General features: G+C 41.3%; 2 non-coding genes across 2 annotated transcripts; both read left to right on the top strand.

Moving 5' to 3' along the window:
* Positions 1-95,026: 95,026 nt before the first annotated feature.
* TRNAN-AUU (transfer RNA asparagine (anticodon AUU)) lies at positions 95,027-95,100 on the top strand. The gene has a single exon. It is a non-coding gene; the product is annotated as a tRNA-Asn (tRNA).
* A 1,024-nt stretch (positions 95,101-96,124) lies between these two features.
* Positions 96,125-96,198, top strand: TRNAN-GUU (transfer RNA asparagine (anticodon GUU)). The gene has a single exon. It is a non-coding gene; the product is annotated as a tRNA-Asn (tRNA).
* Positions 96,199-144,179: the final 47,981 nt, after the last annotated feature.

Below are 144,179 nucleotides of genomic sequence, written 5' to 3'. Positions count from 1 at the left end.
TGGTTCATTCTTATCATAATTCAAATTACATTGTTTATTGGATTATAAAATATAATTTGTGCCACAAAATCTTTTAGCTTAAATTGCTTGTAGAAGACGATACAGGGCAGAAAATAGAAAATAATCCATTCACCATCACAACTCAGACTGACTGTGCAACAGATACATCCTAGGATGTCTACTATATAGAGCCAATTGTTCATAATATATAGCAATTTTCCTATAGTGAAATACTGTAGAAATCCTAGGGCCTTACCTATGTGCCAATTTATCAAGCCTAACACCATGAGAAAACTGCAGTTTCCGCATGGTTTAAGCAAATGTAGGTATCAGGGCTATTTAAGAAAAACCTAACACAGAAGATATCAGAGATATCTCCTGTGTTAGGCAAACTAGCACACAATGCCGCAGTTCCCATAATTCTCAATGTGGACCGCGGTCTGGAGCTTAGCTTGTAGGAGGCTAACCTCCATAGCTTACCCCATTTTAGGATGTAGTCTGTAGACAGTAGACAGTAGAATAGTATTAAAATTCACTAATGTCTATGAGAATATTTCCTTAAGCAAGTTATATAAAAAATATCACATGGAGTTCCATTTACATGGTAACATCTTAGGTGAACAGTTTTATAGAACATTATAGGTTGATCTTTCTAAAAGTGATCTAAAAACATTAAAAAGTGACCTGTGTCCACTATGCCAAATCAAGATAGAATCAATAGACCTCAGATACATAGAAGTGAAAAGACAGAGTAAAAAGATTGTTATTTCCAGCATCAGCAACATGGCTATCATGGGTTAATGTACCCTAGTGCATAGTTTGATCATGTATTAACCTGTGATATAATTATAACATCACTAGCATTCTTTGATGATTACCTCTGCAGTAGTCTGTTGAAAGATATATAATCACGCTACTGCTTCCAGTTTTGCACTTTTTAATTTTTATGTGTTTATATTTTTTTTACTAAAGTTTTAGTTTGCAGTTCTTATAGGTTTTATGGTTTTCTTCACTATGTTTATAAGTTATTTTTTATGCTCTTTTTAATATGTTAATATGTACAGTTTCTATTTTAATAAAAAAAAATGTTTAAAATCAGAGAATTTCTTTTACCTATCTTCATATATTGTCCCTGTGGCTCTGTTCTAGTCATTGCGTATCCGAGCTTGTACGGTGTAGCATCGTGGTTTTTTTTCTTTAATCAAGCATGTTTCGGTTTGGATTACAAATATGAGGGCCCTCCTGGCCTGAATAACAGAACACTGCAAGCATCAAGGGAGTCCTTCAAGCCAAGAAGAACAGAAGATATTTACAAGCAGGAACATTTGGAATTACAAATTTATTTGGACATTTCAAGCATGGACTATTTTAATTACAAATTTATTTGGGCATTTCAAGCAGGGATATTAGGAATTACAAATTTATTTTGGGTCCTGGTTTACAAGAATTTTTGGATTTAAAGCTGCTGACAACAGATGAAGAAATCTGATGGGTAAGTATATTTGCTATTTTGAATAAATATATGTGGTATGAATGAGGGTGTTTAGTGTATTTATCGGGGTTTTATTATTTTTATTAAAATGTTGTGGTTTTAAACAGGGAGTTATTTAACTGGCTTATTTAACATTTTGTTTGAGACCAGCCATGGGTGTTAGGGCATGTTGACACTTGTGGTTCTCCAAGTGCCAGCATGCCCTGGCTGCCATGGGTATGCTGGGGCTTGTAGTTATACAAGCATCAGCATGCCTAGACTGTTTAGGGCACCCTGGCATGGCTGGGACTTGTAGTTCCACAAAACAAAATGGCGTCAGTTTGTTTTCTTAACATAATTTTCGCCATTATTACCCTACTACCCACAGCCCACAGGGGTAGCAAGAGCCCTAGTGCTTTCAGCACTGGGCTGGTTATTTCTAGAGAGGGGGCCCACTCATTTTTTTTGGCGAACCCCACTCCCTAGGGAATCCAGCCCAGCGCTGTACAGCCTGGGGTTGGTTGTTATTTTGGCAGGGGGACCCCTGCCGCGTGTTCCTCTGTTATAGTGGCACCCACCCCAGACTGGTTTGCCTAGTGCTGGATGCATGAAAATCGGGGGACCCCAAGTAAAATTTTCCCTGATTTTCACGCAACCAGCAGTACGCTGGAAGCAATAGAGTTAACAGTGGTCGAGCGGGCAGACCCCACGCTTTTTTTTTTTTAACATTCATCTACTTTTACACTTTTGACAGCTGTCGGACCTCCAGCTCTATAGACAGACAGTGTAACAGTGATGTGTTTACTAATCACGCAGCTAGGAAACACAGGGGAGTTAGCTAAACACGGGAGTGTTTGACATTGCAGCAAATCGTCAGAGATAACCAGCGATTTTTAAGATCAGAGTGCAAATCGCAGTTTAATACATCTGGCGACTTGGGGACTAAAATCATGTGTTTTCACCCGCGAATTGCCGCGATTTTAAAATGCTGAAAAAATCATACATTTACCTCCTGGTGTGTGAGAAAGATGGGACATTTCAGTCTTGATAAACTCCCTCATGAAAATGCACACGTTCTTGTCTATGGCAGAAGATTTTAAACACTTCTTATAGGCTCTTCATGTTTGGGCACCTTAGAGAATCTCTCACCTCTGCTCTGCTTGAGTGGCTAGATGGTTTACAACTTTAGGGCTTCAAACTCCTCCAAGAGCCTTATCTATTCTGGGCCTGGCTAGTTCCAAAAGACTTGCATAGGTTCAAACTCATGTCATCTAGCAAAGCACACGTTGAGAGTACATTACAAGGTTACATACAATATCACCATCATCATCATCATCACCATTTATGTATATAGCGCCACTGATTCCACAGCGCTGTACAGAGAACTCATTCATATCTGTCCCTGCCCCATTGGACCTTACAGTCTAAATTCCCTAATATAGACACACACTCACAGAAAGACTCATACAGACAAACAGAGAGGGAGACAGACAGGTAGAGACTAGGGTCAATTTTGATAGCAGCCAATTAACCTACTAGTATGTTTTTGGAGTGTGGGAGGAAACCGGAGCACCCGGAGGAACCCACGCAAACACAGGGAGAACATACAAACTCTACACAGATAAGGCCATGGTCGGGAATTGAACTCATGACCCCAGTGCTGAGAGGCAATATACATTGTCATACATGAATTCAACAGAAAATGGCAATCAGTCATTAGATATATTACATAATCGTCACAATTACAAAAATTTAGCAAGTGTACAGTTGTGAACGAAGTTGCCAAAAGTTCAGTACACACAAAGCAGAACAAAGCAATGAATGGAGATGATGGTATTTCCTGTTTGTGGATGTACTCTATGTTTGTGGGTGTTGTGTGCGCTGAGGTTCAGCCCTTTATTTAAATTTATTTAGCATATTGCTACAGGTACGGCAGATATCTGTAGAGTGTGTTCGGAGTCATGATACTTTGAGCCAATGGTTTGAACAGACCTAAATCACAGATCTGATGGAAAACCGTGTAAAACGACTATGTAGTGTGTACACATTAATCAACATGTTTATTGGGACTTTCAGCCGTTGGTAAAATCGTTAATGATATTGCATCGGAATAAATTTTCTGTAGTGTAAATAGTTAAGGATAATTGGCGATGTAATGATACACAGAATAGACTTGCGCAAATGGAGATGGAAAATATATATAATTTGAAAACCTTAGTCCCAGATGGACTCAATGTGGAGTTCAAATTAAAATGTTTTTTTACAGGATTAAAGATCCTTATAATTAGAATTTCATTTCAGTATCCATGGATTTGTATTTGTAATTCAATGTGAGTGGTTTTGTGCATTTAAGAAAGAAATCGTTTATGATGCAGGTTTGTGTGTCTCCTTGTGGGGGATGTGATTTGGGAGATGTTTATCAAACATGTACACCAGGGAAGGGCTGGCAGACTTTAGCCCGGGGGGCAAGCACATTACAGCCTCTGGAGTGAAGTTAAGGGAAATACAGCTAGTGTCTTCAAATAATAATGTTAGCCTCCCAGTAAGATTATGAAAAGCACTGTGGGTCCTCCTGAAAATGAAGATCACTATTAATGGATCCGTCCCTGCAGTCAATGACACTGATACTGTAGCATCACTGGTTCCCTGCAAGCCTAGAGCCCAGGAGACTTTCAGGATTGTATAGATGGGTCGCTGGACATTCAAATTAAATAATAAGACTTTATCCACTACAATAGGAACTTGATATTATATTATGTATATAAGTATTTGTGAGAGTGTGAACATTCGCTTATAAACTTCATATCCAGCTTCTACAGCATAAATCTATATTAAATCTCAAGTGTGAATGGTTTGAGCATCATGAGACAGTGCCAGTCATAGAGAATGGTTACATGTATGGAAGTAATTACCCCTAAATCAGCATCTATTTTATATGAGTGTTTAGGGGTGTTATGTTGACATGGCAGTGTAAATTGGTAGTGTAAATGTTTCATCCAGCAATCCAAGTAATATGTCTGCCCTCTTTTAACAATCAGGTGTGATTGCTGTTCTAGACAGGAAAACCCCAAAAAAGAAAACAATTAATTTATTTAGACCACTTTTATCATTGTTGGTTTATTAAAGTGATAATAGAATGTGTGAACACTTACATTATTCCAACCTGTATTATTATTTACCATGTGTATACATGGTAACAACCATTGATTTTAATGTCTTTAGTTGGAACTATAAGGACCAACACTGATGATGTCAGACACAAGTACATGTCTATAGAATAACTGATAAACATAGACCTAATACATCTTTGGTTACGGTGCTATATATTACCTTATAAAAGGTGGCTTATATTGCTATATTTATTAATATAGACAAACTCACAGTTCGTAAACACAAAAATGAACCCATAATTGCTGTTCAAAATACAGTATATTCTCTCATGTTTTCCCCAAGAGCATGGCGCAATTCACATATTATCGCACTCCTTCCAATGTAAGGCTGCAGAACTCTTCCATCTTATTAAATGGAAATTATAGAGGAGGCATTTCTTGCTTGTCTTTTACTTTTAAAAGCTGCCTGTTATTAATAATGTAATGTGTGCTAGTATTATGCAGTCTAATGTTAATCCAAATGAAAATGCCAAAATAATAAAGCAAAGAAAAATATTGAAAAATGTTCAGGAGAAAAGTAATTGCCCCATATATGTCAAAGAAAATAGATTATGCCAATTCAACTAAGTGAATCTAATTGGTTACTATAGTTGTTTTTTTAACTGTACTACAGCTTCTGTAATGGCTCATTCCAAGGTTACTATAAAAAAAGGTGACATATGCAGAATAGAAGAATGAAAATAACTATAATGGGAAAATATTTTGCATAAAAGCATTACATATTTCACCTTTACTTTTTCTTACACATCTATAATAAATGAAACTTGGACGATAACACCAAAGGCCAGTCTTTCATCTGTCTTTAGACAGGTGTGGTTACCAAATAAGAGGCTATTCTAGTTTCACAGAAGAATACACAATATGTTGAGAGGACAGAAATGACTACATTGAATCTGGCACTATTATTTGCAATATAACTAGAGTATACATTACATAATAACCACATACAGTAAAGAGGAGTTGCACCATTTCAATGGTTCATAGATCCCACTAGAAAACAGTGGTACTAAAGTAGCTGAAGCATAGAAGTTAAAGGTACTATTGACAGCATTTTATTACAGTACATTTCAATGAAGCATTTTATATATTGTATTTTGTATGCATGCTTATGGACTGAAATGCAAGTGGCTGCAAATAGAGGAGCACATAACTTTAAATCCTATCTAGCTCACATGTGGATAATGGCTTATTCTAAGTTGCTATAATATGCCATTAATTAAATTTAAATAAAAAGCACATGAGAACTAGCAGTCAATTATGAAGTTGTTTCTGTCTGATATGCAAGCTGCATGTAATGTCTGCATAGAGTATGTACGCCATAGTCAGGATATGTTTGGAGAGAGTAGAGATGAGGAGGTTAAGTTGGGCTGTGGATGAAGTGTCAGGAAGAGGAAAGTGGAAAGAAGCTGTTATGATTCAGATAAGGAAATGTGGGGGAGTTTTAGGGAGTAAGTAGGGTTCACATACATCTCAGTTTTCCCAGGAAAATTTTCCACAAGCAATGCTTAATGTGTTACAATTGAGATTTGTAATGCACCTAGATCACCACAATGAGTGAGAGAAGGGTACTATAATTGTTTTATTGGCACCCAAATAAAAGTAAGGTGTGGCTTTTATATAGTGTATCAGGGAGTCCCAGCTTTGTGCAGGAGCCCTAAGGATGAGAGAAGGTGTGTATGCAATGAGCCCTACCTGAACAAGTAGCTTTCTTTATTCATATTGTACTTCAAAGCAGAAGTGACTAACAATGTAAATCCATTTCATCAGAGAATGAACAAGCCTACTGGAAGTCAACTGTGCCTTGAATTTTAAAACCGATGTCTCTTCCAGATGCTGCATCACAGGTGATGATTGTGTTGTGTCCTTTTCTCATCTTCTAATGTATTTGTCATCCGAACAAGGTGCTGTTGCCATTACACTGGATGTGATATATATGATAGTTACCTACTATAATGTGTATTCATTATTTTGACAACAATATTTTTTGTCATGACAAAAGCTTAGAAAATGGTTAAATTAATAAATATATTTATACAATAATATTGTTGAGCATTGATTTGAACATTTTCTTTTTATTGGGTTTAAATGGTATTCATGTGCCCGTCCCCTTGCGGTGCCACCAATGATGCTGGGGCAACAGCACACGTGAACAGGCTGAGATAGCATGGTATGTATAAGTTCCATGGATTGCTCCTCCTTCTGTTTTTATGGGAACAAAAAGAAGGGGATTTAGGTGCTCCAGCACTCATCTGCTATGAAAGAATAACTGTTAATAATTATCTACATTATGTACAATGTCTGTAACAGTAACCATAGAAAACTGTTAAATCAATGAACAATATCCAGAAAAGGACATCATTTCCAGGGCTATGCTTATTAAAATATTTCCTTCCTTTGAATTTAAATAGAACATAAAACACTTTGAAAGGTACGTTTAACACCTTTGTACAATGTGTTCTCAAACTGCCATATTGATCCTACCTACATACCTCCCTACAGAGCCGTAACTTGGAATTCTAGCGCCTGGGGCGAGAAAGACAAATGCTGCCCCCCTAGCCCTCAATTTTAACCAAATTAACCTAAAATATTCCTAAATTGCGCCTGCCTTCAGCATTGCACCCTGGGCGGTCGTCCCTGTCGCACAGCTCTAGTTACAGCCCTGCCTCCCTACGCTTGTTCTAATTAGGATGAAAAGAGGGCATGGTTATGCTACATGGGGGTGGCCTCATCAGGTTGGGGTTTAACATGTCCTCCAGGGGCATGCCTCACAATTTTGAAATCCCCCTTTCCCCTTTAAACATCCGTTTAATGCCACGTGTGTTTGTTACCCACAGCGATTATGGGCCGCCCGTTAGCAGCACACATCTACAACTGTTGTGGAATCTGCCCAAAAGTCCTGATTTGCAGAATGGCAGGACAGTCCCCTCAAATCAGAACTGTACAACCTAAATCAGGACACTTGGGAGATATGCCTCTAAATATGAAATACTTGTCTCTGGAAAAATGATTTGGTCTTCATAAAAATAGAAAATAAAGTCACTGCTATGGGTGGAGATGAGCAAATCTCAAAAGATAAATAAAACATTAGGATAGAGCTAAACTGAGTTGCAATAAATACAATTAATGAGACAAAAATCTAAAATTAATTGTGATATTAGAGATCAAAAGTAATGTGATATATTTAACTGGCCAAAGATAGATATATTTAATCAGTTCAGTAACAAACCTAAAGGAAAAAAATCTTATTAAATGACAGGAAGCTGAAAAATAATAGGCACTCAAAGTGCAAGAAAACCTGACGTTTTGGCGTGGATGGGTTAATCAAAACAAAACCTCCGGGTCTATCTAAAATGGACTAACATCCCTAAAAATGATCTCTCACTCTCAATATTAAACACCAAGTACTGCCACCACTAAGATTTAGGTCAAGAACTGACACTTGCTTCACCAAAGCTGGGTACACACTACAGAATTTTCCACCAACTTTTTAGAAACTTTTTACAGCCATGTTGTCGTGAGCAATGATTGTAATTTCGTACTCACTGTCGTGGATTGGTCGGAAACTTATATACATTACACAACCGAAAGGAGATTTAAACGAAAATATTGAACGGTACGACCAACCAAATGAGGCGACAATCATCCATTTGGGCAGACTTTCGACCACCGTGACACTGACCCGACTTTCGAACGAGCGGTCGTATGTCGACTGGTTGAGCCGATTATTGGACAAAAACCCTATAATGTGTACCCAGCTTTACACCCTGACTGATCCCAAACTCAAATCAAAATCTGATTTAATAAGAGTTACTGTAAATTAAACATAAATGTAGTGTCATAAAAACCAATCCTATCTGATATGTGATTTTTCTTTAGAACAACATTAAATGTGACTTATTATGACAAAAATCCCAAGGATTATTGAATAAAAATTGTGATAACAAATTGACATGCATGTATATAAATGCAAACCAGCTTCTTTAAAATGAAATAAAAATAAAATGTAACTCTGGGTTATCATAACTCACTTCTGGAACATATCAGATATAATTCCACTAAACATGTTTGATTTTCCACACACATGCATATGAAACATGATTACTTTTAATGGAGAAATACATCCCTTAGGGATAAATCATTGATATGTTATGTTGTTACTTTTGTTGGTTACAAATGTATACAGAGGTCTTCTCAAACATGGATTATGGAAAGTATTTCTTTGATCGATTATGCTTCCCACAAGGATTATAGAGTGAACTTGGAGTGACCAAAATAGAAATTTTAGCCAACTTTTCCATAAAACTCTCAAGTGGGCAATAAAATGGGTTGATTGTAATCAATTCGCCAGTAAACTAATGTTCTCCCTCTAGACCCTCTTCAGCATAGCATACACCACTCCCTAACCCCGCCCCCCACTCCTTCTCTGTTCTGATCCCAAATCCTCTTGATCCTCAACCTCTCCCCATATTGTTGGTAAAATTTGCATCTCTATCTAACATATTCATGTTTTGTGATTGTAGTTACAGACTGACTTCTCAATTTGGTTGAATGTTTGTTTAGTGAGAATGTAACTTTCACTTATTTTGTTTGTAATGTCTTATTTTAGGTTACATTTATTAACTAATCTACTATTGTAAACTGACCTTTTGCTCATCACTTGTGACATACAATAGAGTCACTTTATACATCAATTGACCAGATCAAGGTTTGTGAAATAGTAAAAAAAATATATATGTTAGCTGATGATTTGCTAACAGAACCATAAAGAGAGCATTATCTGGAACTTCTAACTCACCCACATCTATTTCACAATAGGTTCTATCTACAGACCCCCTGGATACAGCAATGGGTATTCTGCGTGTGCCAACCATTGCTACTCTGTACCCCAGGTGGTGGAAGGATACCTTTGTTTTTATTAATCATAATTCTTTCTTTGTGATTATAGTCTCTCTTGGTATTTACATACAGATGTGTTCATTAGAGATGCTTGAACCATTTTGAAAACAGGTTGAAAATCCTAGGACACTACAACTTTTGCAAGTTTGAAAGATTTTTACATGGTCCAAGCAGGTACAAGCTTTTTCTATGTTTACCAAGCCTGTTTTCAATTGACCAGTCCTGGTGGGCATCCGCTAAGCCCATTTGACATTAATTATGATAGTGTTTGATGTCCCTCAACATTAACAACACATATGTGTTACACATTAGATCATGCTTACCAAGTTTTCCTCATTAGCTTCAGGGAGATCCCGGGAGAGGGGGGTGTGCAGGGGTGGGTCTTGATGAATCCCATCATTTTCACCCCGTCCCCTAAATGATTGTCACAAATTTGGCCAATTACAGCAGGGGCGGGGCTAAGATGACGCAATATTTATGCCATTAAGCCCCACCCCCGCCACTTATCTCCCAGAAATGCGGGAGTCTCCCGGACATTTCGGAAGAGTAGGCAACTATGCGTTAAAGAAAAGCAGCTGATGAATCTCTAGAGACTGAAGTGCCTTTTACATTTCTGTCTCCATTACTGAAGTCATGTTGTCTTACCTGTCAGTCTTTGATTAAAGCTTGGTCTCTATGAAAATGGCCACCTCCATAGGGATCAATACATGGACATAGGACACAATTTCTGAACGGTGTCATCATGCCACAGATGGCAAAGCCAACCACGTCTTGTACGGGCTCAGCATCAGGGAGAATGCCAGACTCTTCAGGGAGTGAGGGAGATCACCCCTATTTCAGGGAGTCTCCCTGACATTCAGGGAGAGTTGGCAAGTGTGCATTAGATCATGAAACACTTCGATGTATGTGTGACTTATTCAAACTGCAAATGAACTGGCTCCAAATCACGAGCAAACTACAATCAAGACTAGGATACCAAAAAAAATGATCTGACATATTCATTTCTACGCCTACGACATATCTGTCTGGACTAAACTATTTTTTGAGAACAGGCTAAGGAATTTGATGAACACTTTGAATTCTATCAAGCTAGTGTTACCTATACCCATCTATATACTGCATTATATTTTATCATTTTAATATTTTAGGATTTGTCAGTTCTTCCATTTGCACTTTAGATAATTTAGTAAGCATTAAGGTTGAATCAGAAAGTCTGATTGTGTGATACAAGTATGCCAAATATTGGCTCTATCTTTGATGTCCTTTATTACTAGAAATGGGTGTATCCATTAAGGAGATTTCTCAATTCCGCCAAATTTGAGAATTCACCAATGGGATATAAATTTGCAAATCAATCTCAGTTCTCCAAAAACTTGCCAAATGAATAATGACCACTGGGGATTCTGCCAATCACAGTGCACAGGATTTTCAGAGCCAATCAGCAAGCATCATCATTAATTAAAGGACCGTCTGACACTCATTGTTCCTGGATTTTATTAGGAGGAAAAGTCACTTTACTACATAACTGTATATACTGTAGTATTTCCTGTCATTAGCTGTCTAGGTGGAGAAATATTCAGGCAACTGTGATCTCAACCAGTATATTTTTGTAAGCACACTAACAGTCACTTTTCATTAGATCCATTACCTATACAGGTAGAAATACACAGGCAATTCAGTCTAATATCAACTATTGTATTTGTTAATACACCACAAGTAGAATTGGCGAAATCTTTGCAGCATATGAAAGGTAGTAATATGCTTCTGCATTGCCAAGAAAGTCTTTCTTAAACTCCTCAGTCATTCATACAGCAAAAAAGGGTATATAACACAGAAAAAAATGTAAATCTGTCTATATATTAATAACAACCTCTTGTCTGTGGCGACTATGAAATTCTGCAAATTGTCACCAAAAATTAACATAATTCTATATTGATGATAATGATACATTTTTTTTTTAAAGGCAAAACACTGCCTTTTAAGCCATTGCCGCTTTAAATTTTCACTGCAAACTTGCCGAATAGCGGCGACTTGCAAAAATCAGACGTTCATACATTTACCCCCTGGTCTGTGATTTCCACTGATATTCAGCAGCTTCTGCTTGCTCTCCTTGTTCCAGCCTACGCACAGTCCACCTTTCGTTATGTAATGTGGTCATGGCAATAAAATATATTAGATAAACACATGCCATCTAATAAATGAGACATTGACTTTTACATGGTTTGTATTGGCCTGGCATAGTCCCCAGAACCTTGAAAGGGAATTTCTTATGGGATAGCTGCATGTTTGAATAGTCATTTCCCCATCACACAGTGCACCTTTGTTATATTTATTTATTTATAAGGTGCCACAGATTCCGTAGTGCCGGACAATCACACAAAAACAGATAGGACATAATTAATACAGGAAACAGATAACAAATCATTGTTGAGATGTCCCTTTTTCTTAAATCTCAGAAATAAATCCTGGACAACACAATTCTTGGAGGGTTGAGAAAGGAGGACAACCACTTTAATGCCTTCACTTTTTTCTTTGATTGCTATTATTTGTGTATATAAAAATATGGATAATAATAATAATAATAATAATAATAATAATAATAATAATAATAATAACAATAATATAACGTTCTAGCATTTTTTATTGCCCCACTCTTCCTGACTAATTGTGGTGGTTGGGTTGTCTCTGTGCTATACTGTACACAAAGAAGACATGTGCATGGTCTTCATCACTCCTACTTCCTAAAAATATGTGACACATAACTAAATTATAATAACATATCATAAAGTCATAAGTTAATATTTCAAGGCTGGACAAACTATTACTTCTGTTGCTGCCGCATGCAGTCTGTGACACCCCATCAGGGCCGGACTGGGACTAAAAATCAGCCCTGGCATTTAAAGCACACAGGCCCACGTGTTGTGGGCTCCATGCACTATATTGTTGCACACTGATGCTGGCGCAGTACAACATGATGTAGTATGAGTGTGTGGGGGGGGGGGGGGGTATTTATTTCTCCTAATGACCCTCAACATTACATTATTAGCACCCCAATTACATCAATAAACACCATGACAATACATTATTAGTACCCAAATTACAGCAATAAATAACCCCCCACACACACTCATACTACATCAATCACCCCCACATTACAGCAACCGGCATCACCCCCCACATTACAGCAACCGGCATCACCCCCCACATTACAGCGTCCAGCATCACCCCCCACATTACAGCAACCGGCATCACCCCCCACATTACAGCATCCAGCGTCACCCCCCACATTACAGCGTCCAGCATCACCCCCCACATTACAGCAACCGGCATCACCCCCCACATTACAGCGTCCAGCATCACCCCCCACATTACAGCGTCCAGCATCACCCCCCCCACATCAACCCCCACATTACAGCAACCAGCATCACCCCCACATTACAGCAACCGGCATCACCCCCACATTACAGCGTCCAGCATTACCCCCCACATTACAGCGTCCAGCATCACCCCCCCCCCCCCCCACATCACCCCCCACATTACAGCAACCAGCATCACCCCCACATTACAGCAACTGGCATCACTCCCCACATTACAGCAACCGGCATCACCCCCACATTATAGCAATACCCTCTCCTACTTATAAGCAATACTAAGCACCAAACACACTACAACACTGCCACCAGCACGCCACCCCATACTACAGCAATACCACCAATTATACAGACGCCACTGTAAGAAACAATGTTTTGCTTTTTTCAAATCTCCCACAAAATAGCAACAACGAACAGAGTACTTACACACATATAGGTAACAGGTACCCTTTTCCCTCAATTAAATAGTAATGGCAGAATTTTCATGAATCATTCCACATGAAATAAAACTAACATGTATCTAAAAAAAACATAACTATTGAATGATCAGTTGAATCCACACGGCCGCATTAAAAGTATTTCCATCTACAGCAAAATGTCAGAGAAAAATATTTTTGTTTTACTACAGTAATTGGATATGCGTCTTTTCTATTCATTTTAAATAACACAGTATATAAATTAAGGGGGATAGAGGAGGTGGGTGAGAAATAATTGGATGTGATCCATCAGTTTGATTAGATAGGAAACATTTAGATTATTTACCTGGAGGCGTCTACCCCCTTGACTCACAGGCAGGGCTGACAAGATTAATTTTGGGCCCCGATACAGCAACTTCTTTGGGCTCCCATCATATTCAACAATGAAAGACTTGCCTTTGGCAGAAGTTCATATGATGCCACTCCGTAGTGTGCCCAGTTCATATTATGCCACATTGTAGTGCCCCAAGGTCATATTATGCCACATAGTATTACCCTCAATTCATATTTGGTCATGCAGAAGTGCCCACAAATCATATTATGGCATAGTAGTGCCCCCAAATCATTAGTAAAGCTCAGATAAAAACTCATTCACAAATAAAAATTGCTACAGCATATCAGATACTGAGTGTGAGTCCCAAGAGCAGCTTAATACATCATTTACAATGCAAACAAAAATAGATATATTGACACAATTACAGATAAAATTTATGACAAGCAATGTTTTTTCCTCTTAATTAAAAATCTCTGTAATGAGCAATACATAGTGTTAAACATTATTGGATACGCTGTAGTGTCCCCAGTTCAAGAAAGGATGGTTAAAAACATATTGCACACGAGAAAATATATGAACTTACCTGATTATGGCATCCTGTGTTCTGTTCTCCTAGTGGGCGCGCTGGGCGAGGAGGGATCAGCAGCTGTCAGCTCACACAGGCAGTCGGGAGCAGGAATAGAGGGCAGTGGTCGAAGCAGAAATTTAGGAGTGGGGGTATAGAAAATATAAGTGAATGGAGTATGAAGGCTTGATTTTTTATTTTTTTTAACACTTGTCCCCTCTGTGCATTTCCATTCTTCATTACTACTTGTGTTTTATGATGGCTGCATCCCTGACATTCCCATTCTTAAGATGTCTCTCCCTTTACACTTTCTTTTACCTATGCCCCTGCACCATCTTCTCCTTTGTCCCTCTCACTTAACCCCCTGCACCACCTTCTCCGCTGGCTCTCACACATCTTCCTGTACCACCTACTCCCCTGGCTCTCTCACACGTCTTCCTGCACCCTCTACCCCCCCGGCTCTCTCACTCCTCTTCCTGCACCCCCTACCACCCTGGCTCTCTCACCCCCTTCGGCTCTCTCACCTCCTTTCCCAGCACCCCCTTCGGCTCTCTCACCCCCTCTCCCAGCACCCCCTGGCTCTCACCCCCTCTCCCAGCACCCCCTGGCTCTCACCCCCTTTCCCAGCACCCCCTTCCGCTCTCTCACCCCCTTTCCCAGCACCCCCTTCCGCTCTCTCACCCCCTCTCCCAGCACCCCCTTCAGCTCTCTCACCCCCTCTCCCAGCACCCCCTTCAGCTCTCTCACCCCCTTTCCCAGCACCCCCTTCCGCTCTCTCACCCCCTTCGGCTCTCACACCCCCTCTCCCAGCACCCCCTGGCTCTCTCACCCCCTCTCCCAGCACCCCCTTTCCCAGCACCCCCTTCCGCTCTCTCACCCCCTTCGGCTCTCACCCCCTCTCCCAGCACCCCCTGGCTCTCTCACCCCCTCTCCCAGCACCCCCTTCGGCTCTCTCACCCCCTCTTCCAGCACCCCCTTCGGCTCTCTCACCCCCTCTCCCAGCACCCCCTTCGGCTCTCTCATCCCCTCTCCCAGCAGCCCCTGGCTCTCAACCCCTTTCCCAGCACCCCCTTCCGCTCTCTCACCCCCTTTCCCAGCACCCCCTTCGGCTCTCTCACCCCCTCTCCCAGCACCCCCTGGCTCTCACCCCCTTTCCCAGCACCCCCTTCGGCTCTCTCACCCCCTTTCCCAGCACCCCCTTTGGCTCTCTCACCTCCTTACCCAGCACCCCCTTCGGCTCTCTCACCCCCTCTCCCAGCACCCCCTGGCTCTCATCCCTTTTCCCAGCACCCCCTCCGGCTCTCTCACCCCCTCTCCAAGCACCCCCTAGCTCTCACCCCCTTTCCCAGCACTCCCTGGCTCTCACCCCCTTTCCCAGCACTCCCTGGCTCTCACCACCTGAAAATCGCGGGCACCCCCGCCCGAAAATCACGGCACCCCCGCGACCCCCCCCCCCCCGAAAATCGCGGGCACCCCCGCCCGAAAATCGCGGCACCCCCCCCCCCCCCCCCGAAAATCGCGGCACCCCCGCGACCCCCCCCCCCCCCCGTCTTCAGTAAAAAAAAAAAACAAATTAAAAAAGACAGGAAACTCACCAGTGTAACTGGCTGCACAGCATAACGGGGGAGGGAGCTGGGGAGCGCGCAGCAGAGGTGGCTGGTTCCACCAAGAAGACAGGGGGAGTCGGGCCGGCCCATATAGCCATCGGCCCTTCTGGCATTTGCCAGAAGTGCCAGATGGCCAGTCCGGCCCTGCACCCCATCAGCTCTGCACAGTCACTGTGCTTCGTGTGATGATGTATGGCATGCCGATGTCACCATAGCAACCAATGCAGCAAACTCACTAAAATCTATCTCTAGGTCATGGTTTGCATCCAAGTCTGTGAAAATTGCATCAAGTGTTTTGGTATCTTGGACTTGCTGTGGAAGAAATAAAACAGAGCAAAATGTATTATTGAGAAGTCATTAAAGCATTTGAAGACATGTATATAAGTGGAAATATAAGGCAAAAAGAGAACACAGATTTATAGCTGATTTTTTTTCAATAATGTTATGTGTGTGTTAATAAGTGTACATAGTAATTAGGATTTTACTCAGGTTATATTTTTAATTCTAGATTTATTAACACTGCATGTAAGATAAACTTTATAAGTTATTACACAACAATGAAAACACATTATCATATTTCTCTACTGTACCTGACTAGCTGAAGAAATATTATACTTTTTGTATTATAGTACATTGCTGTTATGTTATTATGTTGACACATTGTATATCATTGTCATATATTCCTGACTGAGTGACCTCTTCTCTCAGGTGCATAAAGACCTAATACTCACCTTCACAAACGTGGACATTTGAGTGTTGATCAACTTTTTCAGATCTTTTTTCCTCAACTTGCAGTTCTCTCCAGAATAGGAATGGAAGACCCTTATGATGTTCACCATTGACTTTTCCAGCTCTGTCAGCTCTTGCCTACCAGACACAGCATGAAAATTAAATGTAATGAGCATCCTAGTCTGGGAAGCAAACACTCATAGGATTTTAAAGCAAGCATCTCTTTAGCTGACCTGGAAAATAGTATCCCAAAAATCAGATCTTATCTAATATAAAAGTAAAATATGGGAATGTGGGAAAGATAAACCTATTGATCTCTGAAGGTTTGCAGCTGAAAACCTAAGTAATTATCTTTATTCCAATGTCTAATATATTGTCTCCGTCTATACTGTTTTAATCCATATCTTCAAATTATATGCTATTCTTTCCCCCTGAAAAACAAACAATGCTGACACATACCACACTGAAATCTTCTCTTCACAAGCATTAGTATCTATGTCTACTAGGAGTTAAAGCAGTTCTAAAAGCAGTCCAAGAAGTTATTAATAAAGAAAGGAACTTCAGCAGTACAAACAGTGTGTATTTGTAGGTTATGCCACTGTAGTTAAAGTGATAAGCACCTACCTGTCCACTACCGATTGGGGCTAGCTTGCATGTTTTCTTTAAGCAAGTGTATGACGATTATGTAGTATATCTAATGACTGATTGCTATTTTCTGTTGAATTCATGTATGACAATGTGAATATTTTATGTAACCGTGTAATGTAATCCCTTCTAGGGATAACCGGCCCTAGTGATTTCAGCACTGGGCTGGTTATCCCTAGAAGGGGGGTCCCGCTCGTTTTTTTCATTGGACCCCACTCCCTAGGGAATCCAGCCCAACGCTGAACAGCCTGAGGTTGATTCTAATTATGGCAGGGGGACCCCTGGCGTGCATCCCCCTGCTATAGTGCCACCCACCCCGGCTGGTTTGCCTAGTGCTGGTTGCATGAAAACTGGGGCGACCTTACACATATTTTTTCCCGGGTTTCACGCAACCAGCAGTAGGATGACAGCACTAGGGTTAGTAGTGGTTGGACGGGGGGAACCCACGTTTTTTATTTTTTTTTATTATATTTCTCTATTTTTAAACTTTTGGCAGCTGCCGGACCTCTGGCTATATAGACAAACAGTGTGACAGTGATGTGTTTACTAATCACGCTGTTTGGAAACACGGGAGAGTTAGCTGAACACAGGAGTGTTTGAAATTGCAGTAATTCGCCAGAGATGTCCAGCAATTTTTAAGATCAAAGTAAAAATCGCAGTTTAATACATCTGGTGACTTGGGGACTAAAATTGCACCCGCAATTTGCCACGATTTAAAATCGCTGAAAAAGAATCGGACCTTGATACATTTACCCCCAGGTCACTGATCCTCAATTAAAAAACCAGATACAGCAAACTCGATATCAACCAGTAGAAGACAGCTTTTAATAGTTAACAATGTCCACAAGAAGTGTCAGGATCTGCCTTCGACCTGTATTGCAGCATTTCATTAGCATGCTGCCTTGTCTCTGCAGCTCCTGTCTCCTGGATTACATTGGACTTGGTGTTTTATATGTGCCTTGCAGTTCCTCTGACTCACCAGAGGTGCTGCTACTGAACCCTTGTCTCTTCCCTCTGTAGCAGAGGTTAACCTGCTGCTCCTATTAATTATTGCACCTGTTCTTTCCCTATTTATTACTGCCTCCCTCAGTTCACCTTTGCTGTTCCGGATGTTGTTGCTCTCATTTGTTACTGCTTTATCTTCTGCTGTTCCCTGGGACTACTGCAAGCTGCTAGTCATTATCCCTGTTCCAGGTTTCCTTCCACTCAGCCTGTTCACCTGCAACAGCTATAATCTCTGCTGTTACCTCCTTTCAGTCTCATCTTGATATCCATTGTTCAGTGTCTGCAATATTCGTTTTGTACCTTTTTCTGCACTATCTGCTCAATAAATCTTATTATGCTTTCACCATACTTTGGGCTCCATTGTTGTTATTTTCAGCTTTCAGTGTGACAGTATGACCAGCCCAAAAATCAGCTTAGGAGCCATGTGAATGATTCTGCTTCAGATTTTTATTTCAGGGACTCGTATTGCAATTGTTTCTATTTGCTGCTGAATCAGTGCAAACAGCACCTGTTAATAATGCTACTACAAATTTGCAGTTAACCAAGAACTACTGTGTAACAAACTTCAGGTTAGCAGGTGGTCCACGCCTCTATCTGACCGAAGAGGAGCAGTGGCGCAAAAGGACTAACAAATTATGTCTCTACTGAGCCAGTAATGTACACTTCTTACAAGACTGTTCCCTCCGCAGACCATGATAGCCTACAGAACCGTCTTCTGTTTACTCCCCTCATTCCGGATTTGTTTGCACATCGCTTCCCATTTCAGTCTCCTGTTTCAAGGCGCCAGCTTCTGCCGCCTGTCCTGAGCTGCCAGCTTGTGCTTCCTGTCCTGAGGTGCCAGCTTCTGTTGCCTGTCCCACCGTGTCAGCCTCTGCATCCAGTTCCACTCTGTCAACCTCTGCCTCCAGCCGTGTGCTCAACCAGGGCCTTCCTCCAAGTGTGCTCAACCCGGGACTTACTCCAAGTGTGCTCAACCTGGGCCTTCCTCCAAGTGTGCTCAACCCAGGCCTTCCTCCAAGCATGCTCAATCCGGGCCTTCCTCCAAGTGTGCTCAACCCGGGACTTACTCTAAGTGTGCTCAACCTGGGCCTTCCTCCAAGTGTGCTCAACCCAGGCCTTCCTCCAAGCGTGCCAAGTCTGTGCCGACTCCTGCCAAGGGTATCCAGTTTGAGCCGTCACCTACCTTTCATGGGAACCTTTCTCAACTCAGTGCCCTTCTGAGGGTTTGTGCTTCATACTTTCCCTCCATACCTAGTCTTTTTAACAACCCAAGAAGGCAGGTACTGTTTTTGTTATCTAATTTTAGAGGAGAAGCCTTGGAATAGGCAAACCCTTTTGTTGAGACTAATCATCCCATTCTGTCTAATTTAGACTATATCTGCTCAATAAATATTATTATATTATGCTTTCACCATACTCCGGGCTCCATAGCTGTCACTTCCAGCAAAGAAATTTGACAGAAAGTAAATGGATTTGTTTTTTAGACTTTAAACAATGAGACTTCCTTTAAAAACATTAAAAAAAAAATAATAAAAAAAATATATATATATATGTGTGTTATATATATATATATATATATATATATATATATATATATATATATATATATATATATATATATATTGGTGCTTCCCATTTTGGGTGCATCTGGTTATAGCTTATTTTGTTACCAGAGTTAGCTTAATGATGCTACCATAGAAAATTTTAATCTGTTGCTGAGGTTAATTGCATAGCTAAAGCTGCCAGGACGGCCGAAGGTGAACCTTATTTTTTTGTTAAGGGGGATTTATTGTATAGAGTGGGTGTTGTTCAAGAGAAAAATGTTGACCAACTGTTAACACCGCAGGTACACGTTCTTTTAGCTTTGAAAGGTGCATACACGCATCTTTGTGGGGTAGTTTGGGAGAAGAGAATATATGGAGAAAGAGTGTTACTACGGTTTTACGGACCATGAATACGTATGGCATTAAAAAGATAATGCCTGTCCTGCCGAGTATGTCAGAAAACTTCTACAAAACCTGATTACAGGGCCCCCTTGATTCCTATTCTGGTGGTTCCCTTTGAACGAATTAGTATGGACGTGTTGGGTCCATTGGAAAAATCAGCTCAGAGGCACCAGTATGTCTTTGTGATTCTTGATTATGCCCCACACTATCCGGAAGCCATATCAAGTCAAGTACTATAGCTAGGAGCTACCACTTCTTTATATGAGGTTGGGAATTCTGAAAAGAATGCTAACTGGCCAGGACACTCCTTTCATGTCAATGTTAAAAAATTAAGTCAATTACTCGGTGTAAAAGCCGTCTACACCTCGTTCCATCACCAGATGGGCTGGTGGAGAGCTTTAACTGCTCTTTGAAACAGATGAGAAGGGCAGTGAATGGCATAAAGAAAAGACTGGGATACTCGCCACTCATTTCTAATGTTCACAATACGGGCAGTACCACAAGCCTCAATGCGGTTTAGTCCATTTGAGCTGTTGTATGGAAGACAGCCTAGGGACATTTTAGACATCCTCAATGAGGGTTGGAAACAACAAAAACCAGAGGAGCCAAATATAGTTCAATTTGTTACACACTTATATAGGAGGATGAGACATATAGGTCCTCTGGTGAGACAACACTTAGAAAAATGTAGTAAGGTTTCAATCTTGGGATATTGCCATGGTAAAGGCTGAAACCTTACTACATTTTTAATGATGGGCAGGCACAATAATGCTATTGGCAGCGTTCACACCGGGGGAAGGGGAGGGGGTTGTTTTGCTGTCCTCTTGATCAATGTGACTGGAAATTATGAATGGTGGAACTAGTTGGACAGGAGTCTTCTTTTTCAGCGGTGCATCAAGCAGAACTCACCCAGATCGTTGGCTTTGTCCGCCTCGGGCTTACTGCACATCCATCTCCTGCTCACATCGTGTGCACCCAGTGGTTTTGGAACGGGAACAGCTGCTGGGCGCAGCAACGCTGATCTTTCTGGGAAAATATGGCGTATGATTTAAGGTCACATTGTTTGCAGCTTTCCAATATCATCTATATAATGGATTGTAGTTATTTATATAGAAATCTGTATAGAAAGGCTTCATGTCTATTCTGTGCCAGTGTCAGCTACAACCAGCAGCTGAACAGCCCATGTGAAGCCCCACCATCGTTCTTGTGGTCTTCCCAGATAAGACCTTTGTGTGCGCTAAAAACTCACCCAACCGGGTCAATCTCTCGGGAATAGTAGTAATGAGAGACGGGTAACATGGGGAGTTGGTGTGAAGTCTGTAACGTTCTATCTCTCAATGATTTCACCTAATAACATATTTGGGCTGCAGTAATGAGTACACAACAATTCTCAAACTTTAGGTTAAAAATTTGAGCGGCATTCAAGCAATGCGAACCCATTTCACCACGTTTGTGCAGAATAGCTGCATTCTGCGGTATTTTCAATAGTTTTCCATGTGAACTTGGAACTCAAAACACCATAATGTTCACTATACGAAATAAAAAACAAACTGTTAAATTGCTATCAATATGGTCACTTATACTTTACCAGGCGACATTTTATATTTATTTTTTAATGCCTTCAGAATCTCACACTTTCAACTGTAGATATGTGCCAAGGTTCGCTGATCTAGGGCTGAATGGCAGCAGCCATCAAGTGGCCAAATTCAATCAAATATTGAACTGGTTCCAGTTATTCAAGCAGGTCTAATAATGAGGTGCAGCATGTTATTTGGCCAACAGAAATATGCCCCATTTTTAGGAAATGGTTGATCATCCCAGTTACAATGCCTTATAATATAATGTGTTATAATGATATTATAATGATATACAGTTAAAGTATAATACTACAGCGAAAGGTACAGCAATGATAGAATACCATGGGGAGGAGTGAAGTTATAATACAGAATCAGGCCAGTAATTATAGAAGTGCACATAGTATATACTGGTGTATATCACATTACAGAGAAAAAGTGCAGTTACAGCATTATACATAAACAGTTATTTTATAGGGAAACAGTATAAAACCATATGAAACAATGCAATTAGCATGTAAGGTGCAGTTTTAGCCCATATGGAGAAGGGTTTCATGGCTGGATGGGTTCCAGGCTAATTTTTAAGTTTTAGCAATACGACACAACTAAAATTTCTATTGTATTTTCATGATAGAGCTTCCTTTTAATAGAAGAATACATATCTATTTATTTTATGGGCAATATACAGTAAAACAATATTATACATATATACATATACACACACACCACAATATATACATATATACACACATATTATACATATATACATATACACACATTACAATATACACACACACACACACATCAGCCACAATATTAAAACCACCCGCCTAATATTGTGTAGGTCGCCCTTGTGCCGTCAAAACAGCTCTGACCCACCGAGATACGGACTCCGCAAGACCTCTGAAGGTGTCCTGTGGTATCTGGCACCAAGACGTTAGCAGCGGATCCTTTAAGTCCTGTAAGTTGCGAGGTGGGACCTCCATGGCTCGGACTTGTATTTCCAGCACATCCCACAGATGCTTTGATCGGATTGGGATCTGGGGAATTTGGAGGACAAGTCAACACCTTGATCTCTTTGTCGTGTTCCTCAAACCATTCCTGAACAATGTTTGCAGTGTGGCAGAGCGCATTATCCTGCTGAAAGAGGTCACTGCTATCAGGGAATACCGTTGTAACAATGTTTAGGTAGGTGGTACGTGTCAAAGTAACATCCACATGAATGCCAGGACCCAGGGTTTCCCAGCAGAACATTGCTCAGAGCATCACACTGCCTCTGCCGGCATGTCTTCTTCCTATAGTGCATCCTCGTGCCATCTCTTGCCCAGGAAAACGACGCACCCGGTCATCCAAATGATGCAAATTAAAACACAATTCATCAGAATAGGAGAATCAGTCCTCAATTAGATTGAGTCAGCCAGAGCTGATTATTTACAAATATGGGTAGATGGATTTATAAACCTGTTTCACTGGGAGGTCTCTCAGAGTGACAGGAAATTTCCCTGGGGGTGGCTCATAGGTTGTTCTAAAATAGTCCAAAATGTTTTCCCTGACATATTTTTCCTCTGATACCTCCCAGAGACCTAATTCCCTTTTCAATAAACAGGTTATAATTTCCTGCATAATCAAATATGACATAATTGTGACACTAGTAAGTCTCATTCTGGAAGATACGTGATAACTGTACTGTGTTCGCTATAACTCAGTAATTTTTAATTCACACACATTATGCATGTTTTTCAGCCATGAACTTATATTAGCACCAAGATTTCCAAAATCGTGGAATATGAAGAAAATGTGACTTGAAGACAATATTTTCTATAGAAACCATAGGTCCTGTGGCCATTAAAACTTGCATAGAGCCTCTTGTCTTACTTAGCATTGTCAGGCTTCAGCCGTGAACTAGAGGCCACTAACCGGTATTAGCACTACTGAACTAGCGGGTGCGGAGTCTAACGTGCCCCTGGTGTTCGCCAGGAACCCCCGCAAGGAGGTTTGGACTTCGCTGCTTGAGGCACGCAGGTCGCGGTCCTACTAGCCAGTTGCCGGTGTAGCGGTAAGGAGAGTCCGACGGTCGGGGTCGGAAGCCAATCGGGAGCGAGGTACAATAGGAAGATCTGAGCGGGTAGTCAACAGGCCAAGGTCACGAAACAATATGAGGCAGGCAGATTGGAGAATGGTCGACAAGCCGGGTCACAAAAGGAGAGCGCAGAGAGACGAGAGAATGGTCAGGAGAGCCGGGGCAAAACAGGAGAAATCACAGGGAAATGCTGGAGTCAGATACCTGTTACTCTGGCACCCTAATGGTGCCAGAGCCAGGTTTAAATAGAGGAAGAGGGCCAGGGATTGGAGGAGGCTGGGGAGAGGCACGCTACGTGCAAAGAAGCCTATCAACAGGACGGACCGGGGGGGCTCCAGCGGAAGCTGCGGCACACCTATTGCTAGGCAACAGGGCTCCCTGGCCGGAATCACCAGGCGTCCGTCCCTGCATAGCAGAGGAACAGCGGGGACGGCGCCTGACAAGCATATGGACACCAAAGAGCCACATTCTTTAATAAACCAACGAACCTAACATCTCTGTCTGCCCAGGACCTTCATTTGACCAGATGGCAGATGGAAGCAGATTAACAGATGGAGCAGATTTGAGACATTGCACATTTTCCTGCTAACGAGGATTGGGGTTTCATTTTCCAAACGTGTATTAATGTCAAATGTATCAATCATTCCGAGATGTTAGAAAAATGTATGCATAAAATGTGGCTTTCTGCCTCCATGTTTTGTTGGAGGGATTGCAGTGAAGCTGGAACTCATATGTAACGCCCCCTAGTGACATTTTAGTAAACTCTACAAACCACCGAATACAGGAGGGGTTACCTAGAGGGCTTGTTAGGTGTTTGTGAAAAGTGACACAAGCTGATTGCTATGGTAATAACCCAGCCTAGTCTGCTAGAGACAGAGTGAGAGGAAGGAGGGTCTATCAGCAAGAGGAGAGAAGAGATGTAGCTGGGGACCTGGGAGGTTTCTCCCAGGCTCCCCCGGCATTGCCTGGGAGTGTGAGTGCAGGGACTGCGCAAAGGCAAGTACTCTGTGTCTGAATAGGGGGAGAGTCCCCAGAGGAGAGACCCCTGGAGAGAAGTGTGGAATTGATGCAAGTTTCTTATTTAAGGTGTAGCTGTGAATTTTTGGTTTCAGCGCTGTACATTTGTTTCTTTTTTAAGTAATTAAACATACATATCCCCCACACAAAGACATATTTATATCAATTTCAAATGTTTTTTTTATAACACTTCAAAGGTTCGTGCTGATAATCATAATCATCATCATGGAACTTTGCACCAGCCCTCGGGCATCTGCAAAAGTTATATATCTGCGTGTCCCTGCAGGTCAGCATTATTCGCAATTCCAAACATGCCTTTACTGTACTATGCCTGCTTTTGCATTTCCTTTACCACTGTAAAGAAGGCAAAAGTGTTAGATGCTACCACTCTGCATATGGACACATGTGTACTTTATTATGTGTGGACATGCTCAATGAATGAGAATAATATTAATAAAGTAGTAGTGTCCTCATCGATACTAAGTAATATAATAATGTCCTCATTGATAATAAATAAAATAGTAGTGAGCTCATTGATAATAAGTAAAATAGTAGTGTCCTCATTGATAATGAATTAAATAGTTGTACCCTCATTGATAATAAGTAAATTAGTAGTGCTCTCATTGATATTAAATAAAATAGTAGTGGTCTCATTGATATTTGGTTCTGCTGGTTTTGTAGCAGAGAACTGGCAAATTAATTTTCTTAATAAATTTAAAAAGATGGTGGAGATAGTGAAAAGGCTTGTGATTGGTCGTCTTGTTCACCCCACCTTTTACTAGGCTGTAATCCATCTTATAGGACTGTTTGTGTGTGTGCCCTTTACATATTTTTATCTACCTGTATGAGCTGAGAATCCAGTACTCTTATCAAACATTGGGCCAGATTCATTAAGACAATTTACAGTAGGGGTAGGGCATGTCCCACAGCAACTTTAAATTTCAGTGTGCAAATAAGCTATCAAATACTTGTGTGCTACATGAATAAACAGACAGTATTTAAGTTATGTGCAAAATAAAAAACTAATTTTGCACCCCCTGCATTATACCATGGTTTTGTATTTACTCCTTTTTTGCCCTAGTTTCCTTAATGAATCAATGCCATTATCTTTTAATAAAAATGACGTAAAAAATCAGAAGGAAATATAACACTGTTTTGCCTCAAGTCTTTATTGAAGAATGTTCTTTCTGTTGTCTTTAAACAAGTATTGCAGCAATAGTGGGACCTAAAGCTTTCTGTTACAAAACTAATAACTACCACACCTTTTCTATAACTAAATATCTGCTGGAAAATACCATTGCGGCTTCCCACCTCTTAGAAAACAACCCTAGTGGACTGTGAATAAGAAAGTATTGTGTGGTCACCCGGAGACGAAAACTGATGATTTCATTTTAACTTTAAAGTCAGTCAAAATCAATCTTGAACAGGAACTACAGAACCTGCAGTTAGTAATGATATTTACTTCATTCTTGGCTACTCTCCCGGAACGTCTGTGAGTCTCCTAAATTCCGTGGAGTTCTCCGGGAGAGCAGACCACCAACCCTCATGCCACAACTCTCCCTGTAAAGAGGGTGGGGGCTTGATGATGAAATTCACAATCACGTCATTGTGCAGTTTGTGTGTGTGTGTGTGTGTGTGTGTGTGAGGGGAAAAGTGATTGTCATGATGATTGTCATTCTCCCCACATTTGCCCTTTGAATCTCCCCTCCCGGATCTACCGGAGGTGAGATCCCAACGGTAGCCAAGTATCATCATCATCATGTTATTTATATAGCTAATTACGCAGCGCTGTACAGAGAACTCATTCACATCAGACCCGATTGGAGCTTACAGTCTAATTTCCCTAACATACACACACAGACACAGATTAGGGTCAATTTGATAGCAGCCAATTAACCTACCAGTATGTTTTTGGAGTGTGGGAGGAAACCAGAGCACCCGGAGGAAACCCACACAAACACGGGGAGAACATACAAACTCCTCACAGATAAGGCCATGGTCGGGAATTGAACTCATGACCCTAGTGCTGTGAGGCAGAAGTGCTGACCACTAAGTTACCGAGCTGCTCAAGTATGCCTATCTTACTGCCGAGCAATACAGATGGCTTCTAATATCTGTAATAATTTACTCTAGGAATGCGTTACTCCCTATAATACACACAGTTCAGAAACCGACTATAAGCGATGAGATCAGACCTCACCATTTCTACAAATATTATTTCTTTGTACATATACTTGCATCATTTGTGTATTATATCAATATAACCCCATTTTCCTAAATAGAAATAAAATAAAACACATATATTAATATCTGAATTATGCATTGATTTATTTATTTTAATTTTATTGAAAGGGATTTTGTTATTTTCCCTTTAAAATGAAAAGATTTGCAAGCGCCCAGTTGCCCTCGTCCCGGGAATACGCAGCTCCCGGACATTACGGGAGAGTTGGCAAGTATGCTGTTAACAATAGATGTTTTCTGTTCAATGACAGTTGATGTTTCTGTCATGATAATACATCACACTGACTTAGTGGATGTCCTATATATTCCTGAAGTTTGTATCTGGCTCTGTACCTGAGTGTTGCTTGTAGCGGATCTATGTTAATAAAAACACTTAATTTTTATGGAATTGCTGCTTTAAGTTAAGCTAAAAAAAATAATGCAATGACTCCCCTTCAACTCACCCTCCCCCCAAAAAACAAGTTCCATAAATAAATTACATATATTTTTATGTTACTCTCTAGCATTGCCAATCTGAAGTAACACTGTACCACTTATTACAGTGCATTAAAAATTCCACCACAAGACACTGATTCCTTGTTTTTCACTCAAACTACGCTCTTCTCCTGAAGGCCGAGATGGGGCCTGTTTTCTATTTAATATAAATCTCCTCAGTTAGAGAACCTGTTTAATAAATTATTTTATGAGTTGGATTTTGTCCTAAGATGTAATATCTGTCATCCAAGGCATTGGGTGGATAAGTTAAATCTGATGAGGATAATATTTAAAGGCCTTTATCATCACATGCTTTGGTAATACAAACTCGTATTTTCAATTTTTGTGATGTGATATATAATAGATATTACAGAACTCATGTAGTTTTGATATCTGTGATAGTTAAGTTTACTCAACAAACTTGAGCCATTTATTTCTAAATATACAGTTTTATAATTGCAATGGTTCAGGTTACCTGTCCCTTTCTACCTAGAAAAATATAATTTATTGAGCTGTTGCAAGTGGTGTATGATCAGTACTATCTATGCAAAATATTGTAAGCAAGCTGGACCAGGACCTAATGGTGGGCTTCAAAATTCTCTTACCTTATCTTCTGTATTTTATCTTCAGTCATCTGTCTATGGTAAATATTTATCTAACAGATCATCAGCAAGAACATCCAGGACTGAAGGAGAGAGGGTTATAGAATGCTTACTATACATTACATACATACATTACATTATGATGTTTTGCTGAATAAAGGATCACCCCTCCATCTGCTTATAAATATACTAATTCAAATCGTCACAAGAAAGGTCCATGATCTGAGGTAGACTTTGGAGACTTCCATTGTCACCTGGGGGTCACCTGCCCTGTAAAGGGAAGTTTCCCTTTACAAGGCAGCGCCGCTTTAAATTTAAGTTCTGAAGACGCTGAACTCACCGGAGTTGAAGAATCCGGAGGTTCATACATTTACCCCCTGGTAGCTTTTTGCAAGCATCTGGATGTAGTTTTCATACAAAAAAATCTGTCTTTTTTTCAAATTGGTACAACATATGAATGAGTCAGTGGTCACAGGAATATCATTATAAAACAATTTTCTTAACACTTCTTAACGGACCAAAGTTACATGCTGTAACTTTGGTTCGATGCTATCCCCATATTGCCTTAGTAGAACTGTGTCCTGAACATGCATGACATGCAGTTCCTCTGTTCCACCAGAGGGGCTGCTCTTCTGACATACCTCACCTGTGGACTTTTCACCTACAAGGGGTAAGTCCCCTCTCTTGCCTGATTACCTGCCTTCCTGCTTTACATTGCTCTGTTCATTGCTGGTAATTTTTTGTTTGTGGAAAAGTAACAGATTGCATTTCTGATCTCCAGCTTGATCCAACCTTTTGCTCCAGTGTACCACTAGTTTTCCTAAATATCTTCAGATTCCTGATCCAGGCTGCTTGCCATTTGACTGGATTATTTCACCACTGTAGCTTCCAGCTTTTTACCCTGTAAGCCTGCCCCTCAATATTATGATTTCAAGTTTTTACCTGCACAGTGAGTGACTTTTGCTTCTCTGTTATTGTGGTTGTTATTATGCTTATTCCATAACCAGGACTATTTGCAGTTCACTGTGGTTTGTTATTCTCCAGCATAAGGGATCTGCTATACTGGCATCACTTTTCTTAATCTTAATAAACTTTACTATTATTAAACACACTGTGATTCATAACACTACCCCTATCAGAAATATTTAAATCCTTCCATTATCATTTGTTTTCCTTTTATCAGTCATGTGGCTATGGTGGTAATTTGTCCAAGAGATCTTCAGCTGGAGGATTTTGAAGTCCATCATTAACATGTGACTCTTATTATGGAACAATTGAGTATCTTCTTCATCTGTCTGTGACATAATCTAGAAGTTCCTGGCCCAAAGGCTTACTGATGATGTAGCTCTCCATCATCTTCTGTCTTCTGTGATCAAGAATTTGGCTAGCGAACAAAATTATATATAAAGCTTGGTTTTTAAATTGTGTGATACACAAAATGTGATCCATTCTCTTTGAGCTCACAAGCTTTAATAGACATGTGACTCCTATTCTTCATAGGTGGCAGTATAGCTAATGGCTCAGGGTACATTTTTGCTAGCTCTGATTCTGTGTCTGTGGATTGTGTGAGTGGCAACTTGGAGAAAGGCAAAGTTGAAATGAGTGGTACATCATCAACACAGTTCTCAGTAAGTTGGTATCAATATGGGCACAAAACTATCTTTGGTTAAAATCCACACTTTAGTTACATCTCTACAATGCTACAAATGGCTAGACAACTGTTGTCAGGATTTATGTAAAGATAATTCCACACATAAGAGGTGGATTTTTTGGTCTTATGCCCAGGCATGACAATGGCCTTCTTATCACTGGCAAAAACTGCTTCCACTGGTGCATGACTTACCACAGCAGAGTTCATTAACAGCACTGTTTGCTTAGATGCTTAGATGCCTTAAGCCCATTGTAAGCTTGTTTTGTGGGGGCACAAACAAACCAAGCACTTCAGCCACAAAAGTGGCACTGCTTGTCACTGGAGTGCTTGCTTTGTTAAACTGTACATGTCCTTTTCAATATCTTACATAAGGATGGATGGGAGGGCCCAAGGACAATTCCATCTTGCACCACTTTTCTTTTCTGCCACTGCTGTGTGGCAATGTTTCCTAGATGTGCTATGAACTGCCGTGTGTTTGTGTCATTGTTCTGTCGCTTAGCATCCAACCAGGTCGTTGCAGTCTTTGTTTGAAAGTGTATGAAAATAATATTGTCACCTGTGAGGTGCAAATTACTTGAAATTAGTGTTATTAAGGTTAATAATAATGTAGGAAAAAAAAGTAAAATTATATGATTTTAGCAACAAAAGTAGGGATTTTAGAAATTAATAGGAATTCAAAAGCAAAACACAAAGTTAATCCAGATCCAAAACCAAAACCAGAACACAGGGATCAGAGAACATCTCTACTTAAAAACAGCACTGACTGGCATCACATGAAGACTTTCCACAGCGTAAACAAGACTCTCTCTGATCAGGGCCATCTTAACAACATTATGGGCCCCCGGGCAAAGCAGTGCACCGGGGCCCCTAGATATAGATATAGATATATAGATGTATACAGATACAGATATAGATATAGATATAGATATAGATATAGATATAGATATATAGAGATAGAGATAGATAGATGTACTTGCTCAGTGACCCTTGTAGGTTTTGTTTGCAGGTTTTTTTCTTTTGCAGGATTATTTATTCTCATTAAGAGCCGTGCCTATGGGGCCCCCTTGCCCATGGGGCCCCCGGGCAGCTGCCCTTCATACCCAATGGAAAAGATGGCCCTGTCTCTGATACCAGTGGATTGGATGTGTAGTATATAGAAACCGTTGTAATTCCTACAGTGTTCACCTGATTTGGGGCAGGGACTGATGTGAGTGAGTTCACTGTACAGCGCTGCGGAATTAGTGGCGCTATATAAATAAATAATGATGATGATGTTTATACTACATGAACCGGTATTCTTAGTCATGAAAGGTCTGTGACCTTAAGTATAGGTGTGTATACTGACAGCTACGAGTTCTTACCCTTGTATGACCATTATTTACACTACTGCATAACTTGGATTTGTTCACAGTTCGGCATCTCTAAGATTCAAGCGAGGTCGCACTATGCTGCAATTAACCTTCTTGCAAGTGCCCTTTGTACCCGTCACAACTAACCTGTGCAAACCAGTAGCTTTGCCATTTTAGAGCGACTGTTAAAACATTCAGGACCCGATTCATTAAGGAACGTCAATGCCGATACGTTGTGCATTTTGCATTCAAGTGCTCCGCGCAGGCCCAGAAACGGACTAGTTACTATGGCGCATGCGATTCATCTGCAAAATGCAAAGGACCCTTCCTACAGCGTACGATTCTGTGGGCAGAATAGGGGAGGGGAAGACCACAATATATATTAAAAACCCTGAACTTTTATGATTCGCACCAATAAATGTACCTGGACTGCGTAGAGGAGTGGGTCACCACAATATATATTAAAAACCCTGAACTTTTATGATTCGCACCAATAAATGTATCTGGACTGCGTAGAGGAGTGGGTCACCACAATATATATAATAAGAAAACCATCAACTTGTATGATTCGCACCAATAAATGTACCTGGACTGCGTAGAGGAGTGGGTCACCACAATATATATTAAAAACCCTGAACTTTTATGATTCGCACCAATAAATGTACCTGGACTGCGTAGAGGAGTGGGTCACCACAATATATATTAAAAACCCTGAACTTTTATGATTCGCACCAATAAATGTATCTGGACTGCGTAGAGGAGTGGGTCACCACAATATATATAATAAGAAAACCATCAACTTGTATGATTCGCACCAATAAATGTACCTGGACTGCGTAGAGGAGTGGGTCACCACAATATATATTAAAAACCCTGAACTTTTATGATTCGCACCAATAAATGTATCTGGACTGCGTAGAGGAGTGGGTCACCACAATATATATAATAAGAAAACCATCAACTTGTATGATTCGCACCAATAAATGTACCTGGACTGCGTAGAGGAGTGGGTCACCACAATATATATTAAAAACCCTGAACTTTTATGATTCGCACCAATAAATGTACCTGGACTGCGTAGAGGAGTGGGTCACCACAATATATATTAAAAACCCTGAACTTTTATGATTCGCACCAATAAATGTATCTGGACTGCGTAGAGGAGTGGGTCACCACAATATATATAATAAGAAAACCATCAACTTGTATGATTCGCACCAATAAATGTACCTGGACTGCGTAGAGGAGTGGGTCACCACAATATATATTAAAAACCCTGAACTTTTATGATTCGCACCAATAAATGTACCTGGACTGCGTAGAGGAGTGGGTCACCACAATATATATTAAAAACCCTGAACTTGTATGATTCGCACCAATAAATGTACCTGGACTGCGTAGAGGAGTGGGTCACCACAATATATATTAAAAACCCTGAACTTTTATGATTCGCACCAATAAATGTATCTGGACTGCGTAGAGGAGTGGGCACTGGGCACCACAATAAAATATATAAAAAACCTTCAACAGGTCTGCATTACACTGCACATACGGCTGCTCCTCCATCCTCTCCATCATATACATGTTGGAGTTTTAGCGTGTGACAACCTCTTGTTTTTGATAATGTCAGTGCATTTTGAATATTTTTCAATTTGCCCCACACCACTGAATGTACTTTATCTATGATACGCATCTATCTATCTTGACTGCGTAGTGTGGTGGCCCCGGTACACAATTTGGTACCGAGGCCACAATATAATTAAAAAACCCTCCACGGGTCAGAATTCCACCAAAAAAGGGTATGGACTGCGTAGTGTGGTGGCCCCGGTACACAATTTGGTACCGAGGCCACAATATAATTTAAAAATTGGGTATCAACTGTCACCGTTGTTTAATATCTGATACACCTAAATATGGACTGCACAGTGGAGTGGCCCCGGTAGTAAATTTGGTGCCGGGGCCACAATACCTCCTCCAACTTCCAAGTGTAGTGTTTATAAAGACAGACAGCGTCGAAGTGTTATTAGTTGACTTTCTTAACCCTAAAAATGTCCCTGTTGCAAATATTCGTGCAATGGACAGTTACTTTTTTATTGAAAGACTCAAGCTTAGTGTTTATAAAATATAAACAACAATACAGTAGTTTTAGAGCACGTCAATACCTCTTGTTTTAAATTATGACAGGGCATTTTACTTTTGGTTTAATTTCTTGAATTTGTTTAAATTTGGTCTTACTTTTTGAACATGGCAAACGACTGTTGATTGGTCATATAATGCAAAAAAAAAAGTTCCAAGATGGAATTGTCCTTGGGCCCTCACACCCACCCTTATGTTGTTGAAATAGGACATGCACACTTTAACAAACCAATCATTTCAGCGACAGGGCCTACCAAGCAACTTTGGCTGAAATTATTGGTTTGTTTGGGCCCCCACACCAAAAAAGCTATTCATCTCTCCCTGTACAGACTAAACGGGCTCTACTGAGGCAAGATGTCATCCTCATCCTCAACCTCTGATTCCTCTCCCCCTACAGTGTGTACTTCCTCCTCATCACACATTATCAATTCGTCCCCGCTGGACTCCACAACCACAGGTCTCTCTGTAGTATCTGGAGGGCAGTGCTGTACTTCATTGAGGAATTGATTATTCATTTTTATAAACATCATTTTTTCAACGTTGTGAGGAAGCAACCTCCTTCGCCGCTCACTGACCAGGTTCCCCGCTGCACTAAAAACTCTTTCCGAGTACACACTGGAGGGGGGACAACTCAGGTAAAATAGAGCCAGTTTGTACAATGGCTTCCAAACTGCCTTTTTTTCCTGCCAGTAACAATATGGACTGTCTGACATGTCTACTTGGATGGTGTCAGCAAAGTAATCATCCACAATTTTTTCTATTGTGACAGCATCCAATGCAGCGAGAGTAGACATGTCTGCAATGGTTGGCAGGTCCTTCAGTCCGGACCAGATGTTATCAGCATCCCCGCCAGTGCCTCTTTTGGGAAAACTGAGCTTTTTCCTCGCAGCCATAGATGTGGAAGAAAATGAGGGTGGAGCTGTTGGCATGTCACGGTCCTCTTCAGAGGACAATCTCCTGACCAGCAGGTCTTTGCACCGCTGTAGACTTGTGTCCGCCGGAAACAGAGACACAACATACGCTTTAAACCGAGGATCGAGCACGGTGGCCAGAATGTATTCCTCTGACTTTAAAAGAGTGACCACCCTCGGATCCTGGCAAAGCGTACGAAGGGCTACATCCACAAGAGCTACATGCTTGGTGTAATCGCAATGGCTTACCAGCTCCTCCCTCACTTTCTCCAGCTGCTTCTGCAACAGCCTGATCAGGGGAATGACCTGACTCAAGCTGGCAGTGTCGGAACTGACTTCTCGTGTGGCAAGTTCAAATGGCTGCAGAACCTTGCACAACACGGAAATCAGTCTCCACTGCGCTTGACTGAGGCGCATCCCCACTCCTTTGCCTATGTCGTAGGTGGCTGTGTAGGCCTGAATGGCCTTTTGCTGCTCCTCCATCCTCTGCAGCATAGAGAGGGTGGAGTTCCAGCGCGTCACAACCTCTTGTTTGAGGTGATGGCAGGGCAGGTTCAAGCTTTTTTGATGTGCCTCTAGTCTGCGGTAGGCACTGGCTGAATGCCGAAAGTGTCCAGCAATTTTGCGCGCCACCGCAAGCATCTCCTGCACACCCCTGTCACTCTTGAGGTAATGCTGCACCACCAAATTAATGGTGTGGGCAAACCATGGGACGTGCTGGAAATTGCCCATATTTAATGCCCGCACAATGTTACTGGCATTGTCTGACACCACAAATCCCCATGAGAGTCTAAGTGGGGTAAGCCACTGGGAGATAATTTCCCTCATTTTCTCTAATATGTTGTCAGCGTTGTGCCTCTTATTAAAGCCTGTAATACACAATGTTGCCTGCCTTTGCACGAGCAGCCATTTTGTAGTTGCTGCTACTGATGCAGCTGTTGCTGTTGCTGCGGAAGGGGATGCATCTACCCAGTGGGCTGTCACAGTCATATAGTCCTTCGTTTGCCCAGAACCACTTGTCCACATGTCCGTGGTTAAGTGGACAGTGGGTACAACCGCATTTTTTAGAGCACTGAGGACACTTGATCGTACTTCTCTGTACATTTTTGGTATCGCCTTCCTAGTGAAGTGGAATCTCGACGGGATTTGGTACCGGGGACACAATACCTCCATCAACCCTCTAAATCCCACTCCACTGATGGCGGACACCGGGCGCACGTCTAACACCAACATTGCAGTTACAGCCGCAGTTATACGCTTTGCAATAGGGTGACTACTATCGTATTTTGTGGTCATGGCAAACGACTGTTGGACGGTCAATTGTTTTGTGAAAGACTTAGCGGTCTTACGACTTCCCCTTCTGGGAAGATGACCGACTAACAGCAGCAACAGCAGCAGTGGCAGTAGTAGGCGTACCGCTGCAGGATTCCTCGGATGAATCCCGTATTGAGGAGGACTCAGTCTGGCTGCTGACTTGGGCTGCAGGACTGAATCTGATGGAGATTGTGGAGGAAGTTGACGAGGAGGGTGTTGCTGGTGTGTATCCAACTGGACCACGGGATTTAGGTGTCCCTGTACCGATGAGGGTCCTAGCCCCAGTTCCTGAACTAACCACTGAACTATGAAGGTTATTCAGGTGACGTATAAGGGAGGATGTTCCTAGGTGGGCAAGATCCTTACCCCTGCTTATTTGAGCTTTACATAAGCTACATATGGCCATACATTGGTTGTCTGGATTTGGATAAAAATAACTCCAGACCGAAGAGGTGCATTTTTTGGTCTTCTGACCAGGCATGACGATGGGCTTTTTCATCCCATGGACATCAGCTGTTTCCCCCCCTGGTGCCTCATTTACAATAACCACATCACCATCCTCATCATCAAGTTCCTCCACAGCGCCAGCTACATCATCAATAGCCTCCTCCCGAGCCACCTCTTCCCGTACAGTGATGGGAAGGTCAGGCTTGACAACCACCAACATCCTTGGACTCGCCTTGTGGATTTGTGATAAATTCTCTTTAGAGGGCAGAGTTGTTTGCTGTTTTGTTGCTGACAGCATAACTCTCTTAAATTTTTTGTAGGGGGGGGGAGGAGGAGGAGGGCTAAGATCCGTGGGTGAAGCTGAACCACTAGTCATGAACATGGGCCAGGGCCTAAGCCGTTCCTTGCCACTCCGTGTCGTAAATGGCATATTGGCAACTTTACGTTTCTCCTCAGATGATTTTAAGTTTCTCTTTTTGCTACTTTTTCTTAACTTGGGCTTTTTGGATTTTACATGCCCGGTACTACGAGATTGGGCATCGGGCTTGGAAGACGACGTTGATGGCATTTCATCGTCTATGTCATGACTAGTGGCAGCAGCTTCAGCATTAGGAGGAAGTGGGTCTTGATCTTTCCCTACTTTATCCTCCAAATTTTTGGTCTCCATTATATGTAGCACAAGATACTGCAGAATGTGTGAACTTGGTAATATTGCAGTACCAATGGACTTATACTGCTGGATTGGTTTTGCAAATTTGGTTATAATTATATATATTTTTTTTAATTTTTTATTTTTTATTTTTTTTTACTTTTTTTTTATTTTTTAAAAACTTGGGAATAATGGGGAAATAACTAGGCCCTTAGAAGCACAGAGCACAGGACACAGCACCACTGGACTGAACAGGACACGGCACATGACCCAGCAGCACTACGGAACTCAGCAGGACAGAGCACAGGACACAGCACCAATGGACTGATACTGCAGAATGTGTGAACTTTGTAATATTGCAGTAACAATGGACTTATACTGCTGGATTGGTTTTGCAAATTTGGTTATAATTATATATATTTTTTTTAATTTTTAATTTTTTATTTTTTTTTACTTTTTTTTTATTTTTTAAAAACTTGGGAATAATGGGGAAATAACTATGCCCTTAGAAGCACAGAGCACAGGACACAGCACCACTGGACTGAACAGGACACGGCACAGGACCCAGCAGCACTACGGAACTCAGCAGGACAGAGCACAGGACACAGCACCAATGGACTGATACTGCAGAATGTGTGAACTTTGTAATATTGCAGTACCAATGGACTTATACTGCTGGATTGGTTTTGCAAATTTGGTTATAATTTTTTTTTTTTTTTTTAATTTTTAATTTTTTATTTTTTTTTACTTTTTTTTTATTTTTTAAAAACTTGGGAATAATGGGGAAATAACTATGCCCTTAGAAGCACAGAGCACAGGACACAGCACCACTGGACTGAACAGGACACGGCACAGGACCCAGCAGCACTACGGAACTCAGCAGGACAGAGCACAGGACACAGCACCAATGGACTGATACTGCAGAATGTGTGAACTTTGTAATATTGCAGTAACAATGGACTTATACTGCTGGATTGGTTTTGCAAATTTGGTTATTATTATATATATTTTTTTTAATTTTTAATTTTTTATTTTTTTTTACTTTTTTTTTATTTTTTAAAAACTTGGGAATAATGGGGAAATAACTATGCCCTTAGAAGCACAGAGCACAGGACACAGCACCACTGGACTGAACAGGACACGGCACAGGACCCAGCAGCACTACGGAACTCAGCAGGACAGAGCACAGGACACAGCACCAATTGACTGATACTGCAGAATGTGTGAACTTTGTAATATTGCAGTACCAATGGACTTATACTGCTGGATTGGTTTTGCAAATTTGGTTATAATTATATTTTTTTTTTTTAATTTTTTATTTTTTATTTTTTTTTACTTTTTTTTTATTTTTTAAAAACTTGGGAATAATGGGGAAATAACTATGCCCTTAGAAGCACAGAGCACAGGACACAGCACCACTGGACTGAACAGGACACGGCACAGGACCCAGCAGCAATACGGAACTCAGCAGGACAGAGCACAGGACACAGAACCACTGGACTGATACTGCAGAATGTGTGAACTTTGTAATATTGCAGTAACAATGGACTTATACTGCTGGATTGGTTTTGCAAATTTGGTTATAATTATATATTTTTTTTTTAATTTTTAATTTTTTATTTTTTTTTACTTTTTTTTTATTTTTTAAAAACTTGGGAATAATGGGGAAATAACTATGCCCTTAGAAGCACAGAGCACAGGACACAGCACCACTGGACTGAACAGGACACGGCACAGGACCCAGCAGCACTACGGAACTCAGCAGGACAGAGCACAGGACACAGCACCAATGGACTGATACTGCAGAATGTGTGAACTTTGTAATATTGCAGTACCAATGGACTTATACTGCTGGATTGGTTTTGCAAATTTGGTTATAATTATATATATTTTTTTTAATTTTTAATTTTTTAATTTTTTTTACTTTTTTTTTATTTTTTAAAAACTTGGGAATAATGGGGAAATAACTATGCCCTTAGAAGCACAGAGCACAGGACACAGCACCACTGGACTGAACAGGACACGGCACAGGACCCAGCAGCACTACGGAACTCAGCAGGACAGAGCACAGGACACAGAACCACTGGACTGATACTGCAGAATGTGTGAACTTTGTAATATTGCAGTACCACTGGACTTTTACTGCTGAATGTGTGAACTTGGTAATATTGCAGTACCAATGGGCTTATACTGCAGGATTGGTTGTGCAAATTTTGTGGTAATTAAAAAAAATTTAATTAGTTTTTTGTATTTTTTTAAATAACTTTTTTTTATTTTTTTAAACACAGGGGAATATTGGGGAAATAACTATGCCCTTAGAAGCACAGAGCACAGGACACAGCACCACTGGACTGAACAGGACACAGCACAGGACCCAGCAGCACCACTGACCTCAGAAGGACAGAGCACAGCACACAGCACCACTGGACTGATACTGCAGAACACAGCACAGCACAGCACAGCACAGAACTAAACAGCACAGCACAGAACTAAACAGCACAGCACGAGATCTACCAGGACAGAGGACCACCTAACACACCCTCCCTCTACCCTGATCAATGCCCGAGTGAAGATGGCGGCGACTAGCGGGGAATTTATAGGATCCGAGTATCGCGAGATCCGACAACGGGATTATGAGTCAGAGCCTCAGTTTCAGATTTGAATTTGGCGCCAATACCCGGATCTGTCTCGGATCCGACTCGGATCGGCAACGTTCGGGTGGGCTCGGATTTCAGAAATCCGAGTGCGCTCATCTCTAGTCACGACACAGGAGAACTGTATCATATGTGAAAAATGTAAATGGGCAGATGTATTGTAGCCAAAGCTTTATCTCAAAGCTCTTGGACAATTGCAGAATGGATTATAGGACAACAAGTTTAAACATCAAAGCATAGCATGTCAGTCTATACTGTAAGTGTAAGTAGGATGAGCAGCGAGTCCAGGAAATGTGTTTATACACATAATAAGGTCACTTCTTTAGTATGACACAATATTGTCTACTGTTTGCACAAGATAGTATATCCTTTGTAAAGCAAACATCAATATTATTACAGTATTCAATAAAAAGCTTCTTCAATAAGAGTTGCAACGGTAACATAATTAGGGGCGTGGCTTCCAGCCCTGCATATAGGTGATGTCGTCATGGTCAGGGCAATGCGTCATCTAGTCCTGCATTTACATGATGTCATTATGGGTGTGGCTACGAGATGTGACATTTATCATTGTCTCTCTGTCGCCTATGAAAGATCTTATTGATAAATTGTGACAATAGCAGGTTTTATTTGTTTGTTATTTCTGCGCTAAGCGGCAATTACAAAAAAATAATTGTTATGGCCGTTCGTTAATAAATAATCCTGCATTCATATGGCGGTGGTATGGGGTGGCTAGGAGATGTGTCCACATTTATATCTAAAACGCTGTGATTGTGACATTCAACCTGTGCGCTTTTAATTAAGTTTCTCGTTGTAGTTGAGGCGCCAATTAAAAGTTGAGGGGATCTTTGCAAAATTCAATTTTTAGAAAAGCTTTTGTTTGGAGTGGAGGTTGTTCTGTGATCTAAGGGATTGTCTAGACGTTTTTTTACTATCAAGTTAGATGTAATAACATTTTCTGTCTCTCGTTAAGGCGTCATGACTGATGTAGAGCAGATGTAGGCAAGCTGGGGTTTTTTTTTTCCTGCTGTTGTGGAACTACAAATCCCATCATGGCCCCCCTCCAGTCTCAGCAGACAGGAAGACATAACTTGCCAATTTCTGATGCGTTGATTTGTAAGGGGAGATGTTGTCTCTAATAGGCCTTGGTGATATTCCAGGGGTTGTGGAATGATGTCATTTATGATTGCTTAAAATATTTTTAGCCAACGTGTACTAAGCAATTAAAATCAAACCACCTGCTCCTGGGAGATATCTGAAATCCTTTGGTTATGACACGAACTTTTTTCAGCATTTCAGTTCTAAAAGAGAAAAAAAAAGTTTAAAATATACCAGTATATAATGTTTGGCTAATGGAATATGTAAAAATGAAAAGGATACTTTCTAGAACTTTTCACAGGAAAACAAATAATCATCTAGCTGGTTTTCCACTGTATGAAAAGATCTCATATAACACCAGTCTTAAGCTGGATACACATCTATGCAATTAGCACACAGATCACAGTCGTTTGGACAGATATATTAGTGTGTACGCTCATACGATCATGTTTTATTGTACCAAAGCACGTAACATCTGTTGATTTGGTTGTATAAACTTCCTAAAAATTGCTATCAACAATGGAACGATGTTGGGCAAATGTGGAAGTGTGTACACACTCACGACCAGCAGCCCAGGCAGATATTGGTAGAGTGTTCAGTCACCATCTTTTCAGCAGATGGTTATGAGAGATGAAGAGCACAGATGTGAAGGTAAATTGTGTACACATGAATTGGCATGATTACTGGGACGTGAAATTATTACAGAAACTGCATCTGAAGTAAAATGCAATATTGTGTACCCAGCTTCACATTAGACAAAATCAAATATATAGTTAGTGTCCCATTAACATTACTTACATAATTTAATATTCCTATTGTCCACTGTCTGACTCCCTTGTACGTCCTGTCGTGTGTTTTGCTGCACTGTGAGTCCCCAAAGTATTACACTCATCTGTGCTACTTATGTGTATCACCCCAACTATTTGTTATCTGCCTCTGTATCCTGCGCCTTAGAAATAATAATATGGGCTCTCGAAGTCAAATAATTGGATGAAGTCGTTTCAAATTAATATCCATCAATTTGGTTGCCTTTGTCTGAAAATATGTGAATAGTACGCTACGGCATGGAAGGGCGTATTTAACCACAACACGTGCAAACACTTCTACACACATTTACACTTACACATTCACTTGTAAATGGTTCACCTTAAAATAGTGCCAACACACAGTCGTTTATAATCAAATGTAATAGCGTCAATAGTTAAATATAATAGTGCTAAAACCACTTTGTTGATATCTTAGGTTTGGGATTTAGGAAACATATAATGTTTAGTGTCATTCTAATCCACTTTTTCCCATCAGACATCCGCTACTATCGGCTAAGCGGTCGCATCTTGCTTATACAAGTTAGGGATGATAGAGGATTAATGATCAGAATGATATTGAGTGTGTAATGTAAATAGACCAGTTTGAACCAGCTTTCGGCTGGAAGATTAGTATGCATCTTTTGGAGAGTTGACCCCCACCCTTGTAGGGCATCGTTTGAACCGACCTATGACCTGCATTATACTGGACTGTCCTGAATCCTGAACCTATGGAAACCTGCCAAGACATCACTACTGTATATAAACCAGGCTCTGGGTCCACTACACAGTCTAGTTGACCACAGACTTCAGGATTGAATGACTGTATGCTGGATCCAGGACACGTGTATGTATCGGCTGTACTTTGTTATTGAATTGTTATCTTTTGCATTTTGCTATTAAATCACTTTGTGCGTTGGAACCACACCATATCGCAGCGGACAATTTTCATTGATAGCATCAAAACGTATATAACAGGACTGCAGTGTGGGTCTGGAGCAGCACAGAACAGGGGAGGGCAAAAATGGAAATATGGGCTCCTGAGCTTCCGTCTATTGTGAGCCAACTCTTCATGAGAAGATGTAACTGGACATTGGCGGCTCAAAACTGCCCCTGTGCATGTACCCTAAAGGCTTGCTCACACAGTTTTTGTGCCCATTTTACAGGCTGTGCTGTCAAGATGCACAGACAGTCGGCTGCTTGTAAAGCACCTAAAGACCTTGGACCATGATTATTATGGTCACTGACTCCCCTCCCCCGATCACACCAACTCTAATGCAGATGCAAAAGCATTGTGTGATTGAGCCCCAACAACAAATATTCATGTCAATGCTGTACTGTCATTAGTGACAAAATGACAACATATAGGTCCAGCAAATAGAATTATGGAATCTGCTGCTGTTAGTCTTCAAAGCAATAACTTATAACAAATGTTAAGTAAGTCGATTAGTAATATGTAAAATGACAAATATAAACATGAACAAAACCAGGATTTAAAAGCTCTTGATGGTCATGTGCTTGTTTTTTTATTTGTAAGTAAATATACGAATCATATACAAATACCGGTATACCAAAATGCACTTTTACAGAGCACAAAGTACAACTGTTTAAAAAAACAAAAACAATTGTACACAATTTGTACCTTAGCTTTACATTAAACTTTTTTTTTTTTTTTTTCTTTTTCGAAACCTCACATCTTAAGACTGCTGCCATTTCTATATCAGGATGACAAAATGCGTCCATACATACTCAAAAAGTCATAATGAAAGGAGGAGGTAAATGCGGTTGATGCAAATGCCATTTTGCTCCAGGTAGCGGTAGTTTTCCATTAGCCCTTTTAGGTATAAGTGGAAACCTATGACCTGGAAATTTTAGCAGTGTGTTTCAGTTGAGCTATGGAGGCAGAGATCAACAACAAAGTAATTAACAGCACTCAGTGAGTAAATAAGGACAGAAGAGTTCAATACCTGTCACATTAAGCCCCGCCCCACTGCGACTTACGTGATTTTCATTTAATTTGCATGAAACATTCCATTGTGTTATGCGCACTGATTCATCGTTATTAATGGCTCTTCAGGACAGTATAAACTTGTTGTCCCCCCCTCTCTGCAGCATGATTGGTAGCCGGGACTGTCCCATCAAACCAGCCAGCCAATCACTGTCAAGAGCGGTTCAACGCAAATCAAAAATGTCCTGAATATTCCATGATCACCATAGACCGCCGCTTTAAAAGCCCAGTCTGTTTCTATAGGAAACTTACAGAGCAGTGATGCATGGACATGTAATTGGTTACACAGCAAAAAAATATAATATATTAAGATATATATACAAAACTTTATCAGACTCGTAGAGTATACACAATAGGTCTCTGATGTACACCTTACTAAATATATATACAATCAAATCAACTAATAAAACTTGGTGCCAAAAACAAAATTTAAATTAGATCACGTAAAAAAAAACAAAAACAAACATTACAGATGGGACATAAAGCTGGAAATCCTAGATATAGCAAACACCATATTGTAGCGATAAGACATTCATTATTATTATTGTTAATACATTATCACAATTGTGGCTCCATATGTTGTGAAATTACAAACCCCAGCAAGCTGATACTTGGCAGTGTATGCTGGGACTTGTAGTTTCACAACACCTGGAGAGCCACAGACTGTCCAGACCTGGTATACCCAGTGTAGCTACTGCAGTGGTTGCCTGTGACGAGAGTGGGGTTCCTGATGCTGTTAATAAAAGGTTAATCTTCTCATTGGGAAGTATGTCAGTGGTACGTATTTTTAAATTGCACCATTTGGTATCATTATGTATGTTTAAAAATGTATTTTGTTACAGTTACTTAAGTCAGAGCTCTGAAAAGGTACACTAAGGTTTTACTTTTAGGAGGGCACCCACCAGGACACAGTCGCTGAAATGTCTTTATATTTTGGAACTTAAACTTGTTCCTGAGAAGACATATCATCACCATCAACATTTATTTATATTGCGCCAGCAAATTCCGTAGCGCTGTACAATTGTCATCTGACTGTGGTTGCCATGGTGGTCACAAGACACTTTAATTTAGAAAAAGTAAGGTAAAAAAAAAGTGATTTATGTAAATATACTTTTATCATGGTATTGTAACCTAGAAACATTAATCGCACCTTAGAATACAAAATACCATATCAAATGGGCAAAACATTCCACAAATTTGGTATACAATTGCCTAAAAAAACATCATAAGTTATAAAAATACAATTTGAAAATAACAATAAATCATACAAAATGCAATTCCACATAAAAACATGTACAGACAAGAGTATGATAGGCTATAGTGAAAAGGTGGCTTTTGAGAGAGTGCTTGAAAGATTGACGGTCGGGCGAGAGTCTGTTCAGGTGTTGAAGTGAGTTTCATAAGTGGGGACCTGCACAGGAGAAGTCTAGGAGGCAGCAGTGAGAGGTGGATCAAAGGTCAGTGATGGGTGAACTGGAGAATTTGGTGAGGTCTTTGGGCAAGGATGAGTGGCTTGAATTGATTTATGGAGATAATGGAAAGCTAGTGTCGGTATTTGCAGAGTGGTGGCGCAAATGTGATGGGATGACCGTGGAAGATCAGTCAGACTGCTTCATTTAGGAGCGATTGTGGTGGAGAAAAAGTGAGTAAAGGCCAGTTATTAGGAGGCTGCAATAGTCAAGGTGAGAGATAATGGGAGAATTAAGAGATAGATAAGGGCTTTGGTGAGGTCTTCAATGAGAAAGGGACGTATTCTGGCAATGTTTCAAATGACGAGGAGACAAGATAGTGCAAGGGACTGGATGTGTGAAGTGGATCTGAGAGCAGAGCTGAGGATTACACCAATGCAGTGGACTTGGGGAACAGGGCAGAGTTTGATTTTGCCAACTGTGAGGAAGAGATGAGGAGGGGTAGTGACACTAGGAGGGGGTAAGATAATGAGCTCTGTTTTGGACATGTTGAGCTTTTGGTAGTGTTGGAACATCCAGGTGGAGATGGTATAAAAGGCAGATTGGACATACACAATAAAAAAAAGTTAGATATCATGGGAGAAGAGGCAGATTTGTGTGTCATCTGCAAAGAGGTGATAGCGGAGGCTGAAGGAGCATATTAGTTCAACAAGAGAAGAGGGCCAAGGACAAAGCATTGTTGAACCCCAACCGATAGAGGTAGTGAAGGGGAGGATGTGTTCGTTGTAGAGACATTGAAGGTGCATTCAGGAAGGGGGATGATTGGGGAGAAGTGAACCTATCATTTAACCCCGAGTAGACCATTGGTTCCTGTAGCGAGGGCAGACTCAGCCAAGTGTAGAGGTTGAAAGCCCAATTGCAGAGGGTCAAGAAAAGACTGAGTAGAGAGAAAGTGGGTCAGGGCATTGGACACTAGTCTCTCAAGTACTTTGAAGGTAAAGGGGAGGAGAGAAATGGGGAGGTAGCTGAAGAGAGAGGAAATGTTAAGAGATGGGGATTGTTGAGGATAGGAGACATGAGCGCATGTTTGAAGATGGAAAAGAAAATGCCAATAGAGAAGGACAAGAGGTCAGCTGGGTCCAGGTAAGCTTTTGGGGGAGGAGGTCGAAGGGACAGGTAGAGGGGGAACAGGAATACTGGAGTGCGAAGACATTGTCTTCAGTAACAGGAAAGAAAGAAATGGGGGTGAGTAGGTGAGTGGAAAAGTTGTTTGAGGAATGCTCTAAGTGAGGTTGAGAAGAGGATAGGGTCAAGGACCTTTAGATGTTGCTCTATGTGCATGGATTTGCGTGGGGGTGTAGGAAACAAAGTTGTGGACTGAGAGTTGGACAAGAGAGTTTGTGAAGCTGGGGATGACCGAACACGAGGTCAAAGAAGTGTTAATCAAGATGGGTAGGAGATGAAGTCCACTGAGAGAAACCACAGGAGGACATAAGCATGAGAAGTTTACAGGGGAGTAAGGTTTCTGATGGGGATCTTGAAGACCCCTAGTATGAGAGTAGGTAGATAATTGAGAGAGCCAGGAGCCTTCAGCATTTTGATTGGATGATCACACAACGAAAGTAAGTCAAGCTATGTATTCTATCATATAAACTCCACCCAAAACGACATTTTAAGTTTGGGAATTATACAGTGTAGGAGAGATGCCAAAGACAAAGGATGTACTAAAGTCTGTGCAATTTTATGTTGGAAAAAGACCAATTACCTCTCACTTTGATGGGGTCGTACCTACCCACGGAAGACCTGCCTATTTTAACACCAAATTATATTGCGTGCAATGATCCAATGCCGTAGACCTATTCTAAAATGAGTCAAAACCCGTTGCAGCAATTCCTATCCATTGGTTTTCATACAAAATCCAGAGAAACCACCAAATATGTTTAATATATGTCATTTTCTAAGTACATGTAAATCTAGACTGGCAAAGAAAAGTGATATGTCTCCATCTGTGCTTCAAAAGAGATGAATTCAATGACCACCATCCAAGCACAAGTATCCTGGAACTGTGCTAACAGTTCCAATTCATTGTGGAATAATATAGGGGATAATGGCCATCCCTGTTTTATACCTTCCTGGAGTTCAATGGAAAATTACAAAGCACCAGATACCCATGCATTAGGTGATGAATCCCATTTTAAGTAATACCTTATTGAGCTATGACCAATTAAAATTATCATGTTCTCTCTCCATATATCATCATCACCATTTATATAGCGCCACTAATTCCGCAGAGCTGTACAGAGAACGCACTTGCATCAGTCCCTGTCCCATTGGGGCTTACAGTCTAAATTCCCTAACATACACACACAGACAGACAGAGAGACTAAGGTCAATTTAATAGCAGCCAATTAACCTACCAGTATGTTTTTGGAGTGTGGGAGGAAAACGGAGCACCGGGAGGAAACCCACGCAAACATGGGGAGAACATACAAACTCCACACAGATAAGGCCATGGTCGAGAATTGAACTCATGACCCCAGTGCTGTGAGGCAGAGGTGCTAAACACTGAGCCACCATGCTGCACAATATCTGCTCCTAAAGGCCTCTAATCTGAGTTTTTACGTCTCCAATACTTCCCCCATATTGCCCACCTCTGACAAACCTTTGATAGACTCCCACTGTTGTAGAACCAGCGGTAAGCAATCAGCCATTATGTTAGATACAATTTTACCATCTCGATTGACCAGAGAGATAAGCAGCGATACAAGCCAGACAATAAGGGATCTTTTCCACATTTGTACCACAGAGTAATATATTATAGTTATTTGTTATATATATATATATATATATATCTTGTGGCAAGAGCCCGCTACTGCAGAAGCACACGCGAACAACATCTTCCTTTTTATGGTGCTTTATTGTCAGGATGGTAAATGTTTGACACCGTATACTTGTACAGCTTTCATGGAGACCCTAAACACTAGCTATACATAGTCCAGCTCTCTCTCAGGACCAGCCAGCTAACCCAGCATTGGTCTCCCTGAACAAATGAAACAAACAAGCTTTTATACATGATGCTCCTCCCCCAGCCTTAGCTTGATGGACAGGTGACACACCCACCTTCTCTTTAAGAGAAAACACCCATCACTGCCTCTGTTTGCACAACCAGACACGCCCTGTCTGTTTGCTGAGAGGAAGGATTTCAGATCATGTAAGTTTAACCAAATTTAAACTATTGCTTTTCATACATAAGTCTTCACTCTAGGTGCATTACTGCACAAATGTTTTACTCTACTTCCCTGCTTTCTCTGTATATTGCCAGCTAAATGCCTCCTTTTGTTATATATATATATATATATATTGTATGTGTAGATAGATATATATATATTATGTACACACACACACGGAATACTTGTCTGACACTGAAGTTAACAAACAAACACAAATTGTGAACGGCAATCTTACCCTAGTATAATCTACAAACTACATTGTATAACAATCAGGTTGTAATAGGGGACCATCTGTTGGTCATTAGCGGTATTACAGCTTGTTTTCTTGGTATATTTGGAAGATATCATTTGGCTTGCGGGGAATTTAAGGCAATCTCTGAAACACATCACCTTCCTATACAAAGCTTATGCTGGTAAAAGGCATTTACTATATCTGTGATTCTTTATTAAAACTTCAAAGAAAAACTTTAATTTTGAAAACAACATGATTGCTGATATGAAGTAATCCTTAATATAAAATGAGGTCACAAAATATATAACAAAATGAAATGCTGAGACTCAATATTCAAGACAAAATCTGTTGTTTCAATTGGAGGTTAAATATAAGATATTTGTGGTGTCACACTTATCCCCACTTACACTCCCAACGTCGCATGATAAATACGAGTGCAGCGATGGTCAGGAAGCAGAAGGCCGTGCGTACAGAGAAGACGATGAGATCCTGCATGGTCTTGTCTCCTGAAACAAATGAACGGGATCCAAGTTAAATCAATATATGCAGTTCCATTCACTCAAACTGTCTAATGGCTGATGCCCCCCTTCATTGTTACCAAAACGACATCTAAACATTAGGAAACCACCCTATTTTTCTGTTCTATTTCTCTTCTTTGCTACCTTTTATTGTTGTAGCCGGTTTGAATTTTCTGCACTTATAATGGTCTGATTGCTGCCTAGGAGTTCCGGATAGGAGTTTCTGGTTCTTATTCTTTAGACTATTTAAAAGTTCTGGGTGCAGTGGTGCCTTGATTCTTGTTCTGCTGTGTTGAAGGATCTGTTAGGGGAGAAAAAAGAAGTGTGGTCTGGGGGCATTTTGAAATGGGGTATATTGTACATTCCTTTCTTTGTCCTTCTGTGATTGGTGTGATTAGTATGATGAGAGTTTTGGTCGTCTATTCTTGGAATTGAAGAGGGTGATGAGTGTATGAATGTATCCTTGTTATTTGTACACATTATTCTTGATGGTTTCCTTTTGTTTAGCTTCTTTTTGTTCCTTTTATGGAGGGTATTACATTTCACCAGTTCTGCAGAGGGGTTAGAAGAAAAAACAAGTTAAATGATGTTGGGGGTTGGTATAGGCTTAAATTGATGGAGGAGTAGTGATAAAGAGGCAAGGGGAGAGGATTTTTTGAAGGGGGTACTAGAATGGTATTGTTCCAATGCTATAGTAATAGCGGTCATTTTCTTTTATAACTCTCCGATGGTGTCAGTGGCAGGGTTAGGTAATAGTGGTTAAAAAGGGGGCACAGATAGATATAGGCTTTTATAGGTTATTTAATTAAAGAACACACACACACACACATGCAAAATATAACATGATGCTTAAATCATAAATGACTTCCAAAAATAAACATATTACACAATTTAGCCACAGGCAGCTCCATGACCTTTGACAAAGTACCAAAAATATATCTGTGAAACTAATTGAGGGGAACATGTTATCCTTAAATAACAATCTAAATATTAATTCTGCACTAAAGAAAATACATAACAAGACATCATCATCATTTTGTTTCAATGAGATCAAGATCAAATAACAGGATAATATACACTTTAAAATATCTTAGCTATGCCAGATGGAGTATCAAGGAACTTAAATTATATCATAGTCGCTGAGCCCCTCTTAAAAAAGACCTATAATTTAGTAGAGATTTTTCCAAGACAAGATTTCCATAAATACTACCTAAGAAAAATATACAGCATTCTCTATGTTGATTGTAGAATGGTCAACTACATATTTTCTTTCATCCTTGCGTGTAACCTTGGATGTGTGATAGCTCAGAACTGATTTTCTTTTCAAGTGTACTATCCGAGTAAATTGTGCTTTCCTTAACACCTAAGCAATTCTGACTATAAATTAGAGGAACAATAATACTGTTTGGTTTTCAATATGTCATTTTTATTTTGTGATCCAAATTGCACATTGCCCTTTGCTTTTGATGGGCAATATTTTCATTGTCTAAACTGTTTCAAAATACTGCTTTTGTTTTTAGCTGCAGTTATTGACTTTATGTGAGACCATAAGGATTTAGAGTTATGTAATTTAAAGCCATACCAATGTTTTAATTTACCATTATATTTGTTTGATTTAAATATTTTCTATCAGCCCCTTTAATAGCCTTTGAAACGATTTTACTCAATATAGGCATGATAAATTCTGTAAGAAATGAATTGAAAACCTTTTGGTTTTTTGTCTCTGTCCTATAATACTATATAGTATTCTATTATCTTCTCCCAAGACCCTCCTGAAAATCTTATCTTTGTGTGTGGTAATCTTCTGACAATTAAAAAGCTTTACGTTTTGGCACTTGATGGACCTACATAATTGGGTGTATTGGTGTAGAATGGTGTGGCCAGGACCAAAAATGGCAAAAATTGCAGGTTATACCATTGTTTAATATAAACTACCTATGTTTTTTTTTTATTTTGTCAATGCAATTAGCATGATGGTGATTAAAACACACAGGTTGATGGAAAATTTTTGGTTCAGACATATTTTATTGTGCCTTATTGGGGTTTCAAAGGAAATATAGTATATCTGTCAAATATGTATAGGAAACTGAAATTACACTCAAAAGTGGTCTTACTGCAGGAAATCAGGCTTAGGGAGTCTTGGCTCAATAGGGGCCTTCTGATTAGTTTCCTGTGCTCTATAGTGATCCAGTGCACCCTCTTTTAAAGCCCTCTAACTTTAATCATTGGTCCAATCAAAAAAGATAGTTTAAAAATTTTACATTAAAACACAATAAAATCACAGAATCAAACAATTCATTCAGAGGTGTTCAAACCCAGTCATCAAGAGCTACCAACATGTTCTGTTTTTTGGATTTCTGTCTGTAGAAACAGGTTTCTTAATTACTGACCCAGAAAATAAATTATCTCACCTGTGCTTGATTAAAGAGATTGTGAAAATATGAACTGTTGGTAGCTCTTGAGGACTGACTTTGAGCACCTCTACCTTAATTCAACACAATACTATACCGTTTGATCTGCCTTATAGTGAGTTAAATAAACAAATTATTTATTAGTTAAGAAAAAAACATACAAACCAAAAAGGATGAATAAAAGTTGTGTATACAAACTCCTTTCCATTTTTCTGTTTCATTCTATTGTACAACTTCATACTCCACCCTCTTAAATATAACAATTTAGTAATTTGTTTAGCCTTATGTGATGGGGAATTAAATCTCGAGTTAAATGTAGTGGAACCGTCCACTGTTGAAATCTCTCTTTTTTTCTCATTTTTTCTTTTCTTAGCTTTACAACATAAATGTGACTCTTTGTCTATCTGTTAAACTTCAGTAAAGTCTGTTTTAGCCCCACTTTAAGGGATGATAAAGATGTGCAGCAAATCTGCCGCTTGTTTATAAAAATCTGCATTACAGGAGCAGTTTCTGTTGTAAAGCTAAGAAAAGAAAAAATGGCCAGGATTAATATCCTACAATTACCAGGGGTAATACCTGTGCTCACGCATGGGCATTGTCAAATGTCTTGATCCCTGGTATAATAGCTGAGAGCCTTTGAGCCATCGAATACATCCATAAATTTACCTGTCTGTGTGAGAGCTTATTTCAGGGTGTGGAGCTTGTTGAAACATGTATGGAATCAAAACAATGTACACATCAAATTTCTACAGAACACTGTCTGTGAAATCTGATAATGTCAAGTTCTTTTTACCTGGTCACCTTTTCAGCTCTCATTGGAATCCAAAGGATGACCATTTATTTCTTAATGCAGACTCGGTCTTAGAGACTTGTTCAGCATGCATGCATGGACACTGGGTATGGTCTGATACTGATCAAAGGGGTCTATGCTTTAATATTTTATTTACAGCTCCCTGAAATGTTGAGGCACACCTTTAGATAATGGGGTGTAAACAACCTGTGGATTTCTTATTGGTGACTAGTAGCCAAAATGGAGGGGATGTTTTCCACAGTGCTGAAATAGTTTTTTGAATGTATAACTCATACTGTAACTATGCTCTGCAATGGGGTCTAATGATTTACAATAATGGACGTACACAACAGGTAATTTCAATGAAAAATGGTCTTACTTGGAAGAAGCTACAGAGGAAAACTAAACTATATCTACAGTTCCACTTGTGATATTGTATAAAGTAGTTCAGTTAGTACAAGGTGTGGTTACATTTACTGTTTGTCATGCAATGTGTTTCAGTGACAGAATGGGAGATTGAAAGTGGACTCTTGGACTCTGGTACCAATGAGGCTGGCTCTACTATTTTCTTCAGGGAAGTGAAGGATATGAATCTTTGTAGAGATAAGGTTCTTTTCGATGTTAGGGAAGATGGAAGCCCAGATACAGAAGCTCAAGAACTTTTAGGAGATCTAAAATCCTGGATACTACAGGAGCACCCAGAAAAAGTAAAAATGCATGCTGTTGAGATAAGTAACCAGACATTCAAGACAACATACCTGCAGAAACTCTGTGACCAAGTCATTGCTGTGGTTAATCATCAGATACTTAGTTGTTTATCCAGAAGAGAAATGGACCTACCGGAATCACAGGTAAACATGACAAACTTGAAGTGCAGCAGGCATGCAATCAATAGGGCAACATTTATCATGTGATTTGGGATTATGAAACCAGTGGTTTTGGTAAAAAAAAGCAAAAAAAAAAGCACTGATATTTTGCTATTTCAAAAGGCCACTATATTTTCCATTTGATAGAAGAACCAACTAGAAGGAAGTGAGAATGAAGGACTTGGTACTATTTAGTTTGGCAGCTATTGAGCTTCATTTAGAGTTGAACACAATTCTGTGTCCTGAACGTACATGTAAAATGCAGGTTGCAAAATTGAACTCTTACTAGTTATTTTGAGCTGCATGTATCTTAAGATGTGCGACCCCTGGGAGTCGCGGCGCACAGTTTGGGAACCGCCGTTCTAATGTATGTTTTACTGTGTTTTTTCTACATACAGTTCACAACGTTCCAAAAAAACGCAAAAGGCCCAACAAAATGGACCAAGCAACTAAAACAATGACAACTGTCATAAAGGATCAACTGCGGGAGATGGACAGCACTATGAGGGAACACGAGAATACACAACTGCAGCGTTTCATGGACAATGAGCGGGAACTGCAGGATTCTCCTCATGCAAATCATGAACATGCAGGAACGCGTGTTACGCGAAAATCGTGAGTGTATTATGGGATTCATGGACAGACTCCTCTCACAGGTGCAGGCACCTCCTTCAAGTCCTTATTATTATGACGGACATTATCCTATGTACCAGCGGGGGCAACCCATGTTAGGCAACAATAACCCTCCAAACCCAGTACAGTATACACAACATGCTCAACCTATGGGTAACCCCAACATAGAATACCCACCGGGTTTTCCACTCCAAACCACTCCACCACCAGAAATGCCACAATATAGGCAATTGTAATAATCATGTTTTATGGTCAAATGTTTCACAGTTAATTGTTATCATGTATGTTATGTGTGATCTGGAATCACACCGTTAGCTTCTCATATAATGTGAAAAGCAAATTTGCACTTACTGTTTGGGCACATTTGTGTCTTCGGTTTACTACTTATGTATATATTTTATTTTTTCCTACATGCAAGTAAGCACTTTTATATTGTGTCATTTTATATTTTTTTGTGAAGAGACATATGAGGAAATATGTACAAAACAAAATACAATATGTGAAATAAACATATATTTTTTATTTTAACATTTGTGTGGTACATTCAAACAAGTGAGGTCAAATTGGCAGTGAGGGTGGTCCTAATAAGTTCAGCAGAGGTATTGGTGCGCTCTCCTTCAAAAGTACTGGAGTCCACTGACAGCACTGGCATTTCAGATTCCTGCACATTCCACTCAGGTAGAAATTGCTCTTTTTGAATTTCACAAATGTTATGTAAAATACAGCAAGCAGCAACCACGTGGGGCACAAGCTTGGTGTCAATGTCATTGCGCTTCAATAGACAGCGCCAACGTCCTTTCAAGCGCCCAAAAGCATTTTCCACCACCATCCGAGCCGAGCTGAGGGTATGTGTAAACCGGATCTGTTCCTGAGACAGGTGATGTTGCTGAGTGAACCCCTTCATCAGCCAGCGCCTCAAAGGGTAAGCAGCATCCACAATGATGTGTACCGGTATCTCCACACCATCAAAAAACGTAGATTTCTGTAAATAAAAACATGCAGTTTCACGTCACCATGTTAAAAATATTGGTCACATAACGCAGTACACTTGGTACTATATGGTGAAAATGCATTTTGCAAGTGGTACATCTATATATAAAAATGGGCAGTAAATACATACAATATTGATAGCAAACAATAGTATATAAGCTTCAATTACAAAAACAACATACAACATTACACCTATATTTACCTCTCTAGGGAACAGCCAGCCATCTTGTCTTTCCTCAGCAATTTGGTAAAGGTCCGAATTTGCTAGAACTCTGGCGTCATGGAAACGTCCAGGCCACCCGATGAAAACATCTGTGAAACTAACATAAAAAAAACCATATATAAAAATGTTTTACAATACACATTACACATGGCACAGTCACATAAAAAAACCCATAAAAAATGCTTACCAATAGTTGTGGTCAACCACAGCCTGCAGAATGATGGAATGCCAGCCTTTGCGGTTGTAGTAATCCACATGGTTGTCTGTGGGGGCAATGATGGGGATGTGTGTTCCGTCTATGGCTCCAGCACACTGTGGAAACCCACGCTTCAGGAATCCTGCAATTGTATCATCTAGGCGCTGACCTTGCGGTAAGGAGATGAAGCGATGATACAGGGCTTCCAGCAATGCCGTGGAACACAGCACAGCTGAATCAAGAGGAGTGCGGTTCAGAGTGGAGACTGGGACAGTTGTGAGGGTGCATTAGTGTGATCGTCAGGGATAAGTAAGCTCTAATAAAGGGGATTTTTTTGTTTTCAGAGAGTGTCTAAAGATTTGAAGACTGTGGTAAAGCCTGATTGGTCGTGTTATGGATATCCATATGTGGGTAGCAGCCCGGAAAAAGTCTTGTAGGCGAGAGTGAGAAGTGACTACTGGAGACGAGATAAGGGACAGGTCAGAGATAGATCTAAGCGAGTGAGAGGGATAGAATTTTGATATGAGATTTGAGATGTATGCAGGGGTAGCGTTGTTGAGGGCTTTGTAAGTAAGGCTGAGAAATTTGAATTGGATTCTGGAGGACACAGGGAGCAAGTGTAGGGATTTTCAAAGTGGTGCAGCAGATTTGGAGTGGCGAGAGAGGAAGATCAGTCTTGCAGCAGCATTTAGGAAGAATTGAATTGGGCATACATGGGTGAGGGGAATGCCAGATAGCAGGAAATTGTAGTAATCAAGATGGGAGATGCTGAGAGAATATATATAAATTTTTGTAGCATGTTGGGGAAGAAAAGAGCATTTCTAAGGGACTGGAGTTTACAGGACTGGGGGAGAGTCTTGATGTGCGGAAGAAAGCAGACGGTGGAGTCAAGTGCGACACCAAGACAGGAAGCTTCAGAGACTGTGGAAATTGTGGCGTTATTGATAGTGTGGGAGGTTTAAGGGGATGTGTTGACTCTAAAAGGAGGGAAGAGAAAAAGTTCTGTTTTGGACATATTGAGCTTTTGATAGCATTGGGACATCAATGTGGAGATACCAGAAGGAGAGTTGGTTTAAAGAAATATTAAAGAAGGGGAGAGGTCAGGGGAAGACATATAACTTTGGGTGTTGTCAGCTCAGAGGTGGTACTGGAGGCTAAATGTGCAAATTTGTTCCCTAAGAACAGAGGGGTGCAGTGAGAAAAGTAAAGGGCCAAGAACAGAGCCCTGTGCCATCACAACGGATAATGGGAATGGATGGGTGGATGTGCCAGAGGTAGAAACACTAAAGAAGCGGTTTGATAGGGAGTGAATAAGGAATGAACGGTAAAATGAAGGCTTATGCAGTGAATTTATCACTTTTATGAGAGCATATTCAGTGGAATCTTGGGGGCACAAGCTATATGCCTAAAAAAACAGGCAGGAAATTAAGACTGCCGGTTGTACACCAATTGCTCAAGTAGTTTGGAGGCAAAAGGGCGGTAATTGGAGAAAGGCTAGATTGAGAGATGGTATCTTTAGAGTTGGTGAGATGGGTGCATGTTTAAGGGAGCATGGAAATGTACAATTGGAGAGAGACAGAAAAGGTGAGCTAGATGTGGGCATGCAGTGGGGGAGAGGGAAGTTGGGAGGGCATAGAGTTGAGGGGGCAGGATGTAGAGTGAGATGATGAGATGAGTGCAAAGACTTTGGGGTATATTTACTAAACTGCGGGTTTGAAAAAGTGGAGATGTTGCCTATTGCAACCAATCAGATTCAAGCTGTCATTTGGTAGAGTGCACTAAATAAATGACAGCTAGAATCTGATTGGTTGCTATAGGCAACATCTCCACTTTTTCAAACCCGCAGTTTAGTAAATCTAGCCCTTTGTCTTCACTTAAATGAGTTAACTTCTATTGTGCCTGATTTCTATTAGCCTGCTTGCAGTGCTAACAAAAGTGAACAGTGTTCTTTTTGAAAGCAAGGAATATGGCATATGGGCCTCCTGCTAAAAAGCAGGAAATATCGTGACCTATTTACTAACGAATAAGCCAAAGTAAAGAACAGAACATTTTAGAATTATCCATTATGGAACAATTTGTCTCATAAATTGTTTTGAAAACTTTGTGTATTTGTATTGAAGTGTGTATTGAAGGGTTTAGTTCAATAAGGGGCATAACCGGACATCATGATTAAGGAATTATGAGAAAAAGTGCCTCACCAACTTACCACACCATTTTAATAATAACCAGTAATGGGAAATGTGGCCCATGTATGCGATAAGGAGTCAGATACTCCTTGTCATCCTGTTCTCTTTATAAGTGAGTTTTCTGAGCTAAAGTCATCACCTGAATGAATAATTTGTAGCTATAGACACATATATACCTATTGTCAACCTAAATAACACAATTTGGAAGTCATGTATGGTTTGGTGAACTAACAACTAAAGTGTAAATGGAGTTCTTGTAGTTCACCTATTTTAAACTTAAGGCATTATAGTCATTATTTATCTAACAGGACAGATATTAGGACATACAGGAAAGTTAATAGAGCATTTTAGGATTATGCAATTGGCTGCATCCATCTCATAAATTGCTAGATTAACCTTGTTTTTTGCGCGGGATGAAAATGATACAGTGGAGAGATGAGTGTAACAGTGGTTACATGACCATTTTGGCAGCAATTTTCCATCTGCCAGACCCGTGGTGAAGCGAACAGGATAATAAAATATATGGTTGAGAAGGAACATGCAGTCTTGCAGATAGTGTTTCTGCTGTGAACACTTTTGAGACAGGGATTGAAACATCTTGTTGTAAAGCCTACGAATGCTCACACCATGCACCTAAGGGTACCACTTCATAGCTCAGTAAATAACAATTAAATACATTATAGAAGTAGTAATATTAGACAATTTTAAATCCCAATTTTTTTTTAAAAAAAAATAATGTCATTTCAGGTGGAGAACTGGTAATAGGGGCATTCATTTACTCTTTATTTCTTAGCTAATTGCATGCCATAATCTTTAGCAATTTGCTAGGTAAAGCACAACTAAACCAATAAATGAAGTGAAGCCCATTAACACACAGGCTATTTTGTGGTTCTGTATATTGCTGGGCAGATTACCAAGCTAAATTATGTGCTCTTTTGCCAGCAAGCTCTGTGTTGAGGGCTTTAATAGGAAGGGTTGGTCAACATTGTAGCATTTTGTTGGTATAGATTGACAGCAAATGAAGATGAGAGGTGAAAAAGAAAAACCAAATGCTTAAGTAATAAAAAAAAAAAACCTTTAAAATATAGAATTGGGAATTGCGGCTAAAATGTGTAAAAAAAATATTGAGCAACATATAATATAATATAAAATAATTAGGACATATATGTGGGAAGGTGTGGCCGGGGAAGGTTAGGGCATTACATTAAATTAAGTGGCAAGCTCTGCCTATAATTCCCTATCTTTTATCAATGTCTATTCAAGGAAAGGGTGGAAGATTCTTTTCACCACATTTTATAAAATGGAATTACCGTATATAGGATTACATTTTCAATAAGATCTATGATTTCTGTTTCTGTGGATGCAGAGACACCATTATAGTTGCACCATGAGGGTCGCGGCATCATGTCGCCCCATAGCTCTCTGTATTTATATAAAAAAAAGTTGCCTATACCAACACGACTATAATTCATCTGACCTTTTGAAAAATGATAAAGGCACCAAATACATTTAAATGCCCAACATGAACGTTGGTCTGCTAATAAGTAAAACCTCATGGTTGCAGGGATTTTTACTATGCTTGTATGGCTGTGGCATGCAATAAAACACATTTTGCTAAGAAAAAAAAATGTTTGTTCTTCTTGCACGTATTTGCACAGCCCCAAACGGCTTACTATGTTGATAATGCTTTTTAACAGAACTTTAGTATGTGTTTATGAGCTTTTACTTTTGGAAGATGAGCTTTGAGGTTTGAGCCCATGCATCCCCAGAGAGTATCAGCTCTGACTTTGAACACACACAGGATTTGATTTAATCTATCTAGCTACTATTTTTTTCAGTTGTATGATTAGGTGTTTTCACAAGTAAACCCCTTTAACCTTCTCTAATGTTTGAAGTTGTGTAATAAGACACTACAGACCAGAGTTGCAACATATAAAATAAATATGAAAAGTCTATGCAATATAGGAATAAGAAGCTAACACAGCTGTCTATTCACCAATAAATGGAAACCATTAGAAAAAAGCATTTTATGTCTTCTAACTATAAAATAAATATGTGATTATAAAATGTACTTTGTTTTCTGATATTTTTTTATTAAAAGTCAAGGTATGAGCCTTTCCCTTCATAAAGCAAAACAATAAGGGCTCAATCACACATGTGGTTTTCCGAATGTGTGGTCTGCTGAACTCTGCTGCTTGCATGTACCACTTTGATCCATCTAGGTCTATAATAGGCTTTCTTTAAGCACTTGTATGAACTGTCGCAACATACAGGATTATTTTAGAAAATGGGGCATTTCCACAGGTATAGAAATGAGCAAAAAACAGAAAGCTCTAGAGGTATATTCACTAAACTGCGGGTTTGAAGAAGAGGAGATGTTGCCTATAGCAACCAATCAGATTCTAGCTGTCATTTTGTAGAATGTACTAAATAAATGATGACTAGAATCTGAGCCAACCCGAACTTAGGGGATCCGAGTCGGCTCGGTACTATTGCGCTTTTTCGGATTCCAAAATGAGGCAAAACATCATCGTGACATTGTCGGATCTTGTGAGTTTTGGAATCTATAAATACCGCCCTCCACGGCAATCTAGCGCCATTTGAGTGAGGGATACAGAAGGGGTAGGATAGAGTGAGAGCAGTTGGGCAGGAAAACGTACAAAAGTGAAAGAGGAGGGTGGTAGCAGTGTTCAAGAAAGCTCCATTGCTAATTGTCATTGGTGAAATCCAAATATACAAGTGCTTGCAGGCTTTTTGTCAGAATTTGCACCAAAAAGTGTAAGGTGCTATATACACCCAAAGAGAAGAGTGCTGAAACAGAAATTGTAATAATAGGGCTGTCAGTGTTCTTAAAAGTCTCCAGTGACATTCTACTGTGCCATAGACCATACAGAAACAGGAGGGGTGACATTGTTGTTGTCACTCTCCAGTCTCAGTATGGTGATAGTAATCCCTCTACCTCATGTGCTAAAGCCTGTGTTCAAGTGCATAGTGGTTTTAAGTCCAGGAAACAAAAATGTAAATAAAAAGCTTGTACCTTTTTTTTTAAATAAAAACTCTCCAAAAATAGCTGAAAGTTTACTGTAGATAAACATAAAATTGCAAAGATACCATTCTACCCAAAATATTACCAGGCATGCCAGCATCAGGTAGCTCCCTTCTCTTAGCTAGATTTCAGCACCTGCAATCTACACTGTCATCATATTTACCCTCATCATTGTGTACATCTTGCTCAAACGATAAAAAATTATCCCGGCTGGAATCCACCATCACAGAAGTCTGTATACTTTGATGTAATTGCCAATAATGGCCTTCCTCATGGAATTTGTAGTTCATTTTATGGCAGAGCTTTCACGATTTTTGGGCGTTTCTTTTAGAGCAGAGCAAATGTCAAAATGTTGTGCTGACTCATCTGCATATCCACTGGTTGTCTTGGGAAAGCTAAGTTTTATTCGAGAAGCAGTTGCCAGAGAAACTGAAGGAGGAGACGTCATTACAAGATGTTGATAGCTCTTGGATCCTGGCAAAGCTAATTAAGTCCTAGATCTATAATTACAATATAATTAGCGGATTTGCTTAGTTTTATTTCATCCTTCAATTTCTCTAGCTGCTACTCAAAAAGTATAATTAAGGCAATCACTTGACTCAAGCTAACCGTGTCTGCACTCTCATCATAGGTGACTACTTCGTTGGAATATTCAGAGGATTATTCAAATAGTCAGAGGAACAATAGCTATTGATGAGTGGATGTAAAATGTTCCACACCTTTGATGCTTTGATATCAATGCTAGCACTGTTCATGGAGCAAAATGGCTTGATTCAGAATGTGAATGTACTCAACTACGGCTGTTCAGACCTGCGACTTTTCGGCACCTACAACTCTTTACGCCTGAAGAGGTATGATGGGAGAGAGAATGGGTGTTCTAACATAGGCAATGTACAGTAAGGATGTGGTCGAGCAATTGCATATGGTTTCAGACTGGATCACAGATACGGTTTGTTGCCAAGAGGACGTATCTACTACTCATTCAGACCTGGGTGCATCTCCAACTTTGAATACGGCCTATAGATGCATACAGTTGCATGTGACTTTTTCAATTACAAGTTAAACTTGTGATTCCACTTTGAATCAGTGCTAAAATGTATAAAGTGCAGGAATGTAGACTTTAGGAATAATGAGAAAATTATTACTGTCCTTGAGCTATGCTTACTGAGCCAATCTCTGAAAACAAAAATCAATAACTTGGACCATATTGATGATATTATATGTGATGCTTATGTATTTTTTGGAAATCTTAAAATTATGGAATGTCTAGTAAAGTGTACTGTTAAAACCTATGTTTCAAAATCACTGATACAGTAATTGTCAAGATCAATGTTAATCAAAAAATTAGTAGCATTAAACATCAATATTGTGTGATTACCTGAAAATGCCTGATTAACAAGCATCAACCACAACATACCAACCAAATTCAAAGCATATTTAAGGATAACAACAGCACCATCCCTTTAAGCTTTCAGGTTTAATAATGAGGCTATCATCACCTTAAGTGACCTCAATTCATTTAATTTCTGGATAGACAATTTGTACTTAGTACATCATAATGGTGCCAGGAAATGTTTTGTTATTAAACTGTTCATTCTGATCCCAAAAATGAATAATCTTCACCAATGGAAGTACTGCTCAGACAAAACATATTGCTGTGTACTGGATCTGTAAGTAAAATCTGCCATGGAAGGTTGTTGCTAGTTAAATAAAGTATTTCTAGAAATAAATTAGTGTATGCTTAGAACTGTCATCACCCAACAGCAAAAATATACTGCTTCATATTCTTTCATTTTAACAACTGATTTATAAAAATAATCTATATCTTAGATGTTAACTATACAAATACATTTTAACAACCTTATTTATTCAAAGTTCAGCAGAAAACCACAAGGTAGTGGCAACATAATAAGGCAGTGTGTAGCCAAACATTTCAATGTCAAGTAGCACAAAGTGGAGACAATTATAAGGAGTAGGAATTGAGACACACAAAATCAATAGAGGGTGGTTGTCTAGAATGTTATTAACATCAGGTATTGAACAGATTTTTCAGAAAAAGAAAGATAGAAAAAGTAGGAGCCAGTGTTGTGGTAAGATATAGGTAGAAAAGTGGTGTGGCGGGCCACTAGGGAAAAGAAGAGAGATCAAGAGGTGTAAGAGAAAAGAAAAAAAGAAAGAAACGGGAAGTGAGGGAGGAGGAATAAGGACCAGGAGGATCAGAACAAAGATATCAGGTAGTTATATTGAAAAGGGAGTTGAACATGAAAGTAGGAGGCCCACGGCGCCCATATTTAAATGACTTAGAAGTGTTGTGAATAATGCTAGTCATATATTATATTTTATATGTATACTAGATTCTGACAATGATTGTTTGTATTGTAGGAGCTGAGGGCTGCTTCCAATCCTTCGCTATTTGACAGAGGGCGGCTGAAACTATGTGTCTTAACATTTTCATCTGATGGGTGGTAGTGGAGGGGATCCTGAGCAGCAGGAGGAAGTGCCTGAGGGAGAAGGGGATGTCAATTTGTACTAATTAGGATGCAAAATCTCAGAGGTCTGATCAGAATGGAGTTAGTTTAGGACATCGTCCCATATATGGAGGAAACATTCATCAGATAGCAAACCTCATTAACATCTGCTGGAAGAATCAGGGAAAAATGTTTGTAATTTTGTAGGAACCAAGTACCACTGATATAAAAGCTTATAATCTTTTTTATTTCAGGTTTGCAGAAATGGGACTGGAGGCAGTGTTGTTTCTGATTTTTTTCCCAAACATTGTCATCCAACATCTTCCCAAGACCTGCCTCCCATGCCCGCTTATGTGGGTCCCTGTTCCCCATGCCAGAGGCCTTAAGTTTGCAATATAGAAGGGATATAAGGCCTATAGTTGAAGACTGCTTGAGGGAAAGTGAATCTAAGCATTGGTTTGACAGTTATGTGTGTCTTGGTAGTGGAATGGAAATTTTGCTATTGAAGATATTAAAAAAAAAAGTTTGTTAGGGAGAGCAAATTTAGTTTTTAGATCATCAAATGAATGGAAATAAGGCATCCTTAGTGATATCGTTAGGGTACCGAATTCTGGCCTTCCTCCAGGGTTCAAGTGACGTGGAAATACATCCAGGTGGGACTTTTGGGATGTTATAGAGTGGTATGATCGGGTTCAGGGTTGGAGCCAATTTAAACTTCAGGTTTAAGCATGTAAGGCACAATGGGGTGACGAGTAATGGAGTGCGATCAGCTAAGCTGAGGGAGCCACAGGAGAGAGGAGATGGAGGAGATGCCCTGACTTTCCACTTCAACTAGTGTCCGGATTCTAGTGGAGCTAGTAGTGTTCCATAAAATACATTGAGTGAGTTGAGCTGCTAGATAATAATTGTGCTTTGGTCACTGCAGGACAAGGAGTTTGACTCTAGTGCATTTTTTTTCCCCCATATACATAGTGAAGTATAGTGTTGTAAAAATTTAAATATCAGGGGCGGTGCGAATCGGCAGAGTTTGAAAAGATAAGGAAATTGTGGTAATGTATTCATTTTGACTGAATTTATATGCCCTATCCAGGAGATAAGGTGCTGATTCAATTTTTCCAGGTCAGATTTGAGATAGCAGGTTAGGGTAATTGGCTTGAAAGAGCTGACTGTATTTTATGGAACACTACTAGCTCCACTAGAATCCGGACACTAGTTGAAGTGGAAAGTCAGGGCATCTCCTCCAATTGGGCATGGACCAAGACATGTGTATCTATATCCCATGGGATATACGCATTAAGATGTCCCATAGACTGGTACTAAATTATCTCACCTCTATTACTGGTGGGTACTGTATGACTCTTTCGAAATTCCCATTTCAGCTGCCAAATTTCATCCATCTTCCAGTCTATAACCTCTTTAGGGTCATCCGTATTATTAGTAATGTACGTGCAACATTTGACACCGAACTGGGTGGCCAGTGTCACACAGTACCCACCAGTAATAGAGGTGAGATAATTTAGTACCAGTCTATGGTGCACCAACTCCTTCTTGTACGCTTGTAGCTCCCTTCCAGTATACCTGAAAGTGTCATCATACATCTCGGTGATATTATCTATTAATTTAGCTAGGTCCTGGATATATTTAAAGTTTAATGTTCCCCCGAGCGGTCCTGGTGAGGTCTAGAGCAACCATAACTTGAAAACCAGCAGTTTCACTAATCAATTTTGTAACTATGGGTTCCTCACCAGGAATCATATTTCTCTTGCCACGGTGTTCATACTGTGTGTGTATGTATGGTGGTGATGTAGTCTTGTGAATATCAACCATTTCTTCATGAGTAATAGTCATGATTTCAGGAACCAGTTTAGCTAAGAAACACAAGCCCTTGGAACTCGGAGTCACCCAGGAATAAGCTTTCCTCCCACAAACAAAATACACATCATCAGGGAGAACATAAGGAACAGTATGCCCATGAATTATATCACACAGAGTTTTGTTAAAACTACCCATGCCTAGTGTCTCCATTTGCTCTAGACACGTGTCGGCATTAATGACATTTTTACATTTATCTGTAGAGACTTTTCCAATGGATACCTTCTTATGTTTGGTTATACGCCCTAATTTGTGACTTCCATCAACATTCCTGCCTAGTAGTGACCTTGTGTGTCTCCCTCTAAAATGAGTGTGGCGAGCCATTGTCTGATCTGATAGGTCAGCCTCCCAATTCTCCAGGCGCTTTGCATGAGATATATTTAGGCACAGCAAAGATCTGTCTATGGAGTATTGTCGAAGCGTCAGACTAGGGGACCTAGTGTTATTGTACCACCCGTCTATGGGCCTCCCACCCCTCAATTCGAGTACTTCAGATATGTTTAGAGGGAATGGCACTAGTCCTATATTATGCTGCCCTTGCGGCACGTGAGAGCACACCCAACACTCTGTTTGGTTTAGCACCTTACCCACCAGGGAGTGATAATCCTCCAAAGGATGCCCGCCTATATTCAGAGTACTGGGGGACTGGCATCGTTGGATGCATCTCTCTTCAACTAGGGAGTCGCAGAACTTGCAGATACAATACTCATCAGACAATAGCCCCTCACACTGCCTCCGAGTTCCTGAGCTAGCAGACCTTTTCATAACCCCCGGACCAAGTTTGATAATGGGCTGCTCTGAGTATCCTAATAACTTTTCTTCTGCCTCCATTTCATCCGTATCACTCCCAGAACTCTCCTCCGTCCTCCATCCTCCTTCACAAAAATAGAATGTCCTAAAAAAAATAAAAACAAGGAAAATCCTGGAACAAAAGAAAAACAAAAACCGCCACTCCATCGCTGAAAAGATAGTTCTGGGGCAACGTCTCTGGTTCAGGTGTCTCGACTGCAGGCTTTAGGTCTCCCGGAACAGACTCACGAGTGACAGAACTATGTCGTTGGTCTTAGCTTTATCTTGCACTTTCTCTGGATTATGGACTCTCCTGCAGTGGGTGGAATGGACCCAAGTGTCTCTCTCTGCAACCTTCAGTGATGTAGTACTGGTCAGCAGCACTTAGTACGGGTCTTCCCAACGGTCTGTTAAACAACCTGAAAATAAGACATTGCGGATCATAACATAGTCTCCAGGTTCAACATCATGACCGTTCGTTTCTGGCATACCAGGTGACAGCAGTTTTAGTTTTTGTTGTTGTTGCTTTAGCTGTCTACTCATTCTTATAAGATATTGTACAGTCACTTCATTATTACACTTCAAGTCGTCTTGTGGACTCACGATCAAATGAGGCTGTCGTCCGAACAGTATCTCAAAGGGGGACAGATTAAGAGGAGGTCTAGGAGTGGTTCGAATGCTATGGAGGACCAATGGCAAAGCCTCAGGCCATGCCAACCCAGTTTCAGCCATTATCTTACCAAGCTTGTTCTTTATAGTACCATTTACTCTCTCCACCTTACCACTGGCTTGTGGTCGGTAAGGGGTGTGAAGTCTGCTACCGATTCCCATGAGTTTACACATGTTTTGGAAGATATCACAAGTAAAATGGGTACCCCTATCACTTTCAATGATTCTAGGGATACCGAACCTACACACAAAGTCTTGTACAATTTTCTTTACAGTGAACACAGCAGTATTAGTGGCTTCCGGATATGCTTCTACCCAGCCGGAAAACACATCAATACACACTAACACATACTTTAAATTCCTGCACGGTGGTAATTGGATATAGTCAATTTGTATTACCTGAAAAGGTCCGTCTGTAGGAGGGATGTGGGATGGCTCAGTTGGAATAGTTTTCCCGATATTTTTCCTCAAGCAAGTAAGACATGACATTGCCTTCTTACCAGCCTGAGAGGAAAATCCAGGAGCACAGCAGTATGCTCTCACCAGTTTGCACATACCTTCTTTACCCAGGTGAGTCAGGCCGTGTGCTGCTTCAGCCAGGCTTGGATAGTATGTTCGGGGAGCTACAGGTTTACCTTGTCCATCCCTCCAGAGTCCTGAGGACTCTTGACCACATCCCTTCACCTTCCAGACCGCCCTTTCCTGCAGGGAACACATATCTTGCATTTCAATTAATTTCTGCATGTCTAATGTCTGAAAAACCATCATAGTCTCGGTCGATACAGTCATAGGTTGCCCTGCTGCCCATTTAGCAGCTTCGTCTGCCCTGTTGTTGCCCAATGACACTGGGTCTTCTTCAAAGGTATGGGCTTTGCACTTTATGATGGCTACTGTTCTGGGTAACTGTATCGCTGTCAGAAGTCCTTTTATGTGTTATGAGTGTGCCACTGGCGTACCTGCTGCTGTCGTAAAGTTTCTAAGACGCCAAAGGGCCCCAAAATCGTGCACTACCCCAAAGGCGTACCTAGAGTCAGTATATATATTGGCTGATTTGTCCTCTGCCAATTCACACGCTCTCCTTAGTGCTACTAGTTCCGCCACCTGGGCTGAGTGAGGTGGGCCAAGGGGTTCAGCTTCTACCACATCCTGATCGTCTACAACAGCGTAACCAGTCTCTGTCTGTCTATGGCAACTTCCGTCTGTATAAAACATAAAATCTACATTTTCTAAGGGGGTGTCACGTATGTCGGGCCTTGCAGTAAAGGTCTGATTCAGGTGTTCCATACAGTCATGCGTGTCAGTATTCTTGCCTAACTCATCATCAACCAGGGTCTCCTCACCTCCCACCCTTTGTGTCTCTAGAGACACATACGGAAGGTATGTAGCTGGATTTAAGGTGCTACATCGTTTGGTGATGTTTGAGGGTGCCATCAGGGCTAGTTCCCACTTTGTGAATCTAGCTGAAGAAACATGTCTGGTTTGGGCTGAATTTAACAGAGCTGATACAGCATGGGGTGTGTAGATAGTTGAATTATGTCCTAATACTACATCCTCGCTCTTACTTACTAGAAGGGCCGTTGCTGCTACACTTCTGAGACATGTTGGGAGTGATCTTGCCACATTGTCTAATTGTGCACTGTAGTATGCTACCGGTCTGCTAGCGTCACCATGTTTCTGTGCGAGGATGCCTGCTGCACAACCATCAGCTTCTGTACAAAATAGCTCAAAAGGCTTTTCATAATCAGGTATTCCCAATGCAGGTGCTCTAGTCAGACTGTCTTTAAGATTATAGAACACTTGCTCTGACTCTTCTGTGTGTACAACACGTTCTGGTTTTGAGGAAGAGACTAGCTCCTGCAATGGTAATGCCAGAATAGAAAAACCTGGGATCCAGGATCTACAGTATCCACACATCCCCAAGAAAGTACGAATCTGCTTCTGGCTCTGCGGCAGAGTCATGTGTTGTATGGCCTCAATCCTATCGGTTGTCAGATGTCTTAGCCCCTTAGTGAGGCAGTGTCCTAAGTATTTGACCTTAGTCTGACATGGCTGTAATTTATCCTTTGCCACCTTGTGCCCTGTTTGTGAAAGATGAAGCAACAACAATTTAGTATCATGTAAACATGACATAAAAGAATCAGAGCACAACAACAAATCGTCCACATATTGAATTAGAACAGACCCATTGTGGGGTTGAAAGGATTGCAAACAGTCATGTAAGGCTTGGGAGAAAATACTGGGGCTGTCAATGAACCCCTGGGGTATTCTGGACCATGTATATTGCACTCCCCTGTAGGAGAATGCAAAAAGGTATTGGCAGTCAGGGTGAAGAGGGACTGAGAAGAAAGCAGAGCATAGATCAATGACAGTAAAATGACTGGCAGACGGTGGAATCTGCATGAGGATGACAGCTGGATTCGGCACTATGGGGAATTGGCTCTCAACAACTTTATTAATTCCCCTTAAGTCCTGGACTAATCTATAGCCCCTCCCCCCATTCTTCTTCACAGGGAAAATGGGACTATTTGCTGTACTGGCTGTACGAATTAAAATCCCTTGTTGTAACAGCCTCTCAATAACATGATATACCCCTAGTTCCACCTCCGGTTTTAATGGATACTGTGGGATTTTTGGAGCTATCCTACCACTTTTTAGATTGACCATGACAGGGGCTACGTTTGCCATCAGTCCAGTGTCCTGTCCATCTCTGGTCCATAGTGAACCTGGTATTTCCAGCAACATCCCCTTTACTTGAGATGGACTTTGTTCTACAACAGGAGAGTGTAACATTAACCTTTAAGGGGTGTCCAATATATCCTATACCTCATGTGCGACCTTCTCCGGTATATCTAAGAACACACCATCAGAAGTACAGTATATGACACATCCCATTTTACATAACAAGTCTCTCCCTAGCAAGTTAGTAGGAGCCGCCGCAGCCAAGAGAAACGAATGCTTGGTATGCAGGGGCCCGATAGTAACCTCAGCTGGTTTAGTTAATGGATAATGTGAAAACCCGGTTTTCACATTTGGTATACCTGCCCTGTATACCGTCCTTCAGTTGGGCACTCCACCTCGTCAGACAGCAACTGAGCACAATGAATAATAAACAGTGTATCTACGTTACAAAATCACACACTATACACCTTTTCTGCGCAGAAAATCAAAAGTTCCCAACAACAGTAATAATGTCTTAGAGGCTTTTACAAGTAATTATACTATGCACATATAATAACTATCAAGACGATTGTTTAACCACGTGGAAAATCTACCGGAAGTTCGCGTGCGCACAGCAGGAAATACACTTACGCTAAGCAATGCAATACAGTTAAAATGCACAATGACAGTAAAAAGAAACAGTTTTCTCTTTTGTCCCTAGGTTCTAGTTAGCGTGCCCTAGATAATGCAAAACGGACATTCGGTTTCACAACACAGAGTAAAATTCAAGTTTTGAACACATTGCGTTCTTACCCGTATATGACGCGTCTCCACCCTTTGTTGCGGAACCGAAATCCGTTGGTCTTGCGTATCATCGGCAAAGAAACCTCCAAAGGTCACGAGCCCCCAAATAGTTATGTGCGTATTGTCGTAATTTGTAACTAGAATACACATTTAAAAAAATGTTTTCCATATGTATGTATTAAACAACAAAGAATAGCCTGCAGTGTAGGCCATCCTCCCGAATTTCACACCACTTTTTTTTTTACATAGAGATGCACAATAAATCCCTACCCTGATCTGCCCAAACCCCACCCAGATCCTCTCTCAAAACGCTGTTTGTGGCATCCTTTTCTTTGCCCCTCCCATTTGATTATGCAAATTGCATAATCAAGCCCCGCCCATGGTCACTTTTCTTACCTTCTCCCACAAGAAAGGTATGAAAAGTAGCTAGGTATCACTGCACTTCATTATAAAAATAACTATAGCTATGCACCACCCATAAATGTCACTGGGTATAACAGAGGAAATTGGCAGTAATGAAATAGGAGGTAATGGTTATAATTGGTAACAATATATATATAAAAATACTACAGATTACACTAGCCCCTAGATATGACAGGACAAGCCCAGAATATGCTATGTTATGTGCGTATTGTCGCTAACCAATAACGATTGTCGAACCTCGATTTGTGTTTCCAACGCACAAAGATTTATTCGCGAATAATATGCTCAAGCGAAGTGATAATAAATACAGCCGTTACTTATCGCAGGCGCTCTGGATCCAGTGTGCAGTCATTCAATCCTGAAGTCTGGGGACAAGATGTCTGAACACTAGATGTGAAGCTGCTGCTTATATACACACAAAAATACAGTAACACAATGAAGATGGTATAGCTTGCATCTATTGGTCCAGGTCTCAGGAAGGTCCAAGGGGTTGTCAATCATTGGCTGGTTCATCCAAAGGAATCCAAAGGAGGGGGTCACCTCTCCAGGGGGTATGCTCGGCTCTTCCCGCCAAGATTCCTTAGTCTTAAGTAGTTCATAATTCCCTATCATTCATAACTTGTGTATGCACTCTGCGATTCCCTCGCAGAGTGAACCAAACAGTAGGATATGTAAAGAACCTCATAAATAAGTGTGGAATTAGGAGGGATGATGCCAGGATGTCCTGTGCTGCCATATGCATAATCCGAGGTGCAGGTAAAACGCGTCTTTTGCCCCACACTCATCTGTGCAACACCTTGATCAAAAGCAATACTTCCCTTAATACATATGTTATTCCAGAGGTCTTCACAAAGGTATATCATGCCTTCTAAGAAACCAATAGGGTAATCTCTCTCTCCTAGGAATCCATATAAAAGTAAACATGCAAACCCCAAAACAAAATGGTAAATGATGTTGGAAATGGTCAGTTTTCAGGGATCAGTCAGTTACTGAGAAATTGCTCAAAACTTCCAGCCTTTCCCACAGGCAGCAGATTACATGAGTGTATGGGAGTGGGGTTTTTCAGTTTCTTTTTAGCTTTATCCGTTTTGCAGTTATATTTATAGATGTCAATTTGTGATTGAAATTCTTATTAAATTAAAATGTTGACCTTTTGCCATGATAAATCCCATTTAATAACATTCTATCTTGCGTCTTAAGAATTCACATGTCAGCTAGCCTAGGTATTATAGACCGCTACATTTATGCAGGAATTGTTTGGTTTGGAGTACCTCTTCATTAGATTAGATTGTAATTGCATTTTGGGATAAGTCAAGGAATAACTGCAAACTTCCTAAGAGTGTCAACACTTCAACTAAATCTTAGTGGTGGTTGTACAGTGTGTCTAATAGCAAGTGTGAGAGCAGGGGGGTTGTAAAGTAATTTTTAGGCAGACAAGGTGATTGTTTTAATTAACCCTTACACGCACACACCTCAAGCTTGTCTAGGTGGGTCTTGTTGTGAGACATGCCAATTGAAAGAGGGTTTTCACCTGCTCGATTGGCCAATAGATCATGTAGCTTAAAAGTGTTCCAAATTTGTGATTCCCCGAAATATCTTTCCAGGAGTGTCCCCTGGCCAATGTCCTTGGAAACAATACTGAAAATAAGAACTGGCATCTGACTAATCAGGGCAAAAAATGTAAAAAACGAAAATCAATATGCAGGGCTGGAATCCCCTTAACTGTGGACTGGCTGACAAAAAGAGAAAAAAAAATAATTACAACAGAGGTATGGGCTACCTGCATTTTTTTCCCTTTAAAATGTTCTTAATAGGCTGTTGAGCAGAGTCTCACCTCCAGGGTTAAAATTTGCCAGTCTGCCAGTGACCACAACAAAAATACAAGGAGTCGTGGAAGGTTCCCGTTACACAATTCCTAGGTTGGAACAACATGACTTACTGAAAAATGCATTTGGATCATGCATCTGTGGGAAACTGACCACAGCTTCAGAATACAGTAAGTGAAGGGAAAAAAAAAATGCAAATATCAAGGAAAGAGAAAAAAAAAAAAATAGACAACAGAATACCAAACAGTCACAGCAAAAATATATATTTAAAAAAAAAAAATAGGTACTTCACCTCACATTTAAAGCAATCCACTAAACAACTGCATCAGAGGAGTCTTCATCACTACTCCCTGCACCATCAAAACTGTACAGAATCTAACCTTAAACCTCTACCGCACTGCTCCTTACCACTAGAATCCATCACTCATTTGTTTAATAAAGGAACACGTGAGATATTAGTATTAGTATAATATATATATATATATTTATTATTTTTTTATTTATTTATTACACACACTATTGTAGCCAGGCATGTTGAGGTTCAGGTTTCCACAGTACATAATGGTATTAGGAAATTTAGGGCCTTTGGCACCGTAGACAGCGACCCTTGACGTGCCCGCAAGAGAGTTCAAAGATTGCTGCACAGGATTGTTTGAGTGTGGGCGAAAGTACCTTGATAAATTGCCAATCAGGTTCAAGCTGACCTTCAGACACAAGGTGTGACAACTGTCGCAAACTACATGAAAGCTTAGGAGGACCATATGTGTCCCACTACTGAAATAAAAGGCATAAGAAAGCCCAACTAGAGTTTGCTGAACCCAATGTGAGGAAGATGGGTCTCTAGGGCAATGACCCCAAATGCACTTCAAAAAACACAGAGGAATGGTTCAAGACAAGAGGCTAGATTGTTCTGAAATGACCAGCAATGAATCCAAATCTAAATCCCATAGAAGACCTGTGTAGAGATCAGAGAACAGCCATTGGGAGAAGGCACCCTTCAAATCTTGGAGAACTGGAGCAGTGTGCACTGGAGTGAACCAAACTGCCAGTAGAATGGTTATTGTTATTATCATCGTTTATTTGTTAGGCGCCACAAGGTTTCCGCAGCACAGTACACATAGTAGACTATACAGGGTGAAACAGTACAGAACAATAAACACAAAGTACCAATACTTCAGAAATTGCAGGCAGGCAAATGCAGTAAAGACGGAGCGGAAGAACAGGTATGGAGATGGGAGGGAAGAGGGCCCTGCTCATATGAGCTTACATCCTAAAGGGAGGTTCAGGAATCTCATAAATTGCTGTAGGAAGTGGTTTGTTGCAGTTATTTTGACCACAGGCTATGCTACCAAATATTAATACTAGGGTGTCAATAAGTTTGTCAATGTTATTTCTTTACATTTTTTATTTTATTTAAAAAGGCTATACAGTATTCAATTAAGAATCACAAAACAATAGGTTATGTATATTAATAGAAAGAATTGTGTACTTAACTTTTGTTAATTTCACCTTATGTTTATAAGAAATTGTAAGTTATTTGAAAAAGCGCAAGGGTGCCAATTTTTTGGACCATGACTGATATTATACATACACCGGTGGGTGTGTGGGTGTAAATATATATATATATATATATATATATATATATATATATATATATATATATATACATATACATATACATATACATATATACATATACATATATACACACATATACATATATACTAGGGATGAGCGCACTCGGATTTATGAAATCCGAGCCCACCCGAACGTTGCGGATCCGAGTCGGATCCGAGACAGATCCGGGTATTGGCGCCAAATTCAAAAGTGAAACTGAGGCTCTGACTCATAATCCCGTTGTCGGATCTCGCGATACTCGGATCCTATAAATTCCCCGCTAGTCGCCGCCATCTTCACTCGGGCATTGATCAGGGTAGAGGGAGGGTGTGTTAGGTGGTCCTCTGTGCTGTTTAGTTCTGTGCTGTTTAGTTCTGTGCTGTTTAGTTCTGTGCTGTTTAGTTCTGTGCTGTTTAGTTCTGTGCTGTTTAGTGCTGTGCTGTGCTGTGCTGTTTAGTGCTGTGCTGTGCTGTGCTGTGTTCTGCAGTATCAGTCCAGTGGTGCTGTGTGCTGTGCTCTGTCCTTCTGAGGTCAGTGGTGCTGCTGGGTCCTGTGCTGTGTCCTGTTCAGTCCAGTGGTGCTGTGTCCTGTGCTCTGTGCTTCTAAGGGCATAGTTATTTCCCCAATATTCCCCTGTGTTTAAAAAAATAAAAAAAAGTTATTTTAAAAAATACCAAAAACTACTTGAATATTTTTTAATTACCACAAAATTTTCACAACCAATCCTGCAGTATAAGCCCATTGGTACTGCAATATTATAAAGTTCACACATTCAGCAGTAAAAGTCCAGTGGTACTGCAATATTACAAAGTTTACACATTCTGCAGTATCAGTCCAGTGGTGCTGTGTCCTGTGCTCTGTCCTGCTGAGTTCCGTAGTGCTGCTGGGTCCTGTGCCGTGTCCTGTTCAGTCCAGTGGTGCTGTGTCCTGTGCTCTGTGCTTCTAAGGGCATAGTTATTTCCCCATTATTCCCAAGTTTTTAAAAAATAAAAAAAAAGTAAAAAAAAAATTACAATTAAAAATTAAAAAAAAAATATATATAATTATAACCAAATTTGCAAAACCAATCCAGCAGTATAAGTCCATTGGTACTGCAATATTACAAAGTTCACACATTCTGCAGTATCAGTCCAGTGGTGCTGTGTCCTGTGCTCTGTCCTGCTGAGTTCCGTAGTGCTGCTGGGTCCTGTGCCGTGTCCTGTTCAGTCCAGTGGTGCTGTGTCCTGTGCTCTGTGCTTCTAAGGGCATAGTTATTTCCCCATTATTCCCAAGTTTTTAAAAAAAAAAAAAAAAGTAAAAAATAATAAAAAATTAAAAAAAAAAAAAATATATATAATAATTATAACCAAATTTGCAAAACCAATCCAGCAGTATAAGTCCATTGGTACTGCAATATTACAAAGTTCACACATTCTGCAGTATCAGTCCAGTGGTGCTGTGTCCTGTGCTCTGTCCTGCTGAGTTCCGTAGTGCTGCTGGGTCCTGTGCCGTGTCCTGTTCAGTCCAGTGGTGCTGTGTCCTGTGCTCTGTGCTTCTAAGGGCATAGTTATTTCCCCATTATTCCCAAGTTTTTAAAAAATAAAAACAAAGTAAAAAAAAATAAAAAATTAAAAAAAAAAAATATATATAATAATTATAACCAAATTTGCAAAACCAATCCAGCAGTATAAGTCCATTGGTACTGCAATATTACCAAGTTCACACATTCTGCAGTATCTTGTGCTACATATAATGGAGACCAAAAATTTGGAGGATAAAGTAGGGAAAGATCAAGACCCACTTCCTCCTAATGCTGAAGCTGCTGCCACTAGTCATGACATAGACGATGAAATGCCATCAACGTCGTCTTCCAAGCCCGATGCCCAATCTCGTAGTACCGGGCATGTAAAATCCAAAAAGCCCAAGTTAAGAAAAAGTAGCAAAAAGAGAATTTTAAAATCATCTGAGGAGAAACGTAAAGTTGCCAATATGCCATTTACGACACGGAGTGGCAAGGAACGGCTTAGGCCCTGGCCCGTGTTCATGACTAGTGGTTCAGCTTCACCCACGGATCTTAGCCCTCCTCCTCCTCCCCCCCCCTACAAAAAATTGAAGAGAGTTATGCTGTCAGCAACAAAACAGCAAACAACTCTGCCTTCTAAAGAGAAATTATCACAAATCCCCAAGGCGAGTCCAAGCGTGTTGGTGGTTGTCAAGCCTGACCTTCCCATCACTGTACGGGAAGAGGTGGCTCGGGAGGAGGCTATTGATGATGTAGCTGGCGCTGTGGAGGAACTTGATGATGAGGATGGTGATGTGGTTATTGTAAATGAGGCACCATGGGGGGAAACAGCTGATGTCCATGGGATGAAAAAGCCCATCGTCATGCCTGGTCAGAAGACCAAAAAATGCACCTCTTCGGTCTGGAGTTATTTTTATCCAAATCCAGACAACCAATGTATGGCAATATGTAGCTTATGTAAAGCTCAAATAAGCAGGGGTAAGGATCTTGCCCACCTAGGAACATCCTCCCTTATACGTCACCTGAATAACCTTCATAGTTCAGTGGTTAGTTCAGGAACTGGGGCTAGGACCCTCATCGGTACAGGGACACCTAAATCCCGTGGTCCAGTTGGATACACACCAGCAACACCCTCCTCGTCAACTTCCTCCACAATCTCCATCAGATTCAGTCCTGCAGCCCAAGTCAGCAGCCAGACTGAGTCCTCCTCAATACGGGATTCATCCGAGGAATCCTGCAGCGGTACGCCTACTACTGCCACTGCTGCTGTTGCTGCTGTTAGTCGGTCATCTTCCCAGAGGGGAAGTCGTAAGACCGCTAAGTCTTTCACCAAACAATTGACCGTCCAACAGTCGTTTGCCATGACCACCAAATACGATAGTAGTCACCCTATTGCAAAGCGTATAACTGCGGCTGTAACTGCAATGTTGGTGTTAGACGTGCGCCCGGTGTCCGCCATCAGTGGAGTGGGATTTAGAGGGTTGATGGAGGTATTGTGTCCCCGGTACCAAATCCCCTCGAGATTCCACTTCACTAGGCAGGCGATACCAAAAATGTACAGAGAAGTACGATCAAGTGTCCTCAGTGCTCTTAAAAATGCGGTTGTACCCACTGTCCACTTAACCACGGACATGTGGACAAGTGGTTCTGGGCAAACGAAGGACTATATGACTGTGACAGCCCACTGGGTTGATGCATCCCCTTCCGCAGCAACAGCAACAGCTGCATCAGTAGCAGCATCTACAAAATGGCTGCTCATGCAAAGGCAGGCAACATTGTGCATTACAGGCTTTAATAAGAGGCACAACGCTGACAACATATTAGAGAAAATGAGGGAAATTATCTCCCAGTGGCTTACCCCACTTAGACTCTCATGGGGATTTGTGGTGTCAGACAATGCCAGTAACATTGTGCGGGCATTAAATATGGGCAATTTCCAGCACGTCCCATGTTTTGCCCACACCATTAATTTGGTGGTGCAGCATTACCTCAAGAGTGACAGGGGTGTGCAGGAGATGCTTGCGGTGGCCCGCAAAATTGCTGGACACTTTCGGCATTCAGCCAGTGCCTACCGCAGACTAGAGGCACATCAAAAAAGCTTGAACCTGCCCTGCCATCACCTCAAACAAGAGGTTGTGACGCGCTGGAACTCCACCCTCTATATGCTGCAGAGGATGGAGGAGCAGCAAAAGGCCATTCAGGCCTACACAGCCACCTACGTCATAGGCAAAGGAGTGGGGATGCGCCTGAGTCAAGCGCAGTGGAGACTGATTTCCGTGTTGTGCAAGGTTCTGCAGCCATTTGAACTTGCCACACGAGAAGTCAGTTCCGACACTGCCAGCTTGAGTCAGGTCATTCCCCTGATCAGGCTGTTGCAGAAGCAGCTGGAGAAAGTGAGGGAGGAGCTGGTAAGCCATTGCGATTACAGCAAGCATGTAGCTCTTGTGGATGTAGCCCTTCGTACGCTTTGCCAGGATCCGAGGGTGGTCACTCTTTTAAAGTCAGAGGAATACATTCTGGCCACCGTGCTCGATCCTCGGTTTAAAGCGTATGTTGTGTCTCTGTTTCCGGCGGACACAAGTCTACAGCGGTGCAAAGACCTGCTGGTCAGGAGATTGTCCTCTGAAGAGGACCGTGACATGCCAACAGCTCCACCCTCATTTTCTTCCACATCTATGGCTGCGAGGAAAAAGCTCAGTTTTCCCAAAAGAGGCACTGGCGGGGATGCTGATAACATCTGGTCCGGACTGAAGGACCTGCCAACCATTGCAGACATGTCTACTCTCGCTGCATTGGATGCTGTGACAATAGAAAAAATTGTGGATGATTACTTTGCTGACACCATCCAAGTAGACATGTCAGACAGTCCATATTGTTACTGGCAGGAAAAAAAGGCAGTTTGGAAGCCCCTGTACAAACTGGCTCTATTTTACCTGAGTTGTCCCCCCTCCAGTGTGTACTCGGAAAGAGTTTTTAGTGCAGCGGGGAACCTGGTCAGTGAGCGGCGAAGGAGGTTGCTTCCTCACAACGTTGAAAAAATGATGTTTATAAAAATGAATAATCAATTCCTCAATGAAGTACAGCACTGCCCTCCAGATACTACAGAGGGACCTGTGGTTGTGGAGTCCAGCGGGGACGAATTGATAATGTGTGATGAGGAGGAAGTACACACTGTAGGGGGAGAGGAATCAGAGGTTGAGGATGAGGACGACATCTTGCCTCAGTAGAGCCTGTTTAGTCTGTACAGGGAGAGATGAATAGCTTTTTTGGTGTGGGGGCCCAAACAAACCAATCATTTCAGTCAAAGTTGTTTGGTAGGCCCTGTCGCTGAAATGATTTGTGTGTTAAAGTGTGCATGTCCTATTTCAACAGCAGACCTCTCAACTGCAGCTCATCCCTCCTCTGCGGGGATAATGTCTCCTGTGCTCTGACACGTCACTCTGTGTACTCTCAGCCTCAGGATCTGACACTACAGCTACCATGCCTCTTGTAGCAGCCCTCACTCCAGGGCCTCTTCCATGTGCAGTGTCCCCCTCTCTCTTGGGTTCACTATAGTGGCATGGAGTTCTCCCCCTCATCCAGGGCACACATTCCTTGCCCTGGCTCAGTCACCACGCTCAGACTTCCAGGCAATGCTGGGGGAGCCTGGGAGCTTCCACCCCAGGTCCCCAGCTACAACTCTCCTCTCCTGTGTCTTCTCTCTCTTTCTGACACTTTAAAGATCGTGCCTTTAAATGAAAAAGTCAGTCTTCATTGCACGACTATGTGCAAGTGCAACAGGGACATTTTTTTGGGTTTACAAAGTCAAACAATAACACTACGACCCTGTCTGTCTGGGGTCTGTCAATGACGAATTGTCTGGAGCATGTTTGGAGGAGGTATTGTGGCCCCGGTATCAAATTGGGTACCGGGGCCACCCCACTATGCAGTCCAGATACTTGTTTGGTGGAATTCCGACACGTGGAGGGTTTTTAAATTATATTGTGGCCTCGGTACCAAATTGTGTACCGGGGCCACCACACTACGCAGTCAAGATACTTGTTTGGTGGAATTCAGACCAGTTGAGGGTTTTATTATTATATTGTGTGGACCACTCTATCTATACCACACTACAACTCTATACCACTCTATTTCCTACTTTAATTCTATTTAATTCTATTTCCTACTTTAATTCTATTACTAATTAATTACCATAAAGAGGAACAAAAAAAACCAATTTTACCAAAAGTATAATATGACTTAGACTTACAAACACTACACTTTAAAGATCATGCCTTTAAATGAAAAAGTCAGTCTTCATTGCACGACTATGTGCAACAGGGACATTTTTTTGGGTTTACAAAGTCAAACAATAACACTACGACCCTGTCTGTCTGGGGTCTGTCAATGACGAATTGTCTGGAGCATGTTTGGAGGAGGTATTGTGGCCCCGGTATCAAATTGGGTACCGGGGCCACCCCACTATGCAGTCCAGATACTTGTTTGGTGGAATTCCGACACGTGGAGGGTTTTTAAATTATATTGTGGCCTCGGTACCAAATTGTGTACCGGGGCCACCACACTACGCAGTCAAGATAGATAGATGCGTATTGCGTATCATAGATAAAGTACATTCAGTGGTGTGGGGCAAATTGAAAAATATTCCAAATGCACTGACATTATCAAAAACAAGAGGTTGTCACACGCTAAAACTCCAACATGTATATGATGGAGAGGATGGAGGAGCAGCCGTATGTGTAGTGTAATGCAGATCTGTTGAAGGTTTTTTATATATTTTATTGTGGTGCCCAGTGCCCACTCCTCTACGCAGTCCAGATACATTTATTGGTGCGAATCATAAAAGTTCAGGGTTTTTAATATATATTGTGGTGACCCACTACTCTACGCAGTCCAGGTACAATTATTGGTGCGAATCATAAAAGTTCAGGGTTTTTAAGATATTGTGGTGACCCACTCCTCTACGCAGTCCAGGTACAATTATTGGTGCGAATCATAAAAGTTCAGGGTTTTTAATATATATTGTGGTGACCCACTCCTCTACGCAGTCCAGAAAGATACCTTGTTGCAACGTTTTGGACTAATAACTATATTGTGAGGTGTTCACAATACACTGTAAATTAGTGGAAATGCTTGTTATTGAATGTTATTGAGGTTAATAATAGCCTAGGAGTGAAAATAAGCCCAAAAACTTGATTTTTAAACTTTTTATGTTTTTTTCAAAAAAAATCCGAATCCAATACCTTAAATCCGAACCGAGACCTTTCGTCAAGTGTTTTGCGAGACAAATCCGAACCTCAAAAATAACGAAAATCCGGATCCAAAACACAAAACACGAGACCTCAAAAGTCGCCGGTGCACATCCCTAATATATACACACATATACATATATACACACATACATATATACACACATACATATATACACACATACATATATACACACATACATATATACACACATATACACACATACACACACATATACATATATACACATATATACACATATATACACATATATACATCTATACACATATATACACATATACACACACACACATATAATGACACCGGGAGAATAAAAGCACCAGCTTTTAAGAGACGCACAAAATCACGATCAATAAAAGGCACAGATACATAATGATGGGAGAGAGTAGGTCATAAAATAAAAATTAGAAACGTTTCCTTTGGTCTGTTAATCATGTTGTAAGAGTAACTGCATCATACATATTACAAGGCTTGTGAATTCTACTTCTTACTAATGAGTTCAAGCCACGCTGTTTATTTTCTCAATAAAGAATGAACATAAACAGTGTGCGTCATGTTAAATTCCTGAGGGCGCATTCACAACAGCCACTAAGGCTTGTAATAATGCTTGCAACTGGAAGGCCTTTATAAGTATACAGAGTTGAAAATACATCCACCAAGTCAGCACCCAATTAGCTCTTATATATAGCAGACATTCACATCAGTCCCTGCCCCATTGGAGCTTACAATCTAAATTCCTTACCACACACATTTTTTTGAAAAGCTGCCAATTAACCTATCAGAATGTTTTTGAAGTGTGGGGAGGAAACCAGACAGATCACACCCACACAAACACGTGAAGAACATACAAACTCCACACAGATAAGGCCATGGTCGGGAATTGAACTTGTGATCCAAGTGCTCTGAGGCAGAAGTGCTAACCACTAAGCCACTATTCTGGCTTAAAAGTAGTTAAGAACAGGTAGGAGAGCATAGCACAGTGTGATAAGAGAATTTAAACTGTAAGCTCTAAATTGTCTGTTTGTCTCTTAAATAATATATAATAGCATCCACCATATAAGCTGTATTCCATGGCACCTGGCAACTGCAGACCAATTGCTTTAATTTGCAGGACAATCCCTTTTACTGCCTCCCAGGAATGTCCAGACAAAACAATCCCCACCCCCTTGCTGCACGTATGCCTCTATGCTCTACACTCTATAATTCATTCCCCCCCCACTGCTTGTTTTACCTCTTGTATAAAATCAGTGTGTGTAGCACACACCATGCTGCAGCTCAGTGTCGCTGATTGGCTGTGAGCAGAGCACTCTGGTGATGTCATCACTGCTCCGCGCGTGTTCACAGCCTATCAATGGCCCGGATCAGCAGCATGGTGTGTGGTGCAAGGGGCATTGCCAACTCTATCCTCTGCTTGTATGTGAGGTAAGCAGATGAATACATTTGGTGAGAATGGACATAAGAAAAATTACAGGGGATGGGAAACAGAATTATTTACAGGGGAGTTAGTATTAGTGGGGAAGAATTAAATTCTTGGGAGGATTAGGGGTGAATTTAATTGCAAGGGGTACAGTTGCTGGTGGTGTGTAATGAGTAACTGGGGAGAGTGGTGAGGGAAAGGGAGGTAGAAGGGGAGTTCATCACCATCATCATCTATTTATTTATTTATTTATATAGCGCTACTAATTCCGTAGCGCTGTACAGAGAGTTAGAAAAAAGCTCATGGAAAATATAGTTTACATTTTGGAAAACCAAAAAATCGTTTAGGAGACAAAAATGTAAACCTGCCTGACCTAACTGGGAGGTCACCCAAAAAATTAGTTTTCATGACTTTTATTCAATAAAATGTTTTCAGATCCAAAATATTTTTCGTTAGGAGAATCTACTTTACATCTAAGTCGCATATAACACCAAGTTCCACAGTTTTAATGCCGCAGTCCTTTAAATTCATTCACCAAATCGCTTTGTCATTAAATTGACTATCATTTGTTATAAATTTGGCTAAAGATTTATGGTTATTTCATGGCACTTTGCCAAATTTACAGACTGAAAAAAATTCCTGAAAAGATGCTGATTGTAAAATCCATATTTCATTTTTATATTTTTATATTCATATCCTGTGGGCGAAGTGTAAATTTAGAACTGGCAGTATGAAAAATGTACCGGGAATGTAAGTGAACGGAATGTGTTTCACAATGAAGGCAGTAGGAGAAGTGGCGGTATGGGAAATGTAAGTGAGTGGAATGTGATAGTGTTACAATGAAGGCAGTAGGAGAAGTGGCGGTATGGGAAATGTAAGTGAGTGGAATGTGATAGTGTTACAATGAAGGCAGTAGGAGAAGTGGCGGTATGGGAAATGTAAGTGAGTGGAATGTGATAGTGTTACAATGATGGCAGTAGGAGAAGTGGCGGTATGGGAAATGTAAGTGAGTGGAATGTGATAGTGTTACAATTAAGGCAGTAGGAGAAGTGGCGGTATGGGAAATGTAAGTGAGTGGAATGTGATAGTGTTACAATGAAGGCAGTAGGAGAAGTGGCGGTATGGGAAATGTAAGTGAGTGGAATGTGATAGTGTTACAATTAAGGCAGTAGGAGAAGTGGCGGTATGGGAAATGTAAGCGAGTGGAATGTGATAGTGTTACAATGAAGGCAGTAGGAGAAGTGGCGGTATGGGAAATGTAAGTGAGTGGAATGTGATAGTGTTACAATGAAGGCAGTAGGAGAAGTGGCGGTATGGGAAATGTAAGCGAGTGGAATGTGATAGTGTTACAATGAAGGCAGTAGGAGAAGTGGCGGTATGGGAAATGTAAGTGAGTGGTATGTGATAGTGTTACAATGAAGGCAGTAGGAGAAGTGGCGGTATGGGAAATGTAAGTGAGTGGAATGTGATAGTGTTACAATGAAGGCAGTAGGAGAAGTGGCGGTATGGGAAATGTAAGTGAGTGGTATGTGATAGTGTTACAATGAAGGCAGTAGGAGAAGTGGCGGTATGGGAAATGTAAGTGAGTGGAATGTGATAGTGTTACAATGAAGGCAGTAGGAGAAGTGGTGGTATGGGAAATGTAAGTGACTGGTATGTGATAGTGTTACAGTGAAGGCAGTAGGAGAAGTGGCGGTATGGGAAATGTAAGTGAGTGGAATGTGATAGTGTTACAATGAAGGCAGTAGGAGAAGTGACGGTATGGGAACTGTAAGTGAGTGGAATATGATAGTGTTACAATGAAGGTAGTAGGAGAAGTGACAGTATGGGAAATGTAAGTGAGTGGAATGTGATAGTGTTTCAATGAAGGTAGTAGGAGAAGTAACAGTATGGGAAATGTAAGTGAGTGGAATGTGATAGTGTTACAATGAAGGCAGTAGGAGAAGTGGCGGTATGGGAAATGTAAGTGAGTGGAATATGATAGTGTTACAATGAAGGTAGTAGGAGAAGTGACAGTATGGGAAATGTAAGTGAGTGGAATGTGATAGTGTTTCAATGAAGGTAGTAGGAGAAGTGACAGTATGGGAAATGTAAGTGAGTGGAATGTGATAGTGTTACAATGAAGGCAGTAGGAGAAGTGGCGGTATGGGAAATGTAAGCGAGTGGAATGTGATAGTGTTACAATGAAGGCAGTAGGAGAAGTGGCGGTATGGGAAATGTAAGTGAGTGGAATATGATAGTGTTACAATGAAGGCAGTAGGAGAAGTGGCTGTATGGGAAATGTAAGTGAGTGGAATATGATAGTGTTACAATGAAGGTAGTAGGAGAAGTGACAGTATGGGAAATGTAAGTGAGTGGAATGTGATAGTGTTACAATGAAGGTAGTAGGAGAAGTGACAGTATGGGAAATGTAAGTGAGTGGAATGTGATAGTGTTACAATGAAGGCAGTAGGAGAAGTGGCGGTATGGGAAATGTAAGTGACTGGTATGTGATAGTGTTACAATGAAGGCAGTAGGAGAAGTGGCGGTATGGGAAATGTAAGTGAGTGGAATATGATAGTGTTACAATGAAGGCAGTAGGAGAAGTGGCTGTATGGGAAATGTAAGTGAGTGGAATGTGATAGTGTTACAATGAAGGCAGTAGGAGAAGTGGCGGTATGGGAAATGTGAGTGAGTGGAATGTGATAGATCCCACAGCTGAATCCTTCCAGTATACCATTCAGGCCTACACAGCCACCTACGACATAGGCAAAGGAGTGGGGATGCGCCTCAGTCAAGCGCAGTGGAGACTGATTTCCGTGTTGTGCAAGGTTCTGCAGCCATTTGAACTTGCCACACGAGAAGTCAGTTCCGACACTGCCAGCTTGAGTCAGGTCATTCCCCTGATCAGGCTTTTGCAGAAGCAGCTGGAGAAAGTGAGGGAGGAGCTGGTAAGCCATTGCGATTACACCAAGCATGTAGCTCTTGTGGATGTAGCCCTTCGTACGCTTTGCCAGGATCCGAGGGTGGTCACTCTTTTAAAGTCAGAGGAATACATTCTGGCCACCGTGCTCGATCCTCGGTTTAAAGCGTATGTTGTGTCTCTGTTTCCGGCGGACACAAGTCTACAGCGGTGCAAAGACCTGCTGGTCAGGAGATTGTCCTCTGAAGAGGACCGTGACATGCCAACAGCTCCACCCTCATTTTCTTCCACATCTATGGCTGCGAGGAAAAAGCTCAGTTTTCCCAAAAGAGGCACTGGCGGGGATGCTGATAACATCTGGTCCGGACTGAAGGACCTGCCAACCATTGCAGACATGTCTACTCTCGCTGCATTGGATGCTGTCACAATAGAAAAAATTGTGGATGATTACTTTGCTGACACCATCCAAGTAGACATGTCAGACAGTCCATATTGTTACTGGCAGGAAAAAAAGGCAGTTTGGAAGCCCCTGTACAAACTGGCTCTATTTTACCTGAGTTGTCCCCCCTCCAGTGTGTACTCGGAAAGAGTTTTTAGTGCAGCGGGGAACCTGGTCAGTGAGCGGCGAAGGAGGTTGCTTCCTCACAACGTTGAAAAAATGATGTTTATAAAAATGAATAATCAATTCCTCAATGAAGTACAGCACTGCCCTCCAGATACTACAGAGGGACCTGTGGTTGTGGAGTCCAGCGGGGACGAATTGATAATGTGTGATGAGGAGGAAGTACACACTGTAGGGGGAGAGGAATCAGAGGTTGAGGATGAGGATGACATCTTGCCTCAGTAGAGCCTGTTTAGTCTGTACAGGGAGAGATGAATAGCTTTTTTGGTGTGGGGGCCCAAACAAACCAATCATTTCAGCCAAAGTTGTTTGGTAGGCCCTGTCGCTGAAATGATTGGTTTGTTAAAGTGTGCATGTCCTATTTCAACAACATAAGGGTGGGTGTGAGGGCCCAAGGACAATTCCATCTTGGAACTTTTTTTTTTGCATTATATGACCAATCAACAGTCGTTTGTCATGTTCAAAAAGTAAAACCAAATTTAAACAAATTCAAGAAATTAAACCAAAAGTAAAATGCCCTGTCATAATTTAAAACAAGAGGTATTGACGTGCTCTAAAACTACTGTATTGTTGTTTATATTTTATAAACACTACACTTGAAAGCTTGAGTCTTTCAATAAAAAAGTAACTGTCCATTGCACGAATATTTGCAACAGGGACAATTTTAGGGTTAAGAAAGTCAACTAATAACACTTCGACGCTGTCTGTCTTTATAAACACTACACTTGGAAGTTGGAGGAGGTATTGTGGCCCCGGCACCAAATTTACTACCGGGGCCACTCCACTGTGCAGTCCATATTTAGGTGTATCAGATATTAAACAACGGTGACAGTTGATGCCCAATTTTTTAATTATATTGTGGCCTCGGTACCAAATTGTGTACCGGGGCCACCACACTACGCAGTCCATACCCTTTTTTGGTGGAATTCTGACCCGTGGAGGGTTTTTTAATTATATTGTGGCCTCGGTACCAAATTGTGTACCGGGGCCACCACACTACGCAGTCCATACCCTTTTTTGGTGGAATTCTGACCCGTGGAGGGTTTTTTAATTATATTGTGGCCTCGGTACCAAATTGTGTACCGGGGCCACCACACTACGCAGTCCATACCCTTTTTTGGTGGAATTCTGACCCGTGGAGGGTTTTTTAATTATATTGTGGCCTCGGTACCAAATTGTGTACCGGGGCCACCACACTACGCAGTCAAGATAGATAGATGCGTATCATAGATAAAGTACATTCAGTGGTGTGGGGCAAATTGAAAAATATTCAAAATGCACTGACATTATCAAAAACAAGAGGTTGTCACACGCTGAAACTCCAACATGTATATGATGGAGAGGATGGAGGAGCAGCCATATGTGCAGTGTAATGCAGACCTGTTGAAGGTTTTTTATATATTTTATTGTGGTGCCCAGTGCCCACTACTCTACGCAGTCCAGATACTATTTTTGGGTGTAATTCAGACCTGTTGAAGGTTTTTTATATATTTTATTGTGGTGCCCAGTGCCCACTACTCTACGCAGTCCAGATACTATTTTTGGGTGTAATTCAGACCTGTTGAAGGTTTTCTATATATTTTTTATTGTGGTGCCCAGTGCCCACTCCTCTACGCAGTCCAGGTACATTTATTGGTGCGAATCATACAAGTTCAGGGTTTTTAATATATATTGTGGTGACCCACTCCTCTACGCAGTCCAGGTACATTTATTGGTGCGAATCATACAAGTTGATGGTTTTCTTATTATATATATTGTGGTGACCCACTCCTCTACGCAGTCCAGGTATATTTATTGGTGCGAATCATACAAGTTCAGGGTTTTCTTATTATATATATTGTGGTGACCCACTCCTCTACGCAGTCCAGATACATTTATTGGTGCGAATCATACAAGTTCAGGGTTTTTAATATATATTGTGGTGACCCACTCCTCTGCGCAGTCCAGGTACATTTATTGGTGCGAATCATACAAGTTCAGGGTTTTTAATATATATTGTGGTCACACTGATCATTCCAATCATACTTTGATTGGATATAGTGTCTGATGGGAATGTATGGTCCTGCATTCCATCAGTGGTCAATTGTTACTTACTGAATTTGAGCTTTTAACATTTTTTCACAGAATAGATACTATGAGTATTACTTATTTCAAATATTTTTTGTTATTAAATGTGAATTTTATGCATTGAATTGCAGAATAAAGCTTATAATTGTAATACTTCTGTAGTTTTATTGTAACTGTAGAAGTTTCTAAAAAATGGAGAGAGAACAGAAATAATACATTTTATATTCAAAGTGCTGTTCTTTCAGCTGATGAGGATAAACTACATAAGTCAGACATTTCCCACAATCTTTCCTATTTTGGGGTATATGGATACTATTTTAACTTTTATCCAAACCAGTATCAGTGTTACAGTTTTGGATATACACATAGCTATTTTGTCACCTAAGAATGCCCATGCCCTGTGCAATATACTGTTTTGTATTGTTATGCTACGGTAATAATGTTTTTTGAAAATCAGCTAAGCACCATACCTTTACTCCTGCATTTCTGTTCCTATTGTGGCTGATTCCTGTGTATTCCGACCCTGACTTTTCTTCTGCTCTTCGTTTGGTACTGTTTATACCTAATGGTTACTGGCTAGGCTTGTTCTGACACTCCTTCCATTTGTTGATTTGGCACCCTGCAGTCCGTTTGTATACCAGTCCTGGGTACGTTGACCAGATCCCTCTTGCTGTTTATACCAAACATGGAAGCAATGCAGAGGACTGCAGCCTGTGAACCCACCAGCAGCAAAGCATCTCCTTGCGGGGTTCCCTGGCGAAAATCTGGGGTTCGTTAGACTCTGCACCTCTGTTACGGCCGGAACTAAATCAGGATAGCGAAAGTGAATCCACTATATCTGCTAGTACTGTGACAGTGAATGGAAGAAATGCTGAACCGTGAGTATGTACTCAGTATCTAACTGTAGTAGACCTATCTGACACTAGTGTGCTGCAGAAGGAAAAGGTGTCTAAAAACCAAGACTAGTAGTCTTTGCCAGAAATCACCATAATTCAGAAGCTAGAGTCAGGAACCAGTAGCAACGGAGATGCAGAGCCAGGGTTTAGGAGCCAGAAGGCACCATAATGCAGAACCTTGGATTAGGAGCCAGAAGTCACCATAATGCCGAGCCATGGGTGAGGAGCCAGAAGTCACACTGGAGCGATAGTTGCAGAACCAGGAAGCTAACATTTAAATGCTATTACTGGCAGTTTGACGCTGGACAGGTGAGGACCTACCTCAGAGTGACCACCAGTAGGTTTAGGGAGGGACACACCTCCAACAGTGACTAATTCGCTGATCACCCCCAGATGTCAAGAAAGCGACCAAGATTAACCAGAACACCATGGCAACATACATTTGAACATACAAAGCTGGGAAAAGGACTAAAGTAATAAAATGCAAATGATAATCATTAGTAACTTTATATTCATAACACAGAAAACCACTTTTACACTGTTGGCAATTATAGAATACGGCAAAATTTTAATACAGCACTGACAAAAGTATTTCATATACACAGGTCTGGTCATAGTACTGATACCTGTATGGCTCTTATCACACAACCGTAGCATGTTTGATAAAGAAGAAATGACAGATTCAAATGTTTTAGTCTTTTTTCAATGGCCTAATGGAAATGTAATACAGTTTTCGGCAACATGTTGTAGAAAAAAATATTGTAGATTATATGTGTAATTGTAAGTGTAAATGAAAAAAGTATATATGTGATAATCTACACCCTACTACATTACACCCTATATATATATACATATATATATATATGTATATACATATATGTGGGATAATGTATAACCTAGTAAATTATAATGATGTAATAAGTCACAAAGGAAGTCCATGACCATATAATCATCATCATCATTTATTTATATAGCGCCACTAATTCCGCAGCGCTGTACAGAGAACTCATTCACATCAGTCCCTGCCCCATTGGAGCTTACAGTCTAAATTCCCTAATATAGACACACACTCACACACAGACAGAGAGGGAGAGACTAGGGTCAATTTTGATAGCAGCCAATTAACCTACCAGTATGTTTTTGGAGTGTGGGAGGAAACCGGAGCACCCGGAGGAAACCCACGCAAACACAGGGAGAACATACAAACTCCACACAGATAAGGCCATGGTTGGGAATCGAACTCATGACCCCAGTGCTGTGAGGCAGAAGTGCTAACCACGAGGCCACTGTGCTGCCCCATAATAATAGCATGAGGCCACGGCCTGATTGTTTTTATACAGGTAATGGAAGTCAGAGGTGACTATCCATAATAATTTGCAGCAGGTAGTGCATAATTCCTTATAATATAAAACATTAATTGAAAAAAGTATGCTAACATTGCGGTGCAAGGAACAGTGTCTAAGGATAGATAGCAAATATATATTCTTAATTATAAACTCAGAATATACTGTATAAAGAAGATGTGTGATTTATAAGCGTGGAAGCTTCTTATCGGCAATCTACATTAATTTACTCGTTTATGGTGGAAAAGAGGGTAGATCCTTTTTACAGCACTCAGTGACTCATTACCACAATGACATTACGCAGCAGACTTTACCCTTTACTGATGACTTAGCTAATGTTTAGAGATAAGCAAACTGTTTGTCATTTTCCTATTTTGTTAAAATTCATTATATAGCGCCAATAATTCCACTGCACTGTACAGAGAACTCACTCACATCAGTCCCTGTCCCATTGAAGCTTACAGTCTAAATTTCCTAATATACACACAGACAGAAACTGACTAGAGTCAATTTGATAGCAGCCAATTAACCTACTAGTATGTTTTTGGAGTGTGGGAGGAAACCCATGCAAACACAGGGAGAACATACAAACTCCACACAGATGGGGCCATGATTGGGAATCAAATTCATGACCCCAGTGTTGTGAGGCAGAAGTGCTAACCACTAAGCCTATAGATATTCTAAATGTTCTATCAACTCTTTATTTTTCAAAATATACATATTAGGCCAATGTTTCAAATTACGGTAGAAACAAGCAGGGGCGGGCTGGCCCGGGGGGGGGCATGGGGGCAACGGCCCCCCGAGCCGCTGGGTTAGATGCCTATTAGGGCCGGGGGGTAGGCCGGCTGGCTGCCCCCCAGATGCAAAAAACATAGTTTTTTCCCTCGCGGCCGCATCTGATGACATCAGATGCCGCCCCATCACATGACAGGGGATGCGGCCGCATCCTCAATGACGCGGCCGCATCCCCTGTCATATGATGCGGCCGCCTGTGTGCCCCCCGGCCATCCCTCTCCCAGCCCGCGCCTGGAAACAAGTTCACCTATCGCTACTGATGATCTGTGCTTTATTATATTGCCAACAATTATCACACTGCATTTTTACCTGTAAAAATTTATACTCGACATTTTCAGGGAGATCTTTATCCAAGAAAAGAAAAAAATAAGAATAAAATATATATATATATATATATATATATATATACACACAATACATACACAATAAATATATTTAGAATATCTCAGTGACTGACCTTCTCTATTTCAAAATGAAAAAGTCTTGATTTTTCCATTTTAAGTGAAGAGTACCTGTCACTTTGATTTTATCTACAGTACTCTACCAATTGGAAATTAGGGGTACCCCACATGCTGGTGTTCATGTAATCTGTGATAAATATATATATATATATATATATATATATACTATATGGACAAAAAAATTGATATTCCATACAGTTTCCTGTGACCCTAAACACTAAATAAACAGAGCCCAGCTTTCTAGTATCAGTCACACTGACCAGTGACACAAACATGTTTTTATACCTGACACTTCTCCCACAGCCCTAGCTTGATGGGCAAGGGACACTCCCACCTTCCTTTTAAAAAGGAGCTCTCATCAGCTGTTCTGTTAGCGCTGACTTCAGCCACACCCTGTCAGCCTGCTGTAGGAAAAGACACTTTCAAACCATGTAAGTTAAATCAGACTTTATGCTATTATTTTGTCACACATATGTCCTCCACCTGTTTATCTTTAATCTAGATGTATTGTTTGACAATGTGTAACACTGCATCCTTTCTCTGCAGATTGCCAACTAAATACCTACCTTAACCGCATATATGTTTGGAACATTCGAGATCATTTCGGTAACAAAGGCAAATCGCAATGTTCTGGAAGTCCTTGGAGGTATGAGACTTTTACAGTGGCATTCTACATTGTAAAATAAGTTTTTTTGGTTTTTTTTATTATTGTGCATGCCTGAGATTGTATGTTACTGAGAAAAAAAGGGTGTCTGGAACCTCATGACCAAGGACTGTTACTAGGGTCTTATTAAGATGTGGGGCTGACAGATCAGGACAGGAGAATATAGAAACTGGGGAGAAAATTTATTGCAGAGAGGTGAAAAGCTGTTGAAAATGAGTGGGCATGAGGAGGCTTGCTTGAATTAGAGTGCAAAGGGATTAAAGTGGTGAAGGAGAAATTGCAGATGAGCACATGTTGTCTCAGAGAGGCAGAGGAGTGTTAAAAATATCAGAAGTTGATTAAGATAGGCAGAAATCAAGATCAAGGCAATGGCCATCACTATGAGTAGTAGAGTTAAAGAGAGTAGTTTAGAGGAACACACAGAGAAGTGTCTGAAAATCTGAATAGTATGTTCTAAAATAGGATAAGATGAGTGAAGGAAAAGGTAAGGAATTTTATTGACAGAATGTTGAGGTTGTTTCAGAGGAAGAGGTCATGAGGGAGGTTCATTTAGTAAAGCGACAACTGACCTTCTATAGTTCAGATGTAAAGGTGATAACAGCCTGGCAGAGACACACCTTAGACAAACAGTGAATTTTTTTAACTTGTAGTTATAGCATTGATTGCACAGAACCATGAAGGGATGTTAATCACTAGTTACCTGTGCCACTTAATGATCAACATCCCTTCCTAGTACTATTAGATCTATTAGTAATGTTACTGTCATTGTCAGCAAAGTTAGAGCCAGGGGTGGTGGAGGGTGAGTTCATGTTAGCAACTGTACAGGAATTGGGAGACTTCAGCACTAAAGGAAACACTTGACCTAGTCAGTGCAGGTGGTATGCTAAGTAATAATGACTGAATATGTATAAACCAACTGTTGGAAGTTGGAGTTCCCAAAAAAAAAAAAAAAGCTTATTCTAAAACGTATCTTCAGCTATTTATATAACGCCATTAATTCCGCAGCGCTGTACAGAGAACTCTCACACATCAGTCCCTGCCCATTGGAGCTTAGTCTAAATTCCCCAACATACACACACTCAGACCGGGAGAGACTAAAGTTAATTTAATAGCAGCAAATTAACCTAGTAAGTTTTTGGAGGAAATCGGAGCACTGAATTGTTACCACAGACCAACAACACAATTGCTAGCCTCCTACTTGGTGCAATGGGCTTTCTGAAGTTTGTTGACTGTTTAGAAAGTGCTCGGGTGATAAGGTCCAGTGCATACTGAAATGACCCACGTGACATACGAAAGTGTGCCATCCACTGCTGGTCCTCAAAAGATTCCTTAGTAGACCAGAAAGATTATATTAAGGTTACATCTAAAAAACTTCATTTTCCCATAGGGAATTTGTGTGAGGAGGGCATGGTGTTTGAGGGTCTACATTTTAAAAATTATTAAAGCTATTAAACTGAAATTTGGCATGCGAATGGAGAACTGTCCACAAGTGCCGCATGTGAAATTTCAGAAAAAAAGAATAAAAAATGACAATTTAGGAACAATCTAAAGTTCAAAATCTGTCCGGTTTTTTTTCTACTTCCTGTTTCGCAAAAGTCGCCGTTTTTCTGGGTTTTTTGGGGGAGCGTAACTCAGTGTACAGGGTGTTTAAAGACACAAGGTAAGTTTTTTTAGAAAGCTATTAGGGCTGAGGAGTGCCTTTGAGGGTTCACAAGTTTGAGAAAGTTACAGTTTTTTTACAATTTGCTTAAACATGCCCCATTTTAAATATAGGGGATTTCATAAATTGTCATAACGTTGCGCATGTCTGATAGAGTCTTGTCCTGGGTGTATTGAAAATGGCTTCACTTGAGAACACAAATATGGCTGTCTCCCTCTCGCTAAGAAATTTCCTTCTGTTTGCCAGAGAAATTAGCGATAATTGCCTGATGGAAGGAAGATGACTGTAGTTTTGGGGCTGAGGGGAACACACACAAACATTTTTAGCCCTGGCACCGCTCTCTTTAGAAAGTTTAATCCCTTCGAGCTGATGCCAGAGCGGCTGTTACAGTTCCCATTTTGAATGTCCCGCCCCTCGGTGAAGTCACTTAATTTATACACTTCACTTGTCTTGGGGCGGGAAATTTAAAAGATGTTCTGTGCTGCGCTGATCCTATTATTAATGATCAGATATCACTTTAAAGAATAGGACACACATTAGTATATGAGAGTAAGACTGCTAATTTGAAGCCCAAGTCCAGCAGTGCGGGTGACCCAATGTTATCCACGCGGGTGTCAGGCACATACGGGTGTGACTCGGTTCTATCATTGCGAGTTAGGACGGGTGTAACCTGGTTCTTTCATTGCGGGTGAGGAAGGCTGTGACCCGCTCCTATCATTTCAGGTGAGACCTGGTCCCAGCAGCGGAGGTGTCAGGTATACAGAGTGACCCCGGGAACTTACCCCAGCACAGGCAGAACAGGAGGATACGCACAGCCATCCTCACCCGCATTAATATCGCATGTATACTTAGCATACATTTCTCCCAATATGGGAGTATACATGGCACAATATATGACAATGTGTCATTTTGCGCGTGCCAGATCCACTGTGCAGTCCGAGAGCTTTATTCAGGTACATCATCGTTCCTGCTCCAGTAGAGCTTACAATCTAACTTCACTACTTCAGTACAAAGAAATGCTGGTAACTTCATTAGCTTCTAACTAAATTGGCCTTGGAGTGTGTGTTCTCTGCCTGTTGTAGTGAAGTTAGATTGTAAGCTCTACTGGAGCAGGAACGATGATGTACCTGAATAAAGCTCTCGGACTGCACAGCCCTGCAGAATATGTTCATATGTCTGTGCTATATAAAGAAAATAATATTTGTTGTTGTTTTAACTGGATTTCAGGAGCTATGACTTTGCCAATCCCATTTTTCACAAAATAAACATCTTGACTTGCTGTGACACACGTGTGACATTGTAGAGTCTATTGCTGAATACTTTATCACAGGAATATAAATTCCAAGGAGGAAGATAATGTAGTTAAAACATATATCTTTATTTAGCATAGAATACAGCCCACTGTGGCAGAACATCAAAAGCAGAAGGTGTGAGATATCTTATATAGGCACATTTTACACTGCGACATTAGTAACTAATAACATTTAGACATTCGTTCAGCTAATAATATATGTACACAATTCCTGTGGATGGTTGTCAGAGTAGGTTTCCAGCTTGGTGGTTTACGGTGTTGCACAGAGTTAGCTGTAATGCATTTGGGTGATTGATGCAGCTGGAAGTTTATTTTTGAAAGGGAGTCCTGAGGATTGTACATTCACAAAATTGGTTCAGTAAGTTGGTGTGTAGTCACCAGAGTAGGTTTCAGCTTATTTACTTGGTTAATTTTGACATATTTTGGAATATCTATTTCGGTTTGTTAAGAAAAAAAATTACTTTTTTCCTACAGGGTTTCCTGTAATTGGCACATACAGATAAAAATGAGGTTTAATGTTGCACATTTGATTATAAAAGCTCTGCTAGTCATGCAATGTTTGTTGACTCCTGAAGGTTTGAGGCAACCCAGGAAAGAACCAATATTTATTTTTGTTGGTTGGCAGATAAAGAACAGTAATGAAATGTCATGAAATTTGGGCAAGGTCGATTTTTACCTATGTAACCAGAGCACTGTTAGGGTAAAGAAAAGAAAGTATGTTGATTTTGACATAAAGACTGGCAGCAGCATTCTGTTAACATGAGCTGAGATTGTAATAGACTTTTTTCTTTAACTAAACAGAAAAGAAACAAAGTTTCTACCACAAGTTTACCAATTTAGGATTGCCTTAGATAATGAAGAAAGAGCAAGTAGCAGAGGATGGTTTCGATCCATCGACCTCTGGGTTATGGGCCCAGCACGCTTCCGCTGCGCCACTCTGCTAGTCATGCAATGTTTGTTGACTCCTGAAGGTTTGAGGCAACCCAGGAAAGAACCAATATTTATTTTTGTTGGTTGGCAGATAAAGAACAGTAATGAAATGTCATGAAATTTGTCCGTAATAATGCATTTCAGCCCATGTCATGAACACACGCTGCAAGTTGTCTCTGTGGCGCAATTGGTTAGCGTGTTCGGCTATTAACCGAAAGGTTGGTGGTTCAAGCCCACCCAGGGACGTAGATGACTGGTTTTCATATCAATTTTTAGACATCATCTAATCCATCCTCTTGAGGTGTGGGGTGCCTCTGATCCAATTACCTTCATGCCTATCAATGGTGAGTTTAGTTTGTTCTAGACAGTTTTACTCAACTTCATACTTTGGAAATCCAATTTAGCAACTGGTTGCAGAGGTAAATATATTGGACAGACTGTGGAAACCAAATTAGTATTAAAATTGCTCTCCTTGTTCCTACCTTGTAGTTACGCTACCAAAACGGACTTTCTAAAAAGTGTCCTACGAAGCCAAGTCCATGAATAAAGCCTGTGCACAAGCATTTATTCTTGTATTGTTGCCAAAAACCAATTCCATATGCAATGGCAGCTAAATGTTTCCTGAGTATAGTGTCTCCCTAGAAAAAACAAGTTCACAAGAAGAAAAATAAACTGCTCTACACCATTTCAGCTATCCAAGTGTCCCTCCGCTTTTTTTTTTTTTTTTTTTAAGTGTGAAAATTTTTTGGACTCCATCATTGTCCCATTTCACCATGAATATGTGAACTAGATTTATCATTTTGGAAACCTGCATTGTTTTGCTATGGGCAAGGTCGATTTTTACCTATGTAACCAGAGCACTGTTAGGGTAAAGAAAAGAAAGTATGTTGATTTTGACATAAAGACTGGCAGCAGCATTCTGTTAACATGAGCTGAGATTGTAATAGACTTTTTTCTTTAACTAAACAGAAAAGAAACAAAGTTTCTACCACAAGTTTACCAATTTAGGATTGCCTTAGATAATGAAGAAAAGGCAAGTAGCAGAGGATGGTTTCGATCCATCGACCTCTGGGTTATGGGCCCAGCACGCTTCCGCTGCGCCACTCTGCTAGTCATGCAATGTTTGTTGACTCCTGAAGGTTTGAGGCAACCCAGGAAAGAACCAATATTTATTTTTGTTGGTTGGCAGATAAAGAACAGTAATGAAATGTCATGAAATTTGTCCGTAATAATGCATTTCAGCCCATGTCATGAACACACGCTGCAAGTTGTCTCTGTGGCGCAATTGGTTAGCGTGTTCGGCTGTTAACCGAAAGGTTGGTGGTTCAAGCCCACCCAGGGACGTAGATGACTGGTTTTCATATCAATTTTTAGACATCATCTAATCCATCCTCTTGAGGTGTGAAGTCGGTAATGTTGGGATATCAGACATGCTATTGAAGTTTCCTTTTTTTATGCTCCACAGTCGAGTGATGGCTATTATTTCTTTTTCTGAGTCTCTGCTCAGTTTCACCTATGTACAGGCCCCCATTCAGGAATTGTATTTGGTAGTTCATATTGGAAGATGCACAACTTTATCTGCCACCAGTGTTGTAACCTCTGTGACAGTAGAACCAATGCTGTCTGAGGGTGTTATGTTCAGTCTAGTGCCTTTACTTTATACTGTTTAGGACATGTGTTGTGCTGGACAGCATGGTGGCTTAGTGGTTAGCACGTCTGCCTCACAGCACTGGGGTCATGTGTTCAATTCCCGACCATGGCCTTATCTGTGTAGAGTTTGTATGTTCTCCCTGTGTTTGCCCCAACGTACGTTTTACCATCAGGCTTTGTCAAGGGGAATCGAAGGTTTGATGACGAGACCCTCTCCTGACCAAGTCAAGCTAATAAAGAGAATGTCATTATTATCTTTTAAATTGTCAATTGGTACATTGGTGATGACAATCACTCTTATGTACGGCTTCAGAATTTTCTTACCTGTCATTAATTTCCATATATGTAAAACTTGAGTCCAGGTCTGGCCAACCTATGGTTCTCCAGATGTTGTGAAACTACCAGTACCATCATGCTTTGCCAGCTGTAGGCTGGCTATCTGCTGTCAAAGCATGGTAGGACTTCACAGCACCAGGAGAGCCACAGATTGACCACGCCTGTTTTGGTCAGCGACTAAATTATTTCCATAACAATAGAAGGCAAAAAAAATGAAACTTTGTCTGTAATCACAATTGCCGATAGTGGCCATCTTTCAGCCATGTTGTCTAACATCCCTAATAGTAATCTGATATATTTCAGTCAGGTGATCCACTGGTGTTGGGCCCACATGTGCTTAAATCTGGAGTCAATTGTCTGATATTGTTGCCAATAGTGAGGAGTGTGTTACCCTAAAGTCCCAGATTCCAATGTAGTTTGTCTTCAATAATACTCAGACACTTTTGATACCAATGATTTTGGCTAATGTCTTGGTCAATGGGGGTCTTTGGAAATAATCAGGTTCCAAAATAATTTTGTTCATTTCTTTAGTAAGCAAAATATCTAAGTTGACCAATGGTCTGGACTAGGATACATTGTAGTTTATTCTTGAAAAGGGATTTGATTTCCAACCAGAAATCCACTAGCAAATCCCAGTTGCAAGTGGACTATACTGGTGTGATGCTTCTTACGCTGAGCTCTCTCCTCGCTCTTCTGTCTTCAACACATCTTTGTTCAAGAGGTAAAAATGTCTCTATGTTGGCCGTGGTTTTCTAAGGATATGTTTCCCATGACACAAATCCCACATATCACCTTCACCGATGGTAGTCAGACCAATAATGTGGTTCAAATCACGTATGGAACACCCTAACCCGCCTGACCAGACTCTTCCCTAACATTCAATCTTCAGGCTCTCTCTCAAAACCCAGCTCTTCACTATAGCCTATCCTACCCCCAGCTACCACTACGGCCTCTGGGTGCACACTCAGAGTCCCTCCAGTTCCTATTGTCTCAGCATTGCCCGCTTTCTCTAGATTGTAAGTTATCACCTATCCTCTGTCTCACGTCTTTTTCGTCAAGCTCGTATTCACCTCATCTTTGTGATCCCTACAATCCAGCACTGCGGAACCCTTACAAATAAAAAATGTTAATGATATTCTGCAGAGATTCCTCCACTGACATCCATAGATGGCACAGAGATACAACCCAGTGCCAGCCATATATTGCAGACCCCCCCATATTAGCAATAGAGTGATGACAGATACCCTTTGCCCACACCCTTCCCCATTATTCAGTCCCATTATGCCATTTATCTTTCTCCAGATGCCTCCGTGTCCTATACGTACTGTCAGGATCTTGTTGAAGTTAGAGCACTACATCCGCTTCCCTGAAGACAGAGAAGTCATCTACCACCGAATGACTCTGATGCATACACCAAGCACATGAAGACTTCTGCTCCCTTCATTGGCAGTCAGACAGGGTGTGTGGCCAAATGAGGAGTTGGGGTGCAGTGAGGGCGGAAACCCATTGTAATGAGATAAATCAAAAACATACAGCCTGTTGAGCTGCTCACCCTACCCCCTCCCTACAATGATATCCTATGTCACCTTTAACTATAAATACACTATATGGACAAAAGTATTCAAACATTTGCCCATTACACCAACAGGGACTGTAATAACATTGTATTCAAATACATATACTTTAATATGGAGTTGGTCCCCCTTTTGCAGTGATAACAGCTTCCAATCTTCCTGGAAGGCTTTCTACAAGTGTGTTGTTTTTTTTTTAAATCCAGTATTTTTATTGAAATTTTTTAAGATATAAACATACCAAACAACAAAAAGAAAAAGAAAAACAATCGCATACATATCAGAATTAAATGACGGAATTTACAAGATTACATTAAAGCATAATAATAATAAATGTGCTATATTCATTCAGGATCATACATCGTAAATGCTTATACATAAGTATGTTACACATGCAGGGTTTGTTACATGGACTCAGATACTTATTATAAGAACTGCGGTAGTCATACATTTAAGTAGATAGAGCATCTGTACTAGATGACATAGGATAGAATGGAGACTCTAACCATCTGTACCATATATTCTCAAATTCCTTCAGAGCCTGTCTGCTAGTATAAACAAATCTCTCATGCCTTATGGTGGTATTGACCAGTGCCTTCCAATTTTTAACCGTGGGACTCGTCGGGGCCAACCACAGCCTCGCTATACAGACCTTAGCCAACATCAATAACTGTGAAATGTACATTTTTGTCAGTTTATTAACTTTCCCCTTCAATCAGAGCCCAAAGAGACAAGTGGCCGGTGAACTAAGAGACACTTCAATTCCAGTAACCTGAATACATCTCCTGATCCTTCGCCAGAAGATTTGTATACATGAACACTCCCATAGAAGGTGCCAAAAGTTAGCATTGATCGAATTGCATTTCGGACAGTTAGGGGTAGCATCCGGGCGAAATTTTGCCAATCTAATAGGGGTAAAGTAGGCCCTGTGTAAGATAAACACCTGTATTTGTTGAAATTTTACCTTTAGTACTGTCTGTAACCATTTCCCACTCCTTGTCTGATAAAGGGCCAATATCTATTTCCCACTGATTCCTCAAACCATCCAAATCATCTGCAGTGGATTCATACAGAAGACATGAATACATTTGAGAGATCAGACCTCTATAACCCAAGGCCTGTAATTGTTTCCTCAGTGGATCCACCCCAAACACCAAAGTCTCCCCTTTAAATTGTGTGTCTAGGGCGTGTCGTAACTGAAGGTAAGAATAAAACATTGTTCTGGGTACAGAGAATTCCCCAACCAACTGTTCGAAGGATTTAAGTACATTTGTATCATAAAGCTGACCTACCGACACCACACCCAACCGAGACCACTCCCTGGCCCTCTTCACTGTATTCAACTTCTTAAATTTCTTTGCCCCCCAGATAGGAGTATATGGATCAATGTCAGTTTGTTTCATTATTTTATTACAGATTGTCCAAATCTTAACAGCCTGAATCAGGAGCGGAGGAGCCCGCATACCAAGCCGCTCCGCCAGCAGTGACTGTAAGAGAGTGTGATTAGAATTAAATTGGTGTACCAACACCCAATGTAGCTCATGGTAATCGGGGTCCGAAACCCATGCCTTAAGGTGGACCAATTGAGAGGCAAAATAATATAATTTCAAGTTAGGAAGTGCAAATCCACCAGAAGATCTGGATCTATACAGCGAGCTGAGCTTGACCTTAGCCCTTCCCCCTCCCCAAACCAATGAAATCAAATAGCTATCAATGCATCGGAAAATGGAGGGTGGAATATATACAGGTGACTGCTGGAGTATATATAAAAACTTTGGCTGCACCATCATCTTAATTAAATTTATCCTACCGGAGACAGAAAGTGGGAGCTTCTTCCATACATGAGTTTTTTCTTTAATGTATTTGATCTGGGGCCGCAAATTAAGTTCTACATATTCAGCTGGGGTATTAGAGATCCATATTCCCAAGTATTTGAATTTCGATACCCATTTTAACTGTAAGCCTTCTGGCATTGTCACGGGACACTCCCATCCCAGAGGGAACACGCTAGATTTATCCCAATTAATTTTTAGGCCGGAAAAAAAAAAAAAATCCATCAACCACCCACAGCAAATGTTTTAGGGAAGTGTCGTGATCTGAAAGGAACAACAGCATATCATCTGCATATAATGCCACCTTATCCTCTCTGTGCTCTGATCTAAGTCCCACAATTTCTCTATCATGCCAGATCTTACAGGCCAGCGGCTCTATTGCTAATGCAAACAGGGCCGGAGACAACGGGCATCCCTGTCTAGTACCCCGCTCTAATTGAAATTGTTGAGAAAGATGCCCATTGACACAGACCCGCGCCACTGGATGTGAATACAAAAGTTTAACCCATTTTATAAATTCCGGGCCCACTCCAAATCGGGACAGCACCTCCCATAGGTACGGCCACTCCACCGAGTCAAATGCCTTGGCTGCGTCCAAGGACACCACAACTTCGCTCTCAGAGGAGGGTGACCGCACCTGCAGGAGAGTATACAGCCTTCTAAGATTGATAGACGTGGACTTGCCCGGCATAAATCCCGTCTGATCCGGATGAATTAATTCCAGCACCACTTTACTTAACCTCAAAGCCAGTAATTTTGCTAGAATCTTAACATCATTTGACAAAAGTGAAATCGGGCGGTAGGACTCAGGGTACAACAAATCTTTCCCTGACTTAGGCAGCACCACCACTATTGCCTCTGCCATTGAAGAGGAAAGAGCGCCAATCTCACCCAGTTCGCTGAATGTATCCAACAACCTAGACACAAAAAAGGGCCGGTGTTTTTTTTATATAATTCAATTGGGATTCCATCTACTCCAGGGGCTTTACCATTAGGGAATGACATAATAGCAATATCAATCTCTTCAAGAGTAAAGGGTGAGTCCAAAAACTCCCTACTATCATCGGAGAGGACAGGAAGGGAGATACCATTCAAATACTGCTGTAACGTATCCATGTCATATCTGACCTGTGACTTATATGTATTCGTGTAATATTTATGAAATACCTCAACAATATCAGGCATCAGATACTTCTTAACCCCACTGTCATCACAGATAACCAGTACTGCTGCATCTGCCCTCTCCGCCCTTGTCAGATAAGCCAGGAAGCTACCATTTCTATCGTCCTCTGCATATCGTACATGCTTAGAAAACAGAAATTTACGTTTGGATTTCTCAAATACATACTCTACCCACTCTCTCTGGGCCAACTGCCATGTTCCTCTTGCAACCTCAGTTTTGTCCGCAATGTATTGTGCTTCTAAGGATTTACACTTTTTCTCTAATATCTGTTCTTTTTGTCTGGACGACTTTTTAATTTCAGCTATGCCAGCAATTAATGTCCCCCTTAGGAAAGCCTTAAAAGCGTCCCAAACTATAGGTGGCCTTGCTGTTACCAGATTATCTACAAAGAAGCCTTCCCACTGTGTCACCATGGTCGCTCCTGTACCCATCAAGGAGAGCCAGAAGGGATTTCATTTCCAAAAGGACTGGCCTCTATCAATTGCAAAATCAATAGATAGGCAGAGGGGCGAGTGGTCAGAGATTCCCCTAGCCCTATATTCCACGCTCCTCACCAGCGGTACCAGAGAGTGTGACAGCAGAGCCAGATCAATTCTTGAAAATGCATTATGTGATGTAGAAAAGCAGGAGAATTGGACATCTTCTGAGTGCCTCAAACACCATACATCTACTAACCCCATTTCCTCAACCAGAGCAGAAAAAGCCGACTTAGAGTTGCCAACTACAGCATTTTTCTCTCGCCATCTGTCCACCTCTCCATTTATCACATTATTAAAATCCCCTATACAAATGGCTGGAACATCTGGGAACAATGCCATGAATTCTCCACATTTCCTTAACACCTGACCATTATACGGTGGGGGTATATATACAGCTAACAGAATCACCGGAACCCAATTAATGACAGCCTTCATCAGTACAAACCTTCCCCCTGCATCCACTTGAATTTTTTCCAAGGAGAAGCAGAGACGTTTATGTACCAATATAGAGACCCCTCGAGAATTAGTCGTGTACGTAGAGTGGTATGCCCTACCTACCCATGCTTTTTTAAGGGCGAGTATTCTATCACCGTGTAAGTGAGTCTCCAATAGACAAACAATATCAGGATCATTTTTTCTAATTTGTCTTAGTACAAGAGAACGTTTCACAGCATTATTTAGGCCCCGCACATTCCAGGAGAGAATTTTCAGCTCCTTATCAGATGTACCAGAATACATATAATAGTAGTCCCGCTTATCTCACTACCCCGCATCCCACACCCCTGCAGAGCATACATTGACATACTTATAAGCACATATAATCCTTGTCTATATATTTGCGATAACATTAAAACTACCCACAACTTAAATAACTTTAATACTAAACCCATACCCCCACCCTGTATACTCCACCCAACTTAAGTATACCTTAAACCCTAACTAAAGTTGCCTTAAGATATTCAGCAGGCCAGCACACTACCAAAAGAGGTCACCCGCCAACCCGCAAAATACCAGAAGATAAAGGAAGGAAAAGGAAGGAAGGAAAAGGGGCGAATTGAGACAAGAGAGGAAAAGAACGGCCTTAAAGCCATGGGCTCTCCAGCCCATTACATTTATTTTTTTTACAGTGGACCTTTCAACATTAGTTTGAAAATCACAGACCCCACCTGAGCAAAATAATTTTTTTTTTTATTTTTTATTTTGTACCACAGAAGAGAAATTACATTATGTATAGCAAATACCATGCATAATATCAATGACAAATCAGCAATGTCCAAAGGACTATGAGGAGAGACATAGAAAAGTACTCGTCCAGCAGCAGCGTCAAGCAGCAGCTAGGCGGTCCAACCAAATTGCAGCCTCTCGGGGAGTATCAAAAAAGGATGTACGGCCCTCTGAAACCACCCTCAACCGGGCAGGGAAGATCATGGCATACGGGATCTGTAAATCTCTCAATCTTCTCTTCACCGGAATGAATTGAGCCCTGTTCTTTTGTACATCCAGAGCGAAGTTAGGATACATTGCTACTCGCTGACCATTGTATTCCACTGAACCTTTCTGCCTAGCCAAGCGTAGAATGGTATCTCGGTTATGATAGTGCAACAATTTACGATAACATTAAAAACTACCCACAACTTAAATAACTTTAATACTAAATTTACTAACTTTATTGATGTGTACACTCTTACAATATCTGACCCAAATGTCCTTTATCTTGTGATCTGCACGATAATTGCATTAGTATGTACCTGCTTAATCCCTGAGTAACTTTTTAATTAGAAACGATGCTAAAGGAAAACTTTATCATACAATGCTATTTGATGATGATTAACCACTAGAGGGAGCTAATAGCATGAATGAATGCACATAATACAACAGGAAAGATTCATGGAAAGATTCACAGGCGATATTGTAAGGATACATTTTATTTTTCAATTGTTTTAAAATGTAATTTTTTTAGTGTGTTTCTTTTTTTTTGATGAATTTAATGAATGTTGTCATAATTGTTTCTATAAGCCAATTTAACTCTGTACAGCGTTACAGAATTAGTGGCGTTATATAAATATCTGCTGTTGATGATGAACTCTTATATTCAGATTAAACTCATTTATCTATATATAGCTACATTTGATGATCAGGTCTTCTACTTACTGCCAAGCTGTTTCCATTACTATTTATAGAAGAAGCGCAGATTCTTTACTAGATTTGGTTTCGTTTCTATTTAGAAGGAATTATTCTTCAGACCTTGTTCAGTTTCCAGTAGCATTTCACTGATATACGGTTGTCTCTTCTATTAGAGCATTGGTAATACTTTAGGGATCATGATTTGTCATTCTTAGTTATTTGGGATTTTGCTTTGACCCAGATCCTAGGCTGCTCCATAGAATATGACAGTCTTTGATAAACCATACTCTTTGGTATTTTTTGGTGTTTGTCGGTTCAGTTTGATTTTTCCTTTGTAACTGAAAAAAATTCTATTACTGCTTGTTTCATCCCCTGTGGAGCAAGCATTTAATTTCTGTGCAATTTATTAGTTCAATACAATTTGTTTACATATAGAAGGGAGTCACTGCTTGCCAGTTCCATAACATAGTACATATGGGTCTCGGTGTGGAAGGCTGCATAGCCATGGATCAGGAACTGGCTCTCATTGGGCAACTCAAGGTCCTGACGCTTGACAAAATCATGCCCCTCATCTATGAATTGTCTCTTGTGTTACTTTTATAGCCTTCTCTGCATATGACATCTGTCGCCAGCATTACTCTCCCGAAGCCGCCCTCTGCAAGTACACGATGGAAAGTAAATTAATCCAGATATAGGGGTACCTGTAGCTGTCCTTTTTATTTTCTCACATTCATTATGTTCTTAACTTTTACTTCTTTTATTAAGTCCATCCTAATTATTTGTTCCTTTTTTGTGATGCATCATGTTCATCTGCTTTCTCATATTGCCTTTTGGAAGTAGAAAATATTTTTGTTATTATTATTTTGTAATATAAATCATGTTCAACAACAGACAGTTCTACTTTCAGACAATATATTTTCAATACAACCAGGAATATAGTCACAAAAAATATTTTTCTAATTATTATTAATTTTTATTTATAAGGCGCCACAAAGTATCCGTAGCGCCGTACAAGGACAAACAATGGCACAGTACAAGGTGAAACAGCACAGTACAAGTAACAGTAAGCACTATAACTCTGGGGCTCAGGCTCAGCTAACGAAAGGGAGGGGAAAAGTCAGCACAGGCAGGTAACTTGGGCCCAAGAGGGTGGGCATGGATGACAGGTTAAGAGCCACTGAGGGGAGCAGAGAGAAGCGAGAGGAGACAGAGGGCAGAGGGACCAAGAGGAGGAGAGCTGAGTAGCTGAAGAGCGCAGTTAAAAGTGATCGAAACAGGAGGTAGGAGAGCCCTGCTCAAAGGAGCGTACAATCTAAAGGGAGGGAAAGACAGACGCAAATAAGTAAATAAGATGAATTTATCATTTACTACATAAAACCCTTGGACTATCCCCCCCTCCCTCCACATTCCTTTGAATATATTCTTACGTTTCTCAATGTACTGCTTGTTATCCTTCATTTAGCTATAATATAATTCAGGAATGTAATACTGTGGCTGACACAGAGCAAAGTATAAAAGACATTAAAGGAATAGAAAATTAATTGATGACAACACAGCTAAGATTAAGATCTGTATATTTTGCAAATCTGAAAATCTCTGTCTTGCTCTGCAAATTTGGTAGTGTTTCTACTTACATAACCTCCATATATTGGCCTACTGCATGTATTCCACACAAATCTAGGAATGCCCTAACTCTTTGGAAGTAAGCAAATGTACCTTCACTTAAACACAGTTCATGGTGACTCTCTCTGCCAGTAGGGAAATGTCACTGACACAACTCTAACCTTTTATTGCTCCTTCCAAATCTTAGGGTCAAGCCAACCCCAAATACACTCTGCTGCATGTCCTCGCTGTGTAACATTTTGGCAGTCATCTCCCTCATACAACACTTTGACAATATCACAGTGTCCTCTTTTGATATTTGATGGGGAATCTCCTCTGTAGGGTATAAAGGTTTTTGTTCTGGTTGTACTAGCTGTACACCTTTTTATATCTGCCTTGAGTGAATACCTAACTTTTGGGTGCCCATAGCAATGCAGAGCCCCATGTACTGGATGTCTTTGCAGGCCATGCCTCCTATACACTGTACCATACAATATCATTATTATATACAAAGTGTCATACAATATCATGTGACTATCATTCAATATTATTATCATAGAGTAAATATCATGCAATCTCATCATATACTACAAATATCATGCAACACCATTATTATATATAGCCAAAGTCTTTGGCTTGAAATACTCAAATTTTAGTAAAAACCAATTTAAAACTTTGGACTAGAGGTTTTAAAAACTGTTCCAGAAAACGGCTGCAAAATTCTGCACATTCCATTGGAAACTGGTTCTAAAGGTTCCAAACCTGGTCCACATACTTCACAGCAGAATGACCCAGCTCTATTCCTAGACGATATGTTCAGAGAAATGTACATTTATAAATACAGTGAGGAATGGTGAAGCTAAAGCTGATCTCAAAGATTGCACATCTGGAAGTTTGCACTTCTGTGAAAAAACCTGTTCCAAGCAAAACTCCTATTCCAAATTTTTCCCACTTGCTCTGGGAGAGCAATGGTGAAGTTATTCTGCTGTGTGGTAGTTGGGGTAGTGCTGGGAACAGTTCAGGAACAATTTTTAAACTTTTGCTCCTACCTAAATATTGTGGACAGTTATAAAGCAGATCTGGGAATGTGCCACATCTTTACCCTAATTATTCGACATCATTTGGGGCAGCACATAGTGCCATATGTAAAAAACAAAAAAAAATACAACAACAAACGCTGCAGGGTAAACATCTCTCTTATACCAGATCAGATTTTGTGTAGGACAGACATAGGGAGGGTTAGAAAAACTAGAATGACGTTTTAGATTAACATGGAGCAGAGAGCAACTATTATTGCAGTTTACTCTGATCTGATGTCCAGGAATCCACCTATTTATATGGATAAACTTTTCTTCAGGTTTGTAAAAGGGTGTTACTAGGGGTATGGGTTTCTAATATTCTTATTAGTATGGCAAATGTATGAATAACCATTTAATAACATAATTTATGACTATTACCATCAACCAAATCCTCGCAAGGGTAGTTCTGATTCAACCTAAGAAATATAGTTCATATTTTCCCTTAAATCCGCAGAACCAATATTCATGTTATAACTTATGCTTATCTTCAATAACAACCGCACACAAGATGTATCTTCATTTAAAATGTTTTGGATTATGAATTAATATTCTAATTGTAAAAGCAGTTTAATAACATAATTTATGACTATTACCATCAACCAAATGCTATATAGACTAGTGTGTAAATGTGTGTGTATAAATGGTTAAAATGCTTTAAGGACGTGTGTGTATAAATGGTTAAAATGCTTTAGGGACATGTGTGTATAAATGGTTAAAATGCTGTATGGACACGTGTGTGTGTGTGTGTGTGTGTATATGGTTAAAATGTTGTAGGAACGTGTGTGTTTATAAATGGTTAAACTGCTGTAGGGACTGGTGTGTGTGTGTATATAAAGGGTTAAAAAGCAGTAGGGACTGATGTGTGTGTGTGTATGTAAAGGCATAACATGCTGTAGGGACCACTAGCGGATCCAGAAGTGGTGGTGGGGGTGATTGGGGCTTGCATTAGGTGGGAAGCATCCTCTACCTGCCTCTCGGCCGCAAAACACATGTACTGCCCTAACAAACACAGGCAGCTCGCCCTGCTAGGAGTGAAGGGGAGCCAGTTGCTCATCAAAGTGATGGCGCTCTCCCCTAAGGAAATGTATTTCTCTGCCCCTGGTAGGGATTGGAGGGTGTGTGTGTGTCCTATGTAAAGGGTTAATATATTGTGAGAATTGGCTCAAGGCACGCCACCTGTCAAACTTTTCTTCCCTGCATCCGGGCTCCCCATCTGCCACACTTTCCTACCCTGCGTACGGGTACCCCATCTACCACACTTTCCTACCCTGCATCTGGGCACCCCATCTACCACTTTCACCTCCCTGCTGATGCATTGGACACCAATGTCAGTCAGCCAGTGCTGCCACTGGCCCCATCAAAACATTTATTCTCACTTCTGACTGACATCTCCTGCTGCTGCATCTCACCTGTCACCATTCTCCCCTACCTGACTCTAGGTTGGCCTCCCTGCACCGCTTTCATAGCAATGGAGAAGAGGGATGATATATTAGAGAGAAGACAGAGGAGAGAGAGAAAAGAAAGAAGAGATGACACGGCAAAAGAACAGCGAGATGATTTTGATTCGGTGCACATTTATAGATTAATTGGTTCTTATTAAACTTTAGTAAAGAAACAAATTGTGTGCAGCAAAGTTTAAAAAATGTGAATAAAATAAATTTTGCTAAAACCAATAAAATGTTTTTTTTTTTTTTTTTATTTGGCCCCTCTGTAGCAAATTGTGATCACAATAAGTTTATTTTGTCATATACATCTCAATCGACACTCACAGTTACTCAATAGAGCTTATTATACACACGATTGCTATGTTTTCTTCCCTCACTACAAATATGTGTTACTCCTCTGTATGTAACATGATATGTCTTATTGTATCTCAGCTCACTATCTCCAGGGACAACCCTCTCAATTCATTTGCCAATGAATTAAGTCACTCTCCCCATTAGGTAACAAATATTAATATCACTATGTAAACCAGAGCCGTAACTAGGCAGGCGCGGGTGGTGCCGTCGCCCAGGCGCAAGCCCATGTGCCCTAATTCAGGTGATAAAAGAAAATGATTTTGATTTCTGTAGCATCTTAGCACTTGTTGGCAATTTTTTGGCGTTGGTTTGAGATGCCTCTGGCTACTGGTAACCCGTGATGTGTCACAGTCATCTGAATTCCTCAATCCGAATCGAGACCCTTGGGACTAGCTGGAGCAGGACTGAAACAGAACCTGGAGGCCTTGATGATCTCTCTACTCATCTAGAGTCCTCAGAGTACAACAAGCAGTATAGGAGTATTAGGAGTCGGTGCCTGAGTACTGAACTGGAATCCGGTGTAATAACTGACTGGAACTGTTCGTGGGAACTCAATCCCGGCTCCTGTAGCCAGGCACACAGGACTGGAACCCACTAATAAGAACTCAGATAGGAAACACACGGAAATGTAGAACAAAGCGAACTAGAACTGGAGACAGGGACTAGGAACTCAGAACTGTGACACGGAATGGTGAAATCAGGACTGCGTGGCAGCCACAGACCTGGAATGCACAGACAGATACACGGAATTGGAAATAAGCCTTAGAAACTCAAAACCAGCCATAGCAACAGAACAGGTAATACCGGTAAAACCACTGGTGAGGGCAGTGGTTAATGTGGTCAGATTACTTTCCAAATTGTGCTCCATAATTGTGCTTATTTCCTTGGTGTTGTTCTGAATTGTGGTGTTGCATTTCATAAAATTTTGATAGCATTTGTGCATGAAATCCTGGCCACTAATTTCTTCTACTTCCATTTGATGCTCTTCAATGTCACGGGTCTCCTCCACCAGTTCATCATCTAAAGTATCTGCATGACCACCTAGAATAAACAACAACAAAAAATTAGTCACAAACAGAAAACTATTAGCATCATCTTAAAATATGAGCTGCTGTATTGTAAAGAATTAGTTTAATATCAATTAACAATATCTCTTAATTAGTGGACCACGATTCATAAATTACCTTTAATTGACGTCACGTCACCATGAATCTTATAGGAGCCACGGCATTGACCTGCTTCGTAGTTTCCTCTCAAATTCTAGATTTTGATAGTGCAGAGAGCTGGCGACTAGTGAAGTAGAGCCTCTCCATCATCAGCTGAACAAATATTTATACCTCATGCAGGGTAAAAAGTTGTCTGCCTCCACTTTTGTCCTGCAGCGGTGGAGCCAGAAGCCTGACATGGTCCTGCCTGTTCTGGGTCAGACATTACCATAAAGCAGTCATTAGTCACTCTCCAAAGCTCCCATATAAAGTGCAAATATAAAGCCTGGTACTTACCTCAGTTAATTAATTTCCTTTGCACCTTTTAAGTGGGCTTTGTATTTTTTTTAGTTTAATCTAAAATACACAAAACATCATTATTAAATCTCCTTGCATTCCATATAAAGTGGCACACATAGGGCCTGGTATGTACCTAAATTCAATAGATATACTCGACAGCAGAACAAACTATTTTAATTCACTAAATGGCAGGGCTGAATGATTGACACACCAGCTGTTTTATAGTGGATGCACTTGCGTTCTCCTGGGCAAGTTGAGGTAGGACTGGTTAAGCTTTGTCACACCCCTAAATGCCTGGATTCGGCAGTGTAGTTAATTTAATTGACAGGTGAATCAGCCATCTTACAGATGGTATTGAAGTGTTCCGCGAATGATACACAGACGCACTAACATGCAGTAAGAACAAAGAGCTGTGTACGGTGTTCAAAAGACTTATTCACTTGCAAATATGTGGTCTGTTACTTTTGCTTGTGCCCAGCTGCAGGTCTTGCAGCAACACTTGATCTTGATTGTTGTTTTCGGCCGCAACTCGTTATGATAGCATTGAACACAATCTCAATGCATACAGGGCTGTCTGTAGGCCGCTGTATCTAGAAATAGGAAGTAGATGGAACGACTTGAGGAGACAGCCCGAGCACCTCGCAAAAACTGAGGGCTGAGATTGCTAGCCGCAAGGTATTTACAAATGATCTAACAGTTATATCTGGCCAATTAAAAAAACATATATATTCCATATTGTCATGAACATAGAGAGCTTGCAGTTATTTATAAGGGATAAATCCTAACTGCAGTGTAAAATGTTATCTCAAATGAATCCATGGATAAATTGAGCTGTTAAAGTGTAAAGTTTGAAGATATTGAGTCTGATGCGAATGTATTTAATGGCTTGCACATTCCAGTGTGAGAAGATAAGCATGTCACCTGTAGCAGCTTCAAAGAGCTCTTGCTGTTAGTCTTGGACACTTGAATAGACGTTGTGGTGCCGGTCACAGCTGGACATCCTTGCAGCACAAGGCAGCATTGTGCAGGCTGATACAGGTATATAGAAATATGAAGGAAAATGCCTTTACAGTTCATATTTTGGGAAATCCGAGTAACACTCCATACTGAGGAGCAGAAATCACACCAGGGTTGTGAATGACAGCTACGGGTGGTATCCGTGAACAGCTTAAATCACATATCTTTGGAAAAGGTATGTCACATTGTCAAAATTCCATCATATTTGGTATTTAAATGTGCGGGAAGTTATGACTGGTTTATTAAAGGGATAGTTAGGTCTCTGGGAAATATCTGAGAAAAGCTAAGGCAGGTCAAAACTGAGGAATAGATTTGAGCAAGCCTGAGGCAACACCCAAGGGACATTTCAGCTCCCACATTAGCATTCACACTAACCTTGTTAATGCCGTCCCATTTGCGTTTGCTTAAAAACCTGTGTTTTGAAGGGACAAATGTTTAGACTTTTTGGGGGAAATCAAGCCACACTGATAAGCTGTCCATCTTCCTAGCTAATTCCCCATGGGCACAGATTATGCAACTCAAGTAAGTGCTATTCTGAATGTAACCCCATTTATTTTAAACTGTTTTGCTTGTTATGTAAATCTATTAATGTCACGATCTGCCCTCAGCTTATGCGCTACATGCTGCTTTGCATGGCAGCTCCTGCCTTTTTGTCCTATTATTGTTTTGTATTGGCAGTACCTCCACTCACCAGAGGTGCTGCTATTGTGTGCATTAGGGGTTAACCCTCCTGTTCACCAATCATTCTATGCACCTGGGTGTGGTCCATTTAAACCTGTTTCCCCCAGCTCACATTGCTGGTTATTGTTGTCCCATCCTGTGATGTCATTTCCTGTTGTCCTTACCTGATTGTTTCTGGACATTCATGCTACTTGCTGCATCAGCTGGAACCTGGTATTTATCACTGCTCCTTATTACCTGTTGTTATCACCTCTCTGCAAATAAACACAGAGTGTTTTCACCGAATTCATGACTCCTAGCTGTACTTCTGTTTGAGAACCGTGACAGTATAACCAGCCCAAAAAACAGCTTTGGAGTCAGGTGAAAGTTTTGTTTTATTCTGGGACTTTTTTTTGCTGCAATCAAGTTTTCATTTGTCTTTTGCAACATGTCTGTTTTATCAATCATGGAATTACCCCTGCTACAAACCTTACAAATGGACATTATATTGTTGCGCTCCCAGCTGGCCGTATTTTCCGCTTTGCTTTTGGACCCACTCAGGAGACTATCAGAGACGGTTTCACTGAAATCTAATGCTGTTGATTTGACCCAGCCAACTCTGTCTGCTGCTGAATCCGTGCCGCCAACACCTTGCAATAATACCATGTCAAATTTGCATTTAACTAACAACTGCAGTTTAACTAATGCCCGGTTCACAAGTGGGCCACGCCCCCATCTGACCGAAGTGGAGCGACAGCGCAGAGTAACCAACAAACTGTGTCTCTACTGTGCCAGCAATGCACATTTCCTGCAGGACTGTCCTGTCCGTAGACCATGTCAGCTTACTGAACCATCTCCTGTTGTTTCCTCTCCAAACAATTCCATATGAAGGCCAGACTATGTTCTTTTATACAGGCCATTGCTATCCAAGATGACTTATATTATTCATAATGGTTTATAAAATTTAATTGGCAATAATTCATTTTATAAAATTATTTTTCCTTATGAACACTGATTTGATAACACCAAATTTTCCATTTTGTGCTTCTCTTGTATATTACATTAATATGTGCCATACAGTAGCATCTCTTAAGAAGTAATACTAAGAACTGCAGCTGTGCTGCTTTGTATATATTGCTTTAACCTATTCAGAACATTTTGTCCACAAAACTCAAGGAGGGAGATGGAATTTTATTTGTTCTGCTCTTGTGTCGCTAACTGATAATTACACTGTCACTCACAATCTACAGGTTTCAGTGCATAGGCTGTGAATGTTCTATGATCTATCTATTGTCATACTTCCCCAAGCAAACAGAGCCTGTAATTAATAAATTGCTGTATCAGATGCAATCTGTGATTACCAGTCACTTTGCAAGATGGTTGAATCTTGGTTTTTAATCAATAGTGAATCTGGTTAAACTATTCAAATAGTCTCACTATAAAATAGACATTAAATACAGAGATTTTGGAGTCAGTGATTTAAATTATTTGATAATGTTCATTGTACCTGCATAAAGCTTTTTATTATTTGCTTTATCAGCAAATAAACACAAAGAAACAGTTTTTATACTCTCCCTGTGTGCCCAATGATCACTTGCTGAGCAATATACTCACAATGGAACTCGATTGTAGACAAACATAATTTATTTAAGAATGCACTGAACTTCAGTTATCGTTGTATTAAACTTTTTCCTTTTATTTCAAAATCACTCAGCTGAGAGACATCATTGGATGTGTCTATAATTTTTATGGAATCATTAGAGATGCTTACTGATCCCCGTAAAGTGGTTTTGGATCTGTATTAGCTTCGCGTTTTGGTTTTGGCAAAACCGCCCTTGTGTGTTTTGCTTTTGGATCTGTATTTTTTTTAGAAAAATTGCAAAAATATGCTAAAATCACTCTTTTTTTTGATCCTACATTATTATTAACCTCAATAACACTAATTCCAAATCATTTGCAGTCAATATTGAACACAATATTCAAGTCACAATATTATTTTCATACACTTTCAAACAAAGATTGCAGCAGTTCTTGCCAGTGATAAGAAGGCCATTGTCATGCCTGGGCATAAGACCAAAAATCCAACTCTTATGTGTGCAAGTATTTTTACACAAATCCTGACAACAGTTGTCTAGCCATTTGTAGCGTTTGTAAAGCCACACTCAGTAGAGGTAGGGACCTTAACCATCTAGGATCCTCATCCATGTTACCGTATTTGAAGCAATTTCATGGAAAGCTGTTGGGAAAATCAGAAACGTATGTTAAAAAAATGACAAGCAGTCCAGCATCATCTACCTCCCTTCTCTCATCTAGATCTCAGCACCTGCAATCTACACCCCCAACACCTTCATCATCAATATCCTCACAAGTGATGGTAATCCTGCATCCATGTTGCGAAGGCTAGATGACTCACTTCCACCAAATAACAGAATAAAGAAAGAAGAAAAATAATAGTAAAAAGATAGAAACAAATGAGCCCACTTTAATGAGAAAAAAAACTAAAAAGTTCTTTATTTAAATAATAGAACATTTTTTCCATTGGTGAGCATATGCAAAGTCTTTAGTTGGCACCATACTAGGGGCTTTGATAAATAGGGAGAAGCCCTAATTATAATACTTTCTCCCTATAATAAATAGTTGTCTAAAGAACAAGGTGCTTAAGGTTAGGATCTTTTGTAGATGCATTTTGTATCAGGAATCACATGTAAAAGGAGTGAGGTCTTAAGTAGCCAAGTACGGTTTCATGATTACTAGAGATGCTTAGGCTCGGTTCCTCGAGAACCGAACTCACCCAAGCTTAGGGGATCCGAGAACCGAGCCGAGTCTGCTCGGTAATTTTGCACTTTTTCAGAATCGAAAACGAAGCGAAAAGTCATTGTTATGTCGTCGGATCTCGCGAGTTTTGAAATCTATAAATACCACCCTCCACGACGATCCAGCACCATTTGAAAGAGAGACACAGAAAGGGTAGCACACTGTGTAGAGCAGTTGGTCAGCCAAGTAGATAGAATTGAAAAAGGAGGGGGTAGCAGTGTTCAAGAAAGTCTACAGTGACATTCAGGAGCTCCATTGGTAATTCTCATTGCAGAAAAATACAAATACTAGTGCTGTCAGTCTTGGTGTAATTCTAAAATCACATTCTACTGTGTTATATAGGTAACACACAACCGTACTTGGCTACTTAAGACCTCACTCATTTTACATGTGAGCCCTGATGCAAAATGCATCTACAAAAGATCCTAACCTTATGCACCTTGTTCTTTAGACAACTATTTATTATAGGAAGAAAAGTATTATAATTAGGGCTTCTCCCTATTTATCAAAGCCCCTAGTCTGGTGCCAACTAAAGCCTTCGCATTTTCTCACCACTGGGAAAAAATGTTTTAATATTTTTACTTTTTTTCTCATTAAAGTAGGCTCATTTGTTTCTATCTTTTTACTATTATTTTTCTTCTTTCTTTATTCTTTTATTTGGTGTAAGTGAAGGTACAAGTTTGGTACATCGATGTCATCTCATGGGCTTCCTGGCTTCTCTTGGTCACCTGCGGAATTCCTGAGTTCTATATCATCATTTATAGTCAAACACTTCTATCTGTTCTGCTGCATGGGCGTGGCAATATCAGATTCTGTCAGGTGGTCTTCCTATCAGACTCCAGTAGCTGTACGCACATGACCTGTGCAGCTAATAGGCACTGGGAATACCCTATTTAAACCAGCTCCTGAGATCAGCTCATTGTCAAAACACCTCATCTTCTTCTCCTTCTTCTAAGATCACCTCATCTTCTTCTCCTGAGGATAGTTACCTGGCTCCAGGCATCAGTTGTTTCCAACACTGTTCCTGACTCAAGTTATTATTATTATCATCGCAGATTTGTAAGGCGATTTTTAAACTAAACTAAAAATCTCGTTCACCGATGGAAGGATGTTGTTGAAATTTTGCAGTGTGTATGCACTCACGACTGACAGTGTCCATATATCTCTATGGGATGTGCAGAGTCACAATCTTTTCAGTCAATGGTGATGACAGATGAAGAGCACAGATCTGAAGGTAAATTGTGTAAAACTTCAATAATGTGTACACAGGAATCAGCATACTGATTGGAACGGTTTCCTTTTTTTTCAGTCGATGGTAAATTTGCTGAAAATATGGCATCATTAGAATTTTCCTGTAGTGTGCACCCAGCCGTTCCGCAGTAGCTTGGTGGTCTGCCGGTATGACCAGTTCTGTAGTTGAGGTTAGCTCTGTGTCTCTAGGGCTCATTTTCAGTTCTGTAAATCTGTGTGGTGTTCAAGGCCTGTGGCAGATTTGCAGTCCTGAGTACTCCACTCCTTTGGGTAAATGTATTAGGCATTGGTTTCTGCAAGTCGCCGAATATCAGAGTAAATTTAAAACGACTTTAAATTACAAGTCAGAAAGGTTGCGCTGACGTTAAAATCTACTGACTGACATGTCAATAGTCGGACTTACTTCAAGTCAACATGCTAATGCAAGCGGACATCTACAGTGTCACTATGCAGGCAAGTCTGATTATTGTACACTCCGTTTTTTAAAACATTCGGAATTTAGTTGTAGTACTGTTTAGTGTCGGAATGGTGGTAATCGCACCGCCTGGTCCCTACACCGCCTCTCTTCTGACATGGAAGTATTGACCGAATGCTTGGCCACTTCTCCCTCTGTCACAGTGGATTGCTCATCATCCTACCTGTCGCTCTGTAGCTGGTCCGGTGCTGAAAAGTAACAGATATGTAAATGACCAAGGTAAAAGTAAAAAGCATACATCAGACACAAGATCTCCAACTTACCGTCCGGGATCAATGTGCATCTTGTCGAAATCCTTGCCAGTCTGTCACTCTCAAGAGTCATTAACAGTTTGCTGATCTTGGCGAGTTGGAGGGTACCTTCAGGGAAGCGGTAATACCAACCAAGTCCACCAACTGATCCAGTTATGTGTCATTAAGAGAGTGGCAACATGCTTTAGAAGCTTTGAGGAAGACAGTGTGTGGGGATGTTCAGCCCCACACTCTCAGGCAAACAGACAAATGCAATCAGAGACTCTGAAGTGTGACAAGGCAGCTGGCAAACATATAGACATTTCGGCAGCCACTCCACAATCTTCACACTTTTCTGCGATAATTTCCATTGCACTGTGCATGGCTGGTGTCAGCAGGATGGGGACTTCTCTTCCTCGTATTTCCCAAGTTTCAATCCGAGTGAAGTACCGACATAGCTTCCTCTCAACCTCGGAAAGTGCTAGAACCACATCTTCGTGGAGATCCAAATTATTTCTTGAGGAGAAGGTAGTCAGCAACATCTTGGAAACTTCACCTTCTTCGGTTGAAGAAGATCACCTGTGCCAGGGTGACATTTGCAAGCAGTGCCCAGTTGTTAAGCATATGTTTGGTGGATAGACAGCGTCGGTAGGCTTGCTGCTGCTCATTGACGTACAAGTGGATCTTTTTCAAATATTCCATGAAAGGTAAGAGCTGAGGCATGTTCCACTTGGAGTACTTTAGAGTTTTTAAGGCAGTCGATAAGATCAACTTGTTCCATCTCGCCTCATAGATCTTCCTGAAGTTGCAAGCATTTTCAACCACAGCAGTGCAGCCCTCTATCATGGCTATGCACTTCACAATGCTCACTATCTTTTGCAAGCCTTGCTCGACCATTAATGACAGCGAGGGTGTCTTAAATGTACCTGTCTCCTCGTCATAGCCAGCTATGAGCTTCACAGCGTCCACTACATATAGAAAGGGATGGGATGGTAAAATCTTCCAGCCTCTCCAGAGTGGTAGCTCTTCTGACCTATAGCAGTAGCCTACCCATTTCTCTAAGTTTCTGATGGATGTACTCTTGCCTGCCAACATCTGAAGAAATGCTTTCCCATCTGCATGATGCATCGGTCATTTTTGACTGACAGTAAGATTTCATCTGGGGTCATGTTGCTCAAGAGCTTCCAAAAACCACCACTGATGTCAGATGGAACAAGATGAGCAAAAGGCGAACAGTAACTGGACGCAGGTATTTTCTTGCAAACAAGGCTTGGCAGGCTGCACAGTGCATGAAGCCTTCGGCATCCATTTTTTGTCTGGAAGTTTTACGGAATTAAAATGCCATGTCCTGTCCTCATTGCCTCAGTGTTGTGCGCAAATTTGCCTCTACTGCGAAGATGTGCCAATTGCATGCACCTTTCTTTCAAGTGCTTGTGGAATTTCATGGCTTAGGCTACTTCAGTTTCATTGTGGTCAACATGCTCCATATGCTGGGCTATTTCTGAGAGGGGCTTCTCACAGTACAGGAAGTACTGCTTTTTGTTACATGCCCTGGAGCAATCACTGTATCTGCACCGACTTTCTGACCTTCTGTTTAAAACACCACTGCTAGCAGTTAGAGAATGGTCATGCATAGAACATATCTCTGGGTACCTGCACTTTGCTCCACTGACAGGCAGTGGGGCATCACCGCTGGTGTCTGAACTGCTCTCCTCCACAGTGTCAGGGGCATACTCATGGTCACTGCTCTCTGGGCTATAATCAGAGCCTCTGGTGGGCTCTGGCATGCTCCACTGTCCCTACTTTACTTTCAATCAGCAGACGGATGGGATTGTGTCTTTAAGCGTAAAAAGCGCTGGAATGCTGCAGTCTCTTCCTCCTCCCGCTCCTGCTTACGTATGACCTCTAGCGGTGCTGCGGACACACACCCTCTTCCCTCCACATTGGACACGCACACTTTTGGCCTGACAAAAGTGTCTCACGTGGACATGCCAGGTTTTAATGCTGAGCATATAAGCAAGGTCCCCTGCATTGATCAGCCTTGGTAATCTTTGTGTGGACCTCATTTTTTGCCCCCAATATGACTAAGGGCCCCACAGTGTTGGTATTTAAACAGGTCAATGTCCCCACAAGCATAGGAATGTAAGTACACACACACAATAAAATATATTTATAAAACAGGAAAATTAATGTGATGTATTGTATTAAAATCTATGATATACCATCTATTCTAATAGAGTAAACAAAACTTGTTGATGTTATATAATATACTTTGCTTAATATGCTCTTTTATATTATGTATAAGATTGTTACAATTAGAATGATAATTGGAATACAACACATTTTAAATAAAGCTACATCTTGTGTGCAGTCTTTTTTGAAAATATAAGCAGAAGCTTATGATATAAATTTTGGTCCTGCGGATTTATAGCACAATAGGAATTGTATTCTTTGGGTTAAATCAGAAACTACCTTTGTGAGATTTTTGATGGTAATAGTTATAAATACGTTACTAAATGGTCATTAGCACATTTGCCAGACTATTAGTCGCTTCCCCTTTAACAGTTCTGTGTACAAAGTCCTGCACCTCTACCAACTTTCCTGGAAGAAGTGCCAGAGAGACAGAAGGGGTATCTAATTCAAACCCCAGAAATGTAACAACACATGGCGTGCTCAAAACCGATCCGACTTGTGAGAAGGGAGTGTGCTAAATCCCTGTGATATGTTGTGATATTGATACACATAGAACACATCATCCATGTTGTCACGAACACCCAGGCTGTCCCAGATACATCTGAACAGCCGGCCGTGACTGGCGTCACCTTAATCACTTAGTAATGAATACACCTTTTCTGCCACCACAAAGGATTTATTATGGTGTCCTTACGTTCACCAAAACCACTTATTAATGTTTCACACTTAAATCACATACACATGTAGCATGAGCCTCCCTGGGCTTCGTAAGTTCACAAAGAATCACGGAGAACACGCTAGATTAAATTTATTTAATCTAAAAAAATGTTTCCAAGGCTTAATTACAAAAAAAGTTAACAAGACATACAATAAATTTGCACAAATAAGTTTCAGAAACTCGCTATTAACTAGTTAAGGCCTGATGTGTGATGGAACACAATTGAGGAAAATTGGACATTTCAGTCTTGATAGACCCCTCAAGAAAATGCACACGTTATTATCCAAGTCAGAAGATTTTAAACCTTTCTTTTCCACATAGCTCCAACCCCCACCTTTGGAGTTTAGCTGTCAATAATAACAGATTGATCTCCCAAATAGCACAGGACTTTCGAAGGGAGCTAGGGATGTCCTGAGATCGGAGTGTTCACAGGACCTGATTTCCCACCTTTGCTTGCTTTGCTTGGCTAGATGGTTTACAACTTTGGGATTTCAAACTCTTTCAAGATCCTATCTCTCCCTGGTCTGGCTATTTTTAACAGATTAATGACACTTGCAACTCCAAACTCATGTTATCTAGCAAAACACACGTTGAGATTACATTACTAGATTACATAGAATATACGTTGCTATTTTCTGTTGAATTCATGTATGAATCAGTCATTAGATATACTACATAATCACACATGTAAATTATGCAATAGTCGTATTGATGCAGGTGTAACAACTACTTATATGACTCAAGTTAACGTATAGGGGCAATGGACAGGCTAAACACCATTATGGCCCATTGAAAAAGGTAAAATGAAAAGCCTCTTTAAAATCTATATGCAATAACACCCCGTGGCTAGTAAATAAGGTATATCTAGCAAACCCTCCATTCAAATATTTTTTGGTTCACAATAGTGATTTTAGGCAGGGCCGTCTCTTCCATTGGGCACGATGGGCAGGTGCCCGGGGGCCCTGCAGGCAAGGGGGGCCCGTCCGAATCCTAAAAAAAAAAAAAATACTTGCTCAGGCCCCAATACTTACTTTAAATACTTACCTTGCGGTCACATCAGTGTTGATCCGGCTCCCTTGCCTGCAGGGCCCCCGGGCACCTGCCCATCGTGCCCAATGGAAGATGTGGACATCTCTGTGGAGTGTTGAGATCGAAAGCCTGACTGAAGAGGATCCAATAGGTTGTTTGCTCCTCGTTTCATTGGTCCATATAGGATCATTCAAGCGATAAATCCAGTCTGCTTCAAACTTCTACTACCCAAGAACCTTCGTATCTCAAATGCCTTCCATGTGTCATTACTCAAGCCTCTTATCATCAACCGTTTCTCTGTTCCACCTTCAGCACCTCGGCCAGTTCAAGTTCATCAAGAGGAGGAGTTTGAGATCACTCATATTAGAAAAATTTCGCGAGGAGTTCTTCGTTTCCTTGTGCACTGGAAGGGCTTTGGCCCGGAGGAGCGTTCCTGGATCCGGGCTGATGATCTCAACGCCCCAGCTCTTCTAAAAAAAATTCTATGCCAAGAATCCGGGCAAACCAGGCTCCATGTGTTCTGTGCCCACCTTTAAAAGGGGGGGTACTGTCACTCACCGGACCGTGAGTGCCTCTGCGCTGGTGCGTGGCTCCCTAGCCTTCCGGCCGGCACCTATCCTGAACCACGGCCGTCCGCCATCCTGATGGTCTGCTCATGCGCAGCTCCCAAGAACTCTTGTGACTGTTGCTTTAAATCCAAATTGGTTGATCAGGCAACTCCCTATTTAAGGCACCTGTGTGCATTACCTCATGGCCTGATCTTGGAGTCTCATTCCCTGTGAGTCTCTGAAGGTGTTCCCTGTGTTCTACTAGTGTCTTCAGTTTCCTGCTGATTCCTGATATACTCATTGCTGGTTTCCATACCCGCTGCTATCTCCTGTGTACTACTAGTGTCTTCAGTTCCTGTGGATTCCCTGTGCTACTCATCGCTGGTTTCCATACCTGCTACAGTCTCCTGTTTCCTGCTTGTGTCCTCAGCTGGACTCTGATTACCGGATCTACTCATCTGTGGTTCCTACACTCGTCTCTGCCGTCCCGCGCCTCTGCAGTTCCTGCATCTTCCTGTGAACAAACTGTTCTACTGAATAGCGGTATGCCTATCTGTTATTGACTTTCTACATTTACTCTGCATATCCGCTAGGACAAGTTTCCACGCTCAGCAGCGGTATCCATACCCGCTATAGACTGTTATTGTTACGCTGCATACCTGTTTGTACTTAACCGTACTACTCAGTCGTTATATGCATAACTGTGATTGACTATCCATTATTGGCCTGCATATCTGTGCTGAGCAAGTCTCTACCAAGCAGCGCCACACATACCGTTATATAGACTTTGTTGGATACGCTGCATACCTATTGGGATCAAGTTCCTCTGTGCTCTCAGTGTCTGCATCCTATTATCTTTGTATGCTTCCACTCATCAACACTTGTACACATCCTCACCTATTAAGCAGTGGTACAACTTGCTATACGCAGACCACTGACTTCCCCGCTACCTACCTGCACCTGGAAAAGTCTTCTCACTATAAGCAGTGGTACAACTTGCTATACGCAGACCACTGACTTCCCCGCTACTACCTACCTGCACCTGGACAAGTCTTCTCACCATAAGCAGTGGTACATCTTGCTGTCCGCAGACCACTGACTTCCCCGCTACCTACCTGCACCTGGACAAGTCTTCTCACTATAAGCAGTGGTACAACTTGCTATACGCAGACCACTGACTTCCCCGCTACCTACCTACCTGCACCTGGACAAGTCTTCTCACCATAAGCAGTGGTACAACTTGCTGTACGCAGACCACTGACTTCCCCGCTACCTACCTGCACCTGGACAAGTCTCCTCACCATAAGCAGTGGTACAACTTGCTGTACGCAGACCACTGACTTCCCTGCTACCTCCCTGCATCTACTCACGTCCATCCTGATCTCCGTGTTCAAATCTGGCTTTCTATTATATCAGCTAGTCACTGATTCTTTGACCAAAGATTGCTGCAAGTCACTGACTTTCCTATTATTCATTGGCATTCTCTCTCCATCTGCTGTGATATTTGTTCCGCTAGTCACCCTGCTACCAGTGGACCGTTGTGTGAACTTCACTACACTGGTAAGCCCAGTCATCTGGTGAAATCCTGGGCAAGACTCCTAGTGCCCGTGACACTCAGGAGTGAGGTTATAAATCAGCTTGGAAATCACTGCATGTGCTAAGGACATAGCCAAAAATGCAGTGACTAATTTAAACGGATGCAATAAGTTTGGGCAGCCAGTCCCTGAGCAGGGGGCCATGGGGAATACCTCTTGGGGTTCTTCTGAGTAGGTGGAAATCAGCCAGGATGAAGGCTCCAGCAGCAGAGGAAAACAAGGGCAGGCAAGCATGAGTGCCTATAATACTGAATCTACAGGACCTGATGATGCTGTGATTGCAGCCGAGGTGACGAAAGTGACCTGGCTGATAAAGAAAATCACTGTGCCTTGAGTTATAACATGTAGCTTACACTTGCAAGATTAACGACATGATGGAAATGTTAACTGAAAAAAAAAAAAATCTAGAGAATTGAAAGGTGTCCACAGAGTGGAGAAAGACCCATAGAGGTGATGAAAGGGCATCAAAGGAACAGAGAAGGTTAGCAAGGCAAATCCGCAAAAGATTGGTGGAAGATGAGGTGCTTTCCTTGAGGGGCGACATAGGAAAACAGGCTGTGGATGCCTCACAAGAGCCTCTTTCATTAGCACAGCTACCGCCAAATGTACCAAGGAAAGAGGAACTAAGTATTGAGGAGAGCCAGGAGAACAGTCTGCTTAAATCTATAACAGTGATGGACGATGATATGGACACCAGCACATAGGTGGTACGTGTGAGAGTTTGGGGGGTAAATATACTAAACTGCAGGATTGAAAAAGTGAAGATGTTGCCTATAACAACCAATCAGATTCTAGCTGTCATTTTGTAGAATGTACTAAATAACTGATAACTAGAATCTGATTGGTTGCTATAGGCAACATCTCCAGTTTTTCAAACCCGCAGTTTAGTAAATATACCCCTGGAACTCAAAAGTTCTAATATTGATACCAATATTATTGGTGCTGAAAACATTATTGATAGCTGTCTGTGAAAGATTACAGTGGCATTGCAAATGTTAATGTTTCTACTAATAGCAAACGAAATTTGTCTGAGAAGGGTAACAGCAGTAAAACAATTACTAATGATTCAGCTGTGGATAATAGGAGTATGGGTAAGCTGTCTGTGAAAGATAACAATGGCAGTACAAATGCTAAAAGAAAAGAAAACATGTCTATGTAAGTTAACAATGGCATTGTAAATGTTAATATGTCTTCTACAAGTGTTAATGAGTCAGTTGTGAATGCTAGTAGTGTGGGTAACCTGTATGTGAAAACTAGCAGTGACAATACAAATGCTAATATGTCTGCTAAAAGAAAGGATCAGATGTCCATGAAGGGTAACATAGCCAATGCATAAAATCATCATCAACATTTATATAGTACCAGCAAATTCTGTAGCACTTTACAAGTCGAAACAGACATTAATAAAACATTACTGGGTAATACATACAGACAGAGAGATAAGAGGACCCTGCTCGCAAGCTTACAATCTATGGGACAATGGGAGTTGCTACATCATATTGCATATTGGTCCAGCTAGAATGTAAAGGTAAATAGTATTGAGTGAGTTGCAACCTCAATCGCACAGCAATGTTTGTCACAGGGTTATTGTCTTGTGCTAGCTGTGCAGAGGGTCAGGGCTGGTGCTAACATGTCGGTGCCCCCTGTAAAAAAAATACATTTGCACCCTCCTCTTTTATAAATTATTTGTTCATTCAATAATGATTTTTATTTTAATACAAATTATATAATACACTTTAATAAAGAGAGCAATGCAAATACATACATTAAATAACAAACATAAATTGCTTTATGAATATATCCTCCACCACAAGCTGCTTCTGTCTCCTCCGCCACACGCTGTCCCTGTCCCCTACATCACACGCTGCCCCTTCTCCTCATCCACATGGCTGCCCTCCCTCTCCTCCATCACACGCTGCCACCCCTCCATCACATGCTGCCCCTCTCTCCTCCACCACACGCTGTCCCCCCTCTTGTTAGGAACCCTTCAGCCAGTACAGCAAAACCCGGAGTCTGCTCCGAACGCCTGGTGTTCACTGTTGTCCCTAGTGGTGGGGACAGGCTTGGCTGCAGACAAACAGAAGATCGTGAGATGGGCACTGGCTGGGGAGGACCCAGGAATAGAGTTACTGAGGCCGTAGAGTAGGAAGTGCAGGAGGGAGTAAGGAGAGACACCGAGTTGATGGTGTCAAGACTGATATATCACTCGTGGCCATTGGAATGAATAAATAAAGGAACAGTTAATAAAAAGGTCCCCTGATACACAGCAGCTTCTGTACCGGTGCTAAAGGAACAGAACTTGCACTGATAGATAAGGATGATGGAACTGAACGTAGGCAGTTGCCAGGGGTAACTACAACCCACAGTACCGGTAAGAGTCCGGAGATTGGAGGGAAACAGTTCCTAGGCGGTTGCCAGGGGTAACTACAATTACAGGCAAGCAGTAATATATGTAAACAGTCAAAAGTACCTGTGGCAAGGTTGAGTCCGGAGCCAGAGAGAGATTTTTGAAATCAGAGCGCAGTGATGCTGCAGGGGCTGCGTCTTCGTATACAGGTTAGGATGAGCAGAGGAGCTGGTGATCACGCCAAAGCCATGCCTGGGAGCACAACTTTACCTGGAAGGTAGCTAACTGAAACTGGTGAGTAGATAGCAGAATAGTCAAGGGAAAAGCAGGGTCCGTACACAGGGAATCCAATGGAGAATAGTCAGGAACCGAATCAGGTCTGGCACACGGTATATCAACACAGGAGAAGAGTCAAAGCCAAGCCGAGTCGGTACACAGGGAAATCCAATGAAGAGTAGACAGGAACGGAACCGGTCTGGTATACAGGGATACCACAAGCCGAAACAACAGGTAACAGGGAAAACACAAGGCACCAGAACACTATGGTAAACGTATTACCGGCAATCCTGCAGAGGATTAGCCTGCTATTTAAGGAGAGCAGAACCAAGTGATAATAAGGAGCCAGTTGAGTGAGCTCAGAGAAACAGGCTGGCCAGGTGAGGCACTACATAGGAAATGACAGCATGATTGAGGGCAGATTCTGACTGACCCTCTCTAAGACCTAACTAATCTATCTAGCTAATCTATCAGCCTATCCTATCTAACCACCTAACTACCTACCTACCTATCCCTAACTATCTACCTATCTATCTATCTATCTATCTAACTCTGACAGAGAGCCTGGCGAGTCATGAAACCTCTCTTTTTTCAACCCTGCTGGTCCCCCCCCCTCCTCTCCTTGTTCAACCTTGCTGGTCTCCTCCCCCCCCCCCCTTTCCTTGTTCAACCTTGCTGGTTTCCCCCCGCCGACCCAAAAACAAGCAGCTCTGTTTCGCCAGCGCTGTATACAATACATACAGCACCGCCGCGGACGCTTCTTTGACAGCGCCACGTCTGCTGTATAGGACAGTGCAGCTATAGTGGCCACTTAGTTAGCGCGGGGGGGGTTTCTAGAGACTCAGAAACCCCCCTTGCGTGCGCCACTGCCCCTTTCCTTGTTCAACCTTGCTGGTCACCACCCCTCTCCTTTTTCAACCTTGCTGGTTTTCCCCCTCTCCTTTTTCAACCTTGCTCTCACCCCTCTCTTTTATCAACCGTGTTGTAACCCACCCTCTCCTTTTTCAAACGTGCTGTTCCCCCCCCCCTCTATTATTTACTTACCTTTCTATGACCTTCTTCTGTCTTCTTCTCTTCTTCTGTCTTCTGTTCTTGGCTCGGTGTGCTGCTCCTCTCTGAGCGCTCCTCACTGACAGTGTCAAGATGTGATGATGTCACGTCTGACACTGTCAGTGAGAAGGGAGCAGAGGGGAAGGGGAGAAAGGCACTGTCGCCGTCAGATTTTTTACCAATTTTTTTTCATCTGTTGGCGGACAAGCAGGGATGGCAGTTGGGGGGAGCGTTCCTCTGTCTTCACATTCCCCCGCTTTGCTTACCTCGCTAACCATAGTCTTATTCATTATTTTATTACTCCTCCTAACCAGCTATACCACTATCATGGAACACTGATGTGTCCAGGGCCATTACTAGGGCTGTGCGACAGGGGCGACCGCCCAGGGCGCAACACTGAATGGGACGCACAATTTAGGAATATTTTGGATTCATTTGGTTAAAATTGACGGCTGGGACGGAATCATTTGTCTTTCTCGCTCCAGGTGCTAGAATTCTAAGTTACGGTTCTGGGTGTGTCACTTGGTTTAACAGTGGTAGCTGCAGCTGGCGCTTTAACCCTTCCACAGTCATCGCTAACTCCTGCAGTTGGCTGGTGGACTGTCTCACTTCTGTCCTCTGCTTCTTCCCCATTGTTGACTTCCACATCATGGGTAACCAGAAGTCAGGTCAGGCCCAAACCCACATCTAGATTAGGACCAATGGCAAAGAGGGGCCCAAGAATATTAACTTTTTTTTGTTTGTTTAATTGATGTTTTTTCACGTGTGGCTTGGTTTGTGTTTTCATTAACACACCTTGTTTTTTTAAATCCCCCAAAAATGTCACTTGTGTTGCTATACATTTACTTTAAGCTTTAACTTTGAAACAAATTCTAAAAATTACTTACGTGAAAAGTAGGAGAAAAACACATATTCTTTGTAAGCAGTATAAGCAAACATTTCAGGAGGGCTAGGGTCACTTTCTTCCACCTCCTGGCCTCTTCCATCCATCGAACCCTACTCCTAGCGATGTTATGGAACACCACACACAGAGCAATTTTGTGACATACTGTCTTCGGCGCATACATAACTGTACCACGAGACCGGTTTGGCCATTAAAAGGCCCAAATTCCCACTCCTAAAACCGATCTGGTGGCCATATGAGCCGAGATGTATGCAACTTCCTGCTCCTATGCGCTTAAAAGAGGAGGGAGGAGCCAAGGGGCAGAAAGGGCATGCTTTGTCTCCTATAAAGGATGACAAGAAAGACAAAATAAAAATATTAGTAATGAGAAACCAAACATACAAAGAATAATGAAGACTTTATAACATGATATGGTGCTATTGTAATGATACAATATTTGACAATTGAGTCTACAAGTACATCATATTGCACAGAGTGATAATATTTTGCAAAGATGGCAGACGTACCATTTCTAACTACAGTGTAAAGCAAGGTATTTAGGACAACAAAAAGTTATTGTTAAATCATGATGAGAGATAAAATAGTACCTAATAGCCATGCGCCCCCATATGTCCCTGATTGCGTGAAAGCAAAGGAGTCATGGGTGCTCCCTTGCCATCTAGGAACCAGGTCTCGAATTTGGAGAGAGGTATCACATATAGTCTGGCATTCCCACCCGACAGGACCAGAGTTACATATATGTCATTTACTGCACCTATAACGTGTGGAAAGCTGACTACGGTGGCAAACTGCTGCTTTTTGGGCACAAGGGACTCCTCACCAAGTGGCAGATGTATAAATTGCTGGATGCGCGACAGGAATGCCCCCAGCACAACCTTCAGCATCTGACTGAAGATGGCTTGGGACATTCCTGCTGTGAAACTCACTGTGTTCTTAAAAGAACAAGTGGCACAGAAATGCAATACCGGCAACAGTTTTGTCAACTGCGTTATTGCTATCTGGATGTTGCGCATTGGCTCAGGGTCACTCTGCACAATGCGCGGGTATCGATGATGGCATGAAGTGGTAGCCAATAACGACAGACTACCTCAGCATCAGACATGCCAAAAAGGCCAACACATGGCCTGGAGACACGCTCCCTGGTCTGGCAATGGTGGACCAGTTGCTGGTCCAATCAGATTCTAGCTGTTATTTTGTGAGATGTACGAAATAAATGATAACTAGAATCTGATTGTTTACTATAGGCAACATCGTCAATTTTTCAAGTTTACCCTCAACCCTCAAGTCTCTCAACGTCTTCACAAAATGGCACCATAGTAATCTCCATCTATAGGTCTTATATAGTGGTGTATAATGAGATGAGTGTACGCAGGAGAATAATTCAAATTTCCGTTAGACCCCGATTGGAAGGGTGGATGGGGGGGAGAGAAACCCAGAGGTGGTGACAGAGAAGGAACGGTGAGTAAGGTAAGAGGTGAACCAGGACAGGACTGGGCCGGAGAGGCCGAAAGACTGGAGGGTGTGAAGGAGGAGGGGGTGGTCAACGGTGTCAAAGGCTGCAGAGAGGTCAAGAAGGATGAGAAGGGAGAAGCAGATACATTACTGCTAATAGCAATATATTGTTACAGTTATTGAATGTAAATACACATTTGGTTACATACATTGGTGAGCCTGCTTCAACTACAAATACTAAGACATAGTATAAGTCACTTGGAAGTTTCATAGTGCCATTGCTCTTTGGTCAACACCCTTATCTGTTAACCTACTTCTTTATATGTGGGTATCATGTCTAGGGCTAGATTTACTCAATGTTCTAAAAAGGAAAAGTGGAGGCGTTGCCCATAGCAACAATCAGATTCGAACTATGAGCAACACCTCCACTTTTCCTCTTTAGAACTTTTAGTAAATATTCTCCATAAGGAGATAAAATGCACATTATTCATGAAGATAGCCTGAACAAACAGCACTTCACAGGACATATGCACTTACACTTATATGGTGATATGAACTTATTTGTATAATCTAATGCATACAATGTGTCATTATTTATTTATTAGCCTATAGCTCCAACATATTATGCAGTTTTACAGTGAACGTTTTTTGACTCACTCACATAGCAGTAAAAAAAAATACAATTGAGCTGACCAATAATGTAATGTAATTGGGAATAGTTCAAATAAGTATTCACCAATTTTAAATGGCATAACCTGTTAGTGCAATATTTAAAAGTATCAAAATCCAATTTTATACATAGTCCTTTAATATGATATGCATGTGTCTTCAAAGGCAATGGAAGCTTTAGCCGCAATAAAGTAATATGTGATTACTTGCAGGAAACACAGATTTCAGTGTTTTTAATCCTGTAAAAATGAATTTCAAAGCAAAGTTTTTCTCAGAAAAATAAGTTTTGTAGACATTTTCAGCAATCCCATGACTCAATTCAGATGCCAGTGTAAACACTATATTTGGCATTAATCCCCAGAGCCGCAGAGCTGACAGGGAAGTCAGAGCCGTAACTAGATCTTTTGGTGCCCTGGGCAAAAGAGAACACTTTGAAAATAATAGTGTTTACACTTAATAAATATGCCTCCTTCTCCGCAAACAGCCACAACATTAAAGGAACAGAATTCATATTTAATATTTAGATCTATTCCCCCTCACCAGTCCCACCATTAAATTAATAACATTCCCATTTAATAAAAATGTCTATTTCCCCCACAAGCCCAAAAATCAAATTAACTCATCATCATCATCAGTTATTTATATAGCACCACTAATTCCGCAGCGCTGTACAGAGAACTCACTCACATCAGTCCCTGCCCCATTGGAACTTACAATCTAAATTCCCTAACACACACACACAGACCGAGAGAGAGAGACTAGGGTCAATTTGTTAGCAGCCAATAAACCTACAAGTATGTTTTTGTAGTGTGGGAGGAAACCGGAGCACCCGGAGGAAACCCACGCAAACACGGGGAGAACATACAAACTCCACACATATAAGACCATGGTCGTGTATTGAGCTCATGACTCCAGTGCTGTGAGGCAGATGTGCTAACCACTGATCCACCGTGCTTCCCACCGTTTTATCCACCGTTTTATCCTATATTCATCCATCAATATCTGTTTTAAATACTAAGGGCCTGAGTCATTAAGGCACGCATACTGAGCGCATCGTACGTTGTTATAAACCACACATAAATTGGTTCTCCACACTCCCAAAGTCAACAAGGAACGAATCTACAGATATGTGCGGTGATGACTAGGGAGGTAGTTTTACTGTGCTCTACTAGACCAGACACTGCAGGATACGTACAATACATATGTGTGATATAAAATCGCAAAAGAATGTACACAGAAAAAAAATATTGAGCAATAAGTGTTACACGTCAATAATATAGTCATTTATAATTATTTTTTTTTAAAATGATATACTTTTTTGCCCTTGGAGAAATATTTATTAGGCTGTCCTTAATGGGTACAGTACATAACGGACATGTTTACAGTTTCTACTGATTGCAAACACATGTTATAGCATGCATACAATACTGACATCATGACTGATCAGGACTTAGACTAGCCCTGTAGCTGGAGCAAGAGATACGGCAGAAAAACAAGTAACTTCGAGTCACCCAGAGCTGGATTCGAAAGTGGCTGCGTGCGCTCGAGCTTGGCACATCCATACTGTAGATACATGGAGTGCAGCAAAATACATGATAGTACAGGGGAGTCAGACAGCGGACAGAAAACATATGCTCCATTGTCATCTCTGCTATCCGTGTGTGTCCTTTTTACACTGTTCTCTTTATAATGCTGTGTCCTTGTATCTGCCATTCATTCTCAGCTGTATCTATGTATCATTTTAACACTGTTAATCTCAAAATGTCCCTTGTGTATTCTTCAGTCTGCCCTGTAATGTTGTGTTTCCCATGTATCATTCTATATTTACAAGTCTCCCTGTCTTTTGTAGTGCAATTTTATACTCAAAACTGTCCCCTGTACCCTTCTTTACACCCCCTTACAGAGACTGGATGTCAAATTTTAGACCAGGGGGTGAGATTTGTCTCAGCAACCTATTAGGAACATTTAAAAGGGAAAAATGTAGGTAGTCCACTATGGGACCTGTGTGGGGGGTAGATGACTCCCAGCCCAGCCAGCCCCTGCACCCTTATCCTCTAAACTAACTCTGTTTATACTTATGTCTGCCCCCAATTATACATCTGTTTTTGTTACTCTCAACTGCTCTTAGGTATCTTACATCTGATACCTCTCATGTTAAATAGCACCTTGTATACTTTAATCTGCTACCTATCCTCTAAACTGCTGTTTCTATCTGCCTCCCTGTTATCTGATTTAACACATCATTCCTCCTGAGTAACCGATTACTCTGGTGCTCCTGTGTATCCTTCCAACTGCCCGTCATTTAACTACCTCCATCCTCTCTTTATGATTATCTTAAATGCTCCTTTGTATTCTATCTGCCCCTATCACCACAATTGCTCCTGTAACTCTAGCTACCCTTGTAACTTCTCATTTGCCTCTTGCATTTATCCATCTACCCTTGTGTTGTTGGCAGCACAGTGGTTGGCATTGTTGTCTCAAAGCTGGTGTAATGGAATTGTTTCCTGACTGATTGGCTTCTGACATAATGAACCATAGTATAGTGATGATGATGATAGTGTCTGTTTATGTGGTATAGATAAGATCAACTGAGACAGCGACATATGTAAAACTGTTAATAAGTAAAACTTGTCCCTGTGTATCTATCTGTTTGGCTCCTCATCATGTAAATAGCCCTTGTGTATTGTAAATACTCCCATTATATCATTTATAACTGCTAACCCACCCTGGTATTGACTCAGGTGCAAGATACTCTCCGCCCATCATCTTAAACGTCTGCAAGCTATGCTTATTTATTAAGATATTTATGTAGCACAAACATATTATGCAGCACTTTACAGAGAATATTTAATCATTCACATCAGTCCCTGTGCCAGATGTGCATCTGGACCCAAAATAAAAGGTGCCCCTTTGGTGGATGTGCTTCTTATCTCAACACACTGAAATCTTTTACACAGAATAAGGGAGGGGCACATCTCACTCTTCAGCTGCGCAGCATTAAACATACATTTTTAGTACACAACCTACTTGATTCATTGTTTTAGTCATTATATCATTTAGCTTGTGATACATTTTCTATTTCATCAGTGTCACTTAAATTTGTTAACTGTAACATATCACAGCAATCATTGTCATTCTCTAATTTTTCTGACATTTTACACCATGCAACACATCTGTCAAAATAACCTTTTTCTTTCAGTGTTTTCTCATTGTCTTTAATTAGTTGTTTCCAAAATGGAACTTTTAATGTACCGTTCTCAGACACCCCTGCAGCTTTGAACAGTTTTCTCATTCCTTTTGTGAAATCCTTGCCTTTATGCTTTCGCATATATTCTATGGGGTCTAGATCCCCGTACTTTTCGGATATCTCTCCTGTCTTGGACCCTTTGCTTCCCATGATGGGATTACCTTATGGTCCAATATATTTTAAATGAGAAAACTTTTATTTTGTTCCTGTCTTGCCTTACAACAAGTTTGCAGTGGGTCTGCCTTTCTGAATGTTCCTGACTACTTTTACTAAAATCCAACAAAAAAACACAATCACATATACAATCAAGATTATTTGCAGGGTCAACTGTGTGATCTGACGGAGTTCTGTGGTGTTATTCATGTGTATAGATGTATCAGGTGTATGGCATAGAGAAGACAATATATCAATACATGTAACAATACAAGAAAGATTACACACAAGTACCTTGATACTCTTAATAGTATCTGTTGCCAGAGTTCAGGGATCTCCGTCAATCAGACTGCAGTACCCTCGAGCTGGGATAATTCCCCCTCCACAGAGACAGCTCTAAGAGCAAAAATAAAGCTTTTTACTCACCAGCGCTGGATTAACGTCTGTCTGTCTGGAAAGGGAGAACCCCGTTGTCGGGGGGTCTGATGTATTGGAGATCCCGGACGAGCACCCACTGAAACTGTCAGAGATGACCTAAACGGGTCCTTTCTCCTGAACTCCGGCTGCTATACCCTGTGGGTATCGATCGATAGATAGACAGACAAGTTCAGATATTAGGCTTAAACTCCATCTGGTTCTGACCAGCCCTAAGTCAGAGTAGCTTTATTTATACATAGTTACACAGGAAAAGGGAGATAAGGAATACAAGGTTTGTGAAGGCAGCTTGCATATGTCAGCAGTTTGTGGTCATGACGAAAAGCAGATGGTCTTATCTCAGTCACGTAGGCCTCAAGTGGGGGTCGTGGGTTCCTGGTACAGAGGCTGCTTGATGTGCACATTCTTGAGAAGAGACATGTTGACGAAGAGAAAAGAAATGTAAGGCAAAGGTCATAGAGAATGATCTGCAAGTCTGCAGATTATTCTTCTTTCAGCAGTAATTATACAAAATGCATTACTTTAAGAAGTTCATAAAATGTATATCTCACATGGGCATGGTCATCTTGGATGCAGTCAGAGGATCACTGCAGACCAACCAGATTCAGCTGTGACCACATGAACTGTTCAACCAATAGCTATTTGGAACACCCTATTTAAACCTGCTGCTGAGATCTGTTCATTGCCAGAACAACACATTTCTCTCCCAAAGATTCCCTTTACAATGCAGCGCCGCTTGAAATTTAATCGCCGAACACGCTGAACACGCGGGTGTTGAAGAACCCGCATGTTCATACATTTACCCCCAAGGGTCCCAAATTGGATCAAGAAATACAGATGACCATGACACCTATCTTACCAGGCGATACTTGTACCGAGACCATAGCCGACTCTTCAAATGGAGGCAGCTGCCTTTATGTAGTGGGCAATGACTGTTGACTGTACTGAATTCTCTGTCCATGCCGTGATCCTCAGGACCAGAGGTCCGCCACCAAAGATAATAAAAAATTAACTAAACGCCTGTAAATCTTCCCCATAAACAAACCCAGACCGCCATTGGTCAAGGAACCCTGTCTGAACCCTACAGGTGAGCACACTGGGATGTAAGTCAAAGGTGCTCAATGGGCACCCAAACCTGGCCACCCAAAGTAAATGATCACTGCACCCAATTAACCACCCCTAAATTGAAAATACCCCCAAAACCCTGGGGTACTACATCGGACCAGCAGAGGACCAAGTCAGGCCATAAGGAATGTATCCACATCAGGTCAGATCCAAACAGGGAAGCATTAAGGTATGTCAAGCCCATAATCTCGTTTGCGCCCTTGCTTCCAAAAGCAGCAAGAGACCAAAGCCCTGTGTCACCCGAAGTTAGAAACACTGCAAAGGAAGAAAAGAAAGTCAGGTGTCACGTATTTCACAGGAATTACCACTGACTGGTGTTGGCGCTACTAAACTGGGAGGCGCGGAGTCTAACACACCCCCGGTGTGCACCAAGGACCCCCGCAAGGAGGTATGGACTTTGCTGCGTGAGGTGCGCAGGTCGCGGTTCTCCCAGATAGTCACCAATGCAGCGAGAAAAGCGTAGTCAGACAGGCTGGATCAGAACCAAGGAAGCGCAGTACCACGGAGATAGGCGAGAAAATAGTAAGGAACGGTCCAAGGGTCAAAATACAGTAAGTGCAGCACGGTACAGAGGGTAATCCGGGAGAAGGGTCAAGACAAGCCAAATTCAGTAATCAGTAATCAGCAACAAACACAGGGAAGCTAGAGAGGTATGAACCAATACTCTGGCACCCTAATGGTGCAGAGTGGGGTTTAAATACCCTGGGAACGGATGTGGCTGGGAGAGAGGATTTCCGGTGATCAGACACAGCCGATCGTCTATGAAAAGAACTGGCGTCCTTCTCCTAGGGCAACGGGTTGCGGCATAGTGCGCATGCGCGCTCCGCGAGGTCAGGTGGCCGTAAGAACGTCCTGTTGCTAGGCAATAGGACGGGAGAGGCACACAGAAGGAGACCATCTCCGGCACCTATGTGGGGTGCGGAGGCGGCGCTTGACATCAGGTTAGTGGAGAAGCCGCACACATAAAAACAAGGGACTTCATTACCATCACAGGATGCATTGCAATTTTGCGCCATCTACCACTGCGGACATGGTCTCACCAATCCTAAGTACTGCTTGTCAAAAGTGCATAAACCATATCCCTTACGTTATGTCCCATCATAAAAACTCAGCGTTGCCAGGAGGTAATCACAGTACAACCACTGGAACCGGTTTTACCTATGCAACAAGAGATGGGGAATGTTCCCTTTTTCTGGGAAACTGTAAAAGCAGCACACTCTGGTATAGAGATTAGGGACTCAGGTCTACCTGTATGGATGGATCCCTCCTGTTTGCTTCTGTCCTGAATTAGAGGTGACATGTTCTGCAGTGCTGTATGCAAAGGATCTCATTTCTAATCTGACAAAAGGGGGGAGGTCTAGTACAGAAGCCATGCATTGAGCTTCACAGAGTGGTCAGTGAGAGTAGCTGGCATAGCAGACAGGGCAAAGCTGAGTACATAATGGTTAAATGCAAAATTGTTGCACCTGAATTTAACAAAGTTTGTGCCATGTGGCCACAAAAACTGTCCTGCAACCGACTGTTTGCTCGATAACTTCTTAATATAATGAGGTGTAGTGAAAAGAAAGGGGGCGGGGGGATTCTGGTTATAAAGATTAACCCTTAATGTAAGTGTATTGAATAAGCATAATCATAAGGAACTGCAGAGCAACTACTGTGTATAAAACAATATAACTGTAGTGAATAAATCACAATCATCAGGGACTACATTGCTATAAAGGACTGCATTATAAATACTGTATATCAAATGAATCCAATGTCCAATGCGCAAGCCAGCATGCAATGACAATGACTTCAAAACAAAGGACGTCCTCACAGGATTAATGACATCACCCACAGCATTGTATGGGAGCCCAGAAATAGCCGACTGTGCTCATTCTGTGACTCTGCAGACCCAATGGCTACAAGATAACTGTCACAAAACTTGCCAGCTTCACACTCCTGTGCTGCTGATTACCTCTGCCTCTGTGTAGAAGTCAGCACTTCCTGGTTTGGGCAGTCACATCATCATAGCTGGTTGGCGGCATATTCAAATCTGCAGAATACATAAGCTCACTCTGACATTGCAGCTGTGTCAGAGGAACAGGTATTCATACCCAGACTGACTTACTGCCATGCTCTATTGCTGCTGACCTTGACTTTCCTTATGATTCCTTCTTGGATTGTGCTTCTGCCTGTTAACCCCTTGTGTACAAGTCCGTGCTTGTTTGGACTACTCTCTCTCGGATCATGATTTTGTACTGCCTATTATTGAACTTTCTGTCACACATCGCACCAGTTAACCTTTCATTCTGGTTGCTATGCATACCTGTTTTCCTTGGTTTTCACTCCCTGCATTCACTTACTGGTCTGAACTGAGCATGTGCACACCTGGGGGTAAATGTATCAAGCTGAGAGTTTTTCAGCGAGTTTGAAAAGTAGAGATGTTGCCTATAGCAACCAATCAGATTCTAGCGGTCATTTTGTAGAATGTACTAAATAAATGATAGCTAGAATCTGATTGGTTTTACAAACCCGCTGGAAATCTCTCAGTTTGATACATTTGCCCCCTGGTCTTTTCAAAACTTCCTGCATTCACTTGATTGGATAATTAAGCCCTGTCTATTTAAAGCACCTTCCTCCCTACTAAGGTGCCAGATCTTCAGGTCTCCTTACCTGTTAAGACGTCTCCTCCTCTGGCTCCTGTTTAATGCTTCCACCTCGTTATTCGTTGGATTCAGCAACCACGCTGCAGATCATTGCACATCACCTCTGAGCTTGCTCTAGGGCTTCCAGCTCATCAGGACCTCAGCACTTCATCATCCTGCAGCCTGTTGCTCTCCTATGTACTTCTGTATCACCTCTGTGGTCTAAACACTGCTGTCTCTCTGCAGACCATTGTGCCTCTCCTCCGATCCTACTCCAGGGCAATCCTGTTCACCAGAACCTTGGTGCAGGTTCACCCCATAGACTATTGCGCTCTGTCTTCTTATCTAGAACTACCATTTACCCGCCTCAGCGCTCTGACATATCCGCATTGCCACCTTTATCTCTTGACCATCCATCTAGTCTCGCTCATCTCTCCCCTAGAGAATCACGACCTGTGCCCAGAGAGCCGCTAAGTCCATATCCCCTGGCGGGATTCTGTGTGAAAACCTCTCTTCCATTAGACTCCCTGTCTCTCTGGGGGTAGTTTACACCTGAGCAGACTTCAAGGCCCTTCCTGACTCAAACCGTGACACTGCCATTCTTCATACTGATTTTGTATCTCACTACCGCCAATGTACCAGTCCTTGACTAGCTGACATGCTTTCGGATTTCCCTTTCTCTCTGCTGTGTTATGCCTAGTGACTGATCAAAGGGCTGCGACCTGTGTGTTCCCATATGCAAAAGTCAATCCTGCCTTGCGGTGGATCTTGGTGAAGACAGGGGAACCTGTTAGACTTCACACCTCTGTTTGGCCGGCGCTAAACCAGGTTATCATGTGTATCCATCACCCCAGGGCTCTCTTCGTTACTGAAAATGAGACAATCCTTACAATAACATAGCCACCCTTAGGGGGAGCTAAGCAGGATCAAAGGCCCCCAAGGGTGAGCTATATCTAGATACTCTAGTGGTTATTGGCACATGATGAGACTTTAAGGGACCGATCACATGAGGGCTTGTTGAATGTTATACAAGCAAATATAATTCCAGGTCCAAAACGCCACTTCCAATAAACAGAACAAGTGATCAAACAGATTCATAACTAGGATATGGAATGGCATACCATATGTTGAAGCATGCTTTCTGTCCCGCAGTGAATGAGAGAAAATGAGTATCAGCTCAACGCATACACTTCACCTATATCTGTTTGTTATCTGTTTAATGTGAACCCTTTGATGGCTGGCCCGTGCATTGCTAACTGGTGAACAACAAGGAGAATTGTGGGACAGTATATCAGGGTCCCATTGCCCTGTCTCAATACGTGGTGGTAGAACCTAAGTGTAGGCAGGTGTGTGAGTGCTGTTTGGGGGGCAATCCAGCAAATCTATAAGCAGTGTGATAGGTGCGAAAAAAATTGAGCACTGCAATCAGGTGTAACCCCATAAGCAAATCCCAAAGACAAAGGCATTGGTAGTGTGTTCCGCACAGATTGGTGGCAGCGGAGGAATGCATGACCACAGGCTTCCCCAGAACCTTTTATGGATTGCGTGCTTGCCACCTGGCTCTTGGAGCACTAAAGAGTCCTATTATACTATAATAAACCAGTGTTTCCTGTCCAGGCAGGTATGGGCAATTATCTTTTAACATTTAACATTTTCCAATAGTATTGCAAAGTATTACATTACCCCTACCCAGCTATTTCATAATGGCACCCAGTTGGCAAAATTTTCTGGGGCGAACAATGATGTCCAATATGTTTTTGCTCAAATAGACCAGCAGATAAAGCCATTGTACAGTAAAAAACTGAGTGATGCCTGATTCTCCTGATGGGTGCACCAGACGAGGAGGGAGCCGCAGCTGTCATCTCACAGAGGCAGGCAGGCAGTCTTGAGAGATGATCTCAACAAATAAAACTCGTCTGCGCTAATCTCCTGAGAACATTATAAAGAATTACAACAAATATCTAAATTATAACAAAATAATATTGTGCCATCGCACACACACACACATTTACATTGCCACAAGCCCCTTGTGCCATCACACACACATTTACATTTCCACAAGCCCCTTGTGCCATCACACACACACACACTTTTACATTGCCACAAGCCCCCTGTGCCATCACACACACATTGCTATGCCCCTTCATCATCACCACGCTGTGCCTCCTTAAAATCACACTGTGCCCCTTCATCATAACCATGCTGTTCCCCCTTATGATCACACTGCACCCTCCATGCTGCTTCTCCCCCCTTTCATCACACTGTGCCATGCTGCTTTTCCCCCTTCACCTGCCCCTCCTTCATAAAAATGTGCCATGCTGCCACCCCTTTCATTCATCACACTGTGCCATGTTGTTTCCTCCCCGTTTATCACATTGTGCCATACTGCTCCCCCCCTTTATCACACTGTGCCATGCTGCTTCCCTCTCTTTATCACACTGTGCCATGCTGCTTCCCCCCCTATATCACACTGTGCAATTCTGCTCCCCCCCCTTTATCACACTGTGCCATGCTGCTTCCCACCCCTTTATCACACTGTGCCATGCTGCTTTCCCAACTCCCTTTACCACACTGTGCCATGGTGCATTCCCCACCCCCTTTACCACAATGTGCCATGCTGCTTCCTCCCCTTACATCACACTGTGCCATGCTGCTCCCCCCCTTTTTTCACCCTGTGCCATGCTGCTCCCCCCCTTTAATTCATCACACTCTGCCATGCTGCTTTCCCCCCTTCCCTCCGTTCCTTTACTTACCTTTCTATTGGCTTCTTAGTCTCTTTTCTTCTCTTCTTGCTTCTGTCGTCTTGCTTGCTCCTCTCTGCGCCGCTCCTCACTGAATGTCGGCATTCAGTGTGAGCGGAGCAGGGAGGAGGGGCGCCACGATGACCCAAGTATATTTTTATTATTTTAGTACCTTGCTTCCCCCACCAACGAAGACCCCCCCCACCCAGGGCCATCTAGCCACCGGCCCATCTGGCATTTGGCATTTGCCCTGCCTCTGACTGGCAAGACATGGCATTCATGATAATGTATAGTTCCACCATAGCTTGAGAGCAACAGGTTGTCTTATTCTGACCTAGTTAATTGACTGCTCTCAGTTACTTGATCATTACCTTTTGGAAGGAAACATCTCCCTATAACCCATAGGCATGATTCTTAAAATCTTCAATCTCTGCAATCCACTCAGATAGAATTCTCAACAAGCAGAGGGACATTTTCTTCTCAGTTTGACTTTATTTCTATCTATCTCACAGTTTAAAAAAACATCAAAGCTAATGCCCACTCTTGATTCGTTAGGTCAAGAAGGTTCACAAGAGTCTTCTCATGTCATTGATCTTTCTCCATGTTTGGCCATTATATTTATAAATTTACGCTCTGGAAAACTTTATTGCCACAGATCTTCTTCCTAAGCTTCCCACTTGGTCATACTAATCCAAGATCTCAAGACATTTTGGCAGTAAGAAAACCTTAATACTTATCTTTTGCAGTTATTGGTGGCCTATTTTAAAGAATTATGTGACCGATTATGTCTCAGCCTATCTGGTGTGTGTACAACAATCTCTGGGTGGTTCTTCCTTTTCTTGTTACAGTAGCCTGGACCCATATTTCTATGAACTTCATTATAAAACTTCCACTTTTTAAGGATTTTTTTGTGGTCTGAGTCATTGTAAACTTTATCCTCAAAAGGAATTACCATTTGCATCTCATCTCGCACAACCTAAGGGACATTTAGTCATGAAACCATTCTTTGTTTTCTCTAATCCTGTCCTAAAGTCCTCTACACATTTCTGTATGAATTGGGTACTAATTTCCGACGGTGAAAATACAGACGTAAATAATATGAAAATATCGACACTGTAAATACTGACATGGAGAAAATACCTACATGCATAAAATACCGACAGTGTGATTGCCGACAGTGAAAATGCTGACAGTCATACTGTCCCTCCCCGGTCATATTAACCCCAGGGCTGGTCGGAGAAAAATTGGGGGAACAAACAGCATGCCCCCCCCCTTCACTCTTCGTCTAAAAAGGATTCACCAAGGTTTCTTTCCCAAACGATTTTGTGGGATTCTCTAAGGCCTGACGTGAACGAGCCAAGTTCATAGTTTATTGTAGAGATTAGACCTTTTGTAGAGGTTTGTCATTGACAGAGGTTCTCAAAAGTGGTAAGAGGGCAGGAGGAGAGGCGTGATTTGACTGTGTTATGGTAGTGTCGTATCTGTAAGTATTGGTAGAAATATTTAGAGTGATAACAAATTTTTATCACTGCAATAAGTGTTACTTTAATAAATAGGCCACTACATCCCGTATCTAAAATCACAACTCTAAATATCACTTAGGCACTGGACATTGTTTCATTACATCATATAATAATGCTTGTGCACTCTGGAGTGTTACAGTAATAATGTAGCAGTAACAATCCTTCCCCAATCTGAGATCCTGGCATCCTACTTACTCCTCAATACTATGTTACAAACAGGGGCAGGCTGGGCTGCGGGACAGGTAAGCATCTGCCTCCCCAGGCCAGTCCCATAGTGGGCTACCTTGGGCTGGGTCACTGGGCCACCTGCATTTTTTTCCATTAAAATAGGCTGCTGAGTCGAGTCTTGCCCTCCGTGCTAAAATTGGCCAGGCCTCCCCTGGTTACAAATGTAGTTCATCTGAGTATAGTGCTAAAATGCAAACATTTTCATTGCAGCTACATCATTTGTATATTTTGTGTACACAGTAATGTAATGGGTTTTGTGTCACACCATAATATATATTTCTTGAACTAACAGTTGAACCACCAATAAAATGCTTGTATTAGTTAAATTCACACTATATACAGTAGTTAAAAGAGGGTTTATAATTTTACTGCAAGCTTTGTAAGCCATTTAAAGTGTTTTCTGACTACGTTGGTAATTTGTAGTTATGTAATATACACAAGTTCCCAGCAGAGGGAGCATATAAACTATATCTCTCTGCAGGGCCGGTGCTAGGGTCCACGGCGCCCTAGGCATTTTTAAAAAAGCGGCGCCCCCCCCGCAAAAATCGCCGCCCCCCCCGCAAAGATTGCCGCCCCTGCCCCCCCGCAAAAATCGCCGCCCTCCTCCCTCCTCTCCTTACCTTGTCTCACCACTGCCGCCTCTCTGCTCCGTCTCCTCCCCTCCACTCACTGACACTAGTAAGTGGAGGGGAGGAGACGGAGCAGAGAGGCGGCGGTGGTGACAAAATAGCCTCTTCCCCCCTCCCCGTCAATCTGAATGCTGTGCGGCGGCCGTGACAGGTATGGTCAGCGGTTGCCGCACAGTTTTAAAGTATTTTAGAATACTGTGGCGCCCTCCAGGCGCCCTCCAGAGCCCGGCGCCCTAGGCAAGTGCCTAACCTTGCCTAATGGGAGCACCGGGCCTGTCTCTCTGTGTATATAACAAATTTAAGGTAAATCGTGGACTTCATTTACAAGCATACTATGTTTTTTGGTTTTTTTTGCACCAGGGCGACAATATGGTTTCGAGTGCACTCCCAAGTGCAGGCCTACTTTACGTATTTTCGAGATGCCTCTGAAAACTAGATGTGTGTCAAGTTTTTGTATAGAAGAACTAGAAATGTGTCAAGGTTTGCAGGGAAGTATAAAAATCTGAAGAGGAGCACTATACAAAAGTGTAAATGTCACATAAGAGTCAATTCTTCTATCACTTTAGAACCACCTTTTCATTAAATTAAACTTTTCAGTGTTTCCTCATAAAATACTGCTAGGAATATCTTCAATCAAGGTTTCAATTAAATATGAGAGAGGGGGATATTGTTTTTAATTCATATAACATATTTTGTGTTTGAAGCTTTCTTTTACGTTGGACAAAGTGCACCTTGAAATGTGTATCTCCGCTGCAGTGCGACTGGAATGCGGAAAATGTGTGGGCCACTACAAATAGATACCGAGATCTGATCTTCACCAGTAAGGGACTTTGGCCAAGATCTCGGGATCACGCTTCTCAGATCAGCTTACTCAGAGGGGGGAATTCAATTCTGAGCAAAGTGCTGCCAGACATCTCTATTGGTTACTACTCAGAGAGGTGTGAGCAAAAATGAACGTATATTTCAGGTCGGACATTGTGAGGAGTCTCTTCATAGGACGTTCCAGCAGCCCTTTGCTCACCATGTCACAAGAAGATTCACTTATTTTCTTCATGGAATTTACTTTGGGTGTAAGGGAAGAAACTGCTGAAAAAGACCTGCCGCGGCTCGTTACAGGACCCCCGCCTTGAGGAGTGGTCAGCGAACCCCGACAACCAGGTTTTTCCGGGAATTTCTTGAAGAATTCACAAAGTAGTTTGTCAGCATGTAGACTCCTTTGTGGCACCCAGGACCGCTCCTCAGGACCATACCCTTTCCAATGAACAAGAAAATGAGTTTGTCCTTGGACCTTTTTTGAGTACAAAATTTTCTCGACTTCATATTCTTGCTGTCTATCCACGGATAGAGGCTGAGGTTTAGAAGGACGTTGATGTCTGAACTTCTTAGAGGAGCGAACGGGTTTTAACAAGGAGCAGTGGAACGTGTTGGGTATCTTTAATGATTCCGGAAGCTTCAGCTTGAAAGCTACTGGGTTAATTTGTTTAAGGCGACAGCGGCGATGCGAGGGCACCAGAGGAAACGAGTCGCAGCGGTGCCTGAAGCCTGAAGATTTAGAACTACTAGAATATAGTTGTAGTAACATTTAGGATAACCTAGATGTGATGACTTAATGAACATTGGGTCTTTACTAAGACAATGTAGGGAAAAAAGCTGCCAGTCCTGTGTTATACAAATACATGAATCATTTTGCATGATCTGCGACTGGTTTATGTCTCTGTTCTCAAATTGTTTAGTTCCCTACTAACACATCCTTCCAATATTCGAAACATATTTTACTTTGTTTAATAAGTTTAACTATTACGAAACATGTTGGCACAATCGTATCTGATCAGTCTGCCAGAGCAGCATATGAGCACCTCACACACTGTTGCATCGTTCCCTGACATCATGAGCTGCAAGTTACCTGTCAAATCTCTCTCTCTGTATAATATATAAGAATGTGTACTGTGTGTTTCAAAAAATGCATTACAAATAATCCTTCTAATAAATGGTTATCCACTGCGATCACCACAAATGTGAAATGCTTCAAGCATCTACAAGAAAACACTTCTTTTGTAACAATTGTGTATGAGCCCTAAATGTGCCCAGTGGTTGGGGATGGTTTGAATTAATATCAGTGCAGGGAGGGTTGGCAGACAATGGTATATATGAAGGTGAGAGCTATTCATAGGGTTTGCTGGTGTTGTACTGTTAGGAACTTACCTTGTCCCCGTTCCGCTGCGCTGTCAG

The sequence above is a fragment of the Mixophyes fleayi genome, unplaced genomic scaffold (genome assembly GCF_038048845.1).
Source record: "Mixophyes fleayi isolate aMixFle1 unplaced genomic scaffold, aMixFle1.hap1 Scaffold_34, whole genome shotgun sequence".
Taxonomy (NCBI): domain Eukaryota; kingdom Metazoa; phylum Chordata; class Amphibia; order Anura; family Limnodynastidae; genus Mixophyes; species Mixophyes fleayi.
The sequence above is the reverse complement of the archived record's forward strand: the minus strand, read 5'-3'. Positions and strand labels throughout refer to the sequence as shown.